The 144,179-nt window shown below is 45.7% G+C and overlaps 1 protein-coding gene across 5 annotated transcripts; it reads left to right on the top strand.

The window, feature by feature from the left end:
* The first annotated feature begins 36,606 nt into the window (after positions 1-36,606).
* Positions 36,607-141,675, top strand: DDR1 (discoidin domain receptor tyrosine kinase 1). Of its 5 annotated transcripts, XM_063938018.1 has the most exons (19): positions 36,607-37,226; positions 55,177-55,262; positions 101,735-101,862; positions 103,248-103,350; positions 114,955-115,183; positions 117,657-117,804; positions 117,979-118,081; positions 119,187-119,373; positions 119,456-119,702; positions 120,210-120,362; positions 120,909-121,066; positions 123,567-123,771; positions 131,186-131,287; positions 131,891-132,123; positions 132,952-133,079; positions 133,686-133,892; positions 135,583-135,817; positions 136,822-136,971; positions 138,580-141,675. In XM_063938018.1, the coding sequence occupies exons 2-19, from the start codon at positions 55,210-55,212 to the stop codon at positions 138,736-138,738; spliced, it is 2,928 nt and encodes a 975-aa protein (XP_063794088.1). In that variant the 5' UTR covers positions 36,607-37,226; positions 55,177-55,209; the 3' UTR covers positions 138,739-141,675. The 5 variants fall into 5 exon arrangements, with proteins under 5 accessions (XP_063794088.1, XP_063794089.1, XP_063794091.1 ...); XM_063938019.1 differs by lacking the exon at positions 55,177-55,262; XM_063938021.1 differs by lacking the exons at positions 36,607-37,226; positions 55,177-55,262 and adding an exon at positions 76,025-76,146.
* Positions 141,676-144,179: the final 2,504 nt, after the last annotated feature.

The following is a 144,179-nucleotide window of genomic DNA, read 5'->3' as shown; positions in this document are numbered from 1 at the left end:
TGTTCTGTACACTTCCTTTTGACAAAGAAAAATCTTTGGCCCTGCTCGCCATATTTGTGTTGGCAGCATTCAAATCAGTCTGTCACATTTACTGTTTCCCTGGCTCGTACTGAATGTCTTCCCAGTGTTCATTACTCAGTATATCAACACAGACAGAAGCCCTCGTTATGCCTCATTCAGCAATCACCGGGATCTTTGCCTCTCTGATAAGTACCACAAGCCTCTGTGTCCTAATCATCTTATACAAGACATCATTGGAATTCTAGATCATGCAATGAAACCCCGCTCCTCTCCTTATCTCCCAGCAGCCTCTGCTATATAACATTCCCAATGCAGCATGTAACAGCTGCTGGCGACATTAGCCAGGGCAGGGGTTATGGTTGGGCATAAGTGGCAGCTTTCTGGGTTCATTGGGCCAGAAGAAATAGGTCCAGCATAGATTACCCTGGGTATCTCTTCTGCGGAGGGCAGCAATAGTGACACTATACATGGACTTTTTTGGGCATATGTAGTAGCAAAAAATTACTCAACGGGGACCAGGAACAATTTATCCCTGGAAAATGAAGATGAAATGTCATATGAGCCATTGGCACAGTAGCAATTACTAGCTGACGTTATCAGTTCTTATCTTGTGTTGCTGTACAAGCACTAGGGATGGAAATTTAATGGGTCGGCATCAATGGTCTCCATCGATGGTGCCATAGGTGCTTTACACTGATGTTATGGGTGTAAGAGGGAAGCAGCGTTGATGAATAATAATCGATGATATTAATCATTGATGAGCGCCATACCAGGGGTCACCAGAATGTGGTGGATCAACCAGGGAAAGGGATGGGGCTAAGTGTCGGGATCCGGTCTGAAGATCGACAGTGCCTAGGTCGACAATGTTTAGGTCGACCACTATAAGTCGACAGTCACTAGGTCGACATGGATGGAAGGTCGACAGGGTTTCTAGGTCGACATGTGCTAGGTCGACAGGTCTAAAGGTCGACATGAGTTTTTTTAATTTTTTTTTTTTTTTCATACTTAACGATCCATGTGGACTACGATTGGAACGGTAAAGTGTGCCGAGCAAAGCGGTAGCGGAGCGAAGGCACCATGCCCGAAGCATGGCGAGCGAAGCGAGCCATGCGAGGGGACGCGGTGCGCTAATTTGGGATCCCGGTCACTTTACGAAGAAAACGACACCCAAAAAAAAAAAAAAAAAACTCATGTCGACCTAGCACATGTCGACCTAGAAACCCTGTCGACCTAGTGACTGTCGACCTATAGTGGTCGACCTAAACATTGTCGACCTAGGCACTGTCGATAAAACGAACCACACCCCTAAGTGTCACAAGTTCCAAACTCAGGGAAAAATAATAATAATCCTGCACCTCTGCCATAGATGGCAGAGATCCATTGGACTGCAGTCATCAATGGCAAAACCATCAACCATCGGTGGCAAACCATTAATATTGGGTAGGTGTAGTTTTCATGACTGTCTGTCATCAAAAAATCGGTGGACATGATTCACAAATGTGTAATAAACTTGAATGAAAAAATTTAATTTAATGAAGTGACCACTAGGGGGTGCAGCAGATCTGAATAATTAGGGATCCAGTCCAATGGGCTGGGCCTTGGCCCTCATTCCGAGTTGTTCGCTCGCAAGGCGATTTTAGCAGAGTTACACACGCTAAGCCGCCGCCTACTGGGAGTGAATCTTAGCTTCTTAAAATTGCGAACGATGTATTCGCAATATTGCGATTACAAACTACTTAGCAGTTTCTGAGTAGCTTCAACCTTACTCGGCATCTGCGATCAGTTCAGTGCTTGTCGTTCCTGGTTTGACGTCACAAACACACCCAGCATTCGCCCAGACACTCCTCCGTTTCTCCAGCCACTCCCGCGTTTTTTCCGGAAACGGTAGCGTTTTTATCCACACGCCCATAAAACGCCGTGTTTCCGCCCAGTAACACCCATTTCCTGTCAATCACACTACGATCGCCGGAGCGAAGAAAAAGCCGTGAGTAAATACTATCTTCATAGCAAAATTACTTGGCGCAGTCGCAGTGCGAACATTGCGTATGCGTACTAAGCAGAAAAACGCTGCAATGCGAAGAAAAATACCGAGCGAACGACTCGGAATGAGGGCCCTTGTGTTCTTACTAGACACAGAAAAAAGGGTCCGTTCCCACTTCTCCAACATGTATGAAAAGGCAGACTCTGGATAAATCACTTTGTCCCCCAGCGCCTTGGTCTTCTGTAAATAACGACCCCCACCATAGCCAGCTATGGCGGTGATATGTAATGGGCACCTACTAAGCGCAGAAAATCTGAGCTTTCTGTCACTTGCCCAATAATCCATAGTGCGTATGATTATATTAAGATGGGAATATGATTTTACCATTACTTTAAGAGGGCAATATTAGTAAATATTTTGCACTGCACATGCGCCCCAATTGTTGCCGCTGGGGGACGCAAAATGAATTTGGACGCAGGGAGAGAAAATTTGAGTGGGTGTTCCTGGGTGATAACAGGGGGGTAGCTAGCCAGGTACAGATGTGCCACGGGCAGTGACTGCCTCCAAAGCTAAAACTGCGGCCAAACCTACGAAAATATTGTTTTTGGAGAGTCGAGTGCTTTTCTTACATGCACTAAGCTCTGGAATGTGATACATTCTGGAGCTTGGACCCAGTGGGCAATGCCATCTTCAGAAGGCGCGACCCAATAGAAGCCTAGGTGCTTCTCTCCACATTTACCTCTGACAGAATCCAATCGGAACCCTCCCAGAAGTCCCTGCGGTGCGTGTATCACCTGACTCATGTGAAGTAAGGACTCCCGGGTCAAAGACGCAGAAGTCCTATCTCAAAGGTCTGCTCTTACCGGAAGCGCTTCCCTTTTAGATTTCCTTCAAGCATACAGCGTTAGTAAACACCATTATGCATGTGATGGGTTGCTGTATGCTTCGTAAAAAGCTCCGTTCTGAGCCGCGTAAAAATATGCGACCGTGACCACATTTGCGCCCACTTCTGACCCAGGCCCTGACTTGTGACTGGTGCTATCTGCGCTGTTCTGCCAGTGTTTACCAGCCTGGGTGTTTTGTAGTAGATTAGTGGGTTTATTCATGAAGCAGTGAAAAGTGTGGAGAAGTGAGCCAGTGGAGAAATTGCCCATGGCAACCAATCAGCATTGAGGTAACATTTATAATTTGCATACTATACAGTTGTACGGAGCAGCTGATTGGTTGCCATGGGCAACTTCTCCACAGGCTTACTTCTCCACTCTTTTTACTGCTTCATGAATAGACCCCTAGATGTGTTATCAGTACACCTGAAGGTCTGAGCCTTGCGTTAGAGGAGTCAGGTAATGGTCGGGTTATTCAGCAAACATTACGGAATGTCTCACATCAGTGCTACTTAGGAAACGAGCTGTGATATACCGGTGCATCACACAGCAAACAGTGTCTGTCTCTGCTCTGAGCCTCATTTAAACTATGGTGCGTTTTTTATTTCATGACTATATATGGGGCCAATGCAGAGTTGTACGTAGGCCTGTTTACCTTGAATGCTTTTGCACTGCTCGTGCTCCAGAGTGACTGTGCGCAGGCATGTATGGGCGAAGCAGCTGTACGCATTTCACTTGCCTCTTCACTTGTGACACAGGGTTGCAGCGGGGCCTTCTCACGTATATAAAGGTCAGAGGAGAGTCAGCCATGAACTGGGGCTGGTCTCGCTCCCCCCCCCCAGGCATTATCACGCCATAGATATGTGAAAAAGGGGAGCGTCCATGTCTCACAGGGCCTGCCGTGAGTCACAGGGGACATAGGTGTCTATTCATGAAGCAGTGAAAAGTGTGGAGAAGTGAGCCAGTGGTGAAGTTGCCCATGGCAACCAATCAGCATTGACGTAACACTTCTAATTTGCATACTATTAAATTATACAGAGCAGCTGATTGGTTGCCATGGGCAACATCTCCATTGGCTCACTTCTCCACACTTTTCACTGCTTCATGAGTAGATCCCTTGGCCCCGACTCTCTGCATGCTGGATGAGCAGCTGTAAGCTCAGCCAGGCTTCCAAACAGCCAGATCAGCCCTTGAGCCCGTACACCCTTCTGACATTTGCCAGGTGGCCAGTCCGGACCTGGTGAGGTTGTGTGGATGCCAATGCGGGCTTTACAGAGTTGGGCATAAGCACAAATGAGCATATTCCCAGGTATATAAGTACAGGCCAGTGCAGGCTCACAATAAGAAGGTGATGAGTAGAAACTAAGTGTGCCTATAGGGTGCAGGCATGCGTACAGCACTACAGGACCTACATGTACACATTTATGCATATACGCATTTCAGTGCAAACAGCCCAGAAGCATCTACGAGTGATTTGTGCTCATCTCTGTCATCCTGTAGGACCCATCTGATTGTTTTTTTTCTACTATGGGCCTTATTCGGGGGTCGGCGCATTTAAAACATTGGGTGAAAGCTTTGGAGGCGCACTGAGCATGCATCCCAGTGGTTTCCACCAGCAGACACATATCGGGGAGCCCTGCAATTCTGATAGGCAGTGACAGGGGACAAGGATGCGGATAACATGTGATAAATTCGCCCAAAAATATACTTACCAGACCAGGGAGCCGGTCCACGCTGCTCCTACAGGACTGCCGGGCGCCGCTTTGCAGCGTCACTTTACTGCACAGGGGGCCACAGCACAGTATATGCAGGACCTGGTGCCTGGCAACCAGCACCGGAGTACAGATCCCCGGCTCCATGGACAGATATGTATGTTTTGAGGGGGTTATTTTTATTTTTTCATTTTTTTTATTTTTTTTACACTCTGATCAGCCTGTGTGTCCATCGGACACACATAGCTGATCTCTGGAGCCTGGTCCCCACACAGCTTTCTCTGCCAGGAGCTGGGCAAATGACTGCCGATCGCAGTGCTGCCCTGTGAATTCGCCAGCCTGAGCTGGCGAGTTTATCACAGGGCACACTGCGGTATTTTTTCACTTTTTTTTTTTGTAAATTCGGCCATATTGCATTTCCCATTATAAGTATGGGGAATGCGATGTGGCTTACTAAAAAAAATGAATTAAAGGGTTTGGAGCAGTTTTTTATGAAAACTGCTCCAAATGCCCTTTAATACATTTAAGTGATACTAAAATAATGTGAAAAGGGTGTGAAAACAGAAAACACCCCTTTTCACATTGTTTTAGTAAAAATAATGTTAATAAATAGGCCCCCAAGTCGCAGCCTATACCGCATTAGCGTCCACCTCTGAAAGAGGCCTTATGTCTCATTGTGAGACGATTTTACACAATGTTTAATTATGTCCTATTTTTGTATATGAGATTCCTTTTTTATATACTTTTGTAGGTGTTACTCCGGTCTGTTACCTGTATATACAGTGTCATCTGATCAGTTACTGAAATGGAAGGTGTTACTCCGGTTTATTACCAGTATATACACTGTTACTCTGATCAGTTACATGAATATAAGGTGTTACTCTGGTCTGTTACCAGTATATACACTGTTACTCTGATCAGTTACATGAATATAAGGTATTACTCCGGTCTGTTACCTGTATGTAGTATGTACACTGTTACTCTGATCAGTTACATGAATGTAAGAAATTACTCTGGTCTGTTACCTGTATGTACACTGTTACTCTGATCAGTTACACAAATGTAAGATGTTACTGTGATCTATTACCTGTATGTACAGTGTTACTGTGATCAGTTACACGAATGTAAGGTATTACTCCAGTCTGTTACCTGTATATACACTGGTACTCTGATCAGTTACATGAATATAAGGTATTACTCCGGTCTGTTACCTGTATGTACACTGGTACTCTGATCAGTTACACAAATGTAAGATGTTACTGTGATCTATTACCTGTATGTACAGTGTTACTGTGATCAGTTACATGAATGTAAGGTATTACTCCAGTCTGTTACCTGTATATACACTGGTACTCTGATCAGTTACACAAATGTAAGATGTTACTGTGATCTATTACCTGTATGTACAGTGTTACTCTGATCAGTTACATGAATGTAAGAAATTACTCTGGTCTGTTACCTATATGTACACTGTTACTCTGATCAGCTGCACAAATGTAAGATGTTACTGTAGTCTGTTACCTGTATGTACAGTGTTACTCTGATCAGTTACATGAATATAAGGTGTTACTCTGGTCTATTACCTGTATGTACAGTGTTACTCTGATCAGTTACATGAATATAAGGTGTTACTCTGGTCTATTACCTGTATATACATTGTTACTCTTATCAGTTACATGAATGTAAGATGTTACTGTTGTCTATTACCTGTATGTACACTGTTACTCTGATCAGTTACACGAATGTAAGGTATTACTCCGGTCTGTTACCTGTATGTACAGTGTTACTCTGATCAGTTACATGAATGTAAGAAGTTACTCTGGTCTGTTACCGGTATATACACACCGTTACTCTGATCAGTTACATGAATGTAATAAATTACTCTAGTCTGTTACCTGTATGTACAGTGTTACTCTGATCAGTTACATGAATGTAAAAAGTTACTCTGGTCTGTTATCTGTATGTACATTGTTACTGGGATCAGTTACATGAATGTAAGAAGTTACTCTGGTCTGTTACCTGTATATACACTGTTATGCTGCATTCAGATCGCAAATGCCGGATCCTACCCGGTAAAAGAAACGTGTCCTTACCGGGTGGGATCCAGCATTTGCGCTCAGTTGCTGGCTTTCCGACCCGGCATTATACCGGGTCGGTTGCCATAGCAGCGGAGGGCGCAGCAGGGGCGGGGGTGGAGGCGGCGCTGGGAGATGAGCTCATCTCCTGCGCCGCCTCTCCCTATGCTGTGAATGGGAGCCGTGTCGCATCGGAACGGCTCCCATTCACACTGCGCCTGACCCGGTAATCAACCCGGTAATAACCCTTCTTTTTTACCGTGTTGAATTACTGGGTCAGGCGACCCGCTAATTCTGAAAAGGAGCTTTCACATCGCACACTGACCCGTTACGACACGGCAATATGCCGTGTCGATACCGGGTTTTTAGTGCGATGTGAAAGGGGTATTACTGTGATCAGTTACATGAATGTAAGATGTTACCCTGGTCTGTTACCTATATATACACTGTTACTGTGATCAGTTACACAAATGTAAGATGTTACTGTGGTCTGTTACCTGTATATACATTGTTACTCTGATCAGTTACATGAATGTAAGAAGTTACTCTGGTCTGTTACCTGAATATACACTGTTACTCTGATCAGTTACATGAATGTAAGAAGTTACTCTAGTCTGTTACCTGTATATACAGTGTTACTCTTACCAGTTACATGAATGTAAGATGTTACTCTGGTCTGTTAGAAGTATACAGTGTTACTCTAATCTGTTACAAGAATGTAAGAAGTTATTCTAGTCTGTTACATGTATATACTGTACATTACTTTACTCCTCTTATCAGGTGTTAAAAGATTATCTGTTCAATCTTTCTGCTGTATAGGAGAAAATTACAATCAATCATTTCCTCCCAAAAGCTGGAAACTTGGCAAAAATGGGCATTCAGATAAATTGGTAAAATCAAATTTGTCTGAACGTCCATTTTTGTCTGTTTTGCAGTGTTTGGGAGCAAATGGTCAATGGTCATTCGCTTTCATACATTACCAGATTATTGTTCCAATCAGAAAGGGTAGATAGATAATCTTATAGTGTAAATCCATGTGGTCTGTTATCAGCAGATACAGTGTTACTCTGATCAGTTACATAAATGTAAGGTGTTACGTCGGTCTGTTACCTCTATATACACTGTTACTCTGATCAGTTACACAAATGTAAGATGTTTCTGTGGTCTGTCACCTGTATATACTGTACAGTATTGCTGTGGTCTGTTACATAAATGTAATGTGTTGCTCTCCTCTGTTACCTGCAGATACAGTGTGTTACTCTCATTTGTTAAATATAAGTAGCGCTTTACTCATATGAATTACCTGCAGTCAACAAGTTACTATGATCTCTTGTTATGTGTAAATAAATAGTGTTAATCTGGTTTTTATAGATAACTTTGTTACTTGTGAGTACAGTTTGATCTTCTACATATAGATAATATGATATACATTGTTATTCTGATATGTTTTACACAAATACATTGTTTATATATACACTGTTTATATACTGTATACACACACAAACACACCCATTTTTTATGAAGTTATCTTCTTAGATCTATAATGTACACCAGGTAGTGCTATAATGTACACCAGGTAGTGCTATAATGTACACCAGGTAGCGCTATAAAGTACACCAGGTAGTTTTATAATGTACAACAGGTAGCGCTATAATGTACACCAGGTAGTGCTATAATGTACACAAGGTAGTTCTATAATGTACACCAGGTAGCACTATAATGTACGCTAGGTAGTGCTATAATGTACACCAGGTAGCGCTATAATGTACACCAGGTAGCACTGTAAAGTACACCAGGTAGCACTATAATGTACGCTAGGTAGTGCTATAATGGACACCAGGTAGCACTCTAATGTACACCAGGTGGCACTATAAAGTACACCAGGTAACACTATAATGTACGCTAGGTAGTGCTATAATGTACACCAGGTAGCGCTATAATGTACACCAGGTAGTGCTGTAATGTATGTACACCAGGTAGCACTATAAAGTACACCAGGTAGTGCTATAATATACGCTAGTTAGTGCTATAATGTACACCAGGTAGCACTATAATGTACACCAGGTAGCACTATAATGTACACCAGGTAGTGCTATAATATACACTAGGCAGCACTATAAAGTACACCAGGTAGTGCTATAATATACGCTAGGTAGTGCTATAATGTACAACAGGTAGCACTATAATGTACACCAGGTAGCACTATAATGTACACCAGGTAGTGCTATAATATATGCTAGGTAGTGCTATAATGTACACCAGGTAGCACTATAATGTACATCAGGTAGTGCTATAATGTACAGCAGGTAGTGCTATAATGTACACCAGGTAGTGCTATAATATACGCTAGGTAGTGCTATAATGTACATCAGGTAGCACTATAATGTACATCAGGTAGTGCTATAATGTACACCAGGTAGTGCTATAATATACGCTAGGTAGTGCTATAATGTACACCAGGTAGCGCTATAATGTACACCAGGTACCTGATTTCTGCTATTCTACCTCAGGGGAACAATCTGCTACTCCAGGTAATATGATATGTGCTGAATATGCTCAATCCACAGTAAGGAAATTGTTTCTGACGAGCTCTCACCTGTCCCACTGACTTCTTCCTCCTGGGTGGCAGAGGCTGGAAATTGAGCCTCTGGGCAATACGTGTTGTGACCCCAAGGCGGACATCAGTGGTCACCCCTCTCCAGCCCATGGCCCGTCCACAGCTAGGGCACATCAGCTGGCCTCCTGCATTCTCCTTCCCTCCGGCGTGGGTCACCAGGCACACCCTGCAGAAACTGTGCCCACACTCCGTGGTCACTGGGTCCACAAAGTAAGATCCACAAAGCGGGCAGACAGAGCCGTCCTGCAGCTCCCTGACGGGGCCCCCTGTAGCCATCCTCAGTGATCTGTGTGATGTGTGTTCTCACTGGCAGAGAGAGAGAGATGTGGATGTTATAAATAGATCTACACACATATACATACCTGTTTCCACCTCCTGTTTACCTGTCACACATGCCTCGGGCTGGAGGCGGGGAGTTATGCAGCTTGGCAAGTCGCTGATCCTGAGTGATTCTGGGTAGGGCCCTCAGGACATGTATGTCACCTGCTGATGCTGATTATATAATTAGGGGCTAATGTATTAAATGTAGCTCGGAGCTAACAAAGGGTTAAAAAGGGGGTCACATTGTTTGAACCTGAATATATAATGTAGGAAAACAAAACCTCTGAATTGTCGTCATGAAAAATGTATGCTGGCAGCAGTAACAGCGCCCCGGGGCAGAACAGCTGGTGCTTAAATGTGCTGATCACTTACTTGTCAGGGGGGTATATTTATTATGAGTACCTTATGGGATTTTGGTAGCATAGAAGGAAATATTTAGTAACATGATGACCTCTCCTCATCTCTGATGCCCACACATTTAGTTGGGTAATTAAAGAGCCAAATCATCCGAAAAGCCAACTAACTTTTATAAAGAGAGTTCAAAAAGTCCCTCAGCAGTGAGCGGGTGGGACTTTTTGAACTCCCTGTATAGAAACGTGCTGGGAATATCTTCCAACAACTACAGACTATGGGGCAGATGTACGAAGTCCGGGAGAGAGATAAAGTGGAGAGAGATAAACTGTGAGCCAATCGGCTGCGAACTATTACTTTTCAAACAGCCTGTAATGTGGCAGTTGAGAGCTGATTGTCGGACACTTTATCTCTCTCCACTTTATCACTCTCTAAGGCTTAGTACATTTCCCCCTATATGTCAAAGTTTTAGGAGCTGATCAGAACTGAAGGCATGCGAGAGCTGTGATGTGGGGGGAGTGATATTTTCTTAAGCCAGCAGACTTCCTGTCAGCAATCCCACTGAAGTCATCACATAACTTCTTTTAACATAAAATGGCTGACACACAACAACAGTACAGAAACCATGCCTGCCACCATGTCACCTCAGTCAGTTGTGACAGTGTGGTGGGAATTTTGTAATAAAAAAAGGGGAGACTCGTCACTTCTGATGCGGTAGGCCGTCCCAAACACCCTTACCACAAAAAGCATCTCTACATTGCCAAGGCTCACGTCACTGAGAGGAACCAATTTCCCAATAGTCCCGGAGGTCTGGACAATGGGGGTCATTCCGAGTTGTTCGCTCGCTAGCAGATTTTAGCAGCATTGCACACGCTAGGCCGCCGCCCTCTGGGAGTGTATCTTAGCTTAGCAGAACAGCGAACGAAAGATTCGCAGAATTGCGATTTGAAATTTCTTATCAGTTTCTGAGTAGCTCCAGACCTACTCACAGATTTCGATCAGCTCAGGCCGTTTCGTTCCTGGTTTGACGTCACACACGCCCAGCGTTCGGCCAGCCACTCCCCCGTTTCTCCAGACACTCCCGCGTTTTTCCCTGACACGCTTGCGTTTTTCCGCACACTCCCAGAAAACGGCCAGTTTCCACCCAGAAACACCCACTTCCTGTCAATCACACTCCGATCACTTCAATTATGAAAATTCTTTGTTCGGACGTGAGTAAATCTACTAAGTTTTGTGCTAAAATACTTACATTTTTGCCTTAATCGCTCCGTTGCGAAAATCGGCAACGAGCGAACAACTCGGAATGCCCCCCAATATCCCTGACTTTCAGTACGTATAGTCCCAGTTCTAGACCCTTAGGAGGTATGCACACGGTACCTGGCTGGACATTGGGCTATCACTGTAGGCCAGAAGGTGTGACCAGCCAAAGGTGTAACCAGCTATGTGCATGCAGCATATACTTATACTTGTAGTTCAGCAACTGCTGTTGAGCAACATGTTATAGTAGCCTGACGTGTACAGTACCATAAGAAACATCAGCTGGATGTTGTATAATAGTGGTGTCTGCTTAATAATTACATTGAACTTTGTACATGATGAGTAATTTTTAGAGTTCCAAAGTATATGAGTAAGGCAGTAAATGGGGATGGACATTAGTAACCGATTATACTCTTACAAGCATCGATGTCTCTGTTCTGATGGAGATGCTTTTGTTATTCAATGCCGGGATCACAATGGTTGCCTCCATCTCATGCTTCTTTACCGTAGGGAGAAACACTGTCCCATTGGTGCTGCTCCTGTGCGCATGCGTGAACCAGCCCCGCCTCCTGCGCATGTGCACAACTCCACCATCATTGGTTTAAACCATTGGATGGTTTAGAAACCATGGTCACATGCCATCGTAAAGTATTGCCGTAACCTTTTGATGGCGCCCCTCCGACGGCCGACCCTAGTAGTAAATCATGTCTTGCCTCTGTCACCTTTTCTACGATGTAATCTGTCATAGGGGGTCATTTCGAGTTGATCGTAGCTGTGCTAAATTTAGCACAGCTACGATCATTCACACTGACATGCAGGGGGACGCCCAGCACAGGGCTAGTCCGCCCCGCATGTCAGTGCCGGCCCCACCGCAGAAGTACAAAGGCATCGCACAGCGGCGATGCCTCTGCACTTCAAGAGTAGCTCCCGACCAGTGCAGCATTAAGGGGGTGGCCGGGAGCTACTCATCGCTCCCCAAGCCCGCAGCAGCTGCGTGTGACGTCACGCAGCCGCTGCGGCCCGCCCCCCAACGGTCCGGCCACGCCTGCGTTGCTGGACCGCTCCCCCTAAACAGCAGCTTAACGTCGCCGCCCAGCCCCCTCCCGCCCAGCGACCGCCTCTGTCTCATTGGCGATCGCTAGGCAATGATGGCTGCCATGCGCCGGCACACTGCGGCACCGGCGCATGCGCAGTTCCAACCCGATCGCTGCGCTGCGATAAACTGCAGCGAGTGATCGGGTCGGAATGACCCCCCATATATCTGAAACATAAAAGCACCATAGTTATAAAGAAGGCACTGTACATAGACACCTGGGAGCAGGAGGCGGTTAGCTATAACTGCGCAATGAGCAGCGATTTGGGGTCGCTCTCATACAAACCGCTCTCGCTACGGTGTAGTCTGAAAGACACAGAATTCTGGTAACAAATACACGTTGTTGTTTTTGGTTATTTTCATACTCATATTGGCTGTCACGGTAAAACCGCAATATTCACCAAATTTCACTGAAGTCATATGATACCGCTTTCAGATCGCAATGCCAGGTCCCACCCGGGAATTGGAAACGGGTCCTTCCTGGGTGGGACCCGGTATTGGACCCTACACACCGCCATCCCATCCTGGCAATATGCCGGGTCGAGTTGCCATCTGGGGGCGGGGATGGAGCCGGCATCAGGGGCGGGTGCAGAGGCGGCGCTGGGAGATGAGATCATCTCCGCACCGCCTCTCCCTATGCAGTGAACGGGTACCGGGTCGACGGGATCCGGTCTCTAGGTCGACACTATCTAGGTCGACAACTACTGGTCGACAGTAATTAGGTCGACAGGGTTTCTAGGTCGACAGGGTTTCTATGTCGACATGTTCTAGGTCGACAGGTCAAAAGGTCGATATGAGGTTTTCACAATTTTTTTCTTTTTTGGAACCTTTTCATACTTAACGATCCACGTGGACTACAATTGGGAACGGTAAACTGTGCCGAGCGTAGCGAGGCACCTTGCCCGAAGCATGGCGAAGCACGGTGCACTAATTGGGGTTCCCGGTCACTCTATGAAGAAAACGACACAAAAAAACATTAAAAACTCATGTCGACCTTTTGACCTGTCGACCTATTCCATGTCGACCTAGAGACCCTGTCGACCAACAGTGGTCGACCTAGACACTGTCGACCTAGTTACTATCTACCTAGTATACCACACCTACATCGACTCAGGTAACCCGTTCACACTGCACCTGACCCTGTAAAAACACGGAAATAACCCTTCTTATAACCCGGGTTGAATTACCGGGTGAGGTGACCCTGGAATTCGGGACTGACCTCTTTCACACCGCACAGCGACCGGTGTTGACCCAGTAATATACCGGGTTGATACCGGGTTATTTGTGCGGGGTGAAAGGGGTATAAGAGGGTTGGCCGTGATTGGCCTGTGAGGTAGAGGTAGGTGGGGATGGGGCTTAGCCCAAACAGATGGTCCATTATACAGTTGTATCAGTATCAGACTAGTATGGGCATAAATGCAGAGCTAGAAACTAGTGATGTGCACTTGAAATTTTTCAGGTTTTGTGTTTTGGTTTTGGGTTCGGTTCCGCGGCCGTGTTTTGGGTTCGACCGCGTTTTGGCAAAACCTCACCGAATTTTTTTTGTCGGATTCGGGTGTGTTTTGGATTCGGGTGTTTTTTTTTAAAAACACTAAAAAACAGCTTAAATCATAGAATTTGGGGGTCATTTTGATCCCAAAGTATTATTAACCTCAAAAACCATAATTTACACTCATTTTCAGTCTATTCTGAATACCTCACACCTCACAATATTATTTTTAGTCCTAAAATTTGCACCTAGGTCGCTGGATGACTAAGCTAAGCGACCCTAGTGGCCGACACAAACACCTGGCCCATCTAGGAGTGGCACTGCAGTGTCACGCAGGATGGCCCTTCCAAAAAACCCTCCCCAAACAGCACATGACGCAAAGAAAAAAAGAGGCGCAATGAGATAGCTGTGTGAGTAAGATAAGCGACCCTAGTGGCCGACACAAACACCGGGCCCATCTAGGAGTGGCACTGCAGTGTCACGCAGGATGGCCCTTCCAAAAAACCCTCCCCAAACAGCACATGACGCAAAGATAAAAAGAGGCGCAATGAGGTAGCTGTGTGAGTAAGATAAGCGACCCTAGTGGCCGACACAAACACCTGGCCCATCTAGGAGTGGCACTGCAGTGTCACGCAGGATGGCCCTTCCAAAAAACACTCCCCAAACAGCACATGACGCAAAGAAAAAAAGAGGCGCAATGAGGTAGCTGTGTGAGTAAGATAAGCGACCCTAGTGGCCGACACAAACACCTGGCCCATCTAGGAGTGGCACTGCAGTGTCACGCAGGATGGCCCTTCAAAAAATACTCCCCAAACAGCACATGACGCAAAGAAAAATGAAAGAAAAAAGAGGTGCAAGATGGAATTGTCCTTGGGCCCTCCCACCCACCCTTATGTTGTATAAACAGGACATGCACACTTTAACCAACCCATCATTTCAGTGACAGGGTCTGCCACACGACTGTGACTGAAATGACGGGTTGGTTTGGACCCCCACCAAAAAAGAAGCAATTAATCTCTCCTTGCACAAACTGGCTCTACAGAGGCAAGATGTCCACCTCATCATCATCCTCCGATATATCACCGTGTACATCCCCCTCCTCACAGATTATCAATTCGTCCCCACTGGAATCCACCATCTCAGCTCCCTGTGTACTTTGTGGAGGCAATTGCTGCTGGTCAATGTCTCCGCGGAGGAATTGATTATAATTCATTTTAATGAACATCATCTTCTCCACATTTTCTGGATGTAACCTCGTACGCCGATTGCTGACAAGGTGAGCGGCGGCACTAAACACTCTTTCGGAGTACACACTTGTGGGAGGGCAACTTAGGTAGAATAAAGCCAGTTTGTGCAAGGGCCTCCAAATTGCCTCTTTTTCCTGCCAGTATAAGTACGGACTGTGTGACGTGCCTACTTGGATGCGGTCACTCATATAATCCTCCACCATTCTTTCAATGTTGAGAGAATCATATGCAGTGACAGTAGACGACATGTCCGTAATCGTTGTCAGGTCCTTCAGTCCGGACCAGATGTCAGCATCAGCAGTCGCTCCAGACTGCCCTGCATCACCGCCAGCGGGTGGGCTCGGAATTCTGAGCCTTTTCCTCGCACCCCCAGTTGCGGGAGAATGTGAAGGAGGAGATGTTGACAGGTCGCGTTCCGCTTGACTTGACAATTTTCTCACCAGCAGGTCTTTCAACCCCAGCAGACTTGTGTCTGCCGGAAAGAGAGATCCAAGGTAGGCTTTAAATCTAGGATCGAGCACGGTGGCCAAAATGTAGTGCTCTGATTTCAACAGATTGACCACCCGTGAATCCTTGTTAAGCGAATTAAGGGCTCCATCCACAAGTCCCACATGCCTAGCGGAATCGCTCCGTGTTAGCTCCTCCTTCAATGTCTCCAGCTTCTTCTGCAAAAGCCTGATGAGGGGAATGACCTGACTCAGGCTGGCAGTGTCTGAACTGACTTCACGTGTGGCAAGTTCAAAGGGCAGCAGAACCTTGCACAACGTTGAAATCATTCTCCACTGCGCTTGAGACAGGTGCATTCCACCTCCTATATCGTGCTGAATTGTATAGGCTTGAATGGCCTTTTGCTGCTCCTCCAACCTCTGAAGCATATAGAGGGTTGAATTCCACCTCGTTACCACTTCTTGCTTCAGATGATGGCAGGGCAGGTTCAGTAGTTTTTGGTGGTGCTCCAGTCTTCTGTACGTGGTGCCTGTACGCCGAAAGTGTCCCGCAATTCTTCTGGCCACCGACAGCATCTCTTGCACGCCCCTGTCGTTTTTTAAAAATTCTGCACCACCAAATTCAAGGTATGTGCAAAACATGGGACGTGCTGGAATTTGCCCATATTTAATGCACACACAATATTGCTGGCGTTGTCCGATGCCACAAATCCACAGGAGAGTCCAATTGGGGTAAGCCATTCCGCGATGATCTTCCTCAGTTGCCGTAAGAGGTTTTCAGCTGTGTGCGTATTCTGGAAAGCGGTGATACAAAGCGTAGCCTGCCTAGGAAAGAGTTGGCGTTTGCGAGATGCTGCTACTGGTGCTGCCGCTGCTGTTCTTGCGGCGGGAGTCCATACATCTACCCAGTGGGCTGTCACAGTCATATAGTCCTGACCCTGCCCTGCTCCACTTGTCCACATGTCCGTGGTTAAGTGGACATTGGGTACAACTGCATTTTTTAGGACACTGGTGAGTCTTTTTCTGACGTCCGTGTACATTCTCGGTATCGCCTGCCTAGAGAAGTGGAACCTAGATGGTATTTGGTAACGGGGGCACACTACCTCAAGAAATTGTCTAGTTCCCTGTGAACTAACGGCGGATACCGGACGCACGTCTAACACCAACATAGTTGTCAAGGCCTCAGTTATCCGCTTTGCAGTAGGATGACTGCTGTGATATTTCATCTTCCTCGCAAAGGACTGTTGGACAGTCAATTGCTTACTGGAAGTAGTACAAGTGGGCTTACGACTTCCCCTCTGGGATGACCATCGACTCCCAGCAGCAACAACAGCAGCGCCAGCAGCAGTAGGCATTACACTCAAGGATGCATCGGAGGAATCCCAGGCAGGAGAGGACTCGTCAGAATTGCCAGTGACATGGCCTGCAGGACTATTGGCATTCCTGGGTAAGGAGGAAATTGACACTGAGGGAGTTGGTGGGGTGGTTTGCGTGAGCTTGGTTACAAGAGGAAGGGATTTACTGGTCAGTGGACTGCTTCCGCTGTCACCCAAAGTTTTTGAACTTGTCACTGACTTATTATGAATGCGCTGCAGGTGACGTATAAGGGAGGATGTTCCGAGGTGGTTAACGTCCTTACCCCTACTTATTACAGCTTGACAAAGGCAACACACGGCTTGACACCTGTTGTCCGCATTTCTGTTGAAATACTTCCACACCGAAGAGCTGATTTTTTTGGTATTTTCACCAGGCATGTCAGTGGCCATATTCCTCCCATGGACAACAGGTGTCTCCCCGGGTGCCTGACTTAAACAAACCACCTCACCATCAGAATCCTCCTGGTCAATTTCCTCCCCAGCGCCAGCAACACCCATATCCTCCTCATCCTGGTGTACTTCAACACTGACATCTTCAATCTGACTATCAGGAACTGGACTGCGGGTGCTCCTTCCAGCACTTGCAGGGGGCGTGCAAATGGTGGAAGGCGCATGCTCTTCACGTCCAGTGTTGGGAAGGTCAGGCATCGCAACCGACACAATTGGAGTCGGACTCTCCTTGTGGATTTGGGATTTCGAAGAACGCACAGTTCTTTGCGGTGCTACTGCTTTTGCCAGCTTGAGTCTTTTCATTTTTCTAGCGAGAGGCTGAGTGCTTCCATCCTCATGTGAAGCTGAACCACTAGCCATGAACATAGGCCAGGGCCTCAGCCGTTCCTTGCCACTCCGTGTGGTAAATGGCATATTGGCAAGTTTACGCTTCTCCTCCGACAATTTTATTTTAGGTTTTGGAGTCCTTTTTTTACTGATATTTGGTGTTTTGGATTTGACATGCTCTGTACTATGACATTGGGCATCGGCCTTGGCAGACGACGTTGCTGGCATTTCATCGTCTCGGCCATGACTAGTGGCAGCAGCTTCAGCACGAGGTGGAAGTGGATCTTGATCTTTCCCTAATTTTGGAACCTCAACATTTTTGTTCTCCATATTTTAATAGGCACAACTAAAAGGCACCTCAGGTAAACAATGGAGATGGATGGATACTAGTATACTTATGGATGGACTGCCGAGTGCCGACACAGAGGTAGCTACAGCCGTGGACTACCGTACTGTGTCTGCTGCTAATATAGACTGGATGATAATGATATGAAATCAATATATATATGTATGTATATATAATATCACTAGTACTGCAGCCGGACATGTAGATAATATATTTATTAGGTAATGATGACTGATGACGGACCTGCTGGACACTGTCAGCTCAGCAGCACCGCAGACTGCTACAGTAAGCTACTATACTATAGTAGTATGTACAAAGAAGAAAGAAAAAAAAAAAAATCACGGGTAGGTGGTATACAATTATGGATGGACTGCCGAGTGCCGACACAGAGGTAGCTACAGCCGTGGACTAACGTACTGTGTCTGCTGCTAATATAGACTGGATGATAATGATATGAAATCAATATATATATGTATGTATATATAATATCACTAGTACTGCAGCCGGACAGGTAGATAATATATTTATTAGGTAATGATGACTGATGACGGACCTGCTGGACACTGTCAGCTCAGCAGCACCGCAGACTGCTACAGTAAGCTACTATACTATAGTAGTATGTACAAAGAAGAAAGAAAAAAAAAAACCACGGGTAGGTGGTATACAATTATGGATGGACTGCCGAGTGCCGACACAGAGGTAGCTACAGCCGTGGACTAACGTACTGTGTCTGCTGCTAATATAGACTGGATGATAATGATATGAAATCAATATATATATGTATGTATATATAATATCACTAGTACTGCAGCCGGACAGGTAGATAATATATTTATTAGGTAATGATGACTGATGACGGACCTGCTGGACACTGTCAGCTCAGCAGCACCGCAGACTGCTACAGTAAGCTACTATACTATAGTAGTATGTACAAAGAAGAAAGAAAAAAAAAAAATCACGGGTAGGTGGTATACAATTATGGATGGACTGCCGAGTGCCGACACAGAGGTAGCTACAGCCGTGGACTAACGTACTGTGTCTGCTGCTAATATAGACTGGATGATAATGATATGAAATCAATATATATATGTATGTATATATAATATCACTAGTACTGCAGCCGGACAGGTAGATAATATATTTATTAGGTAATGATGACTGATGACGGACCTGCTGGACACTGTCAGCTCAGCAGCACCGCAGACTGCTACAGTAAGCTACTATACTATAGTAGTATGTACAAAGAAGAAAGAAAAAAAAAAACCACGGGTAGGTGGTATACAATTATGGATGGACTGCCGAGTGCCGACACAGAGTTAGCTACAGCCGTGGACTAACGTACTGTGTCTGCTGCTAATATAGACTGGATGATAATGATATGAAATCAATATATATATGTATGTATATATAATATCACTAGTACTGCAGCCGGACAGGTAGATAATATATTTATTAGGTAATGATGACTGATGACGGACCTGCTGGACACTGTCAGCTCAGCAGCACCGCAGACTGCTACAGTAAGCTACTATACTATAGTAGTATGTACAAAGAAGAAAGAAAAAAAAAAACCACGGGTAGGTGGTATACAATTATGGATGGACTGCCGAGTGCCGACACAGAGGTAGCTACAGCCGTGGACTAACGTACTGTGTCTGCTGCTAATATAGAGTCTAGACTGGATGATAAATTATTGATAATGAGATGAAATCAATATAATATCACTAGTACTGCAGCCGGACAGGTACTATATATATTTATTATGTAATGACTGATGACGGACCTGCTGGACACTGTCAGGTCAGCAGCACCGCAGACTGCTACAGTAAGCTACTATAGTAGTATGTATAAAGAAGAATGAAAAAAAAAAAAACCACGGGTAGGTGGTATACAATATTATATATATATATATATATATATATTATATACAATTATATATATATATATATATATATATATTAAACTGGTGGTGATTGATTATTAAACTGGTGGTCAGGTCACGTTGCAACTTGCAACTAGTACTCCGAGTCCTAAGCAGACAATCACAAAATATATTATTATACTGGTGGTCAGTGTGGTCACAACAATGGCAGTGTGGCACTGACTCTGGCAGCAAAAGTGTGCACTGTGACTGTACGTTATATGTACTCCTGAGTCCTGCTCTCAGACTCTAACTGCTCCCCACTGTCAGTGTCTCCCCCACAAGTCAGATAATTAATACAATACACTTACAGTCACACTATCTAATCTATCTATATCACTTCAGCAAGTAGTATAGTAGTATAGTAGTACTCCTCCTAATAATGCTCCCCAAAATTACTACTACTGTGTCTCTCTCGTCTCTACTGTGTCTCTCTCTTCTCTAAACGGAGAGGACGCCATCCACGTCCTCTCCCTATGACTCTCAATGCACGTGTGAAAATGGCGGCGACGCGCGGCTCCTTATATAGAATCCGAGTCTCGCGATAGAATCCGAGCCTCGCGAGAATCCGACAGCGGGATGATGACGTTCGGGCGCGCTCGGGTTAACCGAGCAAGGCGGGAAGATCCGAGTCGCTCGGACCCGTGTAAAAAAACATGAAGTTCGGGCGGGTTCGGATTCCGAGGAACCGAACCCGCTCATCTCTACTAGAAACCCATGATAAAGTGGGAATCGTGGTTGACAGACAGCCGAGTAGCAGTGGACAGGACCAGGTAACAGCTGCAAAGGTCAATTAAATCCTCAGTAGCACAACAACAAGGAGATAAAGGCACGAGATGCAATAACAGTATAATGATACTTCTTGAATATGGGGTACAGTTATCAGCGCCTCACTATATGAAGAACATAGGAGAGCTTGAGAAGGTTCAGAGGTAGGGAACCTCTTGGATAAAGGGAAGGGTTACATTATAGTGACAGGTAAGAAAACCAGGTCTGTTTTCTTTGGAAAAGAAAAGAGGTGAACTAGTTCTATAACTTATTTTATTTAGTGTGATTTAGGACCTTTGGAAACTCCTTAGGCACTCGCGCCCGAAAAAGTGGGTGTATCCTTGCAGCGCCGTGGGTGTATCCTTACGACGAGCTTTACCCCCAACCATGGGACACTGTAGCCTGCAAGTGGGATGGTGGGACAGGTTTGCAGTTAGTGTGTATAAACGTATGCTGATACTATGATTACTTTTTATTTACATAGCACCAACAGAGAATATTGTTCAATCAGCCACATCAGTCCCTACTCCATTGAAGCTTTCAGTCTAAATACCGCACGTGCTATGCTGAACTCAATCAGGAGCCAATTAACTTATCAGTAACATTTTGGACTGTGGGAACAATGGTGGTCATTCCGAGTTGATCGCTCGCTAGCTAGTTTTAGCTATGCCGCCGCCCACTGGGAGTGTATTTTAGCTTAGCAGAAGTGCAAACGGTTGTATCGCAGAGCGCTTGCAAAAAAATTTGGTGTAGTTTCAGAGTAGCTCAAAACCTACTCAGCGCTTGCGATCACTTCAGACTGTTCAGTTCCGGATTTGACGTCACAAACACGCCCAGCCACGCCTGCGTTTTTTTTGCCACACCTGTGTTTTTCTGCACACTCCCTGAAAACGGTCAGTTGCCATCAAGAAACGCCCACTTCATGTCAATCACTCTGCGGTAAGCAGTGCGACTGAAATGCATCGCTAGACCCTGTGCAAAACGACATCGTTCGTTGTGCCCGTACGTCGCACATGCACATTGCGCCACATACGCATGTGCAGAACTGCTGTTTTTTAGCCTGATCGCTGCGCTGCGAACAAATTCAGCTAGCGATTAACTCGGAATGACCCCCAGTGAGGGAAAAGCTTATGAACATGAAGAGAACATACAAACTCTACTCAGGTAGTCGTCATGGAATCAATGGTTCCAGGGCTGCGATGCAGTAATGTTATGAGTGTGTCCCCCTAATATAAATATTTGTATAATAAACATTTCTTAGCAACGACCATGCAGTGGAAAATGGGCCATCTATTGCAAATAGATGAAAGAGGGTTTCACCATGAGCAATGGAAAGGATTCTTTACTGTAAAGGTGGATACGCACATATGAGAATCAAGCCTTTACATAGTAACATAGTATCTAAGGTTGAAAAAAGACAATTGTCCATCGAGTTCAACCTATTTGTGGTCTCCTATGCAGGATTATTTGGTATAAAATTTTGACTGATGTTGATGACTGCCGTTACGTTTTACCCCTCTTTTTTATAATTACCATAGTGCGTGACTATGCACCGTAACCCTGGATATCCTTATCCATTAGGAATTTATCTAACCCATTCTTAAAGGTGTTGACTGAGTCGGCCATTACAACTCCCCCAGGCAGGGAATTCCAAACACGTATCATCCTTACCGTAAAAAAAGCCTTTACGCCAGATTGTGCGGAATCTCCTCTCCTCTAACCTGAGCGAGTGTCCACGAGTTCTCTGTGTTGATCTAACCAAAAACAGGTTCTGCGCAAGATCTGTATATTGTCCCCTTATATATTTGTAGATGTTGATCATGTCCCCTCTTAATCTCCTCTTTTCCAGTGTAAACATGCCTAGTCTTGCAAGCCTTTCCTCGTATTCCAGCGTCTCCATACCCTTAATTAGTTTGGTCGCCCACCTCTGAACCTTTTCTAGCTCCAGGATATCCTTTTTGTAGTATGGTGCCCAGAAATGTACACAGTATTCAAGGTGTGGCCTCACTAGTGATTTATATAACGGGAGTATAACACTCTCGTCCCTAGCATTATCCCCGTTTTATGCATGCTAATGTCTTATTAGCCTTCTTTGCTGCAGTCCTACTTTGGGTACTACTGCTTAGCTTGCTATCTATGAGGACACCTAAGTCCTTTTCCAGTACAGAATCCCCTAATTTTACCCCATTTAGTATGTAGGTGTTATTTTTGTTCTTGTTACCACAGTGCATTACCTTACACTTGTCTGTGTTGAAGCGCATTCTCCATTTTGCTGCCCAAGCTTCTAATTTAACTAAGTCGTTCTGAAGCGACTCAGCATCCCCCTCCGCATTTATAACTTTACACAATTTGGTATCATCTGCAAAAATTTACACCATGCTCTCTAGACCTTCTGTTAGGTCGTTAATGAAAATATTTGTTGCTATGAGCAACTTCTTCACTGCTTCACATCTCCGGTCTTTCCCTGCTTGGTACATAACATCCTATTACTTAATGATGAGCTATCAATCACAGAATGTCCATCCAGTAAATCAATAAAACTGTTCTTTATTTGTAAATAATGTGGGCATGCCATACCTCCCAACTGTCCAGATTTTCGCGGGACAGTCCTGTTTTTTTTTTTTTGGGGGGGGGGACTGTCCTCCTGTCCCACCCGCGGGCCGCAGTGTTCCGTGGTGCAGAGGGCTTGGGGGGGGGGGGGGCAGTTTGGAGGCGCCTGTCACTCGCTGCTCTGCTTAGCTCCGAAAGGGGTGGTGGGGTACGTTTGGGTCCGGGGGGCGGGGAGTAGTGGTAGACAAAGGACGAATGGGGAACTGAGGACTGAGGTAGGGATGGCAATTGACCATCGATGTTTCAAAATCATCGATGGCTTATGGTCAATGTTTAATACTTTTGCCATCGATGGGAGAGAACCAGAGGTTTCCCTCCATCGATGGTATAGAACCACCGGATAGTTCTCTCCCCCCCTCCCTCCCACTACAGAGTGCAGAGACACGGAGCATCGCAGAGCAGAGGTGAATAGACGCTGTGCGCACGTCTATTCACGGAGACAAGAGGGCCTGGCAGCATGGCCAGCAGTTCACAGAGCGTTGGCCTTGCCCCCATGGGGGTGTATTCAATTCTTGTCAGAAACTGCTGTCTTGTCAGAAAGACGGCAGTCTCCGACTTTTTTAGGTCGGAAGGGGTTCTGACCTATTCAACGCTCCCTCAGATTTTCCGACAAGTCGGGAATTCCAACTTGTAGGAAAACACGTGGATTGGCGGAATAACCGCGGATCCACGTGTTTTGTCGGAAGTGGCGGCCAGATCCGACAGGTTTTTAGCCCCGTTTCTGAAAAAAAAAATGGCTTGGCATTGACGTGAATGATACTCAGATATCGGATCCTTTCCATGGTTATAGAAAATGGGGGCCTGGCTCACGATCGCAGCATTACCGTGAAATCGCACCCCCTTTACTGAGGCCAGGCCCCTTTTTTTCCGGGCAGGCGTGGTTATGCCGCGACAGAGTCCCGCTTCCTTCCTCCTGAAAGTTGGGAGGTATGGTATGTATCTACAAGTAAATAATGAGCGCAAATACACTACTGTCCTGGAGAGTACAATCTCACAATAACAGACAATGGCCCTCATTCCGAGTTGTTCGCTCACTAGCAGTTTTTAGCAGCCGTCCAAGCACTATGCCGCCTCCCACTGGGAGTGTATTTTAGGTTAGCAGAAGTGCGAATGAAAGGATCGCAGAGCGGCTACAAAAAAAATTTGTGCAGTGTCAGAGTAGCTTCAGACCTATTCAGCGCTTGCGATGACTTCAGACTGTTCAGTTCCTGTTTTGACGTCACGAACACGCCCTGCGTTCGGCCAGCCACGCCTACGTTTCCCCAGCCACGCCTGCGTTTTTATCTGACATGCCTGCGTTTTTCCGCTCACTCCCTGAAAACAGTCAGTTGACACCCAGAAACGCCCACTTCCTGTCAATCACTCAGCGGCCAGCAGTGCGACTGAAAAGCTTCGCTAGACCTTGTGTGAAACTACATAGTTCGTTGCAATAGTATGACGCGCATGCGCATTGCGCCGCATGCGCAGAAGTGCCAGTTTTTTGCCTGATCACTGCGCTGCGACCGAAATCTGCTAGCGAACAACTCGGAATGACCCCCAAAAGTAAAATGAATAACAGAATATAATGATATGTATCACAATATAAGATAAAAAAAATATATAAACACAAAATTGTTTCAAAACAAGAATAAAGCATCAAAATAAAATACAATTTGTTATCTCACTCTGATGTCGCTATGACATCAGACTTGATGTGGACTGAGGCTTGCCCACCCCTAGCTTGCCCCCCTTTTTATCTTATACCAATGCCATGTATGACAAGGCATTGGATATTCAGACATATATCCCCATGTATCTGCAATTAGAATGATTACTGTAATTACGCAGGTGTTGGAAGCTGTTTAGGTGACCTGTAGGTGTAACATGTGGCCGGTTACTGACCCCTGAGACCTGAAGCTGTTCAGCCCTGTTTATGAGCGGACACATGAGAAGTCAGCAGTCACATCTATAATATTCCATTATCACATGTATCTGGTATACCACAGTATTATAAAGGATACAGTTGCTCCTTGTAACCATAGAAGTATTTGTAGGGCTTTCTTCCCCCTCCTAACAGCTGTTCTCATGCTATACTGTGCCCCCACCACCTGTCACCAGAAACACACGTTTCCCCGGCTCCAGCTAATCGATCGGATTCTCTGTGTTACACAAATGTATGCCACATTCTTACACATACACCCCCCATGTATTCCTATGAGAGGGCCTGATTCAGTGATGTATGCTAAAGCACAAGGGTGCGACAATGTTTATGGGTTGGGTTTTACGCATAATTGTCCATATGTATTAAAAATCACATTCAGGGATAAGTGCTCCGAAAGGGGTGGTGAGGTGCGTTTGGGTCCGGGGGCGGGGGGTAGTGGTAGACAAAGGGCAAAAGGAGAACTGAGGACTGAGGTAGGGATGGCCATTGACCGTCGATGTTTCAAATAAATTGATGGCTTATGGTCAATGTTTTATACTTTTGCCATCGATGGGAGAGAACCAGATGGTTTCCCTCCATCGATGGTATAGAACCACCGGATAGTTCTCCTCCCCTCACCCTACAGAGTGCAGAGACACAGAGCATAGCTCTGTCCCCTGACCTCCGCAAAGCCCCGCCCCGAGCTTCTGATTGGACCCCTGGGCCAGTCAATGAAAGTACAGGGATGACCATCGGGGTGTGTAACCATCGATGGCCATCTAATGCACGGTACGCAACCATCGATGGACACATGTCATTTCCCCATCGATGGTAGGCACGCCGATGGCCATCCCTAAACTGAGGGGAAAGAAGTGGGATGAGATGGTTGAAGGCCTAGTCCCAAAGGAGGGGCCATCCCACATCCACACACTGTTGGGACTGAAGCTGGGTGCAGGGGGGAGAGGTGAGCCCTGGAGGCGGGCGGGGAAGGGCTATGGTGTGGGAAGAGGTGGAGCAGCTGCAAAAGGCGATAGTCTCCATCCTGGCACTGCCCGTTGTAACCCTACATAGCGCCCACTCTGCCCCGTGACCCAGTACATTGACTTAATCAAGCCAGAGTGTATAAACTGCAGGTAATTGGCTACCCCCCATAATGTGCAGCCTTATAGAGATACACCGGCACTTCTATAAGGCTGCACCAAGACTCTCGCTGTAGGCTCTGGGCCCGTCTTGCAGCAGCTGGGTCTGACAGCTCTCCTACAATCCCACTATAAAAGTAACAGATGGAATCATACAATAATGATGTAACATCCTGGAGTTCTATAAAATCTTGTTTACCATGATTTATAACCTAGGTATAATTATCTTGTCAATAAACTCTAATTAGGATGATGTAACCTCTAATTAAGTACTTCATTCACACTTCCTGAACATAGAAAACACTCCGTCTCTCCTAATCCCGTGGATGTGTATGGACACAATTTGCTGCTTTGTCTGCCCATTCCAGGGTTATTCTAAGACGAATACATCATTCATGCCGATTATTATCCTATCAAGAAAAACCTGGTTTGGGGCTGAGAACTCATTAAATCTGCACACTTATCTGTTTATCAGCGCACACCCAGAAGGGTGACACACACAATGCAGCCAACACAAAAACACAAACAGCCAGGCTATGAACAGGCGTGTAACAATGTAACAATATTATTTCTCAGTCTTAATAATGAGCTGCACATCTCAGAGCATAACAGGATATAGTGATCATGTCCAGCGGGCCAGGTCATGTTAGTAATACAGTATGTACAGCATGTAAGTATTGTAACATGTCCAGCGGCCAGGTCATGTTAGTAATACAGTATGTACAGCATGTAAGTATTGTAACATGTCCAGCGGTCAGGTCATGTTAGTAATACAGTATGTACAGCATGTAAGTATTGTAACATGTCCAGCGGCCAGGTCATGTTAGTAATACAGTATGTTAAATGTAGTGCCCATTCTTGAGCTCTGATTGGCTCACAAACGGGCACTTCATTTAACAGACACGCTGCTGCCGCCGGAGACGCAAGAGGGACACACAGGAGAGGCGCGCGCTGTGCCCTCCGTGTCCTACTTCCCAAAACGCACAGCAGCGGGGGAGCCGGGGGAAAGGGGGGGGGGACCTGGCACTGGGGGAGCATATTTGGCACTGGAGGGGGAGGCATATTTGGCACTGGCGGGGCATATTTGGCACTGAGGGGGCATATTTGGCACTGGGGGGGCATATTTGGCACTGGCGGGGCATATTTGGCACGGGGGGGCATATTTGGCACTGGGTGAGCATATTTGGCACTTGGGGACATATTTGGCACTGGCGGAGCATATTTGGCACTGAGGGGGGCATATTTGGCACTGGGGAGCATATTTGGCACTGGGGGAGCATACTTGGCACTGGGGGGGCATATTTGGCACTGGGGGTATATGTGTACCTGGCACTGTTGGCACATTTGGCACTGGGGGTATATGTGTACCTGGCACTGGGGGGCCATACTTGGCACTGGGGGCATATGTGTACCTGACACTGTTGGGGAATATCTGGCACTGGGGGCGTATGTGGCACTGGGAGCACAGCCCTAGTAACAAGCATTACCCCTTGGTTACAAGCACAACACCCAGCTCATGAAATCCCTGGCAACAAGCATTACCCCCTAGCAACGAGCATGACACCCAGTGCATGAAACCCCCTGGCAACGAATATTACCCCCTGGCAACAAGCTTGAAGCCCAGCACATGATACCACTGGCAACAAGCATAACACCTACCGCATGAAACCCCTGGCAACGAGCATGACACCCTGAGCATGAAAACGCCTGGCACCGTGCATGGAATCAAGAGCATGAAACCCCTGGCAACGAGCAGATAATTTAAAAGTAATTAGAAGCCGTACTGTAGGACTTAATGTGTAATGGGCATTGCAGTGTGTGACATAATGTATCATGGACATTGCGGTGTGTGTCATAATGTGTCACAGGCATTACGGTGTGTGGCATACTATATCACGGGCATTGTGGTATGTGGTATAATGTCACAGGGGCACTGCAGTGTGTGGCATAATGTATATCAGGCATTGCGGTGTGTGGCATAGGTGTTAGGGTCTCCTGCCCTGTGCTGCCACGTCGTCATGGCAACCGGGAGACAAGTGCTAGCGGAGTAACCTGAGCGCAGCTGATACTCCGGTTCGGGTATTTTGCTGTGCAGTGGTTACAGGCTCTGTGCACGGCAGGGGATCCGGTGCTGGTTTTTGTGCTCACAGTCTGTGAGGTCTGAGTGGGGCGTGGACAGCACCTGCTATATAAGGCCTCTTCTCAGGTTAAGCAGATGCTGCTGAATCTTTGTTGGTTAGTCAGTTCCTGAAAGTTAGCCAGTACTGTGTAGCTTTGTATTTGTTGTTGCTTACTGCAAATAGGCCTGGGGATTTGGTACTACACTCTGCCAATCCAGACCTAGCAGTAAGACTGGAGTCAGTCGTTTAACTTGCTGGGGTTCTTTTGCTACTCTGTGAACTTAGCAAGTTTGCGGCTGTATTCTCAGACTTGCCTGCCAAAATCCTTTCTCACTTTGCAAGGTGTTCTGGTGTCAGTTTAGTGGCAGTAAGCTGAACCTGTGCACTGCAAGTGAGGATTAGGATTGTGGAGACTCTCCTTGTGTCTATCATTCCATCTCTGACCAAGGAGTTTACTGTCACACCCGTTGGTAACCCTTTAGGGTTTTGCTGTTGCCCTTAGCAACAGCATTTCGGGTTCTCTACGTATTAAAACACAACATCTTGCTTTTTCCATCTGAGCATTACTAATACTAGGGAGACACCCAGTTTCTTAGCCTCTGGGCTTCTCTGTTCACTTTGTGTTTATTTTGTTACCCTATCACCTTCTGTGTACGTCATGTCATATTCCCCAGTCTGTCTGTGAGTTCATTTGTTTTGCATCCCTATCCGTTCAGACACCAGTACATTCCTGCAGGCACTCGTGTGCATAACAGTTCAAACACCAGTACATTCCTGCAGGCACTGGTGTGCATAACAGTTCAGACACCAGTACATTCCTGCAGGCACTGGTGTGCATAACAATAGGGTATAACGGGCATTGCGGTTTGTGTCACAGGCATTACGGTGTGTGGTATACTATATCACGGGCATTGTGGTATGTGGTATAATGTCTCGGGCATTGCAGTGTGTGGCATAATGTATAACGGGCATTGCGGTGTGTGGCATAGGGTATAACGGGCATTGCGATATGTGTCACAGGCATTACGGTGTGTGGTATACTATATCACGGGCATTGTGGTATGTGGTATAATGTCTATGGGGCATTTCAGTGTGTGGCATAATGTATAACGGGCATTGCGGTGTGTGGCATAGGGTATAACGGGCATTGCGGTGTGGTGTTACAGGCATTACGGTGTGTGGTATACAATATCACGGGCATTGTGGTATGTGGTATAATGTCTCAGGGTCATTGCAGTGTGTGGCATAATGTATCGCGGACAGTGCAGTGTGTGGCATAATGTATCATGGACATTGCAGTGTGTGTCATATAATGTGTCACAGGCATTGTATGTGCTATAATGTATCAGGGGCATTGCGGTGTGTGTCATAATGTGTCACAGGCATTGTATGTGCTATAATGTATCAGGGGCATTGCAGTGTGTAGCATAATGTATAACGGGCATTGCGATGCGTGTCATAATGTGTCACAGGCATTACGGTGTGTGTGGTATACTATATCACGGGCATTGTGGTATGTGGTATAATGTCTCAGGGGCATTGCAGTGTGTGGCATAATGTATCACGGACATTGCGGTGTGTGTCATAATGTGTTAGGCATTATGGTGGGTTGTATACTATATCACGGGCATTGTGGTATGTGGTATAATGTCTCAGGATCATTGCGGTGTGTGTCATACTTTGTCACAGACATTGTATGTGCTATAATGTATCAGGGGCATTGCAGTGTGTAGCATAATGTATAACGGGCATTGCGATTCCTGTCATACTGTGTCACAGGCATTACGGTGTGTGGCATAATGTGTCGGGGGCATTATGGTGTGTGGCATTATTGTGTGTGGCATAATGTCTAAGGGCCATTGCAGTATGTGGCATAATGTATACTGGGCATTACTATAAGGAGGAAAAATGACAAATAATGTAAGGGGCATGAATCAGGATTATTTTTCTTTCCTGTGGTGGCTAACGTCTGGGCGTGCAGGTTGCAAAACTGGGGTATAAGGTAGTCTTTTCCTGCAATGTCACGCCCCTTTATGCAAAGCCACACCCATTTCAGCAAGGCCACGCCCCTTCTTTTGCGGCACACGCATATTCATCGCTTCAATTATATGGGGGGGAGGGGGCGCCAGGGAATTTTTTGGCTTGGGGGAGAAAAATTTCTAGTTACACCACTGGTCAGGTCATATTAGTTATACAGTATGTACAGCATGTAAGTATTGTAACATGTCAAGCGGTCAGGTCATGTTAGTTATACAGTATGTACTGTGCAATATCCATTGTAACATGTCTAGTGGCAGGTGCGGTGGTGCTGCGGTTGGGGAAGGGGGGGCGGGTCATACGGTGGGGGAGGGGCAGGTGGAGGAGGGGCAGGACGGAAATAGACGCAGCTGCGTGTGGTCAGGCAGGGAGCGCGGCCTCTGCTTCTTAGGTGCTTTCATTAACTATATTTAAAATGCTCACCACTTACCAGAACAAGGGTGGCTAACCAGCCAGAGGCAAAGAGCTAGAAAACATCTGTAGTTAAGGGAAAGATCCACTATCGTGCGCGCGGCTAGGGGGCGCAGAAAAAAATGGGTGCGTGGCCGAGTTGTCCCAAAGACACACCGCATTTTTGTGCACACACCTTTCGGTATGACGTTTGTAGGAGTATGACCTTGTGTCATAACCCCATTTTTAGTCATGTTGTACAGTGCCGCATACATATAATGCCCTAGTACAGTGCCACATACATATAATGCCCTAGTACAGTGCCACATACATATAATGCCCTAGTACAGTGCCACATACATATAATGCCCTAGTACAGTGCCACATACATATAATGCCCTAGTACAGTGCTGTATGCATATAATGCCCTAGTACAGTGCCACATACATATAATGCCCTAGTACAGTGCTACATACATATAATGCCCTAGTACAGTGCCGCATACATATAATGCCCTAGTACAGTGCCACATACATATAATGCCCTAGTACAGTGCCACATACATATAATGCCCTAGTACAGTGCCACATACATATAATGCCCTAGTACAGTGCCACATACATATAATGCCCTAGTACAGTGCCACATACATATAATGCCCTAGTACAGTGCTACATACATATAATGCCCTAGTACAGTGCCACATACATATAATGCCCTAGTACAGTGCCACATACATATAATGCCCTAGTACAGTGCCACATACATATAAAAACACCAAAAAAATGGGTGCCTCCACAGTGCCAGATACACCTGTCCCCACAGTACCAGATACATATATGCCCCCAGTGCCAGATACACATGTCCCCACAGTGCCAGATACATATATGCCCCCTGTATTACTGTGTGTATGTGTGTGTGAGACCCTGCTTCTCCTTCCTGGTAGCCGGCAGCTGTGCCGCTTAAAGACTGGCCTGTAGTTCCAAGGTAGCTGGGTGAAGCGGGCCACATACAGCCTGTGTAAGCGAGAACGTCAGTGCGTCAGAACTAATTGCCTGATTGGCTACATAAGGCTCACTGACGCATTTTGACCACCCCTGGTTTAGACTGAAGTAGAATTGTATTATGATTACATCCAGTGTCTCTGCACATAAAAGTTTAATAGCAGCAAAGTATGGGAGGCAATCAAGTTTCTGGCTGCCGGGATTCCGGTGGTCAGGATACAGACACCGGAATCCCAACACCTGCTGAAACACCCTGCGGCCCGGATTCCCCACTCGGGTGGTGGTCCACGCCACCACTCGAGGGGGAATATAACCTTCGGTCGCCACCGGGTCCGAAGCGTGGTGAACGCAGTAAGTCTGTGAGGGGACATACTGCACCCGCGCTAGTATTCTGGCTGTCGGGATCCCCGCGTCAGTCTCCTGACCACCAGGATCCCGATAGACAGGATATCATACTGAATCCGCAGTGCCTGTCATACTAATGGCCTGATTCAGAGATGAACACACATGCCGTCTCAGCTGCGATCCCATACGCAGCGGCAGTGCGGAAATAATCAAATGTCGCTGCCACCAGGATTTGTATTGAGACTGAAGGTGTCTGAGAGCCCTTGCTTGTGTACATCAGGACGCAACCATCAGGACGCACATCTCTCGGTATCACTGACAGCGAAAAGTCACATGCCACATGTCATCAATAAGTATGTGTCTTTGTGGCATGTAATCAGGTGTCAGAGCACAAGCTGATCCATAGAAGGAGGAATGATATAGGAATAATGGAACTGATTGCAGCTCTCTGCAGCCTCCTGTGGGCAGATGTAGAATTGCAGGATCAAACTGAAATTGCACTTGTTCTAAATTCTTCAGATGAAACCAGCCAAGAGGAAGGCTGGGTAGTAGATTACCCCTAACTAGCCAAATCGTGTGGATTGCCACGTGATGATGGTGGTAATGTTAACTATTGACTGCTGTGATATTAGGCATGTATTACATTTACATGGCTGCAGTCACAACAGTGTGACTTTTTGCAAATTACCGCCGATCACTCATAAGGGTGGTCATTCCGAGTTGTTCGCTTGTTGCCGATTTTCGCTATGCTGCAATTTGTTGCTAAATGCGCATGGTACGCAGAGCGCATGCGCTAAATTATTTAACACAAAACTTAGTAGATTTGCTGGTGTTCGTACGGCGCTTTTCAGTCGCACTGCTGATCGTGAATGATTGACAGGAAAGGGGCGTTTCTGGGTGGTAACTGAGCATTTTCCGGGAGTGTGCTAAAAAAACGCAGGCGTGTCAGGGAAAAACGCGGGAGTGTCTGGAGAAACGGGGGAGTGGCTGGCCGAACGCCGGGCGTGTTTGTGACATCAAACCAGGAACTAAACGGACCGAGCTGATCGCAATCTAGGAGTAGGTCTGGAGCTACTCAGAAACTGCAAGAAAATATTTAGTAGCAGTTCTGCTAATTTTTCGTTCGCTATTCTGCTAACCTAAGATACACTCCCAGAGGGCGGTGGCCTAGTGTTTGCAATGCTGCTAAAAGCAGCCAGCGAGCGAACAACTCGGAATGACCACCAATGTGAGATAATTTAGGCCCATTTATAGAATCTCCATAGCACACTGTATTTAACCAGCTTCCTTGAAACTATATGACTCATTGGGGGGTATCCAAAGACCGAGAGTAATTGTATCGCCTGGGGCTATCCTTTTAGCCCCGATGCGGCACGCTCCTCCCCCCTGATGCCAGAATTTATCAGGGATTATGTCGAAGTATAATCCGTGAGAAGTGTGCTGCTGGAGCCGCAAAACACATGGGATCGGGCCCAGGTGTTATTGCGCGATCGCAGGTCCGTTTTCAGCCTCTAATTGGATACCGTGATAAAATCACGATATCCTGCTGTTTTTATGGGCTGTAAATGGATTGGGGCTAATTGGATACCCATAGTACCTTGCTATGGCCAAAGCTGGCATGATGATGATGATGACGATTACTTTATTTATATCACACCACAATATAACACATCATTGTCATTGTGCCTGTACGTAAGTTTAGCTAGAGAATATTTCATTTTGCACCTTAACAAAACTGTGTTACTATTAAGGAACTGGGGACGCACTAAGATACTTGGGGGGACTTTTATCAAGCCTTCTAAAAAAGAGAGGAGTTTCACATAGCTACCAATCAGATTTTATCTATCATTTATCCAGTACATTCTATAAAGTGATAGCTAAATCTGACTGGTTGCTAGGGGCAACATCTCCACTTGTCTTTTTTAGAAGTTTTGATAATACTCCCCCATAGTGAGACGCTAACGCTGTTCTAACATCTCCATATTACACGTCATGGGTGCTCGGGAACAGCCTGACTGCAGTGTGTAGCCGGATGTCACCCAGCAGCCATGAGAAAATGAAAGAGTCACGTAGCCAATAGGAACCGAGCTACTGTTCCCACCTAGTGTGAAATTCCTGTCGCTCAGCTAGGGGCCTTGGCCCGCCTGAAGGGTGTGAGGTTTCACCGCTCAGTCGGGGTCCAGGTATGATGGAATACAGAAACAAATTGCAAAATGATACTTCCACATTAATCCACCCTGTGCCAGTCTCCTCCAGCGAGAGTCTGCTCCAGAAATACGTTCATATACTAATTATAAAATATGACTGGCTGCATGCCCATTCCGTGACACAACCAGGAATATCGGCCCATTCTTACGGGTTTTCTTGTGTGTGCGTGTGAATGGCAGCTATTTCGTAACAAACCTCTAATGTGCTATAAAATCTAGCAATGTCAGCCATATCATTTAATTAATCTAGAGCGGTGCTGGGCAACCTGATAAACTTCAGGGGCCACATATGTAGCCTACTAACCTTCAGAGGCCACGACGTATGCAACCTACTAACCTTCAGTGGCAATGTATGCAGCCTACTAACCTTCAGGGGCCACATATGCAGCCTTCTAACCTTCAGGGTTCACGTATGCAACCTACTAATTTTTAGGGGCCATGTATGCAGCCTACTAACCTTCAGGGGCCACGTATGCAGCCTTCTAATCTTCGGGGGCCACGTATTCAGCATACTAACCTTCGGGGGCCACGTATGCAGCCTACTAACCTTCAGGGGCCCCGACGTATGCAACCTACTTACCTTCAGGGGCAACGTATGCAGCCTACTAACCTTCAGGGCAACGTGTGCAGCCTACTAACCTTCAGGGGCCACGTATGCAGCCTGCTAACCTTCAGGGGCCACAAATTACCCTTGATCTTTGCAACAATAGATTTTTTTTTTTGGTAAGTTATAAGCTATACCATACAAATTTGCCCATTTAAAGGCCAACAGGTGAAGGCTCCGAGGGCCGTATGTGGCCCTAGGGCCACCTGTTTTCCATCACCATCTAGAGCAGCCGTGGCCAACCTGTGGCTCTTGAGCCACATGCGGCTCTTTCTTTATTCAAATGTGGCTCCCGACACTCAGTCACCTGACCACAACAGATCCTGGAAACTGGTGCACTCCAACCAGACATACAGCAGCACTTCGGCGACTGAAAACTGAGGGAGCTAGATACTGGGCTGTACTAACATATGAAGGTGGGCTGGAGTGACACAGAAGGATCCTGGCAGGAGAGACATAATGGGGGAGCTGACTGGAGTGACACAGGAGGGTGCTGGCAGGAGTGACACAATGGGGAGCTGGCTGGAGTGACAAAGGAGAATCCTGGCAGGAGAGACACAATGGGGAACTGACTGAAGTGACACAGGAGGGTGCTGGCTGGAGTGACACATTGACACATGGGGGAACTGGCTGGAGTGACACAGGAGGGAGCTGGCTGGAGTGACACATGGAGGAGCTGAAGTGTATTCTGTGAATATGGCTTTTTCAATATATTTTATGTAGATCTGGATTTTTTAATTATTTTATGTGGAGGTGTATTTTTCAATGTATTTTATGTTGATTCTGGCTTTAAAATTTATTTTATGTGGATCTGGAATTTTCATTGTCTTTTATACTAGGGGTGTGGCCTAGCAGGCACAAGGTCACACCCCATTTTTTACACACGCGCCTTCGGCTTGATGTCGGCTCTTTGACGTACCTAACAAGATTTGTTGGCTCTTTGTCTCTGACTGGTTGGCCACCCCTGATCTAGAGCATGTTGTAAATTAATAACAAATATTAGTTTGGACTTTATAGTCCCTTGCATATTTGCAATTGTGTTTAATTTAAATAGTCCCTAATGTGTAAGATGTACATTACCCTTATACTGACTGATTATTAAATGTGATAGTATCAGTAATATCCATTCAGGTACAATGGGGTACATTTACTAAGATGGGAGTTCTATTTAAGATGGGATTTTGCCCATAGCAACCAATCAGATTCTACTTCTCATTTATCTAGCACCTTCTAGAAGATAATACCTGGAATCTGATTGGTCGCTATGGGAAACATCCCATCTTAAATAGAACTCTCATCTTAGTAAATGTACCCCAATGTCTGTATTGTTATCCCCGGTATAAAATACTTCAGTAAAAAAAAACTGTGTCTGGGACAGCCCAAGCTACCTGTCGCTCGATATCGATGCCTGTCTTTCGATATCGATATCTGCCTGTCTGTGGTGGCCGCCTGTGTCACTATATGACAGGGAGCCTGTGTCAGTATGAGTTATAGCAGCAGGTGGCGAGAAGGGGGGGGGGGGGGGGGGAGAGAGTAGAGACACAGAGACTGAGGAGGGGGGGAATACATTTGGGAAGTGGGAGAGCAAGGAGAGGCCTGACAGAAGAGGCACAGGGAAACTGCAACGAGAGGAGAATATAGAAAGCAGAGAGCGTTGTTTTGGGGGATGCAGTGTAGGAAACGGGTGGTGGACTGAAAACTTAGTGTAAAGAAGAGGAGGTAAAAGTTGTTTGAAACAGAGAAGCTGACAGAGGATCTCTGGAGATGACAGAAGACTAAAAGTAACAAAACTTAGACAAAAAAAAAAAAGTATTGATGACCTAGGACCTATAAGGGCCGCATACATTGTGGGGGATCAAGACTAGTAACATGAGAGAGGGGAGGCGGAGAAGAGAGATATAATAGTCCAAGAACTTGGGAATTCTGAGGGTGAGTAATGGACCTAAGCATGAATCCAAACCTCTATCATCTACCTCCATGTGGGAGCAGCTGATTCAGGAACGCTATAGGATTACCACATACAGTGAGTCCTGCTACCATCTACCACAGAGAAATCCTCTACCACTCTCCTGGCTACTTCTTATACAGCGGTCTAAGGGAAGAACCCAGTATTCCATAGGAACAGATACTCCGGACACTTCATGTTTAGTGGCTGGGCAAACACTGCGAAATTAAGTCAGCATTTATTGTAAGTACGTTTTCTCCCATGTCATAGCCTAGCTGGCATTTCTTTCTATGTATTTTGTATCTATTCAGTAGGTTTAGCAACTCTTTGTGTTGTTTTTGTTATTTTGACTTTCATCCTGACGTATAGAAGTTGTAGACAATGTGTTACTGGGCACTGGTGCCAGTCAGGGCATTGGGACCCCCTCATCTGTATTTCTTTGTATAAATAACGTTGTAGCCAGGGTCGTATTGAGATTTATGAGTAATGCGGACCATACATTTACGGCCCTTCCTTGTACTACCAATACGATCCACCGATCGGCGGGCATGGATGATTGGTGATCCGCTGGATACTGGCAAAAACAGCATGTTAAAAATACCCGACTCGCCAATCCCCATCATTTTATGGTCGGAAATGGTGAATCAAGGATTTCCAACATGTTGGATTTTCCTGATCACCCGACCCACCGGTAGAACGGGGAATTGCCCCTATACCTGAGTGATGCACGGACCCCTTAAGTTGTGGTGTTCCATCCACTAAAACAGTATGGCCCAATTTGTTTCCCTGATCTGCACATTTATGACGTCTGCTCCCCAGCCCAGCCTGTATAAGTGCTGGTTGGGGTCCTCTGCATGGACTATCTGCAGTTATTACTGTGTTGCCATACTAGTGCACTGGGCAGCAGGCACATACAGCTTTCTGTGGCTGGCACATGCTGCACTGCCACACTGTGAGGAGGGCGCTGGGTGTCACATGGCAAGGAGGGGCAATTAGTCTGTTAGTTTCCTATAATTAGTTACGTCACTGGGTCTCAGGGCTAGCACCCTGTTTCCCCCTCATGTCTCTGTGTCTGATTATAGCAAAATGGATTTATTATTATTTTCTTAACCGTTATATACAGCTTGCGCAAATTATGCAGCGCTTTAGTCATGCACAATGGGGTTTACAATCTATATTCCCTATCACATGGACACATATACCGACTAGGGTCAATTATTTTGTAAGAAGTCAATTAACCAACCAATATGTTTTTGGATCAGGGGAATAAGCTAGACTACCAAAAGGAACCCCACGCAAACATTTGGGAGAACATACAAACTCTGCACCGTTAGGGCCCTGGTTGGAAAATAACAAAGGACTGTGAGGCTGTAGAGCTAACCTGTGGGCCACCATGTTACTCCAAACAAGTGGCCATCAAAGCAGGTGCCATCCACATTCACAAATATATGCGGAGAAGTTTCAGGAACTTATCAGAAAAGAAGACATTTCTGATAAAGTTCAGATCATGGTTTAAGATTTCCTTCCTGTGCGCAGGAGACTTCCTGTTACTAACCCTGGAGACTTCCTGTTACTAACCCAGGAGACTTCCTGTTACTAACCCTGGAGACTTCCTGTTACTAACCCAGGAGACTTCCTGTTACTAACCCTGGAGACTTCCTGTTACTAACCCTGGAGACTTCCTGTTACTAACCCTGGAGACTTCCTGTTACTAACCCTGGAGACTTCCTGTTACTAACCCTGGAGACTTCCTGTTACTAACCCAGGAGACTTCCTGTTACTTACCATGTGGAAGGATGCCACTGGTCTCCTTTAGCCAGAACATTGCTGATATCAGAGACCAAAGGCACACACATAACTTCACAGCAAATGTAAGAAAAATTTCAAGTTTGTCAGGCTATGTAAACATTTACATACTGTATATATGTGAATAATTCCCAACTTTTGAAGCAGGACATCACACTGGGGTATATTAGGTTTTGCAGTTCTTTAAACTATTAAGCCAAGCTCCTAAATGCCTTAAATGTAATGACCCATTGAACATGCTGCTAGGAAGCCATACCTTGCATTCAGTACCTTTAGGGTAGGCCATCGGTGGGTTATCCATCGATGGTTACCATCGATTGTCCCCATTGATGCATAACCTCGATGGTGGGAAACCATCTGTAAGTGTTAGGGTCTCCTGCTCTGTGCTGCCACGTCGTCATGGCAACCGGGAGACAAGTGCTAGCGGAGTAACCTGAGCGTAGCTGATACTCCGGTTCGGGTCTTTTGCTGTGCAGTGGTTACAGGCTCTGTGCACGGCAGGGGATCCGGTGCTGGTTTTTGTGCTCACAGTCTGTGAGGTCTGAGTGGGGCGTGGACAGCACCTGCTATATAAACCCTCTTCTCAGGTTAGGCAGATGCTGCTGAATCTTTGTTGGTTAGTCAGTTCCTGAAAGTTAGCCAGTACTGTGTAGCTTTGTATTTGTTGTTGCTTACTGCAAATAGGCCTGGGGATTTGGTATTACACTCTGCCAATCCAGACCTAGCAGTAAGACTGGAGTCAGTCGTTTAACCTGCTGGGGTTCTTTTGCTACTCTGTGAACCTAGCAAGTTTGCGGCTGTATTCTCAGACTTGCCTGCCAAAATCCTTTCTCACTGTGCAAGGTGTTCAGGTGTCAATTTAGTGGCAGTAAGCTGAACTGCAAGTGAGGACTAGGATTGTGGAGACTCTCCTTGTGTCTATTATTCCATCTCTGACCAAGGAGTTTACTGCCACACCCGTTGGTAACCCTTTAGGGTTTTGCTGTTGCCCTTAGCAACAGCATTTCGGGTTCTCTACGTATTAAATCACTACATCTCGCTTCTTTCCATCTGAGCATTCCTAATACTAGGGAGACACCCAGTTTCTTAGCCTTTGGGCTTCTCTGTTCACTTTGTGTTTATTTTGTTACCCTATCACCTTCTGTGTATGTAATGTCATATTCCCCAGTCTGTCTGTGAGTTCATTTGTTTTGCATCCCTCTCCGTTCAGACACCAGTACATTCCTGCTGGCACTGGTGTGCATAACAGTAAGGGAACTATCGATTGATTCAGCCATGGATGGTCACCCCCTACTTTAGTATTGAGCGAACTGCGGGCCAATCAGGAACTGGGGGCATGGCTTCACAGGTGTCAGGGGCGGAGCAATGCTCTGTGTCCCAACACCTAGTTAGAAAAAAACTAAAAAAATATTTTGTTATGCCATGCCACCGATGAAGGGAAACCATCTGGTTCTCCCCCATTAATGGCAAAAGTATTCTAAATCGGCCAAAAACCATTGACGATTATGAATAATCGATAGTTGATGGCCATCCCTACTTTAGGGCCAAACTACCTTTATAGAAAATGATACATCCGATGGAAAACAGCTGCAGTGAAACCACATTTTAGTCAGATGCCTATGAAGTGCAGCTCTCAGGCATACTGCATGGATTACATGTTATGAACATTCCCTATTAATGTACGACTGTACCCTAGTAAGCGGATGAAGGCACATAGGGGCCAATTCTGAAGAGGGAGTAAAGCAAGAAAAAAGAAAAAAAAAGCCAGTACCTTTGTATCTGGATCAAACCAAGTTGCGATGCATGGGGGGGTTTGCACAAATACAATTTTTTTTAACATGCAGGGTAAATACTGGCTGCCTTTACATGTAGCCCAGACATGTGGGATAGCTTTATTTTTACACTGCAATTTACATGAGAGTGTGAACCATACTTACCGACATTCTGGCTGCTCTCTGCGGGAGAGAGCAGCCAGGTCGCCTCAGCAAGGGGGCAGCGGAGGGCTGTGACGTGAGGAGGGGGTGGATCGGAGGCGGGATGGGGGTGGGGTTACAGTGGTACCTCCTTTAAGCCACGCCCTTGCTCTGTAATGCCGTGATCACCGGCATTACACTGCAGGGGGCGTGGCTATGATGACGCGATTCATCAAGAATCACGTCATCAACTGCCTGGACCGCCCACTTTATACACTAAGTGGGCGGATGGGATAGGGGGACCCCTGAAATCGGGAGACTTGCCTGCTCTTCCGGGGGGCCGGGAGGGTCACCCGATTTTCGGGAGCCTCCCGGCCATTCCGGGAGAGTAGGCAAGTATGGTGTGAACACTTCCCTCTCAAATATAAATCTCTGTGTACCAAGCAATGAGGAAGGCTAGTCAGATGCTTGGTTGCATCGGGAGAGGACTCAGCGGCAGATAAAAAGAAGTAATAATGCCACTGTATAGGTCATTGGTACGGCCTCATCTAGAATACTGTGTTCAATTCTGGAGGCCATATCTCCATAAGGATATAAGTTGGATTCAGGATGATATCCCAATGGATGGGATGCCGACAGTCAGAATACCGACAGCGGGATCCCGCCCATCAGAATCCCGTCAGCCCCCCAGAAAGTTACCTAACCCTCCCCTGCTGCCTACCCTAACCCTCCCTTGTGGGTGCCTGACCCTAACCCTCCCTTGTGGGTGCCCGACCCTAACCCTCCCGGTGGTGCCTAACCCTCCCGGTGGTGCCTAACCCTTACGGTGGTGCCTAACCGTCCCGGTGGTGCCTAACCCTCCTGGTGGTACTTAAACCTCCCGGTGGTGCCTAACCCTCCCAGTGGTGCCTAACCCTCCTGGTGGTGCCTAACCCTCCCTTGTGGGTGCCTGACCCTAACCCTCCTGGTGGTGCCTAACCCTCCCGGTGGTGCCTAACCCTCCCGGTAGTGCCTAACCCTCCCAGTGGTGCCTAACCGTCCCGGTGGTGCCTAACCCTCCTGGTGGTGCCTAACCCTCCCGGTGGTGCCTAACCCTAAGCCTCCCTTCCCTGCTGCCTAAACCTAAACCTCTGCGTTTGGTGCCTAACCGTAACCTCCCACCCACTGCTGCAGGACATGAGCATATCCCGCTGAAAGAACGTTCAGGATTCCTGGGGTCGTATTTTGACACTGGAAACCCGACCCCCGTTGGTATTTCAACGCCAGGCTTATGCCGTCGTTTGGGATTCCGGCATTGGGATTTCAACCATCGGGATCCCATCCGGTGACATTTTAACTGCATCCCAAATACACTGCAGAGCGTACGATTTTCCCCATTATTTTAGTTTCACTCAGATGATTAAACGGCTTGGAAAACTGCTCCAAAACTTTGAATTTACATTTTATTAGTAACCCAGATCACATTCCCTATACTTATAATGGGAAATGCGATCTACTGTAGCCAAATTTCTAAAAAAAAGTAATGTAAAAAAATACAGCAGTGAGCGCTGTGATAATATTGCCAGCTTCAGCTGGCGTAATCACAGGGCAGCACTGCGATATGGGTACTGTACCTCTGCACAGCTTTCTCTGACCCCGGACAAGCTGATCACCTTAAAAAAATAATACTTACCCGTCCAGGAGCTGGTGATCAGTGCTCTGGTGAGCGCTGCCGGGACCTCCTACTGCTGTGCTGTGACCCCTGTGCAGTAAAGTAAGCAGCTCACTTTACAACATCGGGGGTCACAGCACAGCAGCAGGATCTGACGCCTGGCAGCCTCCTGGAAGCAGCGGTCACTGGCTACTGGACTGGTAAGTATAATTACCGGTGGGGGTCTCGGGGCATTGCGGGGGTAGTCGTGATGGGGGCAGGGGGCTGGTTACCCTGCGGCGGCGGTAGCGACAGACAGCATGGCGCATGCGCAGCAGATCATTGGGGTATCTTTAAATACCCCGATAATGCTGCGGAGAGCATTCGCAGAGTTTTCTTGCAAGCTCCGTCCCTGCATGCGATAATTGTTACATCTATGCGATGTAATCAATTATCGCATTGCGAGTTTGGCCGATTTTATCACCAGATGCAGATGGTAATAAATGTGGCCCTTTACATGTATAATTTAAAGCAGAGAAGGGAAAATAAGATGTTACTCACCGGTAAATCTATTTCTCGTAGTCCGTAGTGGATGCTGGGACTCCGTAAGGACCATGGGGAATAGCGGCTCCACAGGAGACTGGGCACAACTAAAGAAAGCTTTAGGACTACCTGGTGTGCACTGGCTCCTCCCACTATGACCCTCCTCCAGACCTCAGTTAGGATACTGTGCCCGGAAGAGCTGACACAATAAGGAAGGATTTTGAATCCCGGGTAAGACTCATACCAGCCACACCAATCACACCGTATAACTCGTGATACTATACCCAGTTAACAGTATGAAATATAACTGAGCCTCTCAACAGATGGCTCAACAATAACCCTTTAGTTAGGCAATAACTATATACAAGTATTGCAGACAATCCGCACTTGGGACGGGCGCCCAGCATCCACTACGGACTACGAGAAATAGATTTACCGGTGAGTAAAATCTTATTTTCTCTGACGTCCTAGTGGATGCTGGGAACTCCGTAAGGACCATGGGGATTATACCAAAGCTCCCAAACGGGCGGGAGAGTGCGGATGACTCTGTAGCACCGAATGAGCAAACTCTAGGTCCTCCTCAGCCAAGGTATCAAACTTGTAGACTCTTGCAAAAGTGTTTGAACCCGACCAAGTAACAGCTCGGCAAATTTGTAAAGCCGAGACCCCTCGGGCAGCCGCCCAAGAAGAGCCCACTTTCCTCGTGGAATGGGCTTTTACAGATTTAGGGTGCGGCAGTCCAGCCGCAGAATGTGCAAGTTGAATCGTGCTACAGATCCAGCGAGCAATAGTCTGCTTAGAAGCAGGAGCACCCAGCTTGTTGGGTGCATATAGGATAAATAGCGAGTCAGTTTTCCTGACTCCAGCCGTCCTGGAAACATATATTTTTCAGGGCCCTGACTATGTCCAGTAACTTGGAATCCTCCAAGTCCCAAGTAGCCGCAGGCACCACAATAGGTTGGTTCACATGAAACACTGATACCACCTTAGGAAGGAATTGGGAACGATTCCTCAATTCCGCCTTATCCATATAAAAAATCAGATAAGGGCTTTTGCATGATAAAGCCGCCAATTCTGATACACGCCTGGCCGACGCCAAGGCCAACAGCATGACCACTTTCCACGTGAGGTATTTTAGCTCCACGGATTTAAGTGGCTCAACCCAATGCGACTTCAGGAAATCCAACACCACGTTGAGATCCCACGGTGCCACTGGAGGCACAAACGGGGGCTGACTATGCAGCACTCCCTTAACAAAAGTCTGAACTTCAGGCAGTGAAGCCAGTTCTATTTTGGAAGAAAATCGATAAAGCCAAAATCTGGACCTTAATGGAACCCAATTTTAGGCCCATAGTCACCCCTGACTGTAGGAAGTGCAGAAATCGGCCTAGCTGAAATTCCTCCGTTGGGGCCTTCCAGGCCTCCCAGCACGCAACATATTTCCGCCATATGCGGTGATAATGGTTTGCATTCACTTCTTTCCTAGCTTTAATTAGCGTAGGGATAACTTCCTCCGGAATGCCCTTTTCCTTCAGGATACGGCGTTCAACCGCCATGCCGTCAAACGCAGCCGCGGTACGTCTTTGAACAGACAGGCCCCCTGCTGCAGCAGGTCCTGTCTGAGCGGCAGAGGCCATGGGTCCTCTGAGATCATTTCTTGGAGTTCTGGGTACCAAGCTCTTCTTGGCCAATCCGGAACAATGAGTATAGTTCTTACTCCTCTCCTTCTTATTATTCTAATTACCCTGGGTAAGAGAGGCAGAGAAGGGAACACATACACCGACTGGTACACCCACGGTGTTACCAGAGCGTCCACAGCTATCGCCTGAGGGTCCCTTGACCTGGCGCAATATCTTTGTAGCTTTTTGTTGAGGCGGGACGCCATAATGTCCACCTGTGGCCTTTCCCAACGGTGTACAATCATTTGGAAGACTTCTGGATGAAGTCCCCACTCTCCCGGGTGGAGGTCGTGTCTGCTGAGAAAGTCTGCTTCTCAGTTGTCCACTCCGGGAATGAACACTGCTGACAGTGCTAACACATGATTTTCCGCCCATCGGAGAATCCTTGTGACTTCTGCCATCGCCATCCTGCTTCTTGTGCCGCCCTGTTGTTTTTACATGAGCGACCGCCGTGATGTTGTCTGACTGGATCAGCACCGGCCGGTGTTGAAGCAGGGGTCTAGCCTGACTTAGGGCATTGTAAATGGCCCTTAGTTCCAGAATATTTATGTGTAGGGAAGTCTCCTGACTTGTCCATAGTCATTGGAAGTTTCTTCCCTGTGTGACTGCCCCCCAGCCTCGAAGGCTGGCATCCGTGGTCACCAGGACCCAGTCCTGTATGCCGAATCTGCGCCCCCCTAGAAGATGAGCACTCTGCAGCCACCACAACAGCGACACCCTGGCCCTTGGAGACAGGGTTATCCGCCGATGCATCTGAAGATGCGACCCGGACCACTTGTCCAACAGATCCCACTGGAAGATCCTTGCATGGGACCTGGCGAATGGAATTTCTTCGTAAGAAGCTACCATCTTTCCCAGGGCTCGCGTGCATTGATGCACCGACACCTGTATTTGTATTAGGAGGTCTCTGTCTAGAGACGACAACTCCTTGGACTTCTCCTCCGGGAGAAACCCTTTTTATCCTGTTCTGTGTCCAGAACCATACCCAGGAACAGTAGACGCGTCGTAGGAACCAGCTGCGACTTTGGAATATTCAGAATCCAGCCGTGCTGTTGTAGCACTTCTCGAGATAGTGCTACTCCGACGAACAACTGCTCCCTGGACCTCGCCTTTATAAGGAGATCGTCCAAGTACGGGATAATTATTTCGGCCATTACCTTGGTAAATACCCTCGGTGCCAGGGACAGACCAACGGCAACGTCTGGAATTGGTAATGACAATCCTGTACCACAATTTTGAGGTACTCCTGGTGAAGAGGGTAAATAGGGACATGCAGGTAAGCATCCTTGATGTCCAGTAATACCATGAAATTCTCCAGGCTTGCAATAATCGCCCTGAGCGATTCCATTTTGAACTTGAACCTTCGTATATAAGTGTTCAAGGATTTCAATTTTAGAATGGGTCTCACCGAACCGTCTGGTTTCGGTACCACAACATTTTGGAATAGTAACCCCGGCCTTGTTGAAGGAGGGGTACCTTGATTTCACCTGCTGGAAGTACAGCTTGTGAATTGCCGCCAGTACTACCTTTCTCCGAGGGCAACAGGCAAGGCTGATGTGAGGTAACGGCGAGGGGGAGTCGCCTCGAACTCCAGCCTGTATCCCTGTGATACTACTTGCAGAACCTAGGGATCCACCTGTGGGCAAGCCCACTGGTCCCTGAAGTTCCCGAGACGCGCCCCCACCGTACCTGTCTCCACCTGTGGAGCCCCAGCGTCATGCGATGGACTCAGAGGAAGCGGGGGAAGATTTTTGATCCTGGGAACTGGCTGTCTGGTGCAGCTTTTTCCTTCTTCCCTTGTCTCTGTGCAGAAAGGAAGCGCCTTTGACCCGCTTGCTTTTCTGAAGCCGAAAGGACTGTACCTGAAAATACGGTGCTTTCTTAGGCTGTGAGGAAACCTGAGGTAAAAAATTTTCTTCCCAGCTGTTGCTGTGGATACGAGGTCCCAGAGACCATCCCCAAACAATTCCTCACCCTTCTAAGGCAGAATCTCCATGTGCCTTTTAAAGGCAGCATCACCTGTCCACTGCCGGGTCTCTAATACCCTCCTGGCAGAATGGACATTGCATTAATTCTGGATGCCAGCCGGCAAATATCCCTCTGTGCATCCTTCATATATAAGACGACGTCTTTAATATGCTCTATGTTAGCAAAATATTATCCCTGTCTAGGGTATTAATATTATCTGACAGGGTATCAGACCACGCTGCAGCAGCCCTATTTATGCTGAGGCAATTGCAGGTCTCAGTACAGAACCTGAGTGTGTATATACAGACTTCAGGATAGCCTCCTGCTTTTTATCAGCAGGCTCCTTCAAGGTGGCCGTATCCTAAGACGGCAGTGCCACCTTTTTTGACAAACGTGTGAGCGCCTTATCCACCCTAGGGGATATCTCCCAACGTGACCTATCCTCTGGCGGGAAAGGGTACGCCATCAGTAAGTTTTTAGAAATTACCAGTTTCTTATCAGGGGAACCCACGCTTCTTTACACACTTCATTCACTCATCTGATGGGGGAACAAAACACTGGCTGCTTTTTCTCCCCAAAAATAAAACCCCTTTTATGTGGTACTTGGGTTTATGTCAAAATTGTGTAACACATTTTTCATTGCCGAGATCATGTAACGGATGTTCCTAGTGGATTGTGTATATATCTCAACCTCGTCGACACTGGAGTCAGACTCCGTGTCGACATCTGTGTCTGCCATCTGAGGTAATGGGCGTTTTTTGAGCCCCTGATGGCCCTTGAGACGCCTGGGCAGGCGCGGGCTGAGAAGCCGGCTGTCCCATAGCTGTTACGTCATCCAGCCTTTTATGTAAGGAGTTGACATTGTTGGTTAATACCTTCCACCTATCCATCCACTCTGGTGTCGGCCCCACAGGGGGCGACGTCCCATTTATCGGCCTCTGCTCCGCCTCCACGTAACCTTCCTCATCCAACATGTCGACACAGCCGTACCGACACACCGCACACACACAGGGAATGCTCTGACTGAGGACAGGACCCCACAAAGTCCTTTGGGGAGACAGAGAGAGAGTATGCCAGCACACACCAGAGCGCTATATAATGCAGGGATTAACACTATAACTGAGTGATTTTTCCCCCAATAGCTGCTTGTATACACATATTGCGCCTAAATTTAGTGCCCCCCCTCTCTTTTTAACCCTTTGAGCCTGGAAACTACAGGGGAGAGCCTGGGGAGCTGTCTTCCAGCTGCACTGTGAAGAAAAAATGGCGCCAGTGTGCTGAGGGAGATAGCCCCGCCCCTTTTTCGGCTGACTTTTCTCCCGCTTTTTTCATGGATTCTGGCAGGGGTAATTTATCACATATATAGCCCTGGGACTATATATTGTGATGATTTGCCAGCCAAGGTGTCTTATATTGCCCTCAGGGCGCCCCCCCCCCAGCGCCCTGCACCCATCAGTGACCGGAGTGTGAGGTGTGCATGAGGAGCAATGGCGCACAGCTGCAGTGCTGTGCGCTACCTTGTTGAAGACAGAAGTCTTCTGCCGCCGATTTTCCGGAACACTTCTTGCTTCTGGCTCTGTAAGGGGGCCGGCGGCGCGGCTCCGGGACCGAACACCAAGGTCGGGTCCTGCGGTCGATCCCTCTGGAGCTAATGGTGTCCAGTAGCCTAAGAAGCCCAAACTACCACCAGTTAAGTAGGTTCGCTTCTTCTCCCCTTAGTCCCTCGCTGCAATGAGTCTGTTGCCAGCAGATCTCACTGTAAAATAAAAAACCTAAAATATACTTTCTTTCTAGGAGCTCAGGAGAGCCCCTAGTGTGCATCCAGCTCAGCCGGGCACAAGATTCTAACTGAGGTCTGGAGGAGGGTCATAGTGGGAGGAGCCAGTGCACACCAGGTAGTCCTAAAGCTTTCTTTAGTTGTGCCCAGTCTCCTGCGGAGCCGCTATTCCCCATGGTCCTTACGGAGTCCCAGCATCCACTTAGGACGTTAGAGAAATGGGGGACATTATAGAAACTTTTAAATATATCATGGGTTTTGACAAGGTCCAGGAGGGAGACGTTCTCTGTGGGAATTTCACCATGGGTGCAGTTCTGTAGGAGCCTTAGGCCTTAGTATTGTAAAACAGTGTGGAGTTTGTATATGGGGATACTTGAAACTGAGGGAACCCAAAAAATGTTTTGGCGGATATCCAGCAAATTTGTTTTGATAAACACGCCCCTACATCTCATACATAAATAGCCCTGACCACATTTTGGGCAGTACGGATGGTGTAATGGTTAGAATTACTGCCTCACAGCACTGAGGTCATGGGTCCGATTCCCACCATGACCCTAACTGTGTGGAGTTTGTATATTCTCCCCATACTTGCGTGGGTTTCCTCCGGGTACTCCGGTTTCCTCCCACAATCCAAAGATAGGTAGGTTAATTGGCTCCCAACAAAATGAACCCTAGCGTAAATGTGTGTGTGTGTGTACATGCGGTAGGGAATATAGATTGTAAGCTCCACTGGGGCAGGGACTGATGTGAATGGCCAAATATTCTCTGTAAAGCGCTGCGCAGTATGTGTGTGCTATATAAATAACTGGTAGTAATAATAATAATACTTACCGACATTCTGGCTGCCTCCTCCAGGTCGGAGCAGCGGGGGGGCGTGGTGAGGATGACATACGATGTAGCGACCCCTCAGGCTGCACACTTTGGACAGCGGCATGGGGAGATTGCTAGGGGATTCAGGCAGGTGGCGCTAGGTCGGGAGACTTGTCCACTCTACTGGGGGGTGGGGGTGGGGGGACGCAATTTTCGGGAGCCTCCCGGCCATTCCGGGAGAGTAGGTAAGTAAGCCTAACCAACAGATAGTTAGGGTAACATAGTAATACAATCTCTATATGTGTACAGGGGTGTGGCTTAAAAGATCTTCAGGAATTAGATAGACAGTAGCTTGACCCCATATGCCGACATGCATTATAAGGTTGACTGGAAAAGGTAGATGGTAGAAAAGGTCCACATGTACAAATGGTCGAGAGGGCCAAAAGGCCGACATGGAAATGGTCGTCACAAAAAAAGGTCAACACACACTTTTTTTTTATTGTTTGTGTGCTTTTCGATGTATCATGATATGTGACCCCAATTGTAGCAAACATAGACCGTCATGGGCTCGCTTCGCTCGCCATGCTTCAGCCAAGGTGCTCGCTGCGCTCGGCACAGCTTACTATTCCAGATTGTAGTCCACATAGATGGTAAATCAAGCATAAGTTTCAAAATATGTGAAACCCCCTAAAAACTAGTGTTGACCATATGTGTGTCGACAGTTGTTATGTCGACCTTTTGAACCTGTCTATGTCTACCTTTTACCTGTTGACTTTTTGACCCTGTCAAGCTAATGCATTTCGCCCATATTGTGTCGACCCATTGACTGTCTATTCTAGACAATGTAGATCGATCACCTGGATATCGTGTATAGAGCTGAGATTACTATAAACTGTTAGCTCTATGGAACATGAAAACATGCTTATACTGTATAATACAAGATTTATAACTTTCGTAGATGTGCACCATTATATGTATCCAGCTGTATGTACTGTATGCAGCAAAGGGCTACACCTGTGACGGATTTCCGCCTTGGCACCTGAATACGGAGCCATGTCCTTGACTTTTTCTCCTTCAAATTCCGCCAGCCGGTGGTATTCCTGTCATGCTTTGTCCAATTAGATTAAGCTCTGCTATTGTGAGGCTCATTGCCCTTTAGAGTAATGAAACCAGTCTTCAAACTCGGGTTCGGGAAAGTGTTTTTATCCATGACAAGGTCTAATGGGCCCTACACACTGGGCGAGAATACTGAAAGATATGAACGATCTTGTTCATTAATGAACGAGATACCGTTCATATCTTTCAGTGTGGAGGCACCAGCGATGAACAATGCGCAGCCCTGCGCTCGTTCATCGCTGGTGCCCCGTCGCTTGTGCATGCAGGCCAATATCTCTTCCATATTTGCCTGCACTGCTCTGGAGCTGGGTGACGGGGGGAGTGAAGAAACTTCACTCCCCCCGTCACTGCCCCCCGCCGCCAGGTCGCCCGTCGGCTGTATCCGCCTTCGGGCAGCTCGGCGGCGGATTGACAAATGTGTAGGGCCCATTAGAGACACGAAAGCTGGCCACACAGTCTGAGGTTTTTATTTTTTCTCACGAGGGACATTCTAATTGGAAAATATTCCATTTGTTAATCACTTCCACCATGTTGGAAAACAAAATGGCCAATCCTGGAATATTACTTTGATGTGCTGAATTTATTTTTTTCTAGTTGTTTGTCCCCCATAAATCAGATGATACAGTCAAAGGCGCTTTAAGAGAGGAGAGGGCCGATCTTGCCCCCTTCTCGCCGGCGGTGAAGTAGACTCCAGCATTGTGCCATTACAACTGCGTACAGGATTGCAGTCACCGGATCATACGAGCCCCTGAAATGTTCACGACATGCTCTCAGTTACCTCCCCCAAACACTTGTAAATAAATCCTCACTACGTTTGTTGTCATAAGACCATTGCGGTGCATGCGCAGCGTGACTTAGATGCATGCAAAGACCGCTGATAATCGCTCAACTGCATAAATAAATATCAGCTTGTCGTACATTTCTGAATCAGGCCCAATATGATAAACCATGCCTAAAATATAGTAACACGGTGAACTGGAATCAATTATGTTTTGTGAACTGGCGCAGTGTCGATATTAAAGGAAAAGATGGACTTCTGAAGCAAATGGGCACCCCCAACCCACCACTCCATATGCACTTATGTTCGTACAAGTGTTATGGTGGGTACACACTGGCCGATATATCGGTCGTTCCATTGAATGGCCGATATATCGCGGGTCCGTCGGCCAGTGTGTATGGGCGATATGTCTGTGAACTTCGTCGTTCACAGACATAATCGCGTCGGCCCCGCAGCACAGCCGACGGACAATATATCTACCGATATATTGGCGCATCGCTGTGTGTGTACGCGCGACCAGCCGACCGCCCGTACACATGCTGCGGCGGCCGGCGGTGATTGACAGCTGAACTGGGCGGGCATGTGTACACGCCCGCCCAGTTCATGACACACTGCCTGATCCGTCCATAGATATATCTGCCGATCAATTGTGTGTACACGCCCGCCCAGTTCATGACGTCAGTCCCCGATGGATCGGGCAGTGTGTATGCTGATCCGTCCATACATATATCTGCCGATCTGATATATCTATCAGTGTTTACCCAGCTTTAGGTGCGCTCAGAAATTTCTTTTCCAACAGTTCCAAAAGCCGGATGAAAGTCCCAAAAGCTGGAATGGAGGGACAGTCCAATGGACATGGACACAGCTGGTAGATATAGAAACACTGATACTGTAGTTATCAACCGTCCCTAAGAACTGATCCCAGCTTGTCCCTCTTTTTAGTACTGACAAACAGACCAGTATATACAAGGCAGCTCTAATGGGCCCTACACACTGCACGATCCGCCACCGAGTTGCCAGACGGCGAATACGGCTGACAGGCGACCCGGCGGTGGGGGGGGGGGGGGGGTGACGTCACTCCCCCCGTCACCCGGCTCCATAGCAGTGCAGGCAAGTTTCTTTCTAGGTCAGCTATACATCAATAGTGAAAACGTGATCCAAATTCATCCAGTAGTTTTTTGCTGGAACGAACAGACAGACAAAAATTCCGATTTTTTTTTTTTCTTCTCCATAGTTCATAAACAGTCCCTAGAAGTATATTTCTGAAATATCAATCAATTTGATGTAACCTTCTGTGCTGATCCATGGATATACCTAAAACCTGGACCGCCGGGTTCCTTGAGGACCGCGTTTTGGAACCTCTGATCTAGATGAATATGTCAATTTTAAAATAAAGAAAAAGTACATTATTGTCCCATTCAGTACATGTGACGTCATTGGAATGTTAGTGCCCCAGCGCCTGCCAAGACAGTAGCCAGAGAATTCTGCGAGGAGGCACCAGCTCAGCAGTGGAGTGACACTGCCAATAATGTGACCTGATATTATGCTGTACAATATAAAGATTCCAGTAGATACAGTACGTCCGATTTCCTCATATCCTCAGATCGGAAATGTATATAGATTAAGCATATTACGGATTGAGACAGATGCATTAAACAAGGTCATAGTGTAAGAATGAAGGATATAACAGCTGGTAGTGAGCAGAAAACATAACATGTGCAGCCAGCCAGCACCAACCCGTAGGCTGGTGATCTGACTGCTGAATTACTTATATGTTACGGATCAATCACTGGGTAACTGTATACAAGCAGAGGAATCAGAACTTGCTCCATTTCTTTAAAACAATTACAAATTAATTCTATAATTTTGTATTAAATATTCCACCACTTTCACATGTAGCCAAAGAGATATTTTTATTTTTTTTAAATAGAATATGGTGTTAATTTACCGCCATGTCAAGGACAATTTACCTCTTCATTCCGCTTCCTACACTTATATACAATTCCCCAATGTCTTTAGGATCTGTTTTAACAGATGGATTTAGAGTCATGCTTGCTAAGATGTTGTGTGGCTGCAATTTGCAGTCATCATTTAAGAAGAAATTATTTGGTGTATCCACCGCAAAAGTAGACAGACATTTGCAGAATACCCCCCTCGACAATCCTGCTTCTAGAGCAGCATGGGGCCTGATCCAGAGATGTACAGAAATGCTTTTACAGCTGCGAATTTGTGCACAGCGGCTGCGTGAAAATATGCAAAAGTCGCAGCCGCTAGGATTTCATTGAGACGCTCACTTTGAGTCACCTCAGATGATCCGCTTCCTTACAAAGACGCATCATCATCGGAGCACTATGGCCACGCAGACTGGCTGATGGAACCGGGATGCTGGAGACCTTTCAACTGTGTACGGGAACTCAGTCAAAGGCAGTTACATGACCCCCAAATGATTGTGACGTGTCTGCGTTTTAGTAGCACACAGACGGTTCCTGACTGTCGATCACTTTGCAAATAAATCCTCATCGTAACCGACGTCACAAGACCATTGTGACAATTTTAAGTATGCCAACAGGCAAAAAAAAATTGGCATTGCGGCACTCGCTGAATCGGCTCATGCATCTATGGCGGGAAGGCCCTTCTTCCCATAGCAAGCAGCGGGTCTCAAAGGGCGGACGTAATCTGAAGATCATATTAATATGCGAGGTCAACTCAACAAAACTTTCCATTTTCAGAGGCTTGATGAAAAGAATAATTTCTGTCCCCCTGATACTGAATAATTACTGTCCCCCGATTCTAGTTTATGGGGACGGCGTCGCACATCGAGTTTATAGTGCAAACAGGATATATATGTGGTGAGTGGGTCTGTAACTCTGTTTCCACATGTTTACCACATACATTCACATTGATGAATAAGCCTCTTGGTAATCATGATCCTTTATATGATCTACATTTGATGCTTTATTTAGTCTTATTGCTGATTTTCTTTGATTCACAAATATAATTTGAGAAATAGTGTTATGACTAAACCGTATTTTGGATGAAGGCAACACATGAGCTTTCTGAATTCCTGGTGGGCCTGTAAAAGTGAGCCTTAGAAATTTAGTATTACATATCGGAATAGAAATGGAGCATATGTCATTATATATAGAAATACTGACTGTAGCTTACGGGAAAAGAGGTGGATCTGAAATTCCACACCTGCAGTAGGGGCTATTGCATACTTGCCTACCTGACCCCCTCCATGAGGGAGAAAATGCTCTGTTCCTGGACTTTCCTGGTAATGTATGATTGCCATCACCTGTGGTGAAACACCTTTCTTATCAATTAACTAGCTCACCACAGGTGATGGCAATCATACATTACCAGGAAAGTCCAGGAGCAGAGCATTTTCTCCCTCATGGAGAGGGTCAAGTAGGCAAATTGACAGATTTAATTGTATTCAGGGGCGAATCTACTGTGCAACTAATGAAGCGTAAGCTTCAGGGCACCTAATCCCAGATAGGCTCTGAAGCATCTTTTGTTTTTATTTTCAACAAAATGGAGGTTAGTTAGTGTGTGTTAGTAAAATAAGGATATTTTAGTGACAGAATCATTATTCGTCTCGCTTGTGCATTTTAACACCAAAAATCAGATTTTCACCTCTTGTTTTTGTTTTGTATGGTTACAGCTCATCACCAATAACACCAAGACAACCAGGCTTCTAGTACAGCATAGCTGCTATCAGGGGATATGGTTATGTTACCGGCGCTCAGGATTCCGGCGGTCAACATGCCGACGCTGGGATCCCGAATGCTAAAAATGCTGGCAGTCGGAATGCCGACCCACAGGGTCTATTCACACTCGTCGGTGTCCACAACACCTATAGAGTGGGAATAGAACCTGTGTGGAGCGCAGCGAGCCACTGAGGCTGCAGCGTGGGGAGTGCAGCGACTCCGCAAGGGGCTATGTTGCGCTTCCCCCACCCCCTCCCCCCGGCATTCTGCTGCCGGGATCCCGGTGTTGGTATGGTGACTGCCAGGATCCCAGCAGCCGGCATTTCATACTCAACCCGCTATTACAGCTTGGATGCACGGCGCTTAGTACAGCAGGAACTGCTGGGAGTTGTAGTCTAGCTCTGTGATTTGCGCTCTCTAAATAACGTGAAACTTGTCTCCGTTTTAAACTACTTTCTGACAGCCTGCAGGAATTCTCTTTGTGACGTCCCTTGGTATGGCGGATGCTGAAAGGGCCCATCCTAGGAAGGAGGCTGGGAGCAATGAAAGGTGAGAAGGAGTACGGGACAGGGAGGCGTCTAATAGGGTCATTTTGCTGGTTCTGAGCAGTCTGTGCTGTCCTTGCAATGGCAGCAAGGCCCTTTGGACCTTGTTGGATGTTGCCCTATTGCTGTTAGTTGCGAAGGGCCCCTATAATAGTTGAAATGTTCAGGGCCCCAAAAATGCAGGTCCGCCACTGACAGTATTTATTTGTAGAGTAAATATTACCTGACTTTGAGCTTAATGGACATTCTGGACCGACCTATAGAGGAATATTGGTCTGTCAAGATGGCCCACGTGGCATCCCACAGTCTGATCTAATGGAAGTTCCCCATCATCGCTACCACAAAAACCCACCATTCCCCGTGTGTGTTTATACAATGATAAGGACCTTAATACTGGAACCTTCTGACTGTGCATTCACTTGACTTCCACATCTAGTAAATGAGTCCTACAATGGAAGTGCTTCCATGGCCATTTCCTTATTTACTCAGCTGGGATCAGTATTTGGCATACATTATATATATATATATATAGAGAGAGAGAGAGAGAGAGAGAGAGTTCTGACACTCACTGCACACCGGTATGGCTGACACAGTTGCCCTCTGCAAATGAAGAGAAACAATAAAGGTCCTCTAAACACACTGGCAGGGCCGGTTCTAGACCTTGTGGCGCCCAGGGCAAAAGTTACCTCACTGCTCGTCTAGATTCCCTTCGCGGAGAGGACCTTTTCCTAACCGCCGCCATCCCAGTTAGTAGCATCTCTTGCCACGGCGGCGGCGCCCCCAGGACAGTGGCGCCCCGGGCAAAAGTCCCACTTGCCCGTGGCAAGAGCCGCTACTGCACACTGGCACAAACGGCGGCACTCAGGGATAAATAACGGCACAACGACCACCAAAGTGATAGACAGCGTTTCAATGCTAGTGCATTGCCCTGGTGTAAAATGTGTGACGCTGTTTGTGCCACTATATTACATACACATATATATCTTAAAAAAAATTACTATTATTACTACCTGTTATTTATATAGCGGATACATATCCTGCAGCGCTTTATTGAGAGTCATTCACATCAGTCCCTGTCCAGTCCAGTGGAGCTTACAATATAAATTCCCTTCTACATGTACATGCATACCCATTGTGGGGGGAAACTGGAGTACCCAAAGGAAACCCACACAAGCACAGGGGGAATATACAAACTCCACACATTTATGACAGTGGTGGGATTTGGACCCAACACTTCAGTGCTGCGAGTCAGTAATGCTAACCATTAAAAAACATAGTGGAGGTAGCACTGAGCACACCACATCATGAGCACTATGCATCAGGGGCAGAGTAAGAGAGGAGGCGGCCCGTGTACAGCCTCCATCCGGATCAGACGCAGTGCCGATTACTGCCACTAAATAGCGGGGGGTGGGACTATGATGACGCGATTCGCGTCATCTGCCTCCCCGGACTACCCACATTGCAGGTCAGCTGAGGGGGACGGGGGGACTGGGGGGATGGCTGCAGGGGGATGAGGAAGCTCTGAGAGACTTGCTGCCCTTCCAGGGGAACCGGGAGCCCACCAGATTTTCAAGAGCCTGGTCGCACAGGATGCGACCAGTCAGATAAACAGTGTTAGAAGCAGAAGGGAAGGGAAACTTTCCTCCGCTGCTGCTGGCAGGGGGACCTCCGTGCACTCTACCCTACTGATTCCTGTGCTGCCGATCACTGCTGATCAGTCAGCATGGCAAGACCCCCCACCCAGCGTCTGCAGACAATGGCAGCTGCTGGGAAAGTGTAAAACACCCCACCACACACACCCCCTCAGACTCCCCCTGTGTACCTGACAGCTGTCTCGGGGGTAAAAAGCAACGTTGCGATGGTCTCAATGTTACCAATGTTCCGATGTTACCGATCTTCCAAACCGATGTTCCGATGTTTGAGAAAATATATTTAACCAATTTAATTTATTTTATATATTTTTTTAAGTAAAATCATTTTGGATACAGTTAAATGCATGTTCTTCACCTAGTTCACTCATTAAAAAAAAAAAACCACGACAATTTCGAAGCGTTTTTTTTTGGAAAATAAAACGCCAGTTAAGTGGTTAATAGGCAGATTCAAAGCATGGATGATCCATAGATATTGGTTAAATGATATATTATTGTAGAATGTAATAAGTCATAGATAGTGGAATAGTTTACACAGTCGTTCGCTGTTGCATGGGAACTTCATGTGTAGGCCTCAGGAACTAGGTCAGTTGCCATGGAAACACAGTGCATGAGAGAGAGGTGTGCATGTATGGTGCAATGGGGTGGGAGGTGATACCGTGTAAGTGAGAAGCTAGAGAGACAGCAGTAGTGTGGTGATGGGAGGTGATGGGTGGTTTGGGGGAAGGAGAGCAATATTAATAGATTGCAATGTTTATCTACTTTGTAAGGCACTACGGACCCCTTGTGGCGCTATAAATAAAGGACTATGAAGATTATAATAATTGAGATAAGGAAAATAATAAATAATAATAATGTATCTTTATTTATAGCCTGAATATAGCTACATCCACTCGATCAGGTTTTACACCTTTATTGGACACTTTTGTCCCTTAATGAACTTCACTTCAGGCTCCATCTATAAATGTGTTATTTTCCCAATCTTTCCATTCTCTTCTCTCCCCCACCGCTGCCCCAAGTCTTGTCATTTGCTCTTTCCATTCCCCCCACTCTGCTTCCCCTTTTGTATTTGTGGCTGCATCTCTTTTCCCTTTCAATGTCTCTCTGTGCCTCACAATCACGCCATTGTTGAAGCCTTTTCCTTTATTCCGGGCAGCTGTCCCTCCATCACGCCCCTGACACACCGAGCAGCTGATGCTCGCCCTCCCCCATCGTCGCCCACACATCAACCCCCCACATGTAGGGGCATCTGCTGCAGCTGACATTCTACCACAGGTACCAGGCCCAGGAAAACCCCCACGACAGTGCTCCTTATGAGTCCATCTTACGCCACCCTACCACGATTTTCAGATTGTAGAATTGGGATCACAGGTGTATTATTACATTGAATAGGGCACCAGGATCCACATGACTAATAAATGATTTAACTTGGGATTCTGGGACAAGATCTGGAAAACATGGGCCGAGGAGGGGGGAGGAGATCCTAATAAGGTCTGCTGCTTCAGGATACATGCAATGGTTAAATAGAGCATTGTTCCATGTGAATTGGCTTCAGGCAAGGAAATGCATTGTAAAGGGGGTACACACAGTGAGATCCGTGCTTAATTTCTAAGTAATCTGACTAGATTGCTTAGAAATTAAGCACTGATCTCTCCGTGTATATGCCCATAGCGACAGCGATTCGCGGCCCCGCGCATCGCTATCGCTGACTCTAGATTTGGCATGCATGCCAAATCTAGCAGATCACTCACTTCACTGCTGTGTGAAGTGAACGCCCCCCATCGCACTTCCCCTCGCTCAGCACACATGGCGCCGAGTGCTGAGCGGGGAGAGAGATGTGTGCTGAGCGGTCTGTGCTAGATCGCTCAGCACACATCTCCCCGTGTGCACGGGGCTTATGAAAAAGTCGTTTTCGTTCTAGGAACATAGGGAGTCATTCCGACCCGTACGCACTCTGCTTTTTTCCGCAGCCATGCGAACGGGTCCGGAATGCGCATGCGCAGCAGACGCCGAGTACTCCGCCGACGGGGAACGCCGAGTAGCGACTGAATTAAAGAAGAAAACTAACGCTACCGCGATCGCACCGTGATTGACAGGAAGAAGGCATTCCGGGGTGGCAACTGAACGTTTTCTGGGAGTGGAGTGGAAAACGCAGGCGTGTCCAGGCGTTTGGAGGGCGGATGTCTGACATCAATTCCGGGACCTGACAGGCTGAAGTGATCGCAGTGGGTGAGTAAGTCAGGACCTACTCCTAAACTGCACATAATGTTATTGCATAGCTCGGCTGCACAAGCGATCGCAGCCCTGCTATGCAAAAATACATTCCCCCATAGACGACGTCTAGCTGATCGCACGGGCTGCAAAAAGTTGCAGCATGCGATCAACTCGGAATGACCCCCATAACCAGATCCTAAATAATCTAGGACACACGGCAGCCTCCAGGCGATCACAAAATGATAGTGCGCCGTTTCACAACAGGCCGTAAAGTGATTGCTGCAGCTGCCACTTTACCACAAACCTCTTCACCAGGACAGGCTACTTGGGAAGGACCTGCTGTCCCAACAAGGGTTGTTTGATAAATACTCCTAAAAAAAAAAAAAATGCTGTATCATGGGCCTTATTCATCTTGGCCTGCTAATTCAATGCCATCGCATTGGGCCGGTTTTAGCTGCAGTGCGCACGCGCAGGTCCCGATCTGCGCGTGCGTGCAGTGGCCAATGCGATTGCATGTCATTGATGCGAACGCCTCTGCCTAATTGACAGGCAGTGGCGCTTGTGGGGTGGTAACGCTGCGTTACGTGGGAGGCACGTGGTGTTGGGCGGGCGGGTGTGGTGTCAGAAATGGGTGGGGGTTCGGGGCAGCCGCGTGACGTCACACATGGCAACTGCAAACAAGAAAATGGCGGCGGTCCAACTGCCAGACTGCGAAGGCCGGTTGTGATCGCATCACTGCCCGTCATTAGCATGCTAGGCGGCCTTGCCATTTGCTGGGCGGCCCACAGCATGCGATCGCAAGCAGTTGCAGTTTTGCTAAAATCGCATATGGGATATGTTGCGACAAGGAATAATGGGGCAGATGTATTAACCTGGAGAAGGCATAAGGAAGTGATAAAGCAGTGATAAGTGCAAGGTGATAAACACACCAGCCAATCAGCTCCTAACTGTCAATTTGCATATTGGATCTGATTGGCTGGTGCATTTAACACCTTGCACATATCACTGGTTTATCACTTCCTTATGCCTTCTCCAGGTTAATACATCTGCCCCAATGATTTTCGTGGCCCCCCTGCTTCTGACAACAAATATAACCCTAAACTTTATGATAAATGCGGTTTAAACTGATTCAGATGACTGTGTTTTACATTTATGTTATTACGTGACAATTCGTGTTTTGCTATATACACTCTGGATTTTCAGGTATTCAGTGTGGAGTTTAGGGCCTAATCAGACCTGATCGCTGTGCTGCAAATTACACTGTCCTGCGATCAGATAGCCGCCCAGGGGGAGTGAAAATTTGCCCCTTCTGCAAGTGTGCGATTGCATGTGTACGCTGTGCGAAAATTCCCCTCAGTCAGCGGACAGCTGCAAAACCGTTCGCATCACACTCACCATCAAATGTTTTTCCCATTCTGTGCAGTTTGTGTGCAGTCTGTGCGTAGCTCAATACTTACTCCTCCAGGGCGGGATTTACTGTAAGACATCGCTGCCCCTCGCCGCCTACCGCAGCGATACTAATTGCATATGTACTAACATATGCGATCAGTATCGCAATGCGGTATAGGAGTCCCCCCGCGATGATGTCTGCCAGGGTCGGCGGGGGTCAGCGGTGGTCTCCGTCACCTCCCAGACTCGGGAGGTGACGTGTGCAGGGAGTCCCCGGGCTCCTCCTCTTCCCCCCTGCAGCCGGAAGGAGACAAGGCTGTGATGTGGGGGAGAAGGAGGAGGAGGGCCGCATCAGCAGCTCAGGTATGCCGGGGGGAAAGGGGGGGTCGTCGTGAGCGGCGTGGGGCGGCGGCGGGATGCGGCGGTGGCAGTAAGAATCCCATAGGCTTCTATGGGGTATCGCCATAAAAAGATGGCGATACCCTATGGTGCGAAAACACGGCGGTCGGGAGTTAGTACATATGAAAATGCGGTAAAACGGGGGTTTTAACGCATTTTCCCTTTAGTAAATCCCGCCCCCAGTGCGAAGAAATCAGGCTGATCGGGTCCGGAACTGACATCACACACCCTCCCTGAAAAACGCTTGGGCACACCTGCGTTTTTCCGGACACTCCCAGAAAACGGGCCGTTACCACCCACAAACGTCCTCTTCCTGTCAGTCACCCAGCAACGCCCATGCGATCATAATTTTCTCGCCATCCTGTTGCTGTTTGTTGATGCACGTGCACATTGCGGTGCATACGCATGCGCAGTAGTTCAATAATCGCTCGCTGTGTGAAAACGCACAGCAGCGATCAGGTCTGAATCGGGCCCTTCGTTTTTTACAGTACCAGTGATGGGAAGGGGTGTGTTTTGGGGATACTTGCGCAAAAAGTCATGCGATTACTGTAGATTCATATAGTTATGATTAATGGCTGGGGCTGCCTCACAGCTGCTGGTACTCTCATGTTTTAAAGATGCAAATTAAATAAAAAAAGATTTATGGGTATATTTACTGCTGCCAGAGCCTCCGACAAGCGGCGGCTTTGAAAAGCTGCCTGCTCAGTATATATACTCCTTATACTCTTACAAGTGGTTACTGGAGAGCTGCATTTTGTGTTCTTGCGTTAGTTATCATCCTGCAATTAAATGGTACATTTCATATGTGCATAAGTGCAAACACACAGACGCGCGGTTCCGCTCCAACCCCCGCAACAAATCTCACAAACAGCTGGGAGCCAAAGATCTTGTTTCATTTATTCCAGGAGTGATTGCACCACCCAGGAATTTCTGTCATGTGTACACACGTGTGTGTGAGAGACGTACCCTATGTGTGCCTGTATATAATACATTGCATATGTATGTTATGCAATGCGCTTGTGTGCACAGCGTCAAGAAGACAAGTGCATGCATGGTATGTGGCTTTTGTGTGCGTCGCTGGTCTTTGCTGTGTGACAGAGAAGGGGTTAATCATAGGTGTCTGCCATAAGCAATAATCTGGTGGTCCGGTCGAAGAAAGCGTTAATTATGGCAGAGGCTTGCTGCAAGTCGTCGGCTAACACAGTGTTTATGAGGTAGTAAAGCTGCACAAAGGGTTAAAAAGATTAATTCTCCTCATGGGGCAGATGTATTAATCCTGGAGAAGGCATAAAGATGTGATCAAGTGGTGATAAGTGGAAGGTGATAACGCACCAGCCAATCAGCTCATAACTGTCAATTTACATATTGAAGCTGATTGGCTGGTGCGTTATCACCTTGCACTTATCACCGCTTTATCACTTCTTTATGCCTTCTCCACGATTAATACATCTGCCTCCATGTTTGAAAGGGTTAAAGTGGAGACTATTTAATTTTTTAGGGGAAGCAAAAAGGTTAAGAGGCTGACCACTTTTAGAATGTAATATATATATATATATATATATATATACACACACACACACACACACATGCAGTACATATGTATACATACATATACAGCCAATGGCTATTCCAACGTTTCAGCTATATTTAACCTTCGTCAGGGATACTGTATCCCTGACAAAGGTTAAATATAACTGAAACGTTGGAATAGCCCGTGGGTGTCTGTGAGTTTGTGTACTGCTGTTTACAATCCGTGTGTGCCACCAGAGTTCTGATATAGAGACAGATAGATAGATAGATAGATAGATAGATAGATAGATAGATAGATAGATAGATAGATTATATAGAGCCACCAAAATTGCACCAGGAGGTACAGAGAACATTCAAATCATTATAATATGTTGTGAAAAAGTTAAAGAATAAGCAGCAAATCACAGTTGCCTGTCTCTGGCATGGGTGGGGTTAAACAGAGAAAGTTACTCTGTAGGAAAGTAATAAAAAACAGCCCTAGGCCTTTTATCTGTTCTACAGAAAACACCTGAATTGTGTTTCACAGCCTCTGTGTGCTGTGTGTCTAATATTCCTCATCACTATATACTCCCACCGCCCCCTCCCCTCCGTCCTGCTCCCCCTTTCCCCTGCTCCTTTCATCCTGCTCTCCCCTCCTCATTCTCAGCTTTTTCACTGTAGTCTGAGATATTTCTCAAAACACCAACACATTTTATCTGCCTGTCGGGCAGAAGTCGCGCCGGCTCAGTGCATCATAGGGCACACAATGGAGGGCATTTACACAGTGCAAGATGGCCGCTCTGCAGTGCAAAGGTAGATTGAACCTGCGCCCTCATTTATACAAGTGTGCAATGTGCATGCTGTATATTTATGGGGTGTGGATCATCAAATCGACAGTATCTAGGTCAACAATGTTTAGGTCGACACTATAGGTCAACAGTCACTAGGTCGACAGGGATGGAAGTTCGACAGGGTTTCTAGGTCGACAGGTCAACATGAGTTTTCTTTTGGGGGGGTGTCGTTTTCTTCGTACAGTGACCGGGAACCCCAATTAGTGTACCGTGTCCCCTCGTATGGCTCGCTACGCTTGCCATGCTTTGTTAGATTACCGTTCCAAACGTAGTCCACGTGGATCGTTAAGTATGAAAAAGTTAAAAAAAGTGTTTTTTTTAAAAAAACTCATGTCGACCTTTTGACCTGTCGACCTAGCACATGTCAACATAGAAACCCTGTCGACATTCCATCCCTGTCGACCTAGTGACTGTCGACCTATAGTGGTTGACCTAAACATTGTCGACCTAGACAGTCTTGACCTTCAGACCAGATCCCATATTTATGGCTGTCCGCATAGATTTAAGGAGCAGTAGTATGCACACGTAGCCTAACACTGAATCACATGCAGCTCCCTGTGCGGCCACAACTTGCGAATGTGTTAGCAAAGCTGTAGCGGACAGACATACGCATCTTTGCGTATCTCTGAGTGATTCTGACACATCTCAGCCACTTCTCTCAGTATGTGAAATGGGAGTTTCTGGGTGTCAACTGGGCAGGAACTGGGCAAAGGTCTTACTTGCCGACTTTCAAAAGACCCCCATCAGATGTGCGGGGGGAGCTGTTGGCATTTATGTCATTGTGGCCCCGCCCCTGATGTTCAAAACCATTGTGCTTTGCATAGAGTGGTGTTGTTGTCAGTGGGCGGCATCAGGAAACTGGCATACTATGTCAGGAGGCAGGGTGAGCGACCCAAATTCTAGTAGAGTTGAAAAGTATGACAGAGTCATGGAAGAGAATGGTCTTGTGCAAGTGCCATGGGAGTGTCGTAGGCCGTGTAGCTGTAACATCTTGGGGTTGGCCGATATATCTAAGTGGTTGAGAGGTATCACAGGTGTTGGGTGGCTATGTGACATACCTTTCCCCTGAAATATTCATCCCAGTATCTTGTTTTGTAGTACCTTGCAAAAGAGTCAGCAATTCCAACAGGATTTCTTTTTATTGAGCCGCAGTGAACTCTGGATTCAGGATAATGATTGGCACAAAATATTAAAAAATCACAAGTAGAATATGGCAATAAAAGAAGATAAAGAGATGACAATTGACTACAGTTCGCATCACACTGGATCATTAAAGAATGCAAAAGACAATTAATTGAATCACGGATATTGGCATATTACAATCACAAGCTATTATGCAATGATGATAATCGTAATGAAAAACACATTTTCACAATAACAGTTGCTAAATTTCTAGCTTTCCCTAACAAAGTTGAAATAATCTTCACCGGCAAATAACGTTGGAGCTCTTTTTATATCCTGTGGTGCCACAATGTTGCAATACGAGGAATGGCATACATGTACACAAGTATTCCTGGGTTATAAGAATGTCACTGTATTTCAGTCTTATTCCAAAAAGGATGTAGCTAGCGAATATTGAGCGATATTTGTCTCTTGACAAAATATAGCTTACTTGGTTATAAGGGTTTCTTGGGCAAATAAACTCAGTCTCTGTCTCCAGATAATGTAACTCACCATAAAGTGGTGTGGCCAATGGAAAGAGGTGTGGTCTATGGGAAGGGGCGTGCTTTCACAATAATACTGCACTCACGAGCCACGTCTCCAATTTCCGTTACCGTGGGGGAATGCCTGTGAGCTGATGGCATCCCCTCAGTCCCTCTTTCACCCATGAATAGATGCTGTGCGCACAGCATCTATTCACCATTGCTCTGCCATGCAGAGCAGAGTGACAGGTGCCTCTCAACTCTCCCACCCCAACCTCCATCATGGGATACTGTGACCCACTGGTAGGACAGCAGGCCAGTCCCTGTCAGAATTCTCAACCTCAGCATGCTGTGGTCAGTTTTCTGACTGCTGGCATCCCAACCGCCGACATTTCAATCCCAACCCAGCTAGACTGTAGCTCTGAAATCAGAGGTGCTTTAAACTACTGGCATGCATCTCTTTTTCTGGATATCCAACATATTTTGGCTCTGGATTTGCATGAAGCTTTAATTTACCTCTGATTCCGTTCTGTATTGTAATCCTATGTGTGAGCGCCATTTCAGCACAATCTATAAATTGTTTGTTCTCTTTCACACCAGTCCCGGATGTTCAGATGAATAACATGCAGAGCTTGCACAGTGCAAAAAGGTGCAAAACTTTATTAAGTCTGTGTGAATGCAATATTTAAATGCGCTAGAAGGTGTGAAACCTGCCGCCGTCCCCTTACTTTATATGCTGTGTCAAGAAAACGAAATAAAATTAAATGCCAGCTTGGAATAAAAAAAATTTTTTCCAGGGGGTGTGGTTGACATACTAGATACATATAAATATATTTAATGGTACATACTACATATATACACTTTAAATGCAGATAGCCTACATTGACTTTTCCAATTTAATTCAAACTTTAACATGACTTTTATATTAATATATTCTTCTGTTCATTTTGTGTTTTAAAGTAAATTGTGTGGGAAAGATAAAAAAAATGTGTAAGAGGAGGGGGACCTTGATCTGACTCTGCAGTTTTCATTGTACGCGGGGAGAACCGCAGAGCAAAAAGCCTTCTGGGCAAACTGACAACATGTCATGTACATTGTGTGTCTCAATGCCTTCTATTTTTTCATTTTATTTTTCCCATAATTATGATAAATCTGGTTTTCAGTTCCTAGACTATGTGTACTTGTGGTGGCTAGCAGTGACGTGCGGTGGGGTGAGGCAGGTGAGGCAGAGCCTTTCCTGTCATACTAACATTTGTGCCAGAGGTTTGATTGTATAAAGTATATGAAAAACACAAAGAATATGTATGAAATATCTTCTTTGTATTATTCTAATCAGTTTTATAGTCAAATCTCTGAAATAAAAGTCTATGGGGCCTATTTATCACCATCCAGGATGCGGATGACAGGTGATAAAATCTCCCCAACTCGCACTGCGATAATTGATTACGTCGCAGGGATGTATCAATTATCGCATGCAGGGACAGAGCTTGCGGTCAAGCTCTGTCCCTGCGATGCCTCTTCGCAGCATCATCAGGGTATTTTTCGTAAAAAATACCCCGATGTCCTGCTGCGCATGCGCTGCCCCCGCTGACACCGCCACTACCACCGCCGCCCGGTCGACCCCCCCCCTTCGTCTACCCCCAAGCGCCGCAGACACCCCCCCAGTAGGATAGTATACTCACCTGTCCAGGGAGCCGGTCCGCGCTGCTTCAGGAGGCTCTCGGGCACCGGGTCTTACTCCTACACTGTGACCCCCGGTGCTGTAAAGTGTGCTGCCGCTTTGCAGCATCACTTTACTGCACCGGGATCACAGCACAGCATATGGGGGATCCGGCGCCTGAGCTGGCGAGATTATCACAGGGCACACTGCGGTATTTTTTCACATTTTTTTCTAGTAAATCTGGTCAGATCGCATTTCCCATTATAAGTATGGGGAATGCAATATGGGTTACTAAAAAAAAAGTGAATTAAAATGTTTGGAGCAGTTTTTCATGAAATCGTCTCTAAATGCCCTTTAATACAATCAGGTGATACTAAAATAATGTGAAAATGGTGTGAAAACAGAAAACATCCTTTTTCACATTATTTAGTAAAAATAATGTTAATAAATAGACCCCTATGGCAGATGAGGCAATGCCTGCCCTGCTTATCTTTTCCGCACATCTCTGATCAAAACCCACCAAATTTCCAGGAGTTTATACTGCTGCACCTGTGTATAATGCCCACATGTATATACTGCTGCACCTGTGTATAATGCCCAGGTGTATATACTGCTGCACCTGTATATAATACCCACATGTATATACTGCTGTACCTGTGTATAATGCCCACATGTATATACTGCTGCACCTGTGTATAATGCCCACATGTATATACTGCTGCACCTGTGTATAATGCCTACATTAACCATTTGACTCATATATTGTGTGTAAATCTGTCTCTGGTACTAACCAGTGCCTCTTGAGAAATTTACCTCACCGCACGTCCCTGGTGGCTACCCACTGTTAGAACAAGGAAGGAGCGGGTCACAGAGACACGTTTTGCACCATCACAGGTTACCCTCTGTAACAAAATGCCTCAAACTTCAACATCACCCAGCGGGAGGTGGGGTTAAAATGATGCAGTTAGCTGTGAATCATGCCATCGTACCGCCATCCTGCCAAGTGCAATGACATGGGTAGGATTCTAGAGGGTTGGTTACTCTCCCAATATTCCAAGGGAACCTAATGATAATTTGTGAGTCTTCCGGACATTCCAGGAGTGTGGGCAAAACTATCCTAGACATCCTGCTCTATTTCACTTCTCCTAGGGGTAAATTTACTAAAGCTACTAAAACAGAGAATTGCTGATGTTGCCCATAGCAACCAATAAGATGCTGGCTATCATTTCTCTATAGCCTTTTAGAAAATGATAGCCAGCATCTGATTGGTTGATGAAGACACTAATTAAAGATCTGCAAAGAATTGCCGATTTGTTAGTTTAAAATGTGAACACACATTTGTGAAATCAGGGAAAGAGCAGAGTAATGGGCCCTACACACTTTGCGATCTGCCGCCGTGCTGCCCGACGGCGGATACGGGCGACCCGGCGGTGGGGGGGGGGGGGGGGGGGGGTCAGTGACGGGGGGAGTGAAGTTTCTTCACACCCCCTGTCACCTGGCTCCATAGCAGTGCAGGCAAATATGGACGAGATCGTCCATATTGGCCTGCATGCACAAGTGATGGGGCACTAGCGTAGAACGAGCGCGGCCGCGCATCGTTCATCGCTGGTGCCTCCACACTGAAAGATATGAACGGTATCTCGTTCATGAATGAACAAGATCGTTCATATCTTTCAGTATTATCGCCCAGTGTGTAGGGCTCATAACTGTATGGGGTAAATATAATTGCCTGCGACTAGCAAGTATTGGCAAGACCCTGGCGATTGTGGCTGATGTTTAAAGTGGCAATCACTTAAATGGTAAAAAAACAACCTAGTCTTTCCTTTTAAATGATTGCCATTTTAAAACTTTGTCCAGACTCACCGGGATCTCGCTAATGTCTGTAAGTCGCAGGCTATTGCAATTACCCCTGTGCCATTTAGAAAACGGAAGTTTTAATTGCGATAAAATCCAGAGGGAAGAAATCGAGGTAATTCCAAAAAGAAACTAAGGAATAGTCCCCAGTAGAGGGCAGAGCAGCGAGAAAGATCACTGCCAGATATGGCATGAAAAGGACATTGGGGGTCATTCTGACCCGTTGGCTTGCTGCTTTTTATCACAGCCGAGTGAACGGGATGTGCGCTGTGCGATGCCTTTGCACTTCTGCGGTTGATACTAAAATAAAGTGAAAAGGGTGTGAAAACAGAAAACTCCCTTTTTCACAATATTTTAGTAAAAATAATGTTAATAAATAGGCCCCTTAGTCACTAACTGATCTTGGTAACATTCATTATTATGTGCAAACACTTTTGTTTCTCAGACTGACATCTGAAGGTCCCGCTATTGTTCCTCGTAATATCAGGGTTTAGTCTAATTTTGCTTGCAGTGGGCTATATGTCAAGGGCAAGTATTAAAAACAGTTGTGGGAACTCCTGCCGTGTACCGTTATGTGGGGCTGATTCAGGTTTGTTAGCAAAGCAAAAAAGCACACTAACGGGCAAAATCATGCTGCACTGCAGGTGGGGCAGATATAACATGTGCAGAGAGAGTTAGATTTGGGTGGGTTATATTGTTTCTGTGCAGGGTAAATACTGACTGCATTATTTTTACACTGCAATTTAGATTTCAGTTGGAACACACCCCACCCAAATCTAACTCTCTCTGCACATGTTACATCTGCCCCACCTGCAGTGCACATGGTTTTGCCCAGTTGCTTGCTTTTTTGCTTTGCTAAAAAATCCAAATCAGGAAAGGGGACACTGGGGGTAATTCCAAGTTGATCGCATCAGGAAATTTTTTAGCAGTTGGGCAAAACCATGTGCACTGCAGGGGAGGCAAATATAACATGTGCAGAAAGAGATAGATTTGGGTGTGGTGTGTTCAATCTGCAATCTAAATTGCAGTTTAAAAATAAAGCAGCCAGTATTTACCCTGCACAGAAACAAAATAACCCACCCAAATCTAACTCTCTCTGCACATGTTATATTTGCCTCCCCTGCAGTGCACATGGTTCTGCCCAACTGCTAAAAAATTTCCTGCTGCGATCAACGTGGAATTAGCCCCACTTTTTTTTTACATCGATCACCATGGGCTTTTCACTCAAATGGCTTCTCCAATGCCACGACCAACATACTGAAGGAAATATATCTTTTATTTTATATCCAAATTTATCAGATTAATGGTTAGTCTCTTATATCAGTTGACCTAGAGGGCGTTTCATTAAGGATCGCTGATGCGATCCTTACTACATTTACCTCGATGGTTGGGTCCTGTGCATGTGCAGAACGGTCCTGCGATCTCAGCGGAGGGACGGGGGCGTCCAGCGTTTCCGGGAGTGGCGAGACTAAGGACTGCATCGCGAGATACAGTTTCCTTGGCCTCACAAGCCGGTCGGAGGTGGTGTGCACCTCCTCCTGCATTTGCAATCCTTAGTGAATGAGGCTCCTAGTTCGGATGCCACCTCATTAGCAAAAAGTTTAAGATCTACATCAGTAATTAAATTGGACGGTATCAAGTGCATGAATTCTGGTCTTTGCCTGGTTTCTGGATAATAATTTCGCCTGGGTTTGGGCAGAATAACAACATGCCGTGCCAAGTAGCGTGTAAAGTGTTGGCTGTCTTTTTGTTTTGTTTTTATCCGTGAAGGGCATATATAAATAATGCATTTATACTGCCATGCAGCTGGTAGCATGTCTAATATGAGATTTAGCCAGCGTGGGCACCGTTTTTTTTTTCCTGTTTTTGTTCTAAAGTTACTGTTAGGTTGTGGATCCTACAGGTGAAGGCTGAAAAGACCTCACTCACCAGGATCTAGTGGAAGAGACCTTTGACATAAGGCTATTTAAAGGAGAAGCGGGAACATTTTACTGGCTGTACAGCTTGGACTCGGTGACGATGAAGGGGCCTATTTAAAGCCATTTTGTGGTCAACCCTCTGAAAATGTCCGTTGTTTGGAGGATTTTCCGCAATACTTTAGTGTGTAAGGTATTTAACAAGAGGCTACCGCAGCAGATAACAGAATTTTGTGTCACTACAGTATCTCTTGTTGAAAGACTGCGCTACTATGCATACTCCAGTCTTCCTGTTCTCCAGGGTGGCTTAATGCCCTATCCCAAGATGGCCCCTGAGATCTCTCCTGAGTATCTACAGAGCCATCTTGAGACTATTCATGAAGCAGTAAAAAATGTGGAGAAGTGAGCTAGTGGAGAAGTTGCCCACGGCAACCAATCAGCATTGAGGTGACATTTATAATTTGCATACTATACAGTTGTGCGGAGCAGCTGATTGGTTGCCATGGGCAACTTCTCCACAGGCTCACTTCTCCACACTTTTCGCTGCTTCATGAATAGACCCCTGTGTGAGACTGTATAGTGTTACCCTGTGGGAAACAGAAGTTTCCTGCTAAGCTCCTATGAGAAACCTGGTTATTTCCTGCATATAAAGCTGTTCCAGCATCCGTGCACCGCTACCCATGTCATACCTCCCAACTATCCAGATTTTCGTGTGACAGTCCCTTTTTTTGGGAGTGTCCAACCCACGGGCAGCAGTGTCCCGTGGTAGAGGGGGAGGGGCAGTTTGGAGGCCCCTGTCCAGGGCCGGTGCTAGGGAATTCGGCGCCCTCCTGCAAACTATCAATTTTGCGCCTTTCTACAAATACAAAGGTGACCGATCTCATCCTCAGCGCTGTAACTAGACATTTTGGTGCCCCCTCCCCTCAAGATCCACAACATGGACAGTGTGTGCCAAAGGCACGCTGCTAAAATATAGGGGCATAAAAAAATTATGTAAAATATTGCGGCGTAAATAATTATGGTATACAGTAGTCTCCATTATTCAAAATTATGCCACACAAAAGTACAAAAGTACCACTTATATACATTACGCCAGGTAGAGTCGCTTATATACATTACGCCTGATAGAGCCCCCTTTTACATATTGCACCAAGTAGAGCCAGTCACACATTATTCCAGGTAGAGCACCCTTTTACACATTGCGCAAGGTATAGTCTCCTTTTACAATGCCAGGTAGAGTCCCTTTTACACATTTTGCCAGGTAGAGCCCCTTTTACAATGCCAGGTAGAACAAGTCACACATTATTCCAGATAGAGCACCCTTTTACACAATGCACCAGGTAGAGTCCTCTTTTACACACTGAGCCAGGTAGAGTTCCCTTTTACACTTTCCGCCAGGTAGGGCGCCCTTTCACACATGCCACTTCCCCCAGCACACATTATGACACAGCACATATTAATATGACCCCGTCTCCCCAGCACAGTAGTGTTTGCTAGTCACATTACACCACACAGTAGTATCCGTTAGTCACATTACACCGTACAGTAGTGTTCACTAGTCACATTACACTGCACAGTAGTGTCCGTTAGTCACATTACACTGCACAGTAGTGTCCGTTAGTCACATTACACTGCACATTAGTGTCCGTCAGTCACATTACACCGCACAGTAGTGTCCGTCAGTCACATTACACTGCACAGTAGTGTCCGTCAGTCACATTACACTGCACAGTAGTGTCCGTCAGTCACATTACACTGCACATTAGTGTCCGTCAGTCACATTACACCGCACAGTAGTGTCCGTCAGTCACATTACACTGCACATTAGTGTCCGTCAGTCACATTACACCGCACAGTAGTGTCCGTTAGTCACATTACACTGCACAGTAGTGTCCGTCAGTCACATTACACTACACAGTACTGTTTGTTAGTCACATTACATTGCACACTAGTACCCTTATACACATTACACCACACAGGACAGCCGCTTATACATGTTACGCTAGAGTAAAAGCCTCTAATACACATTACGCCACAGTAGAGCACCTTATACATGTTATGCCAGGTAGAGCTGCTTATACACATTATCCAAGGTGGAGCCCATTATACACATTATGCCAGGTACAGCCCATTATACCATGTACAGCCCATTATACACATTATGGGGGTCATTTAGCCCCCGCCACATTAGTGGCCCGCAGTACAGTTTGCTGGTGGCAGCAAACTGTGCATGCGCAGTGGGCATATACATTAAGGCGACCCCAATGTGATTGACAGGCGAAAGCGCAGCAGGGTTAAGGCATTGCGTGGGAGGCGCTGGAAAAAACGGGGGCGGGCCGGGACCATTTTCGGGGAGGCTGAATGACGTCAAACACAGCTGCTTAAAAAAAAAAGGCTGCTGAAAGCGCAGCCATGCTGCGCTACCAGGGGTCAACCTTAGATCAGATGCGTCGTCAATGTAATTGCGGATGCATCGGGAGGCGGCGCTACACATGCTGGATAGCCTTGCTTTGTGCTGGGCGGCCCTGAGCATGTGCAGAGATGAACGCAGATCCGGCTGCGTATGCAGCGATTTGCATTCATCTCTGAATGACCTCCTATGCCAGGTACAGCCTTCATTCCCTCCACAGTATGGCTCGGTACCTGCAGGAGGTCCCGGCTGGGCGCTGCTCCTCCTCTCCCTTCTCCGGGTTCTCGCAGGCTCCGTTATTCCAGTGGCTCTGTAGGATGTTGTCAGTGACCCCGAGGGGGAGGAGGGAGCGGGTACTAATTACCCGGGCCTGGGACTGATGGAGGGACCCGACGGGGTCCCTGGTCCACTGCACTCCCACCCCCCTCCCACCTTACTGGGCAACAGCTCTCGGCAGCACAGCACATGCAGTGTGCTGTGCTGCAGAGGGGCTGCTGCTGCTGGGCCTCTGTCTGTTCCTGTATGGGTAGGGGAGTGATCACACTGATCACACCTCCCCCTCGAATTGACCCTGGCTGAGGGCTGGGAGCTCAGGGATCAGGCACTGCAGACTGCACCCACCCTGCTCGGCACAGGAAATATATATTTTTTTCCATAAAGGGGCGTGGCTACGGCTCCCGCGATTAGGCCACGCTCCCAGACCTCTAGGCAGCACGGGATGTCGGCGGCAGCGGCGCTGTGTGTGGGCTGAGGCCGCACACTGCTTACTCTCTCTGGGGAGGACGAGGGGGAGGGAGCCGCGCTGTAAGCTGTCGGCGCCGCTACCTGTCATCCAATGTGACAGGCGCAGCGGCAGACAGCAGCAGCAGGGATGTAGAGCAGGGAGAGCGCCTCTTCAGCTGCGCGTCTCCCTGCACTGCATCCCTTTGCTGAGCGGCTAGCGCCATCTCTGCTCCTGTCACTTGCTGCCCTGCTTAGCGGAGCAGCGGTGAATAGACGCATTCAGGTAAGGATGGAGCTTGGTAAGGTAGAGCATTTTTTGCGGTTCCCATCGAAAGCTTCGGGGACTGCTTCTTTGATCATAAACAGTAATAGCCTGATGTTGGAAATGATGTGTGTGCACTGTGCAGGTATTGATATTGCAGAGTTATATAGGCACACCAGTAGAAGACTCAAATCTACTGTATGAACAACTTAATTACTTAAGCAGCAGTTACAGAGTGCTCCCCCAACCCGCACAGAGCCGGCCTTAGGCATAGGCAAACTAGGCAAATGCCTAGGGCATTTGGTATGCTAAGGGGCACCAGCAGTTTCTGCTGATTAAAATGATATGCGGCATGCCTATATTCTGTGTGTGACTGCGGCTGTATCTGCATGCGAAATGCTACGTTGCAGTGTATTACTAGAAATCACTGTAATGTAGCATTTCGTATGCAGATACAGCTACAGTCGCACACAGAATATATGCATGTTGCATATCATTTTAATCAGCAGAAGCTGCTTGTGCATCCTAGCCACATAGCAATGCAAATAATATGATGCATTTTCATAAACAAAAGGCACCCGACGTTAGCAGAGCTGACAGCTGACTCATGCCAGGCATCTCCTGCAGATTTAGGGGTGGTGCTAGGGGGCACCAGCAAAAATCTTGCCCAGGGCATCATATTGGTTAGGGCCGGCTCTGAACCCGCAGGACACTGAGGCCATGTGTGGGACCCCGGGACAGTGCCTAAAACGCAGGACTGTTCTGCTGCTGGAATTGGGAAAGTTGGGAGGTATGTTCCAACGTCACACCTCTGAGTCAGGCCCATACGGGCAATAAAATTAGTGGAGATGTCCGCAGCTTAAGGTGTGTACACACGGTGAGATTTTTCTTTGCGATTTTGACTATATAGTCAAAATTGGAAAGAAAGTTAGTGCAGATTGCAAGGTGAAAGTAACCTTGCAAACCCGATGCGCAGTCCGCGCGGTCGGTATCGCATGCTTAGATAGACTGTGCAGGCAAGTAAATTTTGACTATTTTGTGTAAAAGATAGTCAAAATTGTCACTTAGCCAAAGTGGGGAGTGTATTTTAGCTGTGCAAGTGTGCGAACGTCTCTGCAGCCGAGCAGTACAAAAACAGTTTGTGCAGTTTCTGTGTAGGTCTGAACTTACTCAGCCACTGCGATCACTTCAGCCTGTCCGGTCCCGAAATTGGCGTCAGACACCCGCCCTGCAAATGCTTGGACACACCTGCGTTTTTCCAACCACTTCCAGAAAACGGTCAGTTGACACCCATTAACGCCCTCTTCCTGTCAATCTTCTTGCGATCGGCTGTGCGAATAGATTCTTTGTTAAATCCATCGCCCAGCAACGATCCGCTTTGTACCCGTACGATCGCGGTGCATACGTATGCGCAGTAGTGACCTGATCGCTGCGCTGCGAAAAACGGCAGCGTGCGATCAGGTCTGAATGTCACCATGTGTATGGACCTTTAGAGGGACATTTACTGAGCAGTGATAAGAGCGGAGAAGTGGGCCAGTGGAGAAGTTGCCCATGGCAACCAATCAGCACTGAAGTAGCATCTATAATTTGCATACTATAAAATTATACAGAGCTGCTGATTGGTTGATGGGGCAACTTCTCCACTGTCCCTCTTAGTGTCTTCCTTTGCCGTACATACGGTAGCCCCTAAATTGTGTATTTTAATAGGCATCCCTACAGGGCTGCAAACTGGAATTCCCAATTTAGAGGTTAAATTAACCCCATAGCATCCTTCATAAGAGATTGCAAGCTCTTCTGGGCGGTCTTGTCCTGTTGTGTTGTTTTTGTATTTAATCTACAGGTATGTATTCTATACTGTTGTATGAATAATGCACACTACTGTCTGTTGCTCTATAAATCTATATAAATGTATATGTACAGTATTTGCAATGCAAACATACTGAATCTTTTAGTCCTGCCGCTAGCTGGTCTTATCTGATAATATATGTAATTTGTCTGAAACCAGTCTATTCCATAATACAATGAATATTTCTAGTCCTTATTCTCACAGAAAAATAAAATGCATGAAATGCCAGCTCTAGATTCTGGAACGGGCACACAGGACCCAGATAGGGCTAGTACAGTATACAGGAGTGTCAGGGAATTTATAAACTGTGAGAAATGAAGATTATGACAGTGAGGGAACGAGTTAAGGAGAATGGAGGGAGGAGAGGCCAGAGAATGCCATGCTAGGTGGGGGAGGAGGGATACAACAGGAGAAGGAGGAGGAGAGAGACTCATATACAGATAGTTTAGTTCCTGTCTGTCCCCAGGGAGAGAGAGACCTGGTCATGGCCCACTCCTAGTAACACCTGGCCCACTGGACAAGTGAGTGGGCAGGTGGAGAAGGACCACTCTGGGGGTAACATGGTGAGTGAGGGGCATTCAGTGGTGGGGGCAGGGGAGAGTAGAGTGGGAAGAGGGGGATAATGAGGAAATAAGGTGAGAAGTGGAGGAGTGACGGCTCTGTCTGCTAGTCTGTCAGCAGCAGGCAGGTGTTTGCATGTCAGGGAGGAGAGGAGGAAAGAGTCTGGGAGAGTGTGCTTGCTGTGTGCACTCGCTGCCTCCTCTGACATGCCCCTACTTGCAGACTGTATTACAGAAACTACTGTAAATTGTCACTTTCTATCCAGATTGATACCTCTTCTCATGGCTGCAAGTTGCTGTTCTGCATTCCGCTCTGGAAAACATTTACCACAGTATGGATTATATCCGTATGCCATCTCTAGATGTGTCAGACTATGATGTAGGACAGTGTGCATCATGTAGAAGTGACAGCAATAGGTCAGTATGCCACCTATATAGAGAAGTGTTGTACTTTGTATAAGATGTGTATCTTCTGGAAGACTCTGTATTAGAGCAGTATGTTTACTATCTCTGGAAGTGTCACACCCTGTATTAGGTCAGTATACTGCCTCTAGAAGTGTCACACTATGCATTAGATCAGTATACTACTTCTAGTAGTGTCACACTCTGTATTAGATCAGTATACTACCTCTAGAGGTGTCACACTCTGCATTAGATCACTATACTACCTCTAGTAGTGTCACACTCTGCATTAGATCGGTATACTACCTCTAGTAGTGTCACACTCTGCATTAGATCGGTATACTACCTCTAGAGGTGTCACACTCTGCATTAGCTCAGTATACTACCTCTAGAAGTGTCAGAATCTGCATTAGATCAGTATACTACCTCTAGAAGTGTCAGACTCTGTATGAGATAAGTATACTACTTCTAGAAGTGCCAGACTCTGTATTAGATCAGTATACTACCTCTAGTAGTGTCACACTCTGCATTAGATCGGTATACTACCTCTAGAGGTGTCACACTCTGCATTAGCTCAGTATACTACCTCTAGAAGTGTCAGACTCTGCATTAGATTAGTATACTACCTCTAGAAGTGTCAGACTCTGTATTAGATTAGTATACTACCTCTAGAAGTGCCAGACTCTGCAATAGATTAGTATACTACCTCTAGAAGTGTCACACTCTGCATTAGATCGGTATACTACCTCTAGAGGTGTCACACTCTGCATTAGATAACTATACTACCTCTAGAAGTGTCACACTCTGCATTAGATCAGTATACTACCTCTAGAAGTGTCACACTCTGCATTAGATCAGTATACTACCTCTAGAAGTGTCACACTCTGCATTAGATCAGTATACTACCTCTAGAAGTGTCACACTCTGCATTAGATCAGTATACTACCTCTAGAAGTGTCACACTCTGCATTAGATCAGTATACTACCTCTAGAAGTGTCAGACTCTGCATTAGATTAGTATACTACCTCTAGAAGTGCCAGACTCTACATTAGATTAGTATACTACCTCTAGAAGTGCCAGACTCTGCAATAGATTAGTATACTACCTCTAGAAGTGTCACACTCTGTATTAGGTCAGTATACTACCTCTAGAAGTGTCACACTCTGTATTAGATCAGTATACTACCTCTAGAAGTGTCAGACTCTGCATTAGATTAGTATACTACTTCTAGAAGTGTCAGACTCTGTATTAGATTAGTATACTACCTCTAGAAGTGCCAGACTCTGCAATAGATTAGTATGCTACCTCTAGAAGTGTCACACTGTATTAGATCAGTATACTACCTCTAGAAGTGTCACACTCTGCATTAGATCAGTATACTACCTCTAGAAGTGTCACACTCTGCATTAGATCAGTATACTACCTCTAGAAGTGTCACACTCTGCATTAGATCAGTATACTACCTCTAGAAGTGTCACACTCTGCATTAGATCAGTATACTACCTCTAGAAGTGTCAGACTCTGCATTAGATTAGTATACTACCTCTAGAAGTGCCAGACTCTGCATTAGATTAGTATACTACCTCTAGAAGTGTCAGACTCTGTATTAGATTAGTATACTACCTCTAGAAGTGCCAGACTCTGCAATAGATTAGTATACTACCTCTAGAAGTGTCACACTCTGCATTAGATCGGTATACTACCTCTAGAGGTGTCACACTCTGCATTAGATAACTATACTACCTCTAGAAGTGTCAGACTCTGTATGAGATAAGTATACTACCTCTAGTAGTGTCACACTCTGCATTAGATCGGTATACTACCTCTAGTAGTGTCACACTCTGCATTAGATCGGTATACTACCTCTAGAGGTGTCACACTCTGCATTAGCTCAGTATACTACCTCTAGAAGTGTCAGAATCTGCATTAGATCAGTATACTACCTCTAGAAGTGTCAGACTCTGTATGAGATAAGTATACTACTTCTAGAAGTGCCAGACTCTGTATTAGATCAGTATACTACCTCTAGTAGTGTCACACTCTGCATTAGATCGGTATACTACCTCTAGAGGTGTCACACTCTGCATTAGCTCAGTATACTACCTCTAGAAGTGTCAGACTCTGCATTAGATTAGTATACTACCTCTAGAAGTGTCAGACTCTGTATTAGATTAGTATACTACCTCTAGAAGTGCCAGACTCTGCAATAGATTAGTATGCTACCTCTAGAAGTGTCACACTGTATTAGATCAGTATACTACCTCTAGAAGTGTCACACTCTGCATTAGATCAGTATACTACCTCTAGAAGTGTCACACTCTGCATTAGATCAGTATACTACCTCTAGAAGTGTCAGACTCTGCATTAGATCAGTATACTACCTCTAGAAGTGTCACACTCTGCATTAGATCAGTATACTACCTCTAGAAGTGTCAGACTCTGCATTAGATTAGTATACTACCTCTAGAAGTGCCAGACTCTGCATTAGATTAGTATACTACCTCTAGAAGTGCCAGACTCTGCAATAGATTAGTATACTACCTCTAGAAGTGTCACACTCTGTATTAGGTCAGTATACTACCTCTAGAAGTGTCACACTCTGTATTAGATCAGTATACTACCTCTAGAAGTGTCAGACTCTGTATTAGATTAGTATTTTACCTCTAGAAGTGCCAGACTCTGCAATAGATTAGTATGCTACCTCTAGAAGTGTCACACTGTATTAGATCAGTATACTACCTCTAGAAGTGTCACACTCTGTATTAGGTCAGTATACTACCTCTAGAAGTGTCACACTCTGCATTAGATTAGTATACTACCTCTAGAAGTGTCAGACTCTGTATTAGATTAGTATTTTACCTCTAGAAGTGCCAGACTCTGCAATAGATTAGTATGCTACCTCTAGAAGTGTCACACTGTATTAGATCAGTATACTACCTCTAGAAGTGTCACACTCTGCATTAGATCAGTATACTACCTCTAGAAGTGTCACACTCTGCATTAGATCAGTATACTACCTCTAGAAGTGTCAGACTCTGCATTAGATCAGTATACTACCTCTAGAAGTGTCACACTCTGCATTAGATCAGTATACTACCTCTAGAAGTGTCAGACTCTGCATTAGATTAGTATACTACCTCTAGAAGTGCCAGACTCTGCATTAGATTAGTATACTACCTCTAGAAGTGTCAGACTCTGTATTAGATTAGTATACTACCTCTAGAAGTGCCAGACTCTGCAATAGATTAGTATACTACCTCTAGAAGTGTCACACTCTGTATTAGGTCAGTATACTACCTCTAGAAGTGTCACACTCTGTATTAGATCAGTATACTACCTCTAGAAGTGTCACACTCTGCATTAGATCAGTATACTACCTCTAGAAGTGTCAGACTCTGCATTAGATCAGTATACTACCTCTAGAAGTGTCAGACTCTGCATTAGATTAGTATACTACCTCTAGAAGTGCCAGACTCTGCAATAGATTAGTATGCTACCTCTAGAAGTGTCACACTCTGTATTAGATTAGTATACTACCTCTAGAAGTGCCAGACTCTGCAATAGATTAGTATACTACCTCTAGAAGTGCCAGACTCTGCAATAGATTAGTATACTACCTCTAGAAGTGTCACACTCTGTATTAGATCAGTATACTACCTCTAGAAGTGTCAGACTCTGCATTAGATCAGTATACTACCTCTAGAAGTGTCAGACTCTGCATTAGATCAGTATACTACCTCTAGAAGTGTCAGACTCTGCATTAGATTAGTATACTACCTCTAGAAGTGCCAGACTCTGTATTAGATTAGTATACTACCTCTAGAAGTGCCAGACTCTGCAATAGATTAGTATACTACCTCTAGAAGTGTCACACTCTGTATTAGGTCAGTATACTACCTCTAGAAGTGTCACACTCTGTATTAGATCAGTATACTACCTCTAGAGGTGTCACACTCTGCATTAGATCACTATACTACCTCTAGTAGTGTCACACTCTGCATTAGATCGGTATACAACCTCTAGTAGTGTCACACTCTGCATTAGATCGGTATACTACCTCTAGAGGTGTCACACTCTGCATTAGCTCAGTATACTACCTCTAGAAGTGTCAGAATCTGCATTAGATCAGTATACTACCTCTAGAAGTGTCAGACTCTGTATGAGATAAGTATACTACTTCTAGAAGTGCCAGACTCTGTATTAGATCAGTATACTACCTCTAGTAGTGTCACACTCTGCATTAGATCGGTATACTACCTCTAGAGGTGTCACACTCTGCATTAGCTCAGTATACTACCTCTAGAAGTGTCAGACTCTGCATTAGATTAGTATACTACCTCTAGAAGTGCCAGACTCTGCAATAGATTAGTATGCTACCTCTAGAAGTGTCACACTGTATTAGATCAGTATACTACCTCTAGAAGTGTCACACTCTGCATTAGATCAGTATACTACCTCTAGAAGTGTCACACTCTGCATTAGATCAGTATACTACCTCTAGAAGTGTCAGACTCTGCATTAGATCAGTATACTACCTCTAGAAGTGTCACACTCTGCATTAGATCAGTATACTACCTCTAGAAGTGTCAGACTCTGCATTAGATTAGTATACTACCTCTAGAAGTGCCAGACTCTACATTAGATTAGTATACTACCTCTAGAAGTGCCAGACTCTGCAATAGATTAGTATACTACCTCTAGAAGTGTCACACTCTGCATTAGATCAGTATACTACCTCTAGAAGTGTCACACTCTGCATTAGATCAGTATACTACCTCTAGAAGTGTCAGACTCTGCATTAGATTAGTATACTACCTCTAGAAGTGCCAGACTCTGCAATAGATTAGTATACTACCTCTAGAAGTGTCACACTCTGCATTAGATCGGTATACTACCTCTAGAGGTGTCACACTCTGCATTAGATAACTATACTACCTCTAGAAGTGTCAGACTCTGTATGAGATAAGTATACTACCTCTAGTAGTGTCACACTCTGCATTAGATCGGTATACTACCTCTAGTAGTGTCACACTCTGCATTAGATCGGTATACTACCTCTAGAGGTGTCACACTCTGCATTAGCTCAGTATACTACCTCTAGAAGTGTCAGAATCTGCATTAGATCAGTATACTACCTCTAGAAGTGTCAGACTCTGTATGAGATAAGTATACTACTTCTAGAAGTGCCAGACTCTGTATTAGATCAGTATACTACCTCTAGTAGTGTCACACTCTGCATTAGATCGGTATACTACCTCTAGAGGTGTCACACTCTGCATTAGCTCAGTATACTACCTCTAGAAGTGTCAGACTCTGCATTAGATTAGTATACTACCTCTAGAAGTGCCAGACTCTGCAATAGATTAGTATGCTACCTCTAGAAGTGTCACACTGTATTAGATCAGTATACTACCTCTAGAAGTGTCACACTCTGCATTAGATCAGTATACTACCTCTAGAAGTGTCACACTCTGCATTAGATCAGTATACTACCTCTAGAAGTGTCAGACTCTGCATTAGATCAGTATACTACCTCTAGAAGTGTCACACTCTGCATTAGATCAGTATACTACCTCTAGAAGTGTCAGACTCTGCATTAGATTAGTATACTACCTCTAGAAGTGCCAGACTCTACATTAGATTAGTATACTACCTCTAGAAGTGCCAGACTCTGCAATAGATTAGTATACTACCTCTAGAAGTGTCACACTCTGCATTAGATCAGTATACTACCTCTAGAAGTGTCACACTCTGCATTAGATCAGTATACTACCTCTAGAAGTGTCAGACTCTGCATTAGATTAGTATACTACCTCTAGAAGTGCCAGACTCTGCAATAGATTAGTATACTACCTCTAGAAGTGTCACACTCTGCATTAGATCGGTATACTACCTCTAGAGGTGTCACACTCTGCATTAGATAACTATACTACCTCTAGAAGTGTCAGACTCTGTATGAGATAAGTATACTACCTCTAGTAGTGTCACACTCTGCATTAGATCGGTATACTACCTCTAGTAGTGTCACACTCTGCATTAGATCGGTATACTACCTCTAGAGGTGTCACACTCTGCATTAGCTCAGTATACTACCTCTAGAAGTGTCAGAATCTGCATTAGATCAGTATACTACCTCTAGAAGTGTCAGACTCTGTATGAGATAAGTATACTACTTCTAGAAGTGCCAGACTCTGTATTAGATCAGTATACTACCTCTAGTAGTGTCACACTCTGCATTAGATCGGTATACTACCTCTAGAGGTGTCACACTCTGCATTAGCTCAGTATACTACCTCTAGAAGTGTCAGACTCTGCATTAGATTAGTATACTACCTCTAGAAGTGTCACACTCTGCATTAGATCAGTATACTACCTCTAGAAGTGTCAGACTCTGCATTAGATTAGTATACTACCTCTAGGAGTGCCAGACTCTGCATTAGATTAGTATACTACCTCTAGAAGTGTCAGACTCTGTATTAGATTAGTATACTACCTCTAGAAGTGCCAGACTCTGCAATAGATTAGTATACTACCTCTAGAAGTGTCACACTCTGCATTAGATCGGTATACTACCTCTAGAGGTGTCACACTCTGCATTAGATAACTATACTACCTCTAGAAGTGTCAGACTCTGTATGAGATAAGTATACTACCTCTAGTAGTGTCACACTCTGCATTAGATCGGTATACTACCTCTAGTAGTGTCACACTCTGCATTAGATCGGTATACTACCTCTAGAGGTGTCACACTCTGCATTAGCTCAGTATACTACCTCTAGAAGTGTCAGAATCTGCATTAGATCAGTATACTATCTCTAGAAGTGTCAGACTCTGTATGAGATAAGTATACTACTTCTAGAAGTGCCAGACTCTGTATTAGATCAGTATACTACCTCTAGTAGTGTCACACTCTGCATTAGATCGGTATACTACCTCTAGAGGTGTCACACTCTGCATTAGCTCAGTATACTACCTCTAGAAGTGTCAGACTCTGCATTAGATTAGTATACTACCTCTAGAAGTGTCAGACTCTGTATTAGATTAGTATACTACCTCTAGAAGTGCCAGACTCTGCAATAGATTAGTATGCTACCTCTAGAAGTGTCACACTGTATTAGATCAGTATACTACCTCTAGAAGTGTCACACTCTGCATTAGATCAGTATACTACCTCTAGAAGTGTCACACTCTGCATTAGATCAGTATACTACCTCTAGAAGTGTCAGACTCTGCATTAGATCAGTATACTACCTCTAGAAGTGTCACACTCTGCATTAGATCAGTATACTACCTCTAGAAGTGTCAGACTCTGCATTAGATTAGTATACTACCTCTAGAAGTGCCAGACTCTGCATTAGATTAGTATACTACCTCTAGAAGTGCCAGACTCTGCAATAGATTAGTATACTACCTCTAGAAGTGTCACACTCTGTATTAGGTCAGTATACTACCTCTAGAAGTGTCACACTCTGTATTAGATCAGTATACTACCTCTAGAAGTGTCAGACTCTGCATTAGATTAGTATACTACCTCTAGAAGTGTCAGACTCTGTATTAGATTAGTATACTACCTCTAGAAGTGCCAGACTCTGCAATAGATTAGTATGCTACCTCTAGAAGTGTCACACTGTATTAGATCAGTATACTACCTCTAGAAGTGTCACACTCTGTATTAGGTCAGTATACTACCTCTAGAAGTGTCACACTCTGTATTAGATCAGTATACTACCTCTAGAAGTGTCACACTCTGTATTAGATCAGTATACTACCTCTAGAAGTGTCAGACTCTGCATTAGATCAGTATACTACCTCTAGAAGTGTCAGACTCTGCATTAGATTAGTATACTACCTCTAGAAGTGCCAGACTCTGCATTAGATTAGTATACTACCTCTAGAAGTGTCACACTCTGTATTAGATTAGTATACTACCTCTAGAAGTGCCAGACTCTGCAATAGATTAGTATACTACCTCTAGAAGTGCCAGACTCTGCAATAGATTAGTATACTACCTCTAGAAGTGTCACGCTCTGTATTAGATCAGTATACTACCTCTAGAAGTGTCAGACCCTGCATTAGATCAGTATACTACCTCTAGAAGTGTCAGACTCTGCATTAGATCAGTATACTACCTCTAGAAGTGTCAGACTCTGCATTAGATTAGTATACTACCTCTAGAAGTGCCAGACTCTGTATTAGATTAGTATACTACCTCTAGAAGTGCCAGACTCTGCAATAGATTAGTATACTACCTCTAGAAGTGTCACACTCTGTATTAGGTCAGTATACTACCTCTAGAAGTGTCACACTCTGTATTAGATCAGTATACTACCTCTAGAAGTGTCACACTCTGTATTAGATCAGTATACTACCTCTAGAAGTGTCACACTCTGTATTAGATCAGTATACTACCTCTAGAAGTGTCACTCTGTATTAGGTCAGTATACTACCTCTAGAAGTGTCACACTCTGTATTAGTTCCGTATACTACCTCTAGAAGTGTCACACTCTGTATTAGGTCAGTATACTACCTCTAGAAGTGTCACACTCTGTATTAGGTCAGTATACTACCTCTAGAAGTGTCACACTCTGTATTAGATCAGTATACTACCTCTAGAAGTGTCACACTCTATATTAGGTCAGTATACTACCTCTAGAAGTGTCACACTCTGTATTAGGTCAGTATACTACCTCTAGAAGTGTCACACTCTGTATTAGATCAGTATACAACCTCTAGAAGTGTCACACTCTGTATTAGGTCAGTATACTACCTACAGAAGTGTCACACTCTGTATTAGATCAGTATACTACCTCTAGAAGTGTCACACTCTGTATTAGATCAGTATACTACCTCTAGAAGTGTCACACTATGTATTAGGTCCGTATACTACCTCTAGAAGTGTCACACTCTGTATTAGGTCCGTATACTACTTCTAGAAGTGTCACACTCTGTATTAGGTCAGTATACTACCTCTAGAAGTGTCACACTCTGTATTAGGTCCGTATACTACCTCTAGAAGTGTCACACTCTGTATTAGGTCAGTATACTACCTCTAGAAGTGTCACACTCTGTATTAGTTCCGTATACTACCTCTAGAAGTGTCACACTCTGTATTAGTTCCGTATACTATCTCTAGAAGTGTCACACTCTGCATTAGATCAGTATACTGCCTCTAGAAGTGTCACACTCTGTATTAGATCAGTATACTACCTCTAGAAGTGTCACACTCTGTATTAGATCAGTATACTACCTCTAGAAGTGTCACACTCTGTATTAGATCAGTATACTACCTCTAGAAGTGTCACACTCTGTATTAGATCAGTATACTACCTCTAGAAGTGACACACTCTGTATTAGGTCCGTATACTACCTCTAGAAGTGTCACACTCTGTATTAGGTCCGTATACTACCTCTAGAAGTGTCACACTCTGTATTAGGTCAGTATACTACCTCTAGAAGTGTCACACTCTGTATTAGATCAGTATACTACCTCTAGAGGTGTCACACTCTGCATTAGATCACTATACTACCTCTAGTAGTGTCACACTCTGCATTAGATCGGTATACAACCTCTAGTAGTGTCACACTCTGCATTAGATCGGTATACTACCTCTAGAGGTGTCACACTCTGCATTAGCTCAGTATACTACCTCTAGAAGTGTCAGAATCTGCATTAGATCAGTATACTACCTCTAGAAGTGTCAGACTCTGTATGAGATAAGTATACTACTTCTAGAAGTGCCAGACTCTGTATTAGATCAGTATACTACCTCTAGTAGTGTCACACTCTGCATTAGATCGGTATACTACCTCTAGAGGTGTCACACTCTGCATTAGCTCAGTATACTACCTCTAGAAGTGTCAGACTCTGCATTAGATTAGTATACTACCTCTAGAAGTGCCAGACTCTGCAATAGATTAGTATGCTACCTCTAGAAGTGTCACACTGTATTAGATCAGTATACTACCTCTAGAAGTGTCACACTCTGCATTAGATCAGTATACTACCTCTAGAAGTGTCACACTCTGCATTAGATCAGTATACTACCTCTAGAAGTGTCAGACTCTGCATTAGATCAGTATACTACCTCTAGAAGTGTCACACTCTGCATTAGATCAGTATACTACCTCTAGAAGTGTCAGACTCTGCATTAGATTAGTATACTACCTCTAGAAGTGCCAGACTCTACATTAGATTAGTATACTACCTCTAGAAGTGCCAGACTCTGCAATAGATTAGTATACTACCTCTAGAAGTGTCACACTCTGCATTAGATCAGTATACTACCTCTAGAAGTGTCACACTCTGCATTAGATCAGTATACTACCTCTAGAAGTGTCAGACTCTGCATTAGATTAGTATACTACCTCTAGAAGTGCCAGACTCTGCAATAGATTAGTATACTACCTCTAGAAGTGTCACACTCTGCATTAGATCGGTATACTACCTCTAGAGGTGTCACACTCTGCATTAGATAACTATACTACCTCTAGAAGTGTCAGACTCTGTATGAGATAAGTATACTACCTCTAGTAGTGTCACACTCTGCATTAGATCGGTATACTACCTCTAGTAGTGTCACACTCTGCATTAGATCGGTATACTACCTCTAGAGGTGTCACACTCTGCATTAGCTCAGTATACTACCTCTAGAAGTGTCAGAATCTGCATTAGATCAGTATACTACCTCTAGAAGTGTCAGACTCTGTATGAGATAAGTATACTACTTCTAGAAGTGCCAGACTCTGTATTAGATCAGTATACTACCTCTAGTAGTGTCACACTCTGCATTAGATCGGTATACTACCTCTAGAGGTGTCACACTCTGCATTAGCTCAGTATACTACCTCTAGAAGTGTCAGACTCTGCATTAGATTAGTATACTACCTCTAGAAGTGCCAGACTCTGCAATAGATTAGTATGCTACCTCTAGAAGTGTCACACTGTATTAGATCAGTATACTACCTCTAGAAGTGTCACACTCTGCATTAGATCAGTATACTACCTCTAGAAGTGTCAGACTCTGCATTAGATCAGTATACTACCTCTAGAAGTGTCAGACTCTGCATTAGATCAGTATACTACCTCTAGAAGTGTCACACTCTGCATTAGATCAGTATACTACCTCTAGAAGTGTCAGACTCTGCATTAGATTAGTATACTACCTCTAGAAGTGCCAGACTCTACATTAGATTAGTATACTACCTCTAGAAGTGCCAGACTCTGCAATAGATTAGTATACTACCTCTAGAAGTGTCACACTCTGCATTAGATCAGTATACTACCTCTAGAAGTGTCACACTCTGCATTAGATCAGTATACTACCTCTAGAAGTGTCAGACTCTGCATTAGATTAGTATACTACCTCTAGAAGTGCCAGACTCTGCAATAGATTAGTATACTACCTCTAGAAGTGTCACACTCTGCATTAGATCGGTATACTACCTCTAGAGGTGTCACACTCTGCATTAGATAACTATACTACCTCTAGAAGTGTCAGACTCTGTATGAGATAAGTATACTACCTCTAGTAGTGTCACACTCTGCATTAGATCGGTATACTACCTCTAGTAGTGTCACACTCTGCATTAGATCGGTATACTACCTCTAGAGGTGTCACACTCTGCATTAGCTCAGTATACTACCTCTAGAAGTGTCAGAATCTGCATTAGATCAGTATACTACCTCTAGAAGTGTCAGACTCTGTATGAGATAAGTATACTACTTCTAGAAGTGCCAGACTCTGTATTAGATCAGTATACTACCTCTAGTAGTGTCACACTCTGCATTAGATCGGTATACTACCTCTAGAGGTGTCACACTCTGCATTAGCTCAGTATACTACCTCTAGAAGTGTCAGACTCTGCATTAGATTAGTATACTACCTCTAGAAGTGTCACACTCTGCATTAGATCAGTATACTACCTCTAGAAGTGTCAGACTCTGCATTAGATTAGTATACTACCTCTAGGAGTGCCAGACTCTGCATTAGATTAGTATACTACCTCTAGAAGTGTCAGACTCTGTATTAGATTAGTATACTACCTCTAGAAGTGCCAGACTCTGCAATAGATTAGTATACTACCTCTAGAAGTGTCACACTCTGCATTAGATCGGTATACTACCTCTAGAGGTGTCACACTCTGCATTAGATAACTATACTACCTCTAGAAGTGTCAGACTCTGTATGAGATAAGTATACTACCTCTAGTAGTGTCACACTCTGCATTAGATCGGTATACTACCTCTAGTAGTGTCACACTCTGCATTAGATCGGTATACTACCTCTAGAGGTGTCACACTCTGCATTAGCTCAGTATACTACCTCTAGAAGTGTCAGAATCTGCATTAGATCAGTATACTATCTCTAGAAGTGTCAGACTCTGTATGAGATAAGTATACTACTTCTAGAAGTGCCAGACTCTGTATTAGATCAGTATACTACCTCTAGTAGTGTCACACTCTGCATTAGATCGGTATACTACCTCTAGAGGTGTCACACTCTGCATTAGCTCAGTATACTACCTCTAGAAGTGTCAGACTCTGCATTAGATTAGTATACTACCTCTAGAAGTGTCAGACTCTGTATTAGATTAGTATACTACCTCTAGAAGTGCCAGACTCTGCAATAGATTAGTATGCTACCTCTAGAAGTGTCACACTGTATTAGATCAGTATACTACCTCTAGAAGTGTCACACTCTGCATTAGATCAGTATACTACCTCTAGAAGTGTCACACTCTGCATTAGATCAGTATACTACCTCTAGAAGTGTCAGACTCTGCATTAGATCAGTATACTACCTCTAGAAGTGTCACACTCTGCATTAGATCAGTATACTACCTCTAGAAGTGTCAGACTCTGCATTAGATTAGTATACTACCTCTAGAAGTGCCAGACTCTGCATTAGATTAGTATACTACCTCTAGAAGTGCCAGACTCTGCAATAGATTAGTATACTACCTCTAGAAGTGTCACACTCTGTATTAGGTCAGTATACTACCTCTAGAAGTGTCACACTCTGTATTAGATCAGTATACTACCTCTAGAAGTGTCAGACTCTGCATTAGATTAGTATACTACCTCTAGAAGTGTCAGACTCTGTATTAGATTAGTATACTACCTCTAGAAGTGCCAGACTCTGCAATAGATTAGTATGCTACCTCTAGAAGTGTCACACTGTATTAGATCAGTATACTACCTCTAGAAGTGTCACACTCTGTATTAGGTCAGTATACTACCTCTAGAAGTGTCACACTCTGTATTAGATCAGTATACTACCTCTAGAAGTGTCACACTCTGTATTAGATCAGTATACTACCTCTAGAAGTGTCAGACTCTGCATTAGATCAGTATACTACCTCTAGAAGTGTCAGACTCTGCATTAGATTAGTATACTACCTCTAGAAGTGCCAGACTCTGCATTAGATTAGTATACTACCTCTAGAAGTGTCACACTCTGTATTAGATTAGTATACTACCTCTAGAAGTGCCAGACTCTGCAATAGATTAGTATACTACCTCTAGAAGTGCCAGACTCTGCAATAGATTAGTATACTACCTCTAGAAGTGTCACACTCTGTATTAGATCAGTATACTACCTCTAGAAGTGTCAGACCCTGCATTAGATCAGTATACTACCTCTAGAAGTGTCAGACTCTGCATTAGATCAGTATACTACCTCTAGAAGTGTCAGACTCTGCATTAGATTAGTATACTACCTCTAGAAGTGCCAGACTCTGTATTAGATTAGTATACTACCTCTAGAAGTGCCAGACTCTGCAATAGATTAGTATACTACCTCTAGAAGTGTCACACTCTGTATTAGGTCAGTATACTACCTCTAGAAGTGTCACACTCTGTATTAGATCAGTATACTACCTCTAGAAGTGTCACACTCTGTATTAGATCAGTATACTACCTCTAGAAGTGTCACACTCTGTATTAGATCAGTATACTACCTCTAGAAGTGTCACTCTGTATTAGGTCAGTATACTACCTCTAGAAGTGTCACACTCTGTATTAGTTCCGTATACTACCTCTAGAAGTGTCACACTCTGTATTAGGTCAGTATACTACCTCTAGAAGTGTCACACTCTGTATTAGGTCAGTATACTACCTCTAGAAGTGTCACACTCTGTATTAGATCAGTATACTACCTCTAGAAGTGTCACACTCTATATTAGGTCAGTATACTACCTCTAGAAGTGTCACACTCTGTATTAGGTCAGTATACTACCTCTAGAAGTGTCACACTCTGTATTAGATCAGTATACAACCTCTAGAAGTGTCACACTCTGTATTAGGTCAGTATACTACCTACAGAAGTGTCACACTCTGTATTAGATCAGTATACTACCTCTAGAAGTGTCACACTCTGTATTAGATCAGTATACTACCTCTAGAAGTGTCACACTATGTATTAGGTCCGTATACTACCTCTAGAAGTGTCACACTCTGTATTAGGTCCGTATACTACTTCTAGTAGTGTCACACTCTGTATTAGGTCAGTATACTACCTCTAGAAGTGTCACACTCTGTATTAGGTCCGTATACTACCTCTAGAAGTGTCACACTCTGTATTAGGTCAGTATACTACCTCTAGAAGTGTCACACTCTGTATTAGTTCCGTATACTACCTCTAGAAGTGTCACACTCTGTATTAGTTCCGTATACTATCTCTAGAAGTGTCACACTCTGCATTAGATCAGTATACTGCCTCTAGAAGTGTCACACTCTGTATTAGATCAGTATACTACCTCTAGAAGTGTCACACTCTGTATTAGATCAGTATACTACCTCTAGAAGTGTCACACTCTGTATTAGATCAGTATACTACCTCTAGAAGTGTCACACTCTGTATTAGATCAGTATACTACCTCTAGAAGTGACACACTCTGTATTAGGTCCGTATACTACCTCTAGAAGTGTCACACTCTGTATTAGGTCCGTATACTACCTCTAGAAGTGTCACACTCTGTATTAGGTCAGTATACTACCTCTAGAAGTGTCACACTCTGTATTAGATCAGTATACTACCTCTAGAAGTGTCAGACTCTGTATTAGATCAGTATACTACCTCTAGAAGTGTCAGACTCTGTATTAGATCAGTATACTACCTCTAGAAGTGTCACACTGCATTAGATCAGTATACTACCTCTAGAAGTGTCACACTCTGTATTAGGTCAATATACTACCTCTAGAAGTGTCACACTCTGTATTAGATCAGTATACTACCTCTAGAAGTGTCACACTCTGCATTAGATCAGTATACTACCTCTAGAAGTGTCACACTCTGTATTAGGTCAATATACTACCTCTAGAAGTGTCACACTCTGTATTAGATCAGTATACTACCTCTAGAAGTGTCACACTCTGTATTAGGTCAATATACTACCTCTAGAAGTGTCAGACTCTGTATTAGATCAGTATACTACCTCTAGAAGTGTCACACTCTGCATTAGATCAGTATACTACCTCTAGAAGTGTCACACTCTGTATTAGGTCAATATACTACCTCTAGAAGTGTCACACTCTGTATTAGATCAGTATACTACCTCTAGATGTGTCCGTCTGTATTAGGTCAGTATACTACTCCTAGAAGTGTCAGGCTCTGTATTAGGTCAGCATACTACCCCTTTATGTGATATACTCTGTATTAAATCAGTATACTACCCCCTATAAGTGTCAGACTCTGTATTATGGTAGTACACTACCTCTAGAAATGTATACTGACTTGTGGGGGGAATTCAGACCTGATCGCTGCTGTGCGTTTTCAACACAGCGTGCGATCAGAAATGAACTGTGTATGCACCGCAATGCGCAGTCGCGACGGACCGCAGCAACAGGGATCACCGGACAGTGACGGGATGGTGCAAAAAATCCAAACGCACGGGCATTCGCAATGTGATTGCAGCTTCTCCATAGGTAACGCCTGAGCCACATCTGAGAAAGCCAGAAGAGCCCAACACTGCCCGGGCCCAAAATTAGAACTGGCCCTGCAACCACTAAACCCACCAGCACTGATCGTTCCAGGGCCTCAGTAGCGGCAAAACATTGACAGGCCTGGCACTGCTTCTATGGCGGCACACCTAGAGACTGCTCAGGGCACACTAGTGTGCCACGGTACAGTGGTTGAAAAACACTGCAGTATTAGATCAGTATGTTTTCTCTGGGAGTAACAGACTTTGTATTAGATCAATACAATACCTCTAGAAGTGTCAAACTCTGTAAAATCAGTGATTTACATACGTCTCCGATGATACTGCGCATGTGCAGAATGTGTCTTGCGTCCTTGCATGCAATGCCCCTGAGCTGCTTCCTAATTGGCGTTTGGAGGTGGGTAGAACTGGGCTGCATTCCCGAAAATAGGGGGTGTCTTCACAGTTTTCGGGGGATAAGCTTAATTGGCCCCAGCAGTGTGAACATGCCGGCCATGCTGCGTAGCCTAACGATTACTTAGATGGCCAATATTGGGGGTCATTCCGAGTTGATCGCTCGCTGACGATTTTTGCAGCGCAGCGATCAGTTAAAAAAAATGGCAAAAATGCGCACGCGCGTAGTTCGGGCACAAAGAGCATCTCTGCTGTGCACTGGATCTAGCAACGATTCCATTCGCACAGCCGATCGCAAGGAGATTGACAGGAAGTGGGAGTTTCTGGGTGTCAACTAACCGTTTTCTGGGAGTGTTTGGAAAAAGGCAGGTGTGGCCGGGCATTTGCTGGGCGGGTGTATGACTTCAAATCCGGACACGAATAGGCTGAAGTGATCGCAAGCGCTGAGTAGGTTCAGAGCTACTCTGAAACTGCACCAACTTTTTTTGCAGAGCTCGGCTGCACAGGTGTTCGCACTTCTGCTAAGCTAAAATACACTCCCCAGTGGGTGGCGGCATAGCGTTTGCACGGCTGCTAAAACTAGCTAGCGAGCGATCAACTCGGAATGACCCCCTAGATCAGTATACAGTACTAGCTTCAGAAGTGTCAGGCTGTGTACTAGATCAGTATACAGTACTAGCTCTAGAAGTGTCAGGCTGTGCACTAGATCAGTATACAGTACTAGCTCTAGAAGTGTCAGGCTGTGCACTAGATCAGTATACAGTACTAGCTCTAGAAGTGTCAGGCTGTGCACTAGATCAGTATACAGTACTAGCTCTAGAAGTGTCAGGCTGTGTACTAGATCAGTATACAGTACTAGCTCTAGAAGTGTCAGGCTGTGCACTAGATCAGTATACAGTACTAGCTCTAGAAGTGTCAGGCTGTGTACTAGATCAGTATACAGTACTAGCTCTAGAAGTGTCAGGCTGTGCACTAGATCAGTATACAGTACTAGCTCTAGAAGTGTCAGGCTGTGCACTAGATCAGTATACAGTACTAGCTCTAGAAGTGTCAGGCTGTGCACTAGATCAGTATACAGTACTAGCTCTAGAAGTGTCAGGCTGTGTACTAGATCAGTATACAGTACTAGCTCTAGAAGTGTCAGGCTGTGCACTAGATCAGTATACAGTACTAGCTCTAGAAGTGTCAGGCTGTGCACTAGATCAGTATACACTACAGTACAAGCTCTAGAAGTGTCAGGCTGTGCACTAGATCAGTATACAGTACTAGCTCTAGATGTGTCAGGCTGTGTACTAGATCAGTATACACTACAGTACAAGCTCTAGAAGTGTCAGGCTGTGCACTAGATCAGTATACAGTACTAGCTCTAGAAGTGTCAGGCTGTGCACTAGATCAGTATACAGTACTAGCTCTAGATGTGTCATCATTGTGTCTTCTTTAGAAGTGTTCTACCCTATATAGATCAGTGTGTATCCTGATTCAGAGCTGCACGTAACAAATTTTACTGAGATTGCCACTGTCAGCGGTGCTATTCCATTGTGTACTAAGACGCATCATTGTAGCACCATCAGTCGCAACATCGAAGATTGCTCTACTCGCATGGCAGTTGCCATTTTGTTGTCTGATCTTGGCCTCCTGTGTCTCTCTGCACATGTTATATCTGCCCAAATGCACCCCCACCCCTCCCTGCAGTGCACATGGTTATGTCCATCTGCTAACAAATTTTTCTTCTACAATCAGGTCTGAGTTACCCCCTTATGGGCCCTACACACAGCGCGATCCGCTGCCGAGCTGCCCGACGGCGGATAGATCGTCCATATTGGCCTGCATGCACAGGCAACGGGGCACCAGCGATGAACGAGCGCGGGGCCGCACATCGTTCATCTCTGGTGCCTCCACACTCAAAGATATGAACGGTATCTCGTTCATTAATGAACAAGATCGTTCATATCTTTCATTACTGTCGCGCAGTGTGTAGGGCCCATTAGACTCCTACATCCTTCTCCTTATACTTTTCTGTCTGCACAAATCCACAAAGTGAAAGTAGTGAACTGTTCCTGTAATAACTATTAAATGAACATGTGCAGAATAGCTTCTAATCCACTGCTGTCTGTTTCTATGATATCAATTGAATGATGCTTTAGCGTGACTGTCATAGCGATACCTTTGCTTCATGATGAGTCAATGTTCACAAACTTTGTTTAATGCACAAAACTACAAAAAATATTGGAAATCCGCTTCTGTGCCATGTATTACGCATATTGTTAACAAGGTCCACAAACATTATGGGGGCAAATGTAATAGGGTGTGAGAATCAGAAAGTGAGAGATTTCGATAAAATTCTCCTGTTGGTGTTTTTTTTTTTTTTTTTAAGTGGCAATCATTTACATAGCAAAACCATGTTGCTTTTGCCATGTAAAGGATTGCCACTTTAAAAAAAACCAGGAGAATTTTACCAAAATCTCTCACTTTGATTCTCACACCCTATTACATGTCCTCCTATCTGTTTGAAACGGCTGACTCTAAATATTCTTCCTCTGCCTCTTCTGTACACATGAAGTGGTTCAAGTGGAGCGAATATCAGAAGGCTGTGGGTCAGTCCACTATATACAGTGATCCTGTAGATTTGTCGGATTTACATTCTCCGAGAGACAATTCTGTCCTGTGATTTCCTCTCACCGCAGTATACTATTCGACTCATGATTGACTAATGCAATAATGATTGTGCTTATCTCCCTGTCTGCCCCTTTTGTCTTTGTCTAGCCCTCTTGTTTCTCACCCATATTTGTTTAGTTAGAGACAAGAGAAAAACAAACGGCTGCGCTGAATGTCAGGAAAGTGTGTATAAATGTAAAGAGAGCCAACGTAAATAAATGCAGTATTTATTAATAATAAAAATAGGTTTAAAACATATATACCGGTATGAGAATAATATTAAAAAAGAGTCACATTATAGTTTACTCGTGATGTCTGATAGTAGCTCGTGGTTAATATTGAGATGGCGGACGTGTCCTTGATGGAGAAAAGTCCGTATTCCACTTGGTAAGATTGATTACTATTAAACAGACAGAAGAACAAGGTGCACGGATGCTTTCCCAATTGGGTATAAGTCCCTCAGTTGAAAAAGTCACGTGGAGCGTGACAAAATGAGTCAGGACCCGCCCTCACACACACCTAGCTCAGGTGCAACTACAAGGTGCACATCGATCTCCATCTACATTGGACCCTCCGTCTACATCTCCCGTCGCCAGCGGCTTTAACACGCACGCCGCTACAGTCAGCTTGTGAATAGACGGCTATCTCCCCTCCGCTGCACAGGTCATGTGGGTATTGCAGGACACTTATGCTGAGGACGCTCGGCTATGACCAGCCCACCGGAAAGGTATTAAGATTTGTATTAACTGAGGGACTTATACCCAATTGGGAAAGCATCCGTGCACCTTGTTCTTCTGTCTGTTTAATAGTAATCAATCTTACTAAGTGGAATACGGACTTTTCTCCATCAAGGACACGTCCGCCATCTCAATATTAACCACGAGCTACTATCAGACATCATGAGTAAACTATAATGTGACTCTTTTTTAATATTATTCTCATACCGGTATATATGTTTTAAACCTATTTTTATTATTAATAAATACTGCATTTATTTACGTTGGCTCTCTTTACATTTATACACACTTTCCTAACATTCAGCGCAATCGTTTGTTTTTCTCTTGTCTCTACCTCAATACCACACATAGTATTTCGGCAAGCGCAGCATTTCAGGAATTGTGACCTTTATAAGTATATCACATTTTGTTATATTTCATATTCAACTTGATGTTTAGGCGCTTCTTTAGCAGTTTTGTTTGATATTTGTTTAGTTATCTGTAAGCTTGTGGTATTCGGGGATAAGGGTTCAAGCAACCAATGGTGTCGATCTGGGCGGGGAATATGTTTTATAATTATCAGACATACGTATTTCCAGGATGAAAATAACAAGAATTTTATTTAGTGCTAACAGAGTTTAAAAAAAATAAAAAAAAAATTCTAACAAATATATCTCAATAAAGGTACAAAATTAATATCAAGACTAAAATAACAGCATAAAAAAGCTTAACTGAGGTCAGTGGGGGATGATCAACGCGTTTCGTCCTTCAGACTTCTTCAGACTTCCCTTGAAGAAGTTTGAAGGACGAAACGCGTTGGTAATCCCCTACTGACCTCCTATTACCTCAGTTAAGCTTTTTTATGCTCTTATTTTGGTCTTGATATTAATTTTGTACCTTTTATTGAGATATATTTTTTGACTTTTTTTTTTTCTTTTAAACTGTGTTAGCACTAAATAAAATTCTTGTAATTTTCATCCAGGAAATACGTACGTCTGATAATTATAAAACATATTCCCCATCCAGATCGACACCATTGGTCGCTTGTACCCTTATCCCAGAATCCCACATACCTTTACAGTACCCCACCAATACTGTATATTTAAGGGACCGTTGACGCCCATTAAGCTGGGAGTGTCATTTTTATGCAAATGTGATTATTACATAAAGAGGACTGGTAGATAGACTCTCATAAGTTGGCGCTGCATTCTTCTGTTTTCACTTATCTGTAAGCTTGCTTAGTTTTGTACATGGGGCCCTCATTCCGAGTTGTTCGCTCGCTAGCTGCTTTTAGCAGCATTGCACACGCTAGGCCGCCACCCTCTGGGAGTGTATCTTAGCTTAGCTGAATAGCAAACGAAAGATTAGCAGAATTGCGATTAGAAAATTCTTAGCAGTTTGAGTAGCTCGATACTTACTCCTACACTGCGATCAGCTCAGCCCGTTTCGTTCCTGGTTTGATGTCAGAAACACATCCTGCGTTCGGCCAGCCACTCCCCCGTTTCTCCAGGCACGCCTGCGTTTTTCCGCACACTCCCAGAAAACGGTCAGTTTCCGCCCAGAAACACCCACTTCCTGTCAATCACATTCCGATCACTTCAACGATGAAAAATCTTCGTTCGCCCGTGAGTAAATCTACTAAGTTTTGTGCTAAAATACTTAGCGCCTGCGTACCATGCGCATGCACATTTTTGCCTTAATCGCTCCGTTGCGAAAATCGCCAACGAGCAAACAACTCGGAATGACCCCCATTGTGCAATGCATTGTGTCTATGTTGCTGTACCTGGAGTCTTGTGAGATATGACCGTAGCATTGCTTGTACTCTGTTTATTTTCTATCTGTTATGGCTGTTTAATCAATAAAAATTTATTATTTAAAAAAAAAAAAAAAGTATAAAGTTACTTTCAGGCTTTAACGTGTATATGAAACATACATGCATTCTGTGTTAGGCTGGGTACACACTTGACAATGCCACAGCGTCAAGGCTAGCGATATCGGGCATACACACTGAACAATGGGGGTCATTCCGAGTTGATCGCACCAAGCAACTTTTTGCTGCTGGTGCGATCAACTAATCTCCACCTATGGGGGAGTGTATTTTAGCATATCAGGGCTGCGATCGCTTATGCAGCCCGGCTATGCTAAAAAAGTTTTACGTAAAACAAGACCAGCCCTGGACATACTTGCCCTGTGCGACAATCTCAGCGATGCTGGGGCTCGGCTTTGACGTCAGACATCCGCCCTCCGTTCTCCTGGACACGCCTGCGTTTTCCTTGCTACTCCCCAAAAACGGCCGCCAACGGACAGGTGACGCCCCGAAATGCCTTCCCTTTGTCAAACTTCTTGCGGTCGCCGCTGCGACCGCTTTCTCCGTAACCGGCATCATTGCCCAGCGACCCCTGTCGCCAGGCACCGACGCGCGTGACACGCATGCACATTCCAGACCCGTTCGCACCGCAGCGAAGAACCGCTACGTGCGAACGGGTCGGAATGACCCCCAATATCGTTACCGATATCGTCAGTCACGGCATCCACCCACATCCTGGTGCATGCAGTCTTGTCTAATATCTTTAGACTTCAAGGCTTGAACTAAAGATATTGGACAGTCACAGCATCCAGTGTGTATGCACGATATCGGTAACGATGAACGGTCCCGCGGATCGTTACTGATATTGTGCATACACACTGGACGATGTGAATGATATATTGTCCGACCCGCCGGATTGGATGATATATCGGCTGCATATCGTCAAGTGTGTACCCAGCCTTAGACTTGAATCCCATCCCCAAGATGTATCATTGTGGTGCGCAAATATTCCAATATACGGAAAAATCCGATATCCAATATACTTCTGGTCCCAAGCATTTTGTATATGGGAGACTCAACCTGTATAACAAACAGAGTAGCTGAAGTAAATGAATAGGAACAGAATAGCTTCTATTCCATGTTGGTCTGTTTCTGTGATGACAAGTTAATGTTGTTTCCCTAAATGCACCATTAAAGGAATACAATCTGCAGTGGTTTTAATAGAAAATGCAACCAAACGTCACGATGGATTGTCATTTAGAAATGGACGGCGGATTCAGTTTAGACCTCAAGACTGACCATTATTAAATGCTGTCAATTGACGGCCGTTTCTAAATGACACAAAAACCATCTTTTAGTAAATGAAGGGGGACATTTACTGAGCAGTGATAAGAGCAGAGAAGTGAGCCAGTGGAGAAGTTGCCCATGGCAACCAATCAGCTCTGAAGTAACATCTATAATTTGCATACTATAAAATTATACAGAGCTGCTGATTGGTTGATGGGGCAACTTCTACACTGGCTCACTTCTCCGCTCTTATCACTGCTTAGTAAATGTCCCCCTTAGCGTCTTGTATTAGATTCAAGCTGCCTCTAGATTTAGCAAAACTGAAACTGGTGCGATCGCATGCTAGGGGCACCCAGCACAGGGCGGGACCGCCCAGCACGCATGTACCCTGCAGCGATAATCGCATTGCTGATTTATGGATGCCCCCTGCCTCTGCAGCCTGGCTGCGATGGCAGGCGCAGGGCAGCTATTTTTCGGGTCGCAGGGGGCGTGTGCAGCCGCCTCCAAACGCGCCCCTGTTTCCAATGCAGTGCCTGCCGTATGCCATTTCTACCCCCCCCCCTGCGACGCTGTGCCACCGCCTCATGAGCGCCTCTGCCTGTCATTCAGGCAGAGGCGTTCATATATGTGAGATGCGATCGAATCTCCCCGTGTGCGCATGCACAGCACGGCTTCTGCACACTACAGTGGAACACGGGGAGATGTGATTGCGTCTGTATTTCGTGTGCTGCTGAATACCCCCCTATGTCCAGAAATGACAGGATAATTAAACTGTGCAAGTTTTGTGGCACCTGGAAATTGTGAAAGTCTTCCCATATGTACAGGTCCCGCCCTTTGTAGCATCATCCACTCATTTATTGCCATTCTGATGGGTCGTTATGACCGTTATGCTGTGGGCAAGTCATGCCGCACTCTAATCAGATCTGCACAGTGATTGATGTTCCCTCTACATACCATGCCCAGTCCATGCTCTGCACTCCACGTAGAGACACGGGGCAGACACTGTTACTGGGCAAAGTGCTGTCTGGTCATAAATGACCCCAATATTGCTGCACATATTATACAGAGCAGTGTGTGTATACATAGGGGGTCATTCAGACCTGGTAGCACGCGGGCTGTTTTTTGCACTGCTGTGCGACCAGGTAATCGCCGCCTACAGGGGAGGGGGGAATCGCTGTGCAGAGAGCCGCACAAACCAGAACTTACTCAGCTGCTGCGATGATCCGGGATGTTGCTGACGTCAGAAATCCGCCTCCCAAATGGCTGGGCACGCCTGCGTTTACCCAGAAACTCCCTGGAAACGATGAGTTTCCACCCACAAACGCCGTCTTCCTGTCAATCTTCTTGCGATCACCCCTGCGATCACTTTTTTCGTAGACACCATCGCTGTCAACGCGCCTGTGCATTGCGGACCACACGCATGCGATATTCAGACCCGATCGCACGGCTGCAAAAAAAAAAAGCAGCGTGCGATCGGGTCTGAATGACCCCCATAGTCTATACGGTCATAGCGAGCAGTGTAGTCATTATCAGTGTGAGATACTCATTACCATTATAGAGAGCAGTGTGATCATTATCAGTGTGTAGATACTGTGTACCCTCATGTAGTGCAGTGTGATCATTATCAGGACATAGATACTCTATTATACAGCTCAGCGAGGTCATGTTAAGCGTATAGAGATTCTCTGTATCCGTGTAGAATGCATTGTGATCATTATCAGTGTGTAGATACTCAGCACCATTATATAGTGCAGTGTGATCATTATCAGTGTGTAGATACTCAGCACCATTATATAGTGCAGTGTGATCATTGTCTGTGTAGATACTCAGCACCATTACATAGTGTAGTCTGTAGTGTGATCATTATCAGTGTGTACTGCAGGTACTCAGCAATGTTTATTCAGTTAGAATATACAGATATATATATATATATATATATATATATTACCAGTTATTTATATAGCGCACACATATTTCGCAGCGCTTTACAGAGAATATTTTGCCCATTCACATCAGTCCCTGCCCCAGTGGAGCTTACAATCTATATTCCCTTCCACATGTACACGAGCACACATTCATGCTAGGGTTAATTTTGTTGGGATCCAATTAACCTACCAGTATATTTTTGGATTGTGGGAGGAAACCGGAGTACCCGGAGGAAACCCACGCAAGTACGGAGAGAATATACAAACTCCACACAGTTTGGGCATGGTGGGAATCAAACTAATGCTAACCATTACACCATCCGTACTGCTATATATATATATATATATATATATATATATATATATATATATTTATATTTATTGTGTGTGGATACCCACTGGTGTTTTAGAATGCAGCATCTGTTTATTACTTTATTCTGTGTAACGTTATATTGTATCTTTTCAGTTGGCAAAATGAAGCAGTATTTCATGGGACGTCGCTGACAGGAGATATAAAGATGGTATCTCGACTTCTGTCCCTCTGTCTGCTCATTGGCATTTGCCTAGCTGAACCCGATGCCCATTTTGATCCATGTAAGTGCAGGACTGGCACACAGCATATACACAGCTGGGCACCCAGTGTAACTAGAATATACAGGGCTGTAACAGAGAACAATGTAAACTCAATGTAGAATCTAAATACTTCTGTGATTATTCTCACTCATTGCCACTCAGCACTTGAGTCTTTGCTTCTTGATACTAAAAATGAAAGTGTGGCCAGCTGGCAATTTAATAGGCAGAACGGGGCTATGGTTCTGATTCATGTTTGTTAGCACACCAAAAAAGCACAGTAATGGACAAAACCATCCTGCACTGCAGGTGGGGCAGATGTAACATGTGCAGAGAGAGTTAGATTTGGGTGGTGTGTGTTCAAACTGAAATCTAAATTGCGGTGTAAAAATAAAGCAGCCAGTATTTACCCTGCACAGAAACAAAATAACCCACCCAAATCTAACTCTCTCTGCACATGTTACATCTTCCTCCCCTGCAGTGCACATGGTTTTGCCCTTTAGTGTGCTTTTTTTGGTTTGCTAACAACCCTGAATAACCCCCTTTATTAGGTATTCTTAGTAATGTTTTGGGATTATAGGGTAGAACCAGATTAAAGTGTCCTGGCATCGGTATACTTTTCATAATGTCGACACATTGGAATGTCTGAATGTCGACATTTGGTTGTGACCTGAAAGAGAAGTCAACATTGCACATATCGAAATCCACTGTGTGGATCATGACATCATGTGGGCATGACTGGGGTAGATATATCAACGGTTGGAGAGAGATAAAGTACCAACCAATTACTCCTAACTGTATTTTGTCAAACACAGCCTGTAACCTGGGAGTTATGAGCTGGTTGGTACTTGGTACTTTATCGCTCTCTTAATAATGCTGACACTGAATGTCGACATCCCATTTTTTTCAATTTTAGGCTTAGGGATAGGCTGCGGTTAGGATTAGGTTTAGGGTTAGTTAACCCTCCCGATGGGAAACCGCATGATCGAGTTGCCCACCTCCCGTCCTATTCTGAACATCGATTTTACATACCACACGTCCGCCATCATGTTGGAACTACGGAATTTAAATCTATAGGATGGCATCATAATAGACCGACCCGGGCACTGGTACTTATGGTGATAGTGTCAAGGTGCCCCTAGAATAGGGACTATAAGGTATGTTTAGAATCGTGGGGGCTGGGTTACTGATTAATGACAGCGGTATGGATGGATACGGACACCCAATGGCTTAAAGCTAGCAGGTTAAACCAAAATATATATAATAAAAGACAGAGCTTAACACCTACAATACTAGCATAGATTAGGCATATCTGAGGAAAGACACGGAACCAGATCCTACCGGGCCGGCTCAGTAGGCACAAGCTCCAGACTGGCAGAGTGGTTAATCTCTTTCCTTATGAATTGCAGCTTCTTGCCGCTATGCGTTGGGAATGCAGGACCGGACCATCCCTGACGAGGACATTACAGCATCCAGCGCCTGGTCAGACTCTACAGAAGCCAAACATAGCAGGTGAGCGTTACTCAGACCATATGCAGCCTGGACTGGAGCATGCTGGGTAAATGGTTGGTTAAGCCATGTTTGGACTTGGCACAAGTGAGAGTCAGACATTACAAATCTATTCACACCGCTCCAGGAGGCACCTGTGGGACCCAATCCATAGCTTCTAATCAGGGCATACTTTAGTGTATACTGTGGGGGTAGTAGTTTGCAGGCTGAATTAATATTTATGAGGCTTCATGAGGCGTTGTTGACATCATGGGACAGGAGGCACACGAGGCACAGTCTTGTGTAGATTATCCCTGGAAAATGTGGCATTCCTGACCGTACTATGCAGAATATGTTGTAGATTACATTTTATGATGCTGAATTCAGGAAGCAGAAAACTACATTCACCTGTTTCCTCACATGTTTAATCTTAGAAACTCAGGTCTTATTTGGATGAAAGGTTCCTTTAAGTCGGAACATTTTTACTAATTCAGTTCAGAATCCTGGAACCATTCACATCAAACAGAAGAGTTGCAGGTGGTAGCAGAGGTCCGCGTACTGTTTCGGTAGAATCGCCCTGTAACGTGCCTCTCAGATGGCTGCCACATGTAAACATGAAACGCTCTTTGAAGAAGATGCATATTTTGGAGCCGTAATACTTACGGAATATCCACCGATGGCCTTGGAAGTGTTTAGTCGTTTTGGATGAGGCCGTCTCCCAAGATTAACAGCTCTGAGATAAAAGCCAAGGACCTTGTGCTGGGAATAAAATGGAGCGCTCTTCTCGCCCATCGAGAACCTGTAACCCTCTAGCAGTATGGTTCGCTATAGGCAGGGGCCGCCTACTGCGCTTATCCCATCCAGCTGTCTGTCTGCACCTACTTAAGAAAGAGGCCACACACCTGCGTAACTCACTTGTAATAAAACTGTTTTGATTAAATGTATAATGGACAGCAAATGGCTGGTAGGAGGATTACGATATAGAGTACAGTATATATAGTACAGTATAGTACTATACGGTATATAGTACATGTATACGTGTTCATTCATAGTGCATGTTGGGGTATACCAGGCTCAGTCTAGCCTTTCTGTTGTTGCAGGCAAAGGGGCTGAGTTATATGTTGGATGCATTTCTACTTGCACTGTGTTCACGGCACTGAATGCGGATATTCGATATGAGTAGCACGCATCTATATACTCTAGCCGTCCCTATGCAAATGCTTGTTGAATTGGCCATCATCAGTCCTATACCTGGCGCTTGAGCAAGCCGGGTCCAGCAGGACATAGGGCCTAATTTAGATCTAATTGCAGCAACAAATTTGTTAGCAGTTGGGCAAAACCATGTGCACTGCAGGGGGGGCAGATATAACATTTGCAGAGAGAGTTAGATTTGGGTGTGGTGAGTTCAATCTGCAAACTAAATTGCAGTGTAAAAATAAAGCAGCCAGTATTTAACCTGCACAGAAACAAAATAACCCACCCAAATACACACTACAAACGATGTCTAGAAACAAAGTCATCACTGGATATCACCTCATCAAGACTGCATGCAGTCTGACGTACGACGTCGCATGCGACACGCGAGAACGCGCATCGTACGTCGGATCATGCATACACATTGGCCCTCATTCCGAGTTGTTCGCTCGTTAGTTTTTTTCGTAACGGAGCGATTTGTCGCAAACTGCGCATGTGCAATGTTCGCAGTGCGCCTGCGCCAAGTAAATTAGCACAAAAGTTTGGTAATTTACTCATGGCCTAACGAAGATTTTTCATCGTTCTGGTGATTGGAGTGTGATTGACAGGAAGTGGGTGTTTCTGGGCGGAAACTGGCCGTTTTATGGGAGTGTGCGGAAAAACGCTGCCGTTTCAGGGAAAAACGCGGGAGTGTCTGAAGAAACGGGGGAGTGTCTGGGCGAACGCTGGGTGTGTTTGTGACGTCAAACCAGGAACGAAACTGACTGAGCTGATCGCAGTGTAGGAGTAAGTCTCGAGCTACTTAGAAACTGCTAAGAATTTTCTATTCGCAATTCTGCTAATCTTTAGTTCGTAATTCTGCTAAGCTAAGATACACTCCCAGAGGGCGGCGGCTTAGCGTGTGCAATGGTGCTATAAGCAGCTAGCGAGCGAACGGCCAGTTTCTGCCCAGGAACACCCACTTCCTGTCAATCACACTCCGATCACCAGAACGATGAAAAATCTTCGTTAGGCCGTGAGTAAAATACCAAACTTTTGTGCTAATTTACTTGGTGCAGGCGCACTGCGAACATTGCGCATGCGCAGTTTGCGACTAATCGCTCCGTTGCGAGAAAAAAAATAACGAGCAAACAACTCGGAATGACCCCCATGGTTTAGCCCAACTGCTAACAAATTTGCTGCTGCGATCAGATCTGAATTAGGCCCATGGTCCATTATACTTTTGATCAAGACCGTTTTATTACAGGTGAGTTATGCAGATGTGTGGCCTCTTTCTTAAGTAGGTGCAGACAGCTGGATGGGATAATCGCAGTAGGCGGCCCCTGCCTATAGCAAACCATACTGCTAGAGTGATAGAGGAACACAGCGTCACTTGCGTTACAGAGTGTCCGCATAGAGGTTCTGCTGCGATCGGGACTGGGAGGCGGCCTGAAGGGAAAATGAAAAAAAGTCCATCTCCCGGGCGAGTTATGGGAGTGTCACGGATGTGTCAGTGAAAGCGTCTGCACACCAAGATGCACAGTGGCTGCCACAGAGGCCATACTTGGACAGAGAAACTACATCTGCCACGGTGTGTCAAGAAGCTACCATTGTGGCAGGTGTAGTTTGGTGGTGTTACAGCGTCAGAGATGTGGAAAGTGGGTGTCTCAGGTCCGGCACATTCAGGCAATATTGCAGCCTCGGTTCTGGCAGCAGACGTAAGATCAGACGCAGCAGTCTCCACCTCTGAAGCAGCCCACAGTCTCACTACCCTGGTGCCTTTGGTGCGCTAATCATTGATTGTCACTGTCAGCCATGTGCGCAGTCGCACACTGCGTGCCAGCACTGCATTTCATTGAATTGCCCCCTTATTATTTAAGCATTTGAAACTTGGTAGCCTTGTCTATCTGTTAAGCATGCAGTAACAATAGTTGTTTAGGAGATAAAGGGAGACCAGTGGTGTTTATATGATAAAGGGGGTCATTCCGACCCGATCGCACGCTGCGCTTCTTCACAGCCATGTGATCGGGTCGGAACTGCGCATGCGTGGGGGCCGCATTGCGCAGGCGCGTCGTTGCCCGGCGACGGCCGACGCCAGGCAACGACGCCGCTACCGAAGAAAATGGTCACAGCGGCGGCCGCTAGAAGATTGACAGGAGGAAGGTGGATCCGGGCGGCGACTCACCGTTTTCTGGGAGTGGTGAGTCCAACGCAGGCGTGTCCAGGCATTTGGAGGGCGGATGTCTGACATCAATTCCGGGACCTGCATCGCTGGATCGATCGCACAGGGTAAGTAACTCTGACCGTGGTCTTGTTTTACAGGAAACTTTTTTAGCATAGCAGGGCTGCACAAGCGATCGCCGCCCTGCTATGCAGAAATACACTCCGCCATAGGTGGCGTCTAGTTGATCGCACGGGCAGCAAAAAGTTGCTACATGCAATCAACCTAGGAATGACCCCCTAAGTGTATTCTCTGTGTTGTAATGCTGCTGTGCTTCTGAAAATTAGGATGTGCTTTATAAGATCTGTATATGTAACGGGATGCGGTCATTAGGTCGACCAGGTTGACATGAGTTTTTCACATTTTTTTTCCATTTTGTGAACTTTTCCATACTCTACGATCCACGTGGACTATGACAGGGAATAGTAACCTGTGACTAGCGCAGCGGTATCGCTCGCCATGCGAGGGGACACAGTGCACTAATTGGGGTTCCCCGTCACTTTACGAAGAAAACGACACCAAGAAAAGTAAAAATACTCATGTCGACCTAATGTATGTCGACCAATAGTGGTCGACATAATGACTGTCAATCTAAGTCTTGTCGACCTAATGACCTATACCCTATGTAACAGGCATCCATGCATACACGTGCAAACAGTAACTGCAATATTTAGTGGCTTGTACGTCTGTTGACAGCATTGCCGATCTATCTGCTGAGATTTATATATTGAGGACAAGTCCTGTGCATCATGTGCCGCATGATTTCTGCCCTAGATCCCACACCTTAATCATTTAGGATTGGTGACTCCTCTAACAAACTTGCTGCTCTCTCTCTCTCTCTCTCTCTCATTGCTGAGAACAAACCACGGCCCTCATTCCGAGTTGTTCGCTCGCTAGCTGCTTTTAGCAGCATTGCACACGCTAGGCCTCCGCCCTCTGGGAGTGTATCTTAGCTTAGCAGAATAGCGAACGAAAAAGATTAGCAGAATTGCGAATAGAAAATTCTTAGCAGTTTCTGTGTAGCTCCAGACTTACTCACAGATTGCGATCAGCTCAGTCCGTTTAGTTCCTGGTTTGACGTCACAAACACGCCCTGCGTTCGGCCAGCCATTCCCCCGTTTCTCCAGACACTCACGCGTTTTTCCCTGACACGCCTGCGTTTTTTAGCACACTCCCGGAAAACGCTCAGTTACCACCCAGAAACGCCCCTTTCCTGTCAATCATTCACCGATCAGCAGTGCGACTGAAAAGCGCTGCAGGATCCACAGCAAAACTGCTAAGTTTTTAGTTAAATAACTAAGCCCATGCGCCCTGCGTACCATGCGCATTTAGCAACAAATCGCAGCATAGCAAAAATCGTCAACGAGCGAACAACTCGGAATGACCCCCCCATGTTCCATGGCGCTGCATATCTTGTGCTCTGATTGTTTTACTACAAGTAAGTCTGAGGTACCTTACGCTGCAGCTAACATTACAGTATGTTTTTAGATTGAATTCCGTAACTAGAGGTGTGGGACAGACATTCCCGGAAATATGGCAACTACCCATGAGCAACTGCAGAATTATTTTTGCGTAAACAAGTCTTTTCTGACAGAGACCATAGTTACTCAATGATATTCCATATCCAGGTACATATACTCAGCTATGTACCTATAATCATGGATATGATAAAACAGGTCTGACTCAGGTAATGTGTAACTAGTGAGCACGGACTCTTACATACAGTACTTCCTATATTGTTTACATTGTAAATGACAGGGTGGAAGGTCACATTAATAACATGCTGAATATCCTGTATGCAGCAGAGGGACAACGCGTGTATTATCGGTACACCATAAAACGTTTCTGTGCTGACACATGATAAACCGACACCTCTCGTTTGGTGGATGACTAAGATCTTATGTAACAAAAATACAATGAAACCTCGCAGTTTCTCTGCCGTCAGCTGCTAGGTTGCTTATAAACAAGTTGGTTGCCTGAGGGCTTCTTATATCTTAGGAGTGTTTTATCTTGCCTAAAAGGGCCTGTGCACCTTCAGATAACTCCAGTACTGTATAGGGTGCTTGCCTCCTGTAACCTTGACTACACAAGATACACTCCGTAGATGGACTTGTGGTACAGTCTGCTGTAGCCACAAAGTCTGTATAGCTCACGGGGCAGGAGGGCATGTCACAGGGGTGTGATTCATCAAATCGACAGTGTCTAGGTCGACAATGTTTAGGTCGACCACTATAGGTCGACAGTCACTATGTCGACATGGATGGAAGGTCGACAGGGTTTCTAGGTCGACATGTGGTAGGTCGACAGGTCTAAAGGTCGACATGAGGATTTTTTTTTATTTTTGGGTGTCGTTTTCTTTGTAGAGTGACCGGGATCCCAAATTAGTGCACCGCGTCCCCTCGCATGGCTCGCTTCGCTCGCCATGCTTCGGGCATGGTGCCTTCGCTTCGCTCGGCACACTTTACCGTTCCAATCGTAGTCCACGTGGATCGTTAAGTATGAAAAAATTCAAAAAAAAAGAAAAAAAAATGTGAAAAACTCATGTCGACCTTTAGACCTGTCGACCTAGCACATGTCGACCTAGAAACCCTGTCGACCTTCCATCCATGCCGACCTAGTGACTGTCGACCTATAGTGGTCGACCTAAACATTGTCGACCTAGACACTGTCGATCTTCAGACCGGATCCCTGTCACAGATACTGAATTAAAGTCGCCTGAAGGTGGCGCTCCCTTTCCCTCAACTACAACAGTTCAGTTGCAACATTTTCTCATTGGCGTACATAGATGTGTTTCAGGTGGTGCTTTAATTCTTAAGTGGCTCCTTCTCCTACCTATAGTGGGCTGAACACACTGGGGGTCATTCCGAGTTAATCGCTAGCTGCCGTTGTTCGCTGCGCAGCGATCAGTGTAAAAAACAGCTAATCTGCGCATGCGTAGGCACCGCAATGCGCACGCGCGTCGTACGGTACAAAGAGCATCGCGGTTTTGCACAGGTTCTAGCGACGATTCCAATCGCACAGACGGACGCAAGGTGATTGACGGAAAGAGGGCATTTCTGGGTGTCAAATGACTGTTTTCAGGGAGTGCTTAGAAAAACGCAGGCATGTAGGGGCAAACGCAGGCGTGGCTGGGCGGGTGCATGACGTCAAAAGCCGTCCCTCCGTCGTTAGAATCAACGCACAGGATAAGTAACTACAGGGCTGGTCTTGTTTTGCACATAAAGATTTTGCAGGCGCTCTGCTGCACAGGCGTTCGCACTTCTGCAAAGCAAAAATACACTCCCCGGTGGGCGTCGACAATGCGTTTGCACGGCTGCTAAAAACTGCTAGCGAGCGATCAACTCGGAATGACCCCCACTATTTGTTAGGAACGTCACTGAGGCACTTTGTGTTGCATACCTTATTGTTGTGAATAGTTACTACTGAATTGACTAAGGGGTCTATGTATGTACTAAGCCTTGGAGAGAGATAAAGTGGATGGAGATAAAATACCAGTGAACCAGCTCCTAACTATCATTTTTCAAGCACAGCCTGTAACATGCCAGTTAGGAGCTGATGGGTTGGTACGTTATCTCCGTCCACTTTATCTCTCTCCAAGGCTTAGTACATAGGGCCTAATTCAGAGTTGATTGCAGCAGCAAATTTGTTAGCAGTTGGGCAAAACCATGTGCACTGCAGGGGGGGGGGGGGGGGGCAGATGTAACATGTGCAGAGAGAGTTAAGGGCCCCATATACTACAGCGACATGTCAGAGACTAAAGTCGGATGCGATTTCCCTTGAACCATCCGGCAGCTTCCCAGGCGGCAGGATCGCATAGGATACATCGTATGCGGTCCTTTTGCATACGATGTATCGCAAGTGATCCCAGCCATGTCTGTGGGATCTGACATATCACGAGTGCAGCACTAACGACCTAGGGGCTCCGATCCGATGCTCACGGGAACGCGCATCGGATCGGATTGGATGTAAAACACATCCGATTTGCCACTTTTCATCCGATTTATCGGCCCAAAAGGTCGAAATCGGATGAAATCGGGCATTATCGTTTTAGTGTATGGGGCCTTTAAGATTTGGGTGGGGTGTGTTCAAAAATAAAACAGCCAGTATTTACCCTGCACAGAAACAATATAACCCACCCAAAAAGTTCCTGGATAAAACTCCAAATAATGTGGACTAGTGGTGGTTTAACTGTGCTGTTTTATAAGTGTAGTAATTATGGGAACATCCTACTGATGTGCAGATAATGATAGCTTGACTGAATGTTCTCACAGAGAAGATTGTGCTGTATGGAAGCCATCTTGTCGTGACTTGCCTGAGAATGCCTTTGTGTCACTGTGATCCTGTGTTCTGTAGTCTGAGAAAGCCTTAGTCAGAACATTGAAATAGATGTTCTTTTATACTAGAGGGGGGTAACAAGACATGCCTCCATATTCGTCTCCAGTTACATGAGTCACTGATTCAGTCAATTTATACTAGTCATATTAAGATGGCTGCCCCAGAAATGTCATCTCTCCTCACATTTTTCAAAGTATAGCAGGCACTTAAAAAATGAAAGTGTTGGGCGGGCGGGGGCAGCAGAGAAAGAGGTGGCAGACACATGCATTTTCTACATCATCCATTACCTGAAGTACATTCATCTTGCTTACAGCTATACACTCAGATCTAAAGCAGGGGGGGGGAGCTAATAGAATATAAGTAACAGAACCATCCCAGCACTCGCTAAAAGACACTAGTCTATCACGTGTGATTGTAATTGGTTAATTTGCAGAATACTGAAAACTCTATAAATGTAGTCAGTAGGCTAAGCCTGGTAAGCATCGTTAATCAGTGAGGATGGCACGTCTCTCTCAGTGAGTGGTTTAGATAAGGAGAGTGCCTGACTGGGCACGATATCTATATAAGAGTCTTGCAATTTTGTGATTGGTTAAAGAAGGTCAATTGTTGCTAGGCAGATCAGAGTTGTGAGTGAGTGATAATTGGGTAGGGCCAGCCTATCGGTGAGTGTAGGGGAGGTGTCTAGTACATTTAGGGTAGAAACTTCCAGAGTTACTTCCTCTTGTCGTCTGGAAGCCCACCCACCCACCCACCCTATTGGCTCTCTAATTTGGCCCTCTTCAATTTGGCTTAATATTATCTTTCTTTCAGACTTAGTGGGCGGGAAGGCGCTACTGGCCAGCGATCACTTGTAGCATAAGTGGTGTTGTGGGGCACTTACCCCTTTTGAAGGACGGCGAGTGTGTCCTGCCCTTGTGGGGGGGCGAGGGGCGCTTCCTTGGGGAGCGTCCTCACTCTGCTATAGGAAGGGGTGGTGAGACCTTCGCAACACAGGTTATGCTGATATATATAGATGGGGCGTTTCAGTCGCACCCATGACAGTTGGGGCGTTTAGTCGCCGCCATTTTGTAAGATCGTGACTAGAGCTGGTTAGTGGTAGCGTTTTCCTGGCCACCCACTACGAGTGAGGTCATTCCAATTAATAAATTCAATGACCATTTAATCCAACGCAGTTGTGTCCGTGTCGTTATTTTTAGTTGATAAGCTAGCTTAAAGTGTTTAGTTAATGTCAAGCACAATAATTGAATAGACGCCTTATATGTGCCCCTTGTCTTGTTTAGTGAGAGGGGAAAGTTTCTGTTTCTGTTTTATAGCCTATCTGGATTTTAGCTAAACTCTTTCACAGAGGTGAGGAGGGACTTTGAAAAGTCTGTCTACCTTTTGCCCACGCACTGTTCTTTTCAGCCTGCCCATTATGTTTTTGCCTTTACTGGACATTCATCGGCCTTTGCACATGCTCAGAAGAGGACTTTCGGAGGGCAGAATAGCATTGCTGGCCCACCCCCAGATTTTGTTCTGGTAAATGGTGATGCAGTGTTCTGTCCCTGGAGGGCAGGGTCTCTCTTCTGTGATACTAGTGCTGCTCTAGTGCAGAGCAGGCCCTGGGCATAGGCCATATAGGTGAATTCCTAGGGCGCAATTTCTCCAGGGGAACAGCCAGGAGGCACAGCAGCTCACCCCTTAGTCGGCCAGCACAATATGACAGGAGAAGCCGGCGTGACCTCACAGCAGTGGCTTTTTTCGACATTGTCACAATGACACAAAAGGCTCCAACTAGAGTGCAGCTGCTGGGAGAGGTCACGTCTGCTGTTGGCTCATTCATGCGTCTCTCCACCATGTGAGCACCAGTGAGGAGACAGATGGAGGGACACGCAGCAGACAATGTGACCTTTCCCAGAAGCCTGACCGTGTCACGACAGTCACTAGTGAGGGAACAGGGGGCATCCATTTGTGTTATTTTAATGTGATCTGGGAGCACCAGCTAAAATCTTGCCTCGGTCTCCATATTGGTCAGGGCCGACTCTGCCCTGGTGGGTGTATGTGTCCACATATTTTTTCATGTGAGGGGAAACATTGGGGAGTGTATTCAATGAGGACGGGTCAAGATCATGGCCCGTGACTTATTTAATCAGAGCATGTGTCCATAATGGTTGCTGTATAATTGGGCAGCCCAAGAAATATAAGATATATCTCCCTCAGAACATTCTCGTCCGCATGCCCCCCCACCCCCTATCCCTCCTTTTCTGGCAGCCATCCCTTTGCTTTGGTATTTGATGCAGGTGAAATGGAGGAGGCTGATTCAGCAGACAGACGTTCTGATAGATTAGAAAGAAGAATTGCCCACGTGACTGGGAAAGAGGGTATTGCTGCCAGCATTTCCAGTAGTCCTTTCTCCCCTCACTTAGCAAAGGGCAGATTCCTGCCTTAATGTGTTTTTGTCGTCTGCACACACAGGAGGTCATTGATGAAGGGCACTCGAAGCACTCAATACAGCGGCTCAGCTCTCTGGAGATGTCTCAGCAGCCTATGACACGTGTGCCAGGAGTGTGTCACTGGAGTACCAACATTTTCAATAAACATGCTACATGATGTATTATTTTTTAATCATGAAAGTGTGGTGCTATACAACTGTCTTAATGATATGTGCAATTGCTTGGTGTGCACCTGGATCGAGTGACCCTCAAGGGAGGAGAAGGAGAGCGAGGGCTCGATTGGTAGGACAGGGAAGTCGGAGAACTCCCACCCCACCAGTATCACAGAGGCGTACCTTAATGATAGGATTGTTCTTTTAAAAATTAGTTCTGTTTACAAAATAGCTCCGTCCGAAGTGTGTGTTGCCAACAAATACATCAACAAGTGCCTGCCTCCCAACATTAAGACTCTCCGAATCCGGACAACCTATTGAAACCCCGCCACAATCCACCCAAACGCCCACTTTTGGGCCAAAGGATTCGATTCAGTATCAGTTGCAGTTTTGCTAAATTAGCAAAACTGCAACTGCTATCAGTCACATGCTGGGGGGGGCCGCCCAGCACAGAGCAAAGCCGCCCAGCATTCTAATGGTGGCCTGCGATGCGATCACAATTCAATTCCGATCGCATTGCTGAATAAGGGAAGCCTTCCTGCCTGCGCAGCCTGGCTGCGAAGGCAGTCGGGCCTCAGCCATTTTTCCTGTCGCAGTGGCTGCATGTGACATAACGCGGCCACCCCAAAAACTGCCTTGTCCTGCCCCCGTTTTCGCCACACCATCGCCGCAATGCCCCGTCGCCTCCCCCCATCACTATGCAAACGCCTCTGCCTGTCAGTCAGGCAGAGGCATTCGCTATCACTGAGATGCGAACACCTCTCTTGGCCCACGCACATGCAGAACAAGTGCTGCGCGTGCGCGCTGGCTGAAAAATCATCCGTATGCGATTGCATCTCAGATGTGATCTATACTGAATAGGGCTGGTACTTTATCTCCATCCAAGGCTTAGTAAATAAACCCCTTAATATCTTGGGGTTGTTTTATAGTTGGTGTAAATGTTGCACTAGTCCAGGATTTGCAGCCGAATAAGCCATGTTGCCCTGCAAGAGGGGCAAATGCAGTTTTCTTGTTGCAGTCAGGGACAACGCTGCCTGATTTACATGCTAATGACACATGCAGGTCCGCTATATTTTTACACTACATTTTAGAGTTCAACTAGACCGTGCCCCCCTCCAGTTGCTGAATTAAGCCGTGCCATTTCTCCCTGCCTCACACAATGGTCTTTCCTGTTTCAAATTTGGCACCCGGGATTTTCTTCTAACTCTAAATCAGTCTTGATGCATTTTTGATCTCCTTTCAATGATAAACAGAAATATGTAGCTGGATTCCTGACATAAATGAACAAAATCCTTCTCTCTTCTCCATGACACAGGCTAGAAAGTAACGATGGTGACGGGGCCTGGTGCCCAGCTGGGCCTGTCTATCCAAATAATGAGGAGTATCTGCAGGTGGACCTGAGAAAGCTGCACTTCCTCACCCTGGCTGGCACGCAGGGCCGAGATGGAGGAGGGCTAGGGAAGGAATTTGTCCGGTATTATCAGCTGCGCTACAGCCGTGATGGCTACAAGTGGGCCCTGTGGAGAGACCGGTGGGGAAATGAGGTGAGGGGAGAAGGTACGATAAGGTGGAAGGGAATCTGTTGTCTGAGGTAAAGCATAACAGTGAAGAAGTTATCTCATGTATACAGCGTGGGTCTCTTCCCCGTTACAGAGACCCACGCTGTATACATGAGACAACTTGAGGAAACAGCGACCACAATATGGTCACATTCAATATCAGTTTTCATAAACAGCCCTATACTGGCTCAACTAGGACTCTAAACTTTAGCAAAGCGAATTTTGAAAAGATGAGGGTATTTTTCAGGGATATTGAATGGGAAGGTTTGTTTTTAGGAAAAAATACTACGGAGAAATGGGAGGTACTAAAATTCCTGCTAGCTAAAAATACACTCAAATTTATTCCTACGAGCAGCAAAAAAAGGAATAAAAAGCATAAACCGATGTGGCTTAACAAAAAGATAAAGGAACTTATGGGCAAGAAAAGGCGAGCATTTAAAAAATACAAATCTGACGGGGAAGCGGAGTCATTTCAGCACTATAAGGAATGTAACAAAATTTGCAAAATGGAAATAAAAGCTGCTAAAGTAGAAACTGAAAAACTAGTAGCAAAGGAAAGCAAAGCGAATCCCAAAAAAGTCTTTAAATACATTAATAGCAAGAGATTAAAGAAGGAGAGTATAGGCCCTTTAAAAGACAAGTTGGGAGTCTTAAGCAAAAATGATAATGACATAGCGGACACACTAAATGAGTTTTTTTCAACAGTATTTACTAGAGAGGACCCAATTCAGGGACTAACACATAATCTCAATAATGAGAATATCCCACTGATAGGTACTTATTTAAGCGAGGAAGTAGTCTGTGACCGATTAAAACATTTAAAGATTAATAAGTCACCAGGTCCCGATGGTATTCACCCAAGGGTTCTAATGGAGCTTCACTCTGAACTTGCAAAACCGCTATTTTTGATCTTTAAGGATTCAGTAATATCAGGTATGGTTCCCAAAGACTGGCGTATAGCGGAAGTAGTGCCTATATTCAAAAAGGGAAGTAAAGCTGAACCAGGTAATTATAGACCAGTTAGTCTTACATCTATAGTGGGGAAAGTATTGGAAGGTATTCTAAGAGATAGTATTCAGAAGTTCCTTGAAGTCATTAAAAGGAATCAACATGGGTTTATGAAGGACAGATCCTGTCAAACCAACTTACTTGGCTTCTATGAAATAGTAAGCGCAAACCTAGATCAGGGTAAAGAGGTGGATGTAATCTTTTTAGATTTTGCCAAAGCATTCGACACTGTACCACACATGAGACTTATCTACAAGCTACAAGAAACAGGGCTAGGAAGCACAATATGCAATTGGGTCAAAAATTGGTTAGATAATAGGGAGCAGCGCGTTGTGGTTAATGGATCTTTTTCAAATTGGACTGAAGTGCTAAGTGGTGTGCCGCAAGGCTCAGTATTAGGACCACTATTGTTCAATATTTTCATTAACGACCTAACAGAAGGTCTAGAGAGCATGGTGTCAATTTTTGCAGATGATACCAAATTGTGTAAAGTTATAAATGTGGAGGGGGATGCTGAGTCGCTTCAGAACGACTTAGTTAAATTAGAAGCTTGGGCAGCAAAATGGAGAATGCGCTTCAACACAGACAAGTGTAAGGTAATGCACTGTGGTAACAAGAACAAAAATTACACCTACCTACTAAATGGGGTAAAATTAGGGGATTCTGTACTGGAAAAGGACTTGGGTGTCCTCATAGATAGCAAACTAAGCAGTAGTACCCAAAGTAGGACTGCAGCAAAGAAGGCTAATAAGATATTAGCATGCATAAAGCGGGGAATTGATGCTAGGGACGAGAGTATTATACTCCCGTTATATAAATCACTTGTGAGGCCACACCTTGAATACTGTGTACAATTCTGGGCACCTTACTACAAAAAGGATATCCTGGAGCTAGAAAAGGTTCAGAGGCGGGCGACCAAACTAATTAAGGGTATGGAGACGCTGGAATACGAGGAAAGGCTTGAAGGACTAGGCATGTTTACACTGGAAAAGAGGGGATTAAGAGGTGACCTGATTAACATTTACCAATATATAAGGGGACAATATACAGATCTTGCGCAGGACTTGTTTTTGGTTGAATCAACACAGAGAACTTTTGGACACTCGCTCAGGTTAGAGGAGAGGAGATTCCGCAAAATACGGTGTAAAGGCTTTTTTATGGTAAGGACAATACGTGTTTGGAATTCCCTGCCTGAGGGAGTTGTAATGGCTGACTCAGTCAACACCTTTAAGAATGGGTTAGATAAATTCCTAATGGATAAGGATATCCAGGGTTACGGGGCATAGTCACGCACTATGGTTATTATAAAAAGAGGGGTAAAACGTAACGGCAGTCATCAACATCAGTCAAAATTTTATACAAAATAATCGTGCATAGGAGACCACAAATAGGTTGAACTCGATGGACAATTGTCTTTTTTCAACCTTAGATACTATGTTACTATGTACAGGTGATTGTGGGAAATGAGAACACGCAAGACTCCGTGCTGAAGGACCTGGGGCCCCCGATAATCGCACGCTATGTCCGGTTCTACCCCATGGCTGACCGCGTCATGAGCGTCTGTCTGAGAGTTGAGCTGTATGGATGCGTTTGGCTAGGTGAGGTTCTGCCATGGATGCTCTCCATGGTCCTGTTTGTGTACCTGGCAATGACAAACATCCTGAGTGCCATATTGGTGCCCAGGGCTTTGTCCTCAGGCACTGCCCTCCTATTCCCCTTATTCGGTCTTGTGGTCTTCTCTTCCGGGTAATGACTGTGTTCTCTCCTCGCAGATGGTCTCCGCTCATACACCTCTCCCCCAGGAAACGTCATGAACCTCCCCTCAATGTTAGTTAATCTAAACGACTCTACATATGATGGACTTACTGCTGGAGGGTATGTAAGCACACTTCTACTCCGTGCTATGTGTACTACACCATGCCATATATACACAGTACATTACCATGACATGTATACACTCTACTACACCATGCCATTTATATACACAGTACCTCACCATGAGATGTATACACAGTACATTACCATGACATGTATACACTCTACTACACCATGCCATTTATATACACAGTACCTCACCATGAGATGTATACACAGTACATTACCATGACATGTATACACTCTACTACACCATGCCATTTATATACACAGTACCTCACCATGAGATGTATACACAGTACATTACCATGGCATGTATACACACTACTACACCATGCCATGTATACACAGTACCTCACCATGAGATGTATACATACTACACCATGCCATATATACACATTACCTCACCATGAGATGTATACATACTACATACTACACCATGCCACATATACACATATACACATTACCTCACGATGAAATGTATACACACTACTACACCGTTCCATATACAGTATATACAGTACCTCACCATGAGATATGTACACACTACTACACCATACCATATATACACAGTACCGCACCATGAGATGTATACACACTACTACACCATGCCATGTATACACAGTACCTCACCATGAGATGTATACATACTACATACTACACCATGCCACATATACACATATACACATTACCTCACGATGAAATGTATACACACTACTACACCATGCCATATACAGTATATACAGTACCTCACCATGAGATATGTACACACTACTACACCATACCATATATACACAGTACCGCACCATGAGATGTATACACACTACTACACAATGGCATGTGTACACAGTAGTACTGTATGCCTCTATTGCACGTAGCAGAGGAAATTCTGGAGGTTATGGATCCACATGAATTATAACATGTTGAGGGGTCAGGAGGGAGGATCGCAACAGTAATTACCGTCTATGTATAAAACCTAGCCATGAGCGGTGGTTGGAGTCTTCGGATCTCAGTCCTCCACCATCCCATGAAATCTGCCCCTTCATGCATACATATCACAGGTACAGGTGCCATGTATGACCCATCTCTCCATCTCCCCCTACAGGCTGCACTATGGTGGGCTGGGGCAGCTGACAGATGGTGTAATTGGGGCTGACGACTTCCTCCATCACAAGGAGCAGGGTGTATGGCCTGGCTATGACTATGTCGGCTGGAGTAACGCAAGTTTCCCGTCAGGGTACCTTGAGATGGAGTTTGAGTTTGATGCTCTCCGAGCATTTACATACATGAGGGTGAGTAGCGAGTGTGTCACGTTGCATATGATCTGTGATCTGTCTTCAGAAAACGAGACCGTGTCCCCTCACTCATTCCTAGGTGTACTGCAACAACATGGGCTCTAGAGGGGTCCAGATATTCCGCCGTGTGGACTGTTACTTCAAACACTCCTTGCACACTCCATGGGACCCGCAGCCCGTCACCCTGTCTTTGGCATTGGATGTCCGTGACCCGAGTGCCCGCACTGTCACTATCCCGCTGGCCGGTAGACTGGCACGAATCCTGCGCTGCAACTACTACTTTTCCAGCAAATGGCTGCTCATCAGTGAAGTCTCCTTTCTCTCTGGTAAGTATTATCTTCATTCCCCCTGTACCCGTCCTTTTCTGCTGGGACATAGGAGGAAGTCAGGGTGCAAGGCAGTCTAGGCTTTCGCTTAGGGCTCAGTGGTAGTGAGGGGCTCAGATTACGCTAACCACTTTTTACTTTGGTTTTGAGACAAAAGAGGAGTAAAAAAGCCTCAAACTATTATGTTACCTTGAGCTGTACAGGGCCCTAATCCAGCCCTGGGACACCCCACTAATCAGGTGTAATTCCCAGTATATGATGCTTTACATGTATACAAGATTGTTCCCATAATGAGGTAAACTGAGGCGTCAGAATAAGGCCACATCCAGGTGCACGTTATAAGTAATAGTTGCAATGGTGGTTGTTTTTGGATACTGCACCTTGTCCTGTTTTTGTCATTCTCCAGCAGTCTGTGTGATTTTGAGAGGGGTCTCTTTGTGTGATTGAAAGTATCTGACGGGCTTCATTGTGCCAAGTCTCCATTTTTTATTTTTTTCTGGCTCGCAGATGTTGTGGACTCATCTCAACCGGAAGAACTGAACCCCCTCCCTCAACCCAGAGTGGAGGCAAATCCCCAACCTGACGTAACAGTCTTACCACCGGTAACCAGCCCACGGATGACTTCCAGTACAGTGGGCAGTTTCAGCGAGAGCGTTGATGGTGAGGACCTGGAATGTCAACTGAGAGTCTGCCTGAATTTGGCCTGTTGGCCCAATATCAGCCCACCCTTTACTAATGCTTTTGTGGCTACATTGAGCAAATCCTGCAGACATGGGCCACGGTCTAGTGGGATGCCTTCCCAGAAGACTGGAGGCTGGTATAGTAGCAAAGAGTGGACCAGCTCCATATTAATACCCATGGCTTTGAGTATATGGTTGTGATGTCTGGGTACCCACGTAGTTTTGGCCATGTAGTGTATCTGCCTCTACCTGTCTCATATCTATTTTTCTTGTTCATATTGACTGTTTCTCTATCATCCATAGGGGACACTGGGATCCAGATTACGTAGGGGTATAGATGGGTCCTTGGAGCCGGTGCACTTTTAAGAATTTATATGAATGTGTATGGGTCCTCCCCTCTGTGCCCTTCCCCGTAGCGTGTTTCTCTCCTTGCCGTTAAGCTTTCTGTTTTTATTCTAATAGCCTTTCAGTCATTATTGGTTTTTCTCTCTGTCTTAATTGTCCTTCATATCTTTACCCACCATAGAGGCTGTCAGCGTCGACAGGATAAACCAGCCAATCGTCAAGGACGACACTAACAACACCTCCATCCTCATTGGCTGCCTGGTGGTCATTATCCTGCTCCTCCTGGTGGTCATTATCCTGATTTTGTGGCGGCAGCGCTGGAGGAGGCTGCTGGGGAAGGTAGGTGATGGATGATGAGGACTGAAGAGAGAAGATAGGCAGACAAAGTGGGTAAAGTAGAGTATGTGGAGAATATATTTCCATCCAATGCTGTGTGTTTCTGTGAGTTTGTCACATTCACAGATATAATCAGAGAGAGTTACTTCATCATCACTGTTAGGAGATCTGCTAAATAGTGCAGTGAGGAAGGCAAAGCCATGGGCAAAGGCAGTGGGAAGTTCTAAGTGTGTTTAGTAGGTTTCTCAGTACAGCACCAATGCTTTGATGGCCTTGCTATGGGCAATGGGAAGCTCCCGGCGGCTTGGGCAATGCAGATAGCAGTCAGCCCCAAGCATGAGAGAGTATCCTCAGCTTGGACCCTTAGGGGTGTATTCAATAAGAGTCGGAAACTGCCGTCTTGTCGGAAAGATGGCAGTTTCCGACTGGAATAGGTCGGAAGGGGTTCCGACTTATTCAATACGGGCAAATTTTTTCCGACAAGTCGGGAAACTCGACTTGTCGGAATGCTGTCGGAAAGCAGGTGGATTGGCGGAATACCAGCCGATCCGCCTGCTGCTGTCGGAAACGGAGCTAAATACGACAGGTTTTGGCCCCCTTTCCGACAAACTCAATCCGACTTGAAAACAAGTCGGATTGAGGTGAGGAGACGGGGAGCGGTGCGGCGGGCTACGGGGATTGGGGATGAGAGGTACCTTGACGGCCGTCCCCCGGCCAGGCACCTCTCTCCCTGCAATGCCTCCCCCGCCGCCGCAGACATCACCCCCGCTGCCAGCTCCGTCCGTCGATGTTAGCTCCCCCACCAGCCGCCACACTGCCCCCCCAATCACCGGCCGCCGCTCACTGTTCCCCCCGCCGCTGCTGTCTGCGCACCCGGCAGGACAAAACACACAGTCTGATTTGGCCGCTCTTTGTATAGAGGTTGTCGGGTCCATTCCAAGAACTGCATGTCGGAATGGACCCGACTCTTATTGAATATACCCCTTAGTCATCACAGGGCCCATCTGATTAGAGGATCACAGGGAGCACCGGTTAGTGATCACGTGGTGCACTGTCACCAAGGAACTGCTGGCAAAAGTCCATCTTCCTGGTGCAGTTCCAGGAACCCATTCCCTCCCAGATCCTCAGACGGTGAAAGCTAGTATCCACCATACGTCTCTTTAGATTCCTCTGTCTTTTTAAGCAAGCTCTTTTGGTTTTCAGTATCAGCTGTATGCAGATGATACTCAAATCTATCTATCGTCCCCTGACTTGTCCCCATCTGTACTGTGCCGGGTCACTGAATGCCTTTCTGCCATTTCATCCTGGATGACATCTCGCCACCTCAAACTGAATATTTCAAAGACAGAGTTCATTATATTTCCACCGGCCAATAGTAGGTACCAACCTGATATCTCTAGCACTGTTGAAAAGTCGACTATCTACCCTACCCCACAAGCTCGCTGCCTAGGTGTCATCCTTGACTCTGATCTGTCCTTTGTTCCCCACATTCAATCTGTCTCAAGATCATGTTACATGCATCTAAAAAACATATCCAAAATAGGACCATACCTTACACAAGACACTGCTAAAACTCTAATCCACGCTCTCATTATCTCCCGCATTGATTATTGCAATAGTCTCCTAACTGGTCTTCCCAAAACGAGACTCTCACCACTACAATCCATTCTGAATGCAGCGGCAAGGCTTATCTCCCTCGCTAGACGTTCATCGTCTGCAGATCCACTCTGTCAGTCCCTCCATTGGTTACCTGTACTCTACCGCATTCAATATAAAATACTTTTACTCACACACAAGGCCATTAACCAAACTACACCAACGTACATCACTTCGCTTATCTCAAAATATCTCCCAACCCGACCTCTTCGCTCTTCACAAGACCTGCGTCTCTCATCCACACTCATTACTCGCTCCCACTCACGATTGCAGGACTTTCATCGGGCTGCACCCACTCTGTGGAATGCCCTACCATGCACAATAAGACTCTCCTCTAGTCTCCAAACCTTCAAGCGTTCCCTGAAAACTCACCTCTTTAGGCAAGCATATCAAATTCCAGAACCGCCCACATACCTTTCATAAACCTTCTTATCAAATTGCATCCACTCTGTACATTCCACACATCCTCACTTCTTCTCATTCTTCACTTTCCCTTCCTCTCAAACCCGGTTCATCATTGCTGTATGACCATATCATACAGCCCACCAAGAACCTTTGCAATCTGGCAGACAACTATGCAATAGATAGCACCTTTCCTTGTGTATACATGCCTATTTCCCTATAGATTGTAAGCTTGCGAGCAGGGCCTTCCTACCTCTATGACTGTTTGTTATCACCCAGTTTGTTATTGTTGTTTGAAATTGTAAAGCGCAACGGAATTTGCTGCGCTATATAAGAAACTGTTAATAAATAAATTAATTAATTACTGCTACTATGTTGGAAACGGGACTGAAAAGTAGTCAGTTTCGTCTTTCTCCAATTTTTTCTTCTGCCCTCCCTCCACCAGGCCCAGCACCGTCCCTCAGACAGTGACCTCACCGCCCACCTGTCCCTCCCCTCTGACACTGTAGTCATCAACAACACCCAGAACCTTTCGCTGACGTCTCGCCACGGAAACCGCTATGAGCGCATCCTAACTTCGGAGGGGGAGTACCAGGAGCCAAACCCCCTCACCAAGATGGCCACCTTGTGCCCCAGCTCTGATGGTGCAGGTGAGAGAGACTGCAGGAACGTACAGTGCACGCATGTGTACGGAGGGGTGTGTGCATGTGTGTTGTACCTAGTGGTGGATATAGGTTATGTAAATACTATGTGCATGCCTATAGGGAGATGTATGTTATAAGTGTACACTAAGTGCATGATATATTGTATATATTAAGGTGAGTGCGGAGATACAATTAATGCTGTTCTAACGATGACCCCTGGTTTTGGTGTTATTGTAGCCCTAACCTTTATGTACTGCTTTGCAATGGTGGGGTAAATCACTGCCCTATTCTCTAATAATAAGGAGCGTAACCTGTTACTTTAAAGCTGGTGTGCAAATACAAGTCTAAAATTTCCCTGCAGGCCCTTGCTGGGATTTGTTGTACAACAGCAGCTGTAGAGTCACAGGTTCATAATTTATAATCCTAACAATAACGGTGTAATGTGTGGAAGTCTCGTCTACTTGTCTCCAGAGGTAGAACAGGACAGCGAGCCCTTAAATATAAGCCAGGCTTCTTTCACCATTATTTATCTAAATACAAAGCATTAGGCATACTAGACTTGTGCATAGGGGCTGCCACATCTGGGGGGGTAACTCTCTGCAAAGTGCACACGAAAATAGGAATTTAATACCTGCCGGTAATTCCTTTTCTCGTAGTCCGTAGGGGATACTGGGATGGTATCAGTACCATGGGGTATAGATTGGGTCCATTGGAGCCTGGCACTTTAAGAAATCTTCAGTGTGTGCTGGCTCCTCCCCTCTATGCCCCTTCTGCAGACTCAGTCTAGGAAAACTGTGCCCGAGGAGATGGACATACTTTGAGAGAAAGAAAATAGGCAACAACAGCGGTGAGGTAACGAACCAACACACAACAGTAACAAAGCATAGCAACGCTAACCAGAACAGGAAAGGGATAGCAACAGCAGACCCAACCAAGAAAAACGTACAAACTGGTAAGCAGGTAACACGAAGCATTGAGGCGGGCGCCCAGTATCCCCTACGGACTACGAGAAAAGGAATTACCGGTAGGTATTAAATTCCTATTTTTTGTAACGTCCTAGGGGACACTGGGATGGTATTAGTACCATGGGGAAGTCCCAAAGATCCCAGAATGGGTGGGAGAGTGCTGATACCCCTGCAAAATTGCCTGACCAAAGTGAAGGTCCTCACCGGCCAAGGTATCGAACTTCTAGAACTTCACAAATGTGTGCGAACCAGACCAAGTAGCCGCTTGGCACAACTGTAAGGATGAAACACCATGGGCAGCCACCCAGGGAGAATCCACCGGCCTAGTAGAGTGGGCCTGAATAGAACTCGGCAGCGGCAACGCTGCAGAAGAATAAGTCTGTTGGATAGTCAACCTAAGCCAACGAGCAATGGACTGCTTGGAGGCAGGACATCGAATCTTAGTAGCGTCGTAAAGGACAAAGAGGGAGTCAGACTTCCTGTGACGAGCTGTCCTTTTGACGTAAATCAACAAAGCCCGAACCACGTCCAAGGACTTTGGAGCAACCGAGGTGTCCGACATCACCGGAACCACTATCTGTTGATTAATGTGAAAGGCCAACACCACTTTCGGCAAAAAACTGTGTGCAAGTCCTGTGCTCCGCCCTATCCTCGTGAAAAATCAAATAAGGGCTCTTGCAGGATATGGCCTCCAATTCCGACACACGCCTTGCAGAGGCCAATGCCAGCAACATGACAGTCTTCCAAGTAAGATATGTCAAGTCTACCCTGTGTAAGGGTTCAAACCAGTCTGATTGGGGAAAAGTCAGGACCACAGTGAGATCCCACGGAGCTGTGGGAGGGACATAGGGTGGTTGAATGCGAAGGACACCCTTTAAGAACATCTGTACTTCTGGAATTACAGCCATTTGTTTCTGGAAGAATATGGATAGAGACAAAATCTGAACTTTGATGGAGCCTAACCGTAGGCCCATATCCACGCCTGCTTGCAGGAAGAGCAGAAAACGGCCAGGTTGAAATTCCACAGTAGAATAGTTTCTACACTCACATCAAGAAACATATTTCTTCCAGATATGGTGGTAATGCTTCAACGTGACCACCTTTCGTGCTTGTACAATAGTCGAGATAACCCAGGACGGAAGACCCTTTTTGGCTAGAATCTCCCTCTCAACTTCCAAGCCATCAAATGTAGCCGCAGTAAGTCTGGATAGCCGAACGGCCTTTGTTGAAGAAGATCCTTGAAGTGGTAGAGGCCAGGGCTCTTCGAGAGACATTGTCAGGAGATCCGCATACCAGGCCCGGCAAGGCCAATCCGCCAAATTAGAATTGCTTGAACATTTTCCCTTTTGAGTCTTTTTAGAACTCTGGGAATGAGAGGAATTGGAGGGACAGATACACGAACTGGTAAGTCCACAGCGCCATCAGAGCATCCACTGCTGCAGCCTGCGGATCCCTTGTACTGAAACAATAGCGATGCAGCTTCTTGTTGAGACAAGAAACCATCATGTCTATCAGTGGGCATCCCCACCGTTGAACCAGCTGTTGAAACATCTGAGGGTGAAGGCCCATTATCCCGGATGGAGGTTATGCCTGCTGAGGAAGTCTGCTTCCCAATTGTCCACTCCCGGAATAAATATGGCCGATATGGCCCTTGCTTTGGCTTTCGCCCAGAGGAGTAACCTTGACACCTGGTGCATGTGCAGTTGAGACCCTGACCACTTGTCCAGTAGATCCAGCTGGAACGGACGGGCATGGAGCCTGCCATACTGGATTGCCTCGTAGGAGGCCACCATCTTGCCTAGGAGTCAGATGCAAATTTGCACCGAGATCTTGCGGGGCCTGAGCACAGAGCGGACCATAGCCTGAATTGTTAAGGCTTTGTCCATAGGGAGGAATAGTTTCTGAGACAGTGTCCAGTACCATCCCCAGTAATTGAAGCCTCTGCGACGGTTCCAGGTGTGATTTTTGGAAATTTAGGATCCATCCATGGTCCGTAAGAAGACGTGTAGTCAAGTTGATGCTTTGTAACAGACGCTCCCTGGACACCGCCTTTATGAGGAGATCGTCCAAGTAAGGGACTATGTTCACTCCCATCATGCGGAGTTGCATCATCATTTCCACCATCACTTTTGTGAACACCCTCGGAGCCGTGGAGGCCAAGGGCGAGGCCTGGAACTGGAAGTGGCGGTCCTGTATTGCGAATCTGAGATAAGCTTGACGAGGGGGCCATATCGGGATGTGCAGATATGCATCCTTGATATCCAGGGATACCAGGAATTCCCCTTCTTCCAGGCCCGAAACCACCTCTTTTAGAGATTACATCTTGAACTTGAACACACGTAGATACGGGTTGAGTGATTTGAGGTTCAAGATTGGCCATACAGGTGAAGCTGGTAAGCCTGACCTGAAGAATCTGTGAGGAGGGAGTGCTTGAAATTCCAACCGGTAGCCTTGGGATATGAGCTCCCTCACCCAAGGGTCCCGGCAGGACTTCGCCCATACCTGGGCGAAATATTGCAGTCGAGCACCCACCTGAAAGTCCCCCTGCAGCTGGGGTCAACTGTCACGCAGAGGACTTTGTGGATGAAGATCCTGAAGCCTGGTCCAGTGATCCAGCAGCCGCTGGTCTGCGAGATTTACCTCTATTTCCTTTAGCTGCATTTGAGGCACCCCTGGCCCTGCCTCTAAACCTGGCCACACGAAAGGACTGTAGAGAGGGCCCAGGGTAAGTCTAGCCAGAGGTGCAGCAGACGGCATATAGGTGGACTTACCTGCCGTTGCTTGAGAAATCCATTTGTTTAGTTCCTCCCCAGACAAGGCGTCCCCTGTGAAGGGAAGATTCTCCACGCCTTTTTTGGAATCAGCATCCGCTGTCCATTGTCGCAGCCACAGAGCTCTGCGGGCGGAGACCGCCATAGCCGTGGAACGAGCATTACTGAGGCCCATCTCCTTAATTGCCTCACTCATGAAGTTAGAAGCATCCTGTATATGTTGCAGTAGAGTCAGGGTCTCATCCTGAGGCATAGGGTCAAACCCCTCAATTACATTACCAGACCATTTGACCATGGCCCTTGTGATCCAACCACAAGCAATGGGTAGGCCTCTGTGCGACGCCTATTGCAGTGTAACTGGATTTGAGTGTAGTCTCAATTTTATGGTCAGCAGGGTCTTTTAGGGAGATAGCACCAGGTACAGGCAGCACAATCTTATGTGACAGTCTGGACACTGAGGTAGCCACAATCGGAGGGTTTACCCACACCATCCTATCCTCAGGGGGAAAAGGGAAGGAATTCAGCAACCACTTAGGGGTTTGAAATTCCTTGTCAGGATTAACGCACGCCTCTTTAAAAAGTGTGTTTAATTCCTTGGAGACAGTAAAAGTGGCAGATGTTGATTTTACATTAAAAAACAACTCTTCATCAGGTTCTGTCTCTTTATCTGGTATATTGAGGACTTCCCTAATATAATATATTAGGGCTTCCACACCCTGAGACAGAGTTTTGTCACCATTGTCTACGTCCACTTCACCCTCTTCCAAATCTGGCATTTCATTTTCAAGTCAGATTGGAGTACATGTGGGAGTGTGCGTTTATGTGAGACCAGCAGGGGGGGCTGAGGAGCCGGTCTGCGGTCAGCAGCATTGACAAAAAAGTAATCCACAGATAAATTTTAAGCATTTGTCTTTCCTGTCTGGCAACAGCCAATTCAGAATTAATATTAGATATCAATCCCTTAAATGAATCCAGCCATTCTGGCTCGTGAGTTCTGCTTCCCTGAGAAGGGAGTGAGCACTGATTACATGACAGATCCCCCTGGAGAAGGGGAAAACTTTGTGTTGCAGGATGGACACACAGCCTTTTTGCCAGACATGGTGATAAAACAGAACACACACACACACACACACACACACACACACACACACACACACACACACACACACACACACACACACACACACACACACACACACACACACACACACACACACACACACACACACACACACACACACACACGTAGTGAAATAACACAATGGTAGTGAAATAACGCAGAACCCCAGACAGCCTGAATGGAGTGATATAGAGAGGGATGAGACCAGCACACAATGCCACAGCTAAAGCAGCACTTTGCCGGGCATAAACCAGAGCCTTAGATAAGGCAACTAGTTTTCTGACAGTATATATGCTCCCCCCCTTCTATAATCCCCCTGGTACCAGTACAAGGTGACTTTTGAAGGATCTCTGAAGGAGCAGCGCCTCCCTGCATGCAGCCTGGAGTCTAAAGCAGCAGGAAACGGTGCCTCTGAGCTGCTGGTCCCGCTTTCAGAAAAACTCCGCCCCCTTAATGGCGTGCGGTCCCGGTGTGGCAGTTAACTCCAGATTGCAGGAAATGGCATTAAAACTCCTTTCTGTGCCAGTGTTGGTGTCTGCAGCAGGGCCCGCAGCCAAGTGCGCCCTTATGCCGCCACTGTAACCGGGGCCCCGGTGTCTGTACTCACTGCACCAGCGTCTTCAGCATCTGTTAGGGGTGGCAGCATGCTGTTGGAGTGCGCGCATACTCTGGAATAATGCGAAACAGCACCTCAGGGGCTTTGTCCTGTCAGCGGGGATCCGGACCATTAACCCTACAAGAGGTTGGTTCGGTCCCCACCCTAAGTCCCACGACGCAGGCAGACGGGTGCCAGCCAGTGCTGCCTGAAAATAATAAACTAAAATACATTTTTTAAGAAAACACTCTGGAGCTCCAGAGGAATGCACCCAGCTCCTTGGGCAGATTTTTCTAAACGGAGTCTGGTAGGAGGGGCATAGAGGGGAGGAGCCAGCACACACTGAAGATTTCTTAAAGTGCCAGGCTCCAATGGACCCGATCTATACCCCATGGTACTGATACCATCCCAGTATCCCCTAGGAAGTTAGAGAAACAATGTTATTATATTTCACTGGTAAAGGATATGACAGAGGAAAATAAAGTGAAGTGAGTTTAGCTGAGGCGGGGACAATACTAATTGGAAACACTTCGTAAAGAATGTTCTAGGTACTGAAGTGTGGCTTCTGGATACGGCGGAACTTAAAGCTTTGTGCCTTCAGGCTTTTTATGATGATTGTGTAATTATACCATCACTTGTCTCAGGAGTCATCGGAGGACAACGGCAAAGCGCAGCCCGTCTGCAGAGGTTCGCACCGGCCAAGGAGACAAGTTGGTGCAGATAGTTTTGCAGTGCAGTTAAAAGACCAGGGGGTAAATTTACTAAGATGGAAGTTCTATTTAAGATGGGATGTTGCCCATGGCAACCAATCCGATTCCAGGTATTATCTTCTAGAAGGTGCTAGATAAATGAGAAGTAGAATCTGATTGGTTGCTATGGGCAACATCCCATCTTAAATAGAACTCCCATCTTAGTAAATTTACCCCCAGGTTTCCTTTAGCAGAGTGAGAACACTGAAATAAGATAAAGGGGGTCATTCCGAGTTGATCGCTCGCTAGCTATTTTTAGCAGCCGTGCAAACGCATAGTCACCACCCACGGGGGAGTGTATTTTCGCTTTGCGAGTGTGCGAACGCGTGTGCAGCCGAGCGGGATGAAAAAGTTTTTTGCAGTTTCTGAGTAGCTCTGGACTTACTCAGGCGCTGCGATCACTTCAGCCTGTTAGGTCCCAGAATTGACGTCAGACACCCGCCCTGCAAACGCATGGACACGCCTGTGTTTTTCCAACCACTCCCGGAAAACGGTCAGTTGACACCCACAAACGCCTTCTTTCTGTCAATCTCCTTGCGATCAGTTGTGCGAATGGATTCTTCGTTAAATCCATCGCCCAGCAACGATTCGCTTTGTACCCGTACGACGCGCAGTAGTAACCTGTTCGCTGCGCTGCGAAAAACTGCAGCGAGCGATCAACTCGGAATGACCCCCCCAAAGTGGTGAAGGGTTTAGGCATTGTGGACTATTCTCCATAGTCACTAGTTTTTAGGGACTGTGGAAAAGGGACTTGATCTGTGGGCCTCGTCAGACACACAAAATTGCTGATGTTCTGATGTGCCCTCACCCTCCTGATTCATCTAAGCCTTTGACGTTCCTTCACCAGGCATTGCCGCTGTTGTGGTTTGTGTGTAGAATAGTGAATTGTGGATAAGGTGGCATCAGAGACAAGAAAGGATAATAACATGAAAACAACAAACTCGGGTAAGATAGTAGCAATAGGCAGCCCTTCAATATGACCTTCTTGGTTCCAGTTCTGCTTTAAAATTGTTGCACCGAATCCACCGACTCACCTGAATCCAAGCAGGGATGTAGTGGTCTGTTAGCCTATTGCAGGTGGTGATGACTAGTGCACAGAAGAGTCCGTGTGGGGACACGTGTGTGTGTGTACATGTGTGTGTATATGTATCTATGTATGTGTACCCGGTGTCTGCATGATTATAGAGGTGTACATATATACTCTGCATGTGTCTCTCCAGCTCTGCTGTTAAACAACCCGGCCTATGAGCTCCTGCTTTCCACTCACAGCCGGCCAATCACAGAGCCTGGCAGCCTGCAGGCTAAGCCAATCAACAGCCAGGGTAAGGGGCTGTCATATCGGAGCTGTGCACAAAACAAAATGGCCAGCTCCAAACTATATACCTCTATAATCTCCACTTCACTGTCTCTCTGACATCTCGAGGACTGGATAGTTCCTTTACGGTCACCTCTGTGTCTCATCTTATGTATACTGTATATACAGAAATATAAATACAGGTAAGGGGTCTGTGATCTGGAAAAACGTAGGGAATGGGGTTTCCTGGGTAAGGGTCTTTTCCGTAATTTGGAGCACATGCGCAAAATATGCTAAATTGCATTTAAAAATGATTCCTGTATTTCCTGACACACTGGCGTAGCAGTGCTCCTCACAGTGACAAATGTCTGTGATTATAGGACACCAAGGGACAGTCGTCTTATTTCTTTCTGATTTCCAGATGATAGACCCGAGCTCATACCTGTATCTCAATCCTGATCCACATTGTAAGAGTAAACTCTCTTCTCCTTTCCACCTTTTCCTTATTACTCCGTTCCTCCTTCACTATCACTTTCCTTCTTAATTTCCTCTCTTTCTCCATTTCATTCCCAACCTTTGTGCCGTGCCCCTCTTTTACCCCATACCCTTTTTTTTCTCTCCCTCTCTGCAGATGGGGGTTACAGAGAGTTGGATTCCCCTAAGCTGCCCGCGGTCTGCCCCCCTAGTGTCCCTCACTATGCAGAAGCGGATATAGTTACTCTGCAAGGAGTGACCGGGGGAAACACCTACGCAGTACCTGCCCTGACTGCGGACTCGCTCCCCTCTAAAGAATTGCCCCTCAGCAAATTCCCCCGGGGGCACTTACTCTTCCGGGAGAAGCTGGGGGAAGGGCAGTTTGGAGAGGTAAGTGTTTATCATGATGATAGCTACAACATTTATATAAGGGGGGATATTTATTAAAACGTGGAGAGAGTTCCTGTCATTTTTTAAACAGACTGTAACCAGTCAGGAGCTGATTGGCTGGTACTTTATATATCTCCACACTTGATCTCTCTCCAAGCTTTGATAAATCTCCCCCATAACATGGTATTATCCTTCTTGTCCTATGTTTTTTTTTTAATCTGTTCCTCAATAACAACTCCATCTTGTTTGCCTTAATAGATCTTGTTTCGCATGTCTTATTTTCACTAATTCTTGAACGCAGACCTCCATGTTTAGTCTTGCCTTTTATTTATTTATTATTATTACCAGTTATTTATATAGCGCACACATATTCCGCAGCGCTGTACAGAGAATATTTGCCCATTCACATCGGTCCCTGCCCCAGTGGAGCTTACAATCTATATTCCCTATCACATGTACACACACACACACATTCACGCTAGGGTTAGTTTTGTTGGGAGCCAATTAACCTACCAGTATATCTTTGGATTGTGGGAGGAAACCGGAGTACCCGGAGGAAACCCACGCAAGTACGGAGAGCATATACAAACTCCACACAGTTAGGGCCAATGTGGGAATCAAACCCATGACCTCAGTGCTGTCAGGCAGTAATGCTAACCATTACACCATCAGTGCTGTCTATTATCCCTCTTCATCGCTTCACGTTGCCGACCTTCTCCCTTTTTTTCATTGTATTGTATAGTAAAGTTGACATCACACTACTATTCGTAACACCTTCCTGTAAGCTACACAATTATACTGCAGTTACACGTCTTCTCTGTATCTCAGGTTCACCTGTGCGAGGTTGTAAATCCACACGAGCTCCCCGTTCTGCAGTTTCCGTTCAACATGCGCAAAGGGAGGAGTCTTCTTGTGGCTGTGAAATTATTACGGGCAGATGCAAATAAGAACGCCAGGTAAAGGAAAATGACTAAATGCTGCGTTCTTAAACCGTTTGGGTTGGCGTAGTGCACACAGGGGTAGATGCATCAAGCCTTGGAGAGAGCTAAAGCGGGGAGAGATAAATGGGTCTATGTACTAAGGCTTGGAGAGAGAAAAAGTGGATGGAGATAAGGGGACATGTACGAAGCAGTGATAAAAGTGGAGAAATGAGCCAGTGGAGATGTTGCCCATGGCAACCAATCAGCAGTGATGTAACATTTATAATTTGCATACTATAAAAGCATATGATTGGTTGCCGTGGGCAACTTCTCCACTGGCTCACTTCTCCACTTTTATCACTGCTTAGTACATGTCCCCCAAAGTACCAACCAACCAGCTCCTGTCATTTTTCAAACACAGCCTGTGACATGGCAGTTGGGAGCTGATTGGCTGGTACTTTATCTTTCTCCACTTTATCACCCTCCAAGGCTTAGTACATAGACCCACAATACCAACCAATCAACTCAGCTTAGAAGCAGATTGTTTGGCACTTTATCCAAGGTTTTGTACATTTCCCCCACGATGAGATCCCATCACACTCTCTCTCTCACCTCTCCACTCTGCCCCCTGCTGGTCAACAGAAGCGATTTCCTGAAGGAGCTGAAGATTCTGTCCCGTCTGAGTGATCCGCACATCATCCGGCTGTTGGGCGCCTGCCTGGATGAGGACCCTCTGTGTATGATTACGGAGTACATGGAAAATGGAGACCTTAACCAGTTCCTGAGTTCCCACCAGCTGGCTGAGGAGGATGAAAGTATGGAAGCCGGACACAGCCCTCCCTGTATCAGGTGAGGAAATCTCCATTTTCATATTCGTGTATTGGGAGAAGCTGGCTCAGTGGTTAAATACTACGGCTTATTGAACCCGGCCGAATATGCCCGTGTGTCTGCCCCATGTGACATTGGACGGCTTTCATGAATAATCTTTGTACAACGCGCCATAATATGTTATGTGTATGCACTGTGTACATCATCTGTGATTCGGGACTGTAGCTGGGAGGCATGTTGCCACACTGTGATGTTCTGCAACCTTCTTCCTTCCACAGTACTAGGGAGGGTAGATTTAATAAAGCTTCTACAGCAGACTAGTAGTTGCCCATAGCGACCAATCATATTCTAGCTATCATTTTGCTATGCATTCTATAGAATTATAGAAAGATTATGATTGGTTGCTATGGGAAAGCTTTCATAAATCTACCCCTGAGTTTGTTGCTACTCACTGACATTACTGTCCAATGGTTGCTCGAGCTTCGGCCACTACAGATGTGCATAGATGGAAATAGACATAGCAGGTGCTTTCCCCTCAGACAAATGCACCATACAAACCAATAAATAATAATTAATATCTGTCTCCATGTTAGTACATAGCTTTGGACATCTATCTGCCTTTATCTCTCATGACTTCCTGTGTGTCACCTCTTTTCTCAGTCTCAGTGACCTGTGGCTCTCTTCTTACTCCTCCTCCTGCCACGTATTGCCTCTCAGTCCAAGGGGTATATTCACAAAACGGCAGCTTGTAATATTTAAAGTGCAAAGCCGGGGCGTGTTTTGTACCTAATATTAAAATGCAAAGCCTGGCGTGTTTTGAACCTAATATTAGTGCCTCTTTTACATTTTGAGTTCAAACCTGTTGAGAAGCAAGCCACCGCTGTGTAAATGTACTCTCAGAGGGACATGTACTAAGCAGGGAAAAGAGTGGAGAAGTGAGTAAGTGGAGAAGTTGCCCATGGCAACCAATCAGTTGCTCTGTATAATTTTATAGTGTGCAAATTATAAATGTTACGTCCATGCTGATTGGTTGCCATGGGCAACTTCTCCATTGGCTCGCTTCCCCACTCTTTTCATTGCTTAGTACATCTCCCCTTGTCTCTTAAGACTCCATCAGTAGGGCTCCCAAATGTACTTGTCTCCTAAGGGGTGTGGATTAATAGGTCGACAGAAGGTTGATAGGTTCAAAAGGTCGACACAAAAAAAATAAGGTTGACACTTTCTTTGTTATTTTAGCCCAAAGCTAACCCTAACCCTCTCCCTAGTGTCTAACCCTAATCGTTCCCTCCTGTAGTCTAACCGTCCTCTCTGGCAGCCTAAACTTAAACATGTGTCGACCTTTTGTATCAACCTTTTAAATGTGTCGACTTTTTAAACCTGTCGACCTTCCATCTGTAGTCCTTTTGTTCCTGATGCCTTAATGCATGTCAACCTATAATGTATCTGTTGTCTGGATACCTTCCTAAGCACACTTTTGGTTTTTGCCACTGGTCATAATTTCAATACTATAGAAATACTTCTTTGTGGGGAAATTCTCCCCTTCATGTGCTTTTCCGGCTGTCCTCAACCTTTAATCTAGAGAGATAGAATTACTATGAATATATCTACATAATTATACTGCACTAGACGTGTAATGTATCACTGTTGTAGACCGAACTAACTTAATGCTACAAGTAAGGCCTACCCATAATCCTCTCTGTCTTGTCCCCAGTTACCCCAGCCTCCTCCATGTGGCCTTGCAGATTTGTTCCGGAATGAAATATCTGTCATCACTCAACTTTGTGCATCGGGACTTGGCTTCCCGAAATTGCCTGGTGGGCGAGAACCTGACTATTAAAATAGCCGACTTCGGCATGAGCCGCAACTTGTACGCTGGAGATTACTACCGGATACAGGGCCGGGCTGTGCTACCAATCCGGTGGATGGCCTGGGAGTGTATACTGCTGGTGAGTGACGGGATGGTTCTAGGCTGGATTAGACGTAGTTGGTGGTGCAGGAATGTTGTGTCATTTAGGGGTGTCCTACACACTTGTGGCTCTGTATGCCAGGACTTGCTCCATTCACTGACCATACACATGCACTTCTTGATAAATTTAAAGTGCCAGCTCCCTATAACCACCATCTATACCCCAGTGTCATCGTCTACTCCAGTGTCCCCTGTGGCATCAGAGAAACGGATTTATCGGTAAGTACCAAAATCCTATTTTTAAAAAAGGGTCATCATTGAGTCATTACCAACTCGGTCCCTAAGGTACCCTAACGGTCCAGGTTTTAAGGATATCCATACTTGAGCACAGATGATCAAATCAAATTGCCTGAGGTACTAATTAAGCCTCCTGTGCTCAATTATGAATTTCCTTCAGACCTGGACTGTTTAAGTTCCTTGTGGCCCGTATGTGGGAACCAGATGGTTAATGTGTATCTGTCCCTGACTACAGGTGTGACCCAGATACACTTCAGGGTCCTCTACCCTTAAAAGTGCCAACAAAGTAATAAGTTAGCACAATACATGTAATCAAAGAAGGAGACCCGTCTGTGACATACAGTATCAGCAATTCTCAGTCAGCCACTAGGGGACACTGGAACATGCTGACTCTGGGGTATAGACGGGTGGCTATAGGGAGTCTGGCACTCGGAGGGCCGCATGAGGCCCATCTCTGGGCTACAGTGTCTCTTCTTAATTGTTAAAGTGAATTTTTCCCTCCTTTTAGACCAAAGAATAGGGGCCTGGCATGCAATGAGCTTTCTAAATAAACATCTCAGATATATATATAATGTCGCCATACTGCGTAGCATTTTCTCAGCTGGGGTCAGAGGCAAACACAGTGGCCACCCTCCTGCGTACTCAAACCAGCAACTGTTCTCGCCAATGTTAGAAGATTTTTACTGCACATAGTAAAAAATTAACCTTGGCTAAAACTGTTCATTCTTCCCTTCCCACTTGGCACAGGGTAAATTCACCACTGCCAGTGACGTTTGGGCCTTTGGTGTGACATTGTGGGAGATTTTAATGTTGTGCAAGGAACAGCCATACGGGGAGCTGAACGATGAAGATGTGATTGAGAATGCGGGTGAGATCTTCAGAGACGGGAAGAAACAGGTGAGCACCGGGGAGGTGTAGGTGCGATGGCAAGGATAGCGGTGATACAGGGAATCGGCAGCAATAGAAGTTACCACCTACTCTGGTATTTTAGATTTCTGACAGGATCCTGTGGCTTATTTTGGAAATAATCCAGGAATCCCCAGAGTGGATGGTGCAGATACATTACTGGGGGCTGTACTGTAATTATTCCTCTGGGAATCCCTACTGTTTGTGTCCGTGTCCTGATTAATTAAAGGTTGTTGGACTCGCTGTACTTCACTAGGAATGCCCTTACTCCATCCAACACCAATGCACTTTTTTGTAGGAATTTGCACAAAATAGTTCACCATTGATGGTCTCCATCAATGGCAGGAAACCATCAACAGAATGGCAGTGGTTCTCAAATTCGGCCCTCAGGAGCCCACACAGGTCACGTTTTCCATGTCACCCGGCAGGTGCACTGTGCATCACCAACTGTCACATTTTAAAAATCTACAGGTGACCTGGAAAACGTGAACTGTTTTGGGGTCCCGATGACCGAGTTTGAGGACCTGTGGTCTATGGGTATCACTAGTGCGGTCACATGACAGCAGTAGGCAAATTAGTGAAGGAGGGTGGGGCTAGGAAATGGAGGGAAACCCCCCAATGCTGCATCACAATCAAACTTCTGCTATCTTAGGCCTGAGAAACATCGGTAACAAACCAATCATGGTAGATGGCAGTCCCTACTTTTTTTGTGTGTGAATCTAGACACAGTGATGCCCATATTCCATGAGACTTAGCCAACCGCTGTTTCAATAATATCTGGATATACCTGGTCTTCTGAGCAGTATTATTTTTATTAGGGTAGAAATATAACACGGGTAGGAAGCACCGTATGTGAGCCTGTGACCGGGGAGGAGGAGATCAAATATACTCTTCAGACCCTGTTCCTGGATATTAAAGTATAGTGAATCCTTTTTGCCTACGTCACATAAAAAACCAACAAACATTCTGAAACTTTCCTCCATCCATCTTCTCATGTCATGAACAGCACCAGCCCCTGGAATGCAGAGCTCAGGAGATTAGTCTGGAACCGGTTGTGTCCTGATTAACCCATTCCCATGCCGTCCTTATCATGCTTCCTGCTTAGGGTGCATTTAATAGAAGGATTTGGGCTCTTATAAACCACGTTCGACTTTTATTATGTATCCAATCTGCTAAATATGACAAGTGGAGAAGTTGTCCATAGCAACCAACCAGATTCTAGCTATCATTAATCCAGTACATTCTATAGAAAGACAGCTAGAATCTGGTTGCTATGGGTAATGTTTGCACTTGTCCTCTTGGTTTGATGCATCTGCCCCATAGTCATACTATGAATTGTTGTAAGTGAAGCACGATATTGGTTTTGATGGACTAATTTAGAGGTTCTTGGCCCTTAGGACCCCAAACAGGTCATGTTTTCCAGGTCTCCTCACAGAATCGCAGTGAAATTATTTGCTCCACCTGTGTCAGTGAGTAATGACTACACCTGTGCACCTGCTGGGAGACCTGGACAATGTGAGCTGTTTGGGGTCCTGGGGACCGTGTTTAGCAACCACTGGAATAATCCAATATCGTTCTGTCCTCTCTCTGCCATTACAGATCTATCTGTCCCGCCCTCCGCCCTGTCCTCCGCCTCTGTACGAGTTAATGCTGCGGTGCTGGGACCGAGACTGCAGGGAGCGGCCATCCTTCCAGGACATTCACGCTCTGCTGACCTCGTACGCCCTCTGCTGTTCCAGCGTGGAAGTGAAGGAGTGAAGTGTTGCCTAGAACACAACACTACATTTCCTGCACCCTCATTGAGACACCTTAACCCTCTCACTTATCCGTTCCTATAGACTGTAATCCTCATAAAAGGGCTATAGGGTTTAGGAAACATTTCATTTCATCCTGAGCATCAACCCCTAGAACGGTTTCATTTCAATGTGTCTCTCCCAGTCATAAACACTGAATCCTCCAATCATAGGATAAACATGCTACGTCCGAATACATACAATGTGAGCACTACACTGAATCTGCCATTGCTGCAGTCTGGATATCAGATTTATACTTTTATAATGTCATCTGGGAAACGCAATCACCAGGACAGACTATGCCCCTTCCTTTGTCTATATTGTAAGGGTACCTCTTACTTGAAGTCGCCTACACAGGGTGGTGGCTGAACCAATATCCACTGTAATGCCTCCTGTCTATTCACTGTTAACATCACCAAGGCACAAGTTCCTAGCAAATCAATAGGCTGAATTTGCAGGAATATGGCTTTCACCAGTGCACGCACTTTAATGTCTTCTTACAGATCATATAGGGGGAGTTTTATCAAACCTTTGCAGGAGATAAAGTACTAACCAATCAGCTACTGTCATTTTACAGGCTGTGTTTGAAAAATGAAAGTTATGCGCCGATTGGTTAGTGTTTAACCCTCTCCATGCTTTGATAAATACCCCCATAGTCAGGAACATATCTCAGTCTTCTCTTTTTAAAGAGAACACTGAACAAAATACATGACCTTTAGCTCACGTTTAGTGGAGTCCCTACTTCTCAGCTCCCATGCTCTTTAATAATGTTACAACATTCCACCTCTAAGATCCCCATTATACAATACAGCTATTTAGTCTTGCTAGCATGCCATAAATTGCCCCTGAGGTGAAGACCATCCTGTTACACTTAACATATTGGTAAATAAGCCTTATGACTGCCCCTCAGCCACTTTCGTTCTTACATTTGCCACTGCTATCTCCCAGCACCCCCTGCCGTACAATACACGTCTTACTGCTAGTGTGCACTGGGTACTCTGGGCTGCTATATATTGCTTAAATGCACAAAAATCAGGGATGGGATGAAGGATTTTGTTTCAGACATACATAAGATTTCTGACTCAAGGACTTGTTATTTCAGGAATGTTAAATATGAATGGCATCCTTCATACGACATCTCCTCTGTAATCCCACACACTGAAATCCCTATTGAACAATGGTTCCGAGCAGGGGAACCACCCTCGCCAAGATGCCTTACAGTCCTGTCAATGTGCGCATCTGCTGCTGTACAAACCCAGAGGGCGGACAGCCTTCCGTAACACTCCTTTGCTTTAACAGATGCCGTATTTGTACAACCACTGTTACACATACCAGCAAAGAGATTTAGGTTTTAAATTTGGTTTGACTCCAACTGCCACTCTATTGTTTAAGATGAAGTTTCCTAAACTCAGTCCTCAAGGCACCTTAACAGTCTTTTTTAAGGATATCAATGCTTTGGCACAGACAGTTAAATCAAAGTGACTGAGGTGCTATTTGAGCCACCTGTGCGCAAGCATGGATATCCTTAAAACTTGGACTGTTAAGGCCCCCATACATTACTGCGATTTCTCCTACGGGAGAAATCCCAGCCGATGCCCCTCGAGCCGCCCGGGAGCTTCCCGGGCAGCAGGATCGCATGCGGTCCTTTTACATGCGATCCTTGCATATTGCATGCGATCCCGCCCGACTCAGTGGTCAGACCTGCACCACATCCGATCTCTGATTCCGATGCGCACGGGTCCGCGCATCGGATCGGATGTCAAACACATCCGATTTGGCCACTTTTCGCCCAATTTTTTTCATGATCTGTCGGAATCGGGTGAAAAGTGGCCATATCGGACAAGTGTATGGCCAGCTTAAGGGTATCTTGAGGACTGAGTTTGGGGAAAAACATTGTTCAAGACAATACTCCAGATCGCATCTCATCTTTGCGTTACGGCTGTAACGGTTTCACTAGAGGAACGATGACAGCTTACAGCCATCCAAACACTGGACAATCCCAATCACTGTAGCAACATCTCCAGGATACGCGACTCTCTTTGATCCTCTGTAAATTGCAGTAAGCGCTCCTATGGTGGAAGTTACCATGGAACTGAAATCACTCCGTTCGGCAGTGGACATTTTAGCAACATTTACATCAGCTTCCAAGTTGACAAAAGCATTCTTTCTTCCAGGAAAACGGAGTGGACTTGGGCAAATATTTATTTCTCTCCATCTTTTCAGTCAACATTGATAAAGAAATTCTCCATATGCAATTACGAAGCTCTTATATGATCTTATGATACTTTAAGGAAATTTGTTGAATTTTTGCGCAGTTTAGAAAAAAGTAATTGAATCTGTTTGTATCCTAATCAAAAAGACGGATGAAAAATCTGTTCTTCAATATATTAAAATTTTTTGAAATAATCCTAAAATTTGTGGGGGTCAACAAAATATATATTTTTAGTTTATTGGTGTGCAGAGAAGTCAGGGGACTACTGACATGCAGATATGGATACGTCTGATGAAAGACGCCGTATGCAAGTAGAACCACCGGATATTAATTTCAGTGTCTCTCTCCGTGGTCACCCAGTTGTGGAAGTGTTAGCACCTTGGGAACGAGCTGCAACTTTTCGAAAAGAAATGGACAACTGTGGATGGGGTGAAGTCCTTTATTTAAGCTGTAAATTTGGACCTTGGTTTGAATCTTAATGGATTGTCCCAGCTGAGCCCAATTGTGAAAGGGCTTGGACACTTGTATCCCAATTTTACTGCTACCGCCTGATGTGTATATATAGTACTGCTAATTTAAAGCTTTTAAAAATGAGATTGTGTTACAACTTTTTTTTTATATGATGTTAATATATAGATTTGCAGAATATATCACTAATTTGCAGAAATAAAGATTGCCTTTTTTTCTAGACTTTTACAATTTCTGGTTCTTGCTTGCCTCTGTATAACGACACTAATGACTTATGTACTATCGGCAGGGGGGATCAGTATGCTATCAGCCAATCAGAAGTGGCAAAACTATGCTTCTGACAATCATCAACATCACTGTGAACTGTATTGTTGCAGCGCCCTCTAGGGATTGCAATAAATACATCTAAAAGGCATCTCTGGGAATGCTTCCTCACTTAATAAATGGTGTAGTTGTATAGACCTGCTATAACCAGAGGTGTAGCGTGTAGCCACAGCGCCCGGAGCATATGTGTGCTATGCCCCCCCCAAGTGTGCATGTGGGGTTAAATTAAAGGGGTGTCTCCCCATGCCTGCCCCCCCCCCCCCCCGTATCTCCCCAAGACTGCCCCCCATGTATCTCCCCAATACTGACTCCTCCCTGTATCTCCCTAAGACTGCCTCCCCCTCTGTGTATCCCCATGGCTGCTTCCCCCCCTTTATGTCCCCAAGGCTGTCTCCCCCCCTTAAGGACCCCAAGGCTGCCTCCCCCCTGTGTATCCCCATGTCTGCCTTCCCCCTGTGTATCCCCATGTCTGCCTTCCCCCTGTGTATCCCCATGTCTGCCTCCCCCCCCCTTAATGTCCCCAAGGCTGCCTTCCCTGTGTCTCCGCATGACGCCCCCCTTCCCCACCGTGTCTCCTCATGGCTGCCCTCTCTGAGTTCCTGCATGGCTGCGCCCCCCCCCCCCCGTGTCTGGTCTCCGGCCCTCCTTGCATATCCGCACGGCTGCCCCCCTCCTGTGGTCTGGTCTCCAGCCCTCCATGCATCTCCGCATGGCTTACCTGCCCTGCCCTCTTCCTGGGTCACTGCTGGGGTCGCCGGGGAAAGCGCTCATTCATCCTTCCCGCCCCGCAGTGCAGCCGCCATGGCTTAGTGACAGGCGCAGCGTGTAGCTACTGGCCGGTGGGACTGCGGCGCCCTTGCCACAGACAGGTGCCTGGAGCATGAGCTCCACTTGCGCCACCCTCGCTACGCCCCGGGCCATAACTATGCTCGGCTACAGCTTGCCTGTCATCATTCTGCTTCTCTGGGCATAAACAAATGCAGTTCAAGAATATGCAAAGATACATACAGCTGTACATGTTTGTCAGGGAAATTATTATTATACTTTATTTATGTGGCACCACATGGGATCCGCAGCACCCAATTACAGAATAAACAAAACAAAACATGAAGACAGTGACTTACAATTCAATACACTATAGGATAAGTGCAGGGTATATAAACATAGCTGTGTCAGTAAGCAGCACTGATATAAAGTATCAGGGTGGCAAAAAACCGAGGGATTTGGTGCCATCAAAGGAAGTATTGAAAAGAAGATAGGTGAAGTAAGAGACCTAAAGGCACATGAGGGAAGAGGGCCCTGCTCGTGAAAGCTTACATTCTAAAGGGGAGGGGCACACAGACAGGAGTGACACATATGGAGTAGAAAGGGAGCATAGGCCACAGAGGGCTTAGGATGAGAGATGGCTGGGTTTGGTGAAGAAGTGGGTCTTGAGAGCCCATTTGAAGTTTTGTAGAGAGGTGGAGAGTCTGAGTGGAAGAGGTAGAGAATTCCAGAAAAAGGGAGCAGCATGTGCAAAATCTTGAAGGTGGGAGGAAGTAATCTGTAGGCAGGAGAGGCGGCGTGCATTAACAGAGCGAAGGGGACAGGCGGGAGTGTAAAGAGAGTTAGGGTCAGAGATGTAACTGGGAGAGGAGTGGGTGAGGGCTTTGTAAGTTAATGTAAGAAGCTTGAAATGGATTCTGAATGGGATGAGGAGCCAGTGAAGGGCTAGTAAGAAAGGGGAGGTGGATTTGCGTTTGGTGAGGAAGATGATCCGGGCAGCAGCATTGAGGATAGATTGGAGTGGAGAGATGTATGTGTTAGGGATGGCAGTCAGGAGGAGATTACAGTAGCCCAGTCTGGATGTGACCAGTGAGTGGATAAGAGTCTTAGTGCATCCTGTGTGAGAAAGGGTCTGATCCTGGAAATATATTTGAGATGTAAATGACAGGTTTGCGAGAGGTGCTGAATGTGTGGTTTGAAGGAGAGGGAGGAGTCAAGGAATATTCCAAGACAGCGCATTTGGGGGATAGAGGAGATAGTAGTGCCATCAATAGATAATGAGATTGTAGGAAGTGAGGTTATGCGGGAGGGTGGGAAGATGATCAGCTCGGTCTTAGACATGCTAAGTTTAAAAAAGCGCTGGGACATCCAAGAAGAGATAGCAGAGAGACAGTTGGATACATGAGTGAGGAGAGCAGGTGAGAGGTCAGGGGAGGAAAGGTAGATTTGAGTATGATCAACATAGAGATGATATTGTAAGTCAAAAGTGCTAAGGAGTTCATCTAAAGAGGATGTATAGATAGGAACAAGAACAGAACCATAGGGGAAACCTACAGTTAGTGGATCCATGAGGGGAGACAGAGAAGGAATGGTCAGAGAGGTAATATGATAGCCAGGAGAGGGCAGTATCACGCAGA

The sequence above is a fragment of the Pseudophryne corroboree genome, chromosome 8 (genome assembly GCF_028390025.1).
Source record: "Pseudophryne corroboree isolate aPseCor3 chromosome 8, aPseCor3.hap2, whole genome shotgun sequence".
Classification (NCBI taxonomy): Eukaryota; Metazoa; Chordata; class Amphibia; order Anura; family Myobatrachidae; genus Pseudophryne; species Pseudophryne corroboree.
This window is presented reverse-complemented; position numbering and strand designations above follow the sequence as displayed.

Bases quoted from the DNA above. Each gene is read 5' to 3' on its own strand.
- DDR1 (XM_063938017.1), top strand. From the start codon at position 76,478: ATGGATTATATCCGTATGCCATCTCTAGATGTGTCAGACTATGATGTA. The intron at 117,805-117,978 runs GTGAGGTTCTGC...CTCTCCTCGCAG, and splicing joins GTATGGATGCGTTTGGCTAG to ATGGTCTCCGCTCATACACC. The intron at 119,703-120,209 runs GTAAGTATTATC...TCTGGCTCGCAG, and splicing joins TGAAGTCTCCTTTCTCTCTG to ATGTTGTGGACTCATCTCAA.